This window comes from Tympanuchus pallidicinctus, unplaced genomic scaffold, assembly GCF_026119805.1.
Source record: "Tympanuchus pallidicinctus isolate F22 unplaced genomic scaffold, pur_lepc_1.0 scaffold11, whole genome shotgun sequence".
In the NCBI taxonomy this organism is placed as follows: domain Eukaryota; kingdom Metazoa; phylum Chordata; class Aves; order Galliformes; family Phasianidae; genus Tympanuchus; species Tympanuchus pallidicinctus.
In genome coordinates, this window is record NW_026294627.1 from 14,925,102 (window position 1) to 15,069,280 (window position 144,179).

Here is a 144,179-nt window from a genome sequence, read left to right on the forward strand (position 1 = left end):
CATTCCTTCCTTCAGTACAGAGGATACCTAGTGTACAAAGTATGAAGTCATGAAGTAGCCTGGTGTTTGTATGATCCTGTGCTCATCTAGTACAGAAACTACAGAAACCAGACAGTGCAGAGACTGAGATAGAGATTTCAAAAAGAAGAAGTTGATCTTTTGCTTTGGGCAGCAGAGTGAATGTCTCCTGAGTAGCTGGACTCTATCCTCCAATGAATCTTGGATGAGGCTGGAACTCATTTAATTCATATTTGGAATAGACGATGAGGAGTGTATTTTTCAGCTCCTAGGTGCCCAGTCTCATGCTTTCAAGACTTCTCAACTGAAATCGAAGACAGTGTCAGATGTGACTGCCAAATAAGTGTGAAAATAAATACGACATCCTTTAGAAAAGTAGGCACACAAAGCAGGCACAAAGAACTAACAAATGTTTGATACTAATCTACCTTAGTTCTCTATGTGTAAATAGTATTAAATGAACTAATAACATTTGTCAAGCTCTCATCTGCCAGTGACAGGCAAAAAAAAGAAAATTATTTAGAACACCTGGTTGTGTTTATTAAATAAAATATGAACTGAATACCCTAAAACAAGAATAATACAAAATGTTAAAGGGCACTAATCAGTGTCACTCACCTTACGTACTGAATGAGGCAGAGGTGATGGAGTATTGCTGCAATTAGAGAATATAACCCAATGTGTATGCTCAAATGTGCACTGCTGATTAATAACTAATTCAAGGTGTGGAAAGCACAGGAGAAGTTCTGAGAGTGGTGCTTTTTTTGTCTGACTCAGCATAAGCTGATGGACTGTGAGGAGGAGCTGCTCCTTGAGCTGAACGTGTGCAGTGTGACTCAAGGACAGGGGACAGCAGCTCCAGGGAGTGGAGGGTATGGAAGGCAGTTCTTACAGGCCGTTTCAGGAATTAGCTGTAATTTCTACACTGGCTTTGTAAACTAAATTGAAGTTGCACGGGCAAGCAGGGGATCATAGAATCATAGAATCATTAAGGTTTGAAAAGATTTCTAACATCATCTACTCAACTGTCCACCTACCACCAACGTAGCCCTCCAAACCATCTTCCTTAGTACCACATCTCTGCCTTTCTTGAACATCTCCAGGGATGATGACTCCACCACATCACTGGGCAGCCTGTTCCAATTTCTCACCAGTACTTCCAAGGAGAAATTTTTCATAATATCCAACCTGAACCTCCCCTGGTGCAACTTCAGGCCATTCCTTCCTATTCGACTTCTGTTACCTGGGAGAAGAGGCTGACTACAACCTTTCCACAACCTCCTTTCAGGTAGTTGTATCTCCAAATCTGTAAGCATTTAATTTTGCAAACTTACTATTCTTTTATTTCCCTTTTCAGGTAGAATAAATATTTATTTACAGTAAAGAGCACAGTAATATTTTAGAGATGAAAATGATCAAAAGGTTTGTGAAAGATTAATAGAATAAGAGCAAGGTATTGAAGGGAAGAGACATTAAGAGATACTAAAAAATTGAAAGGGAATGATGGGACATTGGAGGACCTCAGAAGTAAAGAGAAAACTCAACAGATTCAGAATCTGAGAATGGGGGAAATATTACCAGTGATGGAACTATGAGAATTGAGCGTCAGTTAATGCAAAAAAAAAAAAAACAAGAAAGAAAACTTTTGTATATGTGGAAAAAGAGGTTTTGATGACAGATGTTTAAAGATTAATAATTTTCTGGACAAAAATGAAAGTCTCATTTTATAGTCATTCTACAAGAAGAAATGGTGTGGTCAGTAAAAAGTCTAACAAGAGACCAGGATGAGAAGCAACGGCCTTTAAGATGCAACCGGGGAGGTTCAGCTGGATATCAGGAAAAACTTCTTCCCAGAAAGAGTGGTGAGGCAGTGGCACAGGCTGCCCAGGGAGGTGCTGTGGTCACCATCCCTGGAGGTGTTCAAGAAAAGTGGAGACGTGGCACTGAGGGACGTGGACAGTGGGCATGGTGGGGATGGGCTGATGGTTGGACTGCATGATCTTAGAGGTCTTTTCCAACCTCAAGGATTACCACACAGTATAGCCTTTTGTGGAAAACAGGCCTGGATCCAACCTACCTGCAAGGCCATCTGTGGCACATGTTTTGCGTCTCATGACAAATGAGTGACCTTTGAACATACTCTCTCATTCACCTTGTAGTTCCACCAGTGAAGCACTGGTGGAAATATTCTGTGGTAAATTTCCTGGCTACATCTTGCCCTCGCTGATTTTTTCCAAATGGCCATTTAGTCTATAAAACAGAAAAGCATTAATCTAATCTGAAGGTGCCAATGACCATAGCATGGTTCTCATCCAAAAGGAAAGGACAAGTTGCCAGAACAAGCAGCGCTGTTCACTGCTAGAACAGGCTGAGACACTTTGAATGAAACTGAAGAACAATAGCTTTGCTATGAAAATAAGAAGATTTACAAAAAATAACCAATTTTCCAGACTTTTTCTATGAAATATATGTCAAAATACTGTCAAAACCACCATCACAATGATTTGTACCAAGAAATTTGTAATGATTTTAAATGATTTTAATTTTTAATTAGATTTCCTACAGTAAGTTTTAAATTTTTTAATAACCTACACGTTTTAAGCCTTATGATGCATAATTAGCATCATAATTCCATACTTTGCATTTTTCCCCACAGCTAGCTGTAAACAATATTAATAACTAATTAAAAATGTAACTGTGGGTCCTGCTGAGACAAAATAGAAGCCAGATCACTAGTCAAAGACTACTCGTTCCTTTTCATATATGTAGCATCCCTTTGATTTGCACAGGCTAGCTGTGCAGTTTCATGGATGGGACAGGCACTCTTACCTGGCAGTATCACTTGCTTGGTTGCACATTAAGTGAGATCAGTGTGCACTCCCCACTGAAAACTGGACAATTTTTAGCCACATGAATATTTGCACCTGCATAGAAATGTGACAAAAATGTATAGCCAGCCACAGAGGACAGAACAAGACTGCTACTTCTGGCAACAGCTTTATCATATAGCAACTTGCTGGTAAAGCTGCAGGCTAAGCTTCATGAAGCCTGATCTCACTCAAGCTCTTCAGTTTTACAAATGACAGGAAAATAAAAGTATATGCTAGATCTAATGAGAAGAAACAGAGTTGAAGGTTCCTATCTACTGATACCTCCTCTTTCAATACTGCTTACAGATACCACAGGAGACCTTCACCCTGCTTGTAGAAAGCTCTTGTTTAGGAGGAGACTTTTATCTAAAAGTTCGATTTACCAAATCCAGTACTTGATTTATAATTGTCATCAAATAATATTCCACTAATGGAAACCTAGAAAGAAATTGTATTTAGAAAGAGAAAATAATTTTCTTTATAGATGCCCACACACACACAGACGCCACTCCAAAGTTAGGTTGTGGTAAGATGAGAGGCTGGGGTCATGTAACAACTCCTCTTGCTGAAATGAAGTAGCCCCAGCTTCTTCAGGCTGCACTGCCTTCTGTGCTGCCTCTCTTAAAGCTTTGGCACCTGACATAGAACTCACTTCAACTTAGTAAGGTGACAAAAAGCTATTCACGTTGTTTTGTCCCTGACTGGTTTAGTAGGTTGGAGAATAAATGTTACTCATCACGGCAGCAGGACCCCAAATACAGCTGAATGTCGGACTAGCAGCTTCTCTCAGCAAAATGTCACTAAACCAGCATGGCATAGTGCTATTTTAGAGTTGGATGGACTTATACTTTGAGGACGGTATAAAAAAGCAAGTTGTAGATTATCCTGAAATTGATATAGTGTAAAATTAATGGAAAGTAAACAGAAGCAAGTCTGTATCTAAACGGCTCAGTTACGTAAGGCAAATTTTAGTAAACTAAGGGACCTAGATAATCAAGTCAACTGGGCTGAGGAGGTCAAAGGTTTGAAATTGAAAAGGCTTACTGTTACTTGAAGGGGCATAGTTGAGACTGAATAGACAGCTTTAAATGGGATTAAAAAAAAAAAAAAAAAAGACTGCTTTGCTTAGCTACACATCCAGAAGCACAAAGGTGGCACAGCATTTGCCAGAGTAGAATGAAGGAAATGGCAACAGGGAGTAGAGAACAGCAGAGTGTCAGACTAGAGAATGTCTGCTAGCATATTTATTCTTGGGATTGATTTTACTGTTTGGTTAAGGAAGAGAAAACAAGCTCATTGCATTGGCTGGTTTCACACAGATAGGCAACTTCAGAACTGCAGAGGGATGACATGGAAAAACAATGAAAGACCTTGATGACTGAACTAACGGAAACAAAAACTGCCACAACACCAAATGCAAGGTCACACACCTGGAGAATAATAAAAACATTGCTGTTAACTGAGAAATGTCCCAATAAATGAGCAGGGTAGAAAAAAACATAGGTGTTACCAGACTGGATGTGGTTACCTAACGTAGTTGCGCAAAAAGGCAAGGACACACAGAACGCCGAGAGATTTTCTGGAGGTCTAGAAAAAATATTACTGTATTGCACAATATACAACTTCAATTTAAAATGCAACTTTATGGACATTTAAACCCATGCTTAAGATAGATGAGTTTTGGTTGGGAGAGGAGAAAAGACTAGTGGGGGAATGAAGATCTGTTGAGCAAGAAGAGACTAAAAGATTTTTGTTTGGACTAGCAAAAGGGAGGCTGAGAGGGGATATGATTACTGTCTATAAATATATCGGGGTAAACACTGGGGAGGGAGAAGAGCTATTTAAACCAGAGGACAAATACTGGCACAAAAACAAATGGACTGTTGAATAAATTTAGCTGGGAAATTAGAAGAAGATTTCTAACCACCAGAACAATGAAATTCTGGAACAGATTTGCAACAGAAGTAGGGGGTAAACATATCAAACTACCATTAAGATGGAGCTTGAACAGTTTCTGGAAGGGATTATATGACACAGTTTCCTGTAATAGCAAAGAACTGGACTCACTGACTTAGGATGTCTCTTCCAGTCTTAAGGTCCTTATTGTGCTCTACATACAGCGTCATTTCTTAGCCATATAGACAAGATATTTGTCCAACTAAAATCCTCATTTGTTTACAAGTGAGTAAAAGTAATTCGCGAATAAAAATAATGTTGACTATTGCAGAACTTGCAAAAAGTGATAGGATAAGTTAAAGAAAAGGATAAACAACACCTAATTAGGTATTACATGCTTGGTCTTTACCGTATGGGTAGGATTTCTGTGAAGAGGTTGCCCAGCTGCTCTTTATTTTTTCAAAACTGAAATGTGGCATAAGGGACATTTCAAGACATAGTATATCATGTGATGAATAATAATCTTATAGGATACTGCATACCCTCTCACAATTTGACTTTTTGAAAGATCACTTTTGGTTATGTTGCAAATTAAGCAGCTGATTGCATCTTATTTACACATATGTTTATAAATATTATGAAAAGCATACATAGCTCAAAAAACAATGAAAACCACAGGTAACGTTTTGTAGAAAACAATTATTCTTTTCATTTTTTCTAATAGTCTGAGGTCTGCTATGTACTGTACAAACAGGTACATATGCATGGTCTTTATCTTAAGAGCTTGTCCATAAAGAATAGCTGAAATACCAAATGAATGTCAAAAACAGCAATACAGGTAATATTATAGAAAAAAATCCAGAAAGATCAAGATGTTACTGATCACAGGGGTTTTAAAAGAATTTGTCTGCTTTTGTTTTGTTGTTGTTGTTGTTGTTTTTCCCATCCTTTTCCTTCTGCTGCTACTTCTTGAGGTTGTGTTGGTGAATCGACTCGCAGAGCAGAACTCCGCTATGCTATGAACATGAAAACATGCCATGTTCCACCAGCTTCAGTTTTTCCTCATCTTTCTTTCTGATGGTCAAAGGAAATGCTGACAGGATTGAGGCTACATAGAGGCAAATAAGCGAGACAAGGGACACAAATAAAAAGATAGTAAATACCATCAGAAATGGTAGGGGGGGGAAGTAGAGAAAATAATACCATAGTAGATAAATAAAGCTGTTTAAGACAGAAAGAATAAGGTTTGTGGGACAGGACAGTATAGAAGAAAGCAATGACATAGAAGAAATGTTGGGGCACTCATTTCACAAAGGATTTGACTTCGCTTTCACTTCCACATGTGCTGAAAACACACATTTTTATAAACTCTCATTTTATTTACCTTCAAAACATGGTTTTTTTCCAAGCCAATCTTCAAATCAGCTGTAAAAATCTGTGTTCTGAAGGATTCCAGGAACCAATGCCTTTGGAGCATTACATGGAACAGTTAAAGACGTCTTGTTCAAGTATTTTCAGTGCTCAGAACTCCATTCTAGACACTCAGACAATTGCATTGATGCAAACCAAAGCAGCGCTCAGGCTGAATAAGTCCTTTAGGAAATAAAATATGTTTACTCCTACTTCTGATATAAAACCCACTATTTTAAATCATAAATAAACATTGCTGATGGCAGGATGAGCTTTATGTGCATTCTGATCCTATTTATTGCACGCCATTTGGAAGCTGGCTTGGTAGTCTTCCTAAGATTATTGCTCAAACACCAACACTTTAAAATACCATCACAGAGAATCATAGAGAATGACTAAGGTTGGAAGGGACCTTAAAGATCAGTTCAAATACAGTTGACTGCTTTTTGAGACAGTTTTACTCTGTGACAGAGAGAAGGATGTCATTCTTCTCATAAGTCATAAGCATACAGTTAGTTCAGCCTTGTTGAATTTACCTACTGCCAGTCAATGTGTATGAAGTTTTTAGTGAGCTTGCTGACATTAGGCCTTTCCATGGAGACAGTGGTGTGGAGCCTATAAATACATCCATTTCGGATCTGTGGCATTCATGAAGAGATTTTATTGCTTAGTATTTGAGCTAATGTTAGCTTTCAAAACATAAAATAGAATGACTCGATCTGGTTTGTTCTTCAAAATAATTGACATGGTTTTACAGATGAGGGAGAACTTACTGTCTGGACATTTTCCTCCTTTCTCCTAATGTCATTTGAAAAATTAATTGAAAAAAATACATGCTGCGTTTCACTATTTGTGTCCACTTTTGAATACATAAACTCAAAAATATGGTTATATGTCTATAGGGAAACCAGGGTTCTCTAAAGTTATAGACCTTTGTATAGAAATATTTCAGTACAGTTTCAAAATTGCAAGCAAACCATTAAAAATTCTGTTTAAATGGCATAATGCAAAACATCAATGGAAAGGGTCTACATCGCTATATAAAAGTCTTTGATAACTTTCTTTCTAGTAATGTTTATTAATAGGGCAATAGTAAAAGGAAGGTGCTCTTCAATTACTTCTTTGAGTAACTAAGAATGATAGGTAGCACTTACTGTGTTCTGAATGAGAAAAGCACTAATATTTTACCACCTATCTTTGTGCATGAGAACTCTCAAAAACTGGCACTTAGGTCTTCTTGAATTTCTGAGCTTCATCACAACATTCATGCAGAGGCATTATCATAGAATGAAGATGTCTTCCTGGTACATGCAACTGGAAAGGCAGGAAAATGCGTAATGTGAAAGATGACTAAACACAGCTTTGACATTACAACCTACAAGGTGTTCAAGGCTAATGAAGGAGACATGGTCGGGAACCACTGACTTGGCAGAACTTACAAGATTTAGTGTTGAAATTTCAGCAGCCACATGGCTACCGTGATTATTTGGACAGTGCTATAACATGGAACACAGCTTATGAATTTTCTGAAGAGACCTTCAACGTAGGTAGTAACACCTCTCCTTGGCATTTTTTTTCTCTAGATGTTTTGTTAGATTTTTTCTCCCAACAGCTCCCCACTTCCAGGAACAAGCACTATCTGCTACCCCAACATCAAGCAGCCCTCAGAATCCCATCAGACAGGTTGGGTCGTGTGAAAAAGGCATTAATTTCAGTCAACAACCAGGAGTAGCGTTGAGTGTTTGGTCTCAGCCATGGACTTCCGTGTGCCTCCGGATTGTGTTGTTGCGACAACAGACGGTAAAAACGCTCTGGTCACTCCCACGCAAGAATATCATTGGCCAAGCACACCATGAGCGGTGGCGGAGAGCTGTCCCCTTCCATAACCTGGGAGAGCTCCCTCCTCTGCGGGGCTGTGCGGGAGGCCCCGGCCGCGGCGCCGGCAGCCCGGAGCGCTCCTCAGACACACGAGAGGCTCTCTCCAGGGGACACCGCGCCACGTGGTTGACGAGAACCGATACCGGCTAGGAAGGACGGGGCGGAGGCTCGCCCTCTCTTCCTCCTTCTTGGGGGCAGAAGGGGATGAAGGAATGGGGCAGGGAGGGGCCGGAACGCCACCCGGGAAGCTGAGCTGCCCAGGTCCTCGACGAAACAGGCGTGGGTGCCATGGCCAGGAAGAGGGACGGCTGCGCGCAAAGGAAGTGCGCATCCTCCATTTTGGCAGAGGGCGGGCGGGGAGTTGGCTCCCGGCGCTGGGCTCTCGTTGCCGCCCGGAGCGCTGCTCCCGCCTCGCGGCGCTGCCAGGGGCTCTTGGCCCCTCTTCCTGCCGGGGGCCGGACCGGGGCGCCTCAGGACCGTCCCACGTTGGGTCGCATTGGCCCCAAGCTCCCCGCAGCGGCTTCCGACAAAATGGAGGACACCACCAGCTCCACCAGCACTACCACCAGCACTCTTCTAGGAACCATGGCGGCCGATATGGCGCCCTCCTCCTCAGTGGGTGGGGGCAGGAGAGCGCTCGCAGTGGGGAGGCGCTGCTCGGTGGGGCAGACGCGGTGTCCAGAGGAGGCTCTTACACGGGCACCGTCCCCGCTGGGAGCGCTGCCTTTACACACGCGCCATCCTTCCTGAAGGTGGCCCCGAGTTCCCCACCGCTCAAGGGGAGGCTGCGAGACGGGACCGGAGGGGGGCGCCATAAGAACCAGTAGCCCCACGTCGGGGCGCGGAGGGGAAGGGCATCGTGAGCTTCGCGGTGCGGTGCCCGCGAGGATTGGGAGCTCTGCTCGGGTGGGCGCCCTGCTTCCTCACAGCTACGGAAGGCTGGGAGAGCGCAGCGCGCCCGACTTATGCAAGTTGTCGGGCGACCGGGGCTGGGCGCGTCACTGGTGATGCCGAGAGCGGACACGCGCCGATGGGCTACGACTGGGGCTCCTCAAACCTGATGGCTCAAAGTGGGAAGCACTCGGGGCATGGCCAGCGGGGAGATTGGCAGTTCATAGGGTCAACCGGCTGCGGGCGGTGCCGACGGACGGGCGGCGCGCCCAATCAGGTGGCCCGGCGCGAGAGCCCGTTCCCGGGGACAGCCAATGGCTGGGCGGGGGCGGGCCCTGATCAGCTCCGTTGGCCCGGTTTCTCCTCCCCTTCGTTAGCAGCTGCGCCGAGCCCGGGACCGGACCGAGTAGAGTTGAGCCGCCGGAGGAGTAAGGCGGAGTGCGTGCGTCCCCCGCGGGGGGTTTGGTGCCTGCGGGGAGCCCTCGGGTGAGGCGGGGGCCGGGGACGGGCGGGCGGGTGGCGGCGCGGAGCTGTCCCCGAGGCGGGGATGGAAGAGCCTCGCGGCGCCCCGCCGGGCCGGGCGGCCCTCTGGCGGCGGAGCGGAGCCGGGGGCAGCTCCGCTGATCGCCGCCCGGAGGTGGGCGGCGGGAGGCGGCCCGGGGGCAGGCTTGCGGTGCAGGCCGAGGCGTTTGGGGAAAGGCCGGCGTCGGCGTAGCGCCTCTCACCGAACTCCCCCCGCTTTCCCCGCCGGGCCCGAGGCCGTTGTTCTGCCCCGGTGCCAACCCCCCCCCCCCCCGCTCCCCTCCTCCCGGCGGCTGCCTCCCTCCCTCCCGCCTCCCCCACTGCCCGGCGAGGCGCCGCGCTCCTCCCGCCGCCGCGCTCCCCCCCGTATTGTTCGGCCGGGGCTCGCTAATGGCGGCCGGGAGGCGGCAGTGCTGCGGGCCGACTGCAGGGGGGCAAACCCGAGGCCGGGGGCAGATCGGCGGCGCCATGCGGGGGCGGGGAGGAGGGCTGCGCGTCCGCTGCCCCGCGCCGCCGGTTCGAGGCCCGGCGAGGCGAGTTAGTGCGGAACGTGCCCTCTCCTCCCCGATGCCTCGGCCCCTCGGGGACGGCGTGGCCGTGCCGCGGCCCCGAGGGCGGCGCTGCCGGTTTGTTTATTTCCCCCAGGGGCCCGCGTTTATCGCTCGGGAGGCGGCGGGCGAGGCGGGCGGTGCCGGCCCTGCGGGGCGAGGGAGAGCCGTGCCCGCTGCCCGGTGCCCCGCGATAACCCCGTGTCTTCCCCTCAGGCTCCGGCCCGGTTTGGCGCAGCCTTGGCGGAGAGCGGCAAGGAGAGGGAGCTCCATTGTGAGTGCTATTTCCGTACCTATTTCTGCCCCCGCCAGACCTGCTCGTTGTTTTCCAGGGGTGGGGGTAAAAGGAGAGGCCTCGGGGCGGGGTGGGGACATTCCTGGGCCCGGCTGCTGCCGCCCCGGGATGGCCGTGGGGCGGGCGGCCCCTCCTCGCGGCGGACGCTGCTGCGGACGGTCCTGCGGAGCCGCTCCGGAGGCAGACGGGCCGCTCCGCTCCGCCCGGCTCGGCGGGAGGGGGGGCACCTCGCGGGTGCCCTCTGGAGGCGTGAAGCGGGCACTGAACTCCACGGCCAGGCACCTTCTGCCATCTTTGTTTGTTGTTTTTTTTGTGTGGGTTTTTTTTTTGTTGTTGTTTTTTTTTTTTCCCTTTTCCTCAATCCTGTATCTTTCGTGCCTTGAGGCTGGGGGGCGGTAGAGCGACTTGCTGTTTCCTGCCGGCGGCTGTCGCATTGTACTCTCCAAGCGCTGCTCTGTTGGGTGTCAGGCCAAGGGAAGGCTGATTGCAGAGGACCGGGCTGTGGGTTAAACCTAGTTTCATAACCTTCCTTTGCTGCATGCTGTGCAAAAGGAGCTTCTGAAATTACAAAGTAGCACAACGGAGAAGAAAGTAACTGTGTGTGTGTGTGGATGGAGGCTGTGGGAGCTGTTGGGATGCGGCTGCTGCCGTGCGGAGAACAAAACAAACAGCGCCGTGCTGTGCTCGGGGCCGCGCGCGGGAGGAGCACAGGGTGCAGCCCTGTCCACTGCGTGTGTCTGGGCAGCTTTTTGTCCTCCCCTTACCTTTGTACCTGGTGGATTCCCCAGATCTGCATAGGCTGCTGCTTGGTCACTTTTTGGTTGCTTACATCTAGAGAGCATGGGTATTTCACTGTGGAAACGTCGCTGCTTAGGAGGAAGGCATCATATCTGAATTAATTCTGAGTATCTGAAATAAACAACATTGTGAAAGGCATTGAGAGTTTGTATGGCTTGTTAGCATTGATAGGAGGGCTGTTCTTTTTATTATTGTTATCATGCCTTGGATGCGAGGCTGCCATGTTTTCTGACTCATTGTACCTTCCAATCTAACGGCTATTGTGCTTTTTCTGGTGTTTCATGTTCAAAAAGTAACTTCTGACATGGGTCAGGGCGAGTAGTGCTTTGGGTGGAGGAAGTCTGTTGCCTTGGAAGAGAGCAGGAAAGTGTTGAAGACTGGAGCTGCCCTGAAAAATATCCTGCAGCTTTGTGTGGCTGCCTCTGAGAAGCAAAACTGCTGCTATGAGCAGCTGTAGGACAAAGATTCAGCAAACCTCTGTGTAATTGCCAGCTGGTCTGTGAGTTATACCAGAGTATTGAACAAGGCATCCTGCTGGATGGCACATGGTCTTCCACCAACTGTGGTCGTGCTGGTAGGGTCTTTTCTCAGGAGGAAAAAGTATATCCTGCAGCCATGCTGTCATGTGTGACAGGCGTATATTCTGTGCTCACTGCTGCATGGCCACTCCAAACTCTTCAACTGTAATTTGTGAAATGAAGATGGTGATGAGGCATTATGACATCGTTAAACCAAATCACTTTTTAAAAGTAAGATTGTTTTAATTTGAATATCTACTCAACTTGCTTTGTATTGTTGCTGCTGATCTGCTTTGGCCCTGAATATGATTGCGTTCTACTGTTGCTCAGTCTGGAATAATGTGCTAAGAAGGATTTGCATCAGCAAGAGTACACAAATGCCAGTGAATAAATGAAAGCAAGCTTCTTTGTCTTCTGCAGAGCTTGTCCAAGTTTGCAGAGGGGTGTGGAACCTAAACTAATACAAACTCTTGGAGTCTTTTGCTGGCTTTCTTTATATTTTTGTCCAGCAGTTTCACAGACACTCTTACACTGTTAAGGGAGTTTTTATTTTGGTTTCTAGGAATAAATAGAGAATTGCCGAAGTTCTGTCTGTTTGTGCTGGAAATCACAACCAATCAATATACAAAATCAGAACGAGTTCTGTGAAGAATTTATATAAAGTGTTACTACTGATGAAAAAATCCACTGCGTATGGAGAACTGCTTCTTTCATTCTGGAGGGAGTGCACATCACAAATAATAATGAAATTTGCCTAGCTTTAGGAAGGGATTGGCATACGAAGTTCAGGAGCTCGGTGAGATGAGTTAGTTGTCCCTTCTGAGAAGTTTGAGGTAATATTTATCTCAGGAGGCTGCTACAGCCTTGTATGCTGTAGAAATTCTGTTGTCTGCAGAAGTTGTTGGCTTTTTCTGCAGACAGAAGCACTTTTTCTTTTTTTTTTTTTTTTTTTTTTGCAACTGCTTTTAACTTTAAGCATAGTTTAAGTGATTTAATCTTATTAGGTGGCTGTTCTAGAAAGATATCTGGATTTCTGCGAAGTTAGAGTTAGGGGAAACTTAGCTTTTCTTCTATACTTGTAGACTACCCTGTGTGCTGCTGGCAAATATGGCTGTTAGGAAGTTTAACCTGGTATATGAATCATAGAATGGTTTGAGTTGGAAGAGTCCCACCCTTGTAGTCAAGCATTCCTTATGTCTTACCTCTTCTGGGTTACCTATGCAGGCCATGGTAAAATGATCTGCTCAATTTGGTTGCTGGTATTAAAATTCTTCATTTTGGAGCAACATGAGTGAACTTGTCAGTGTTTTGTACTTGTAGGAGAAATTTTGGATAGAGGAGAGCTGTGTGAGAAATCTGAAATGCAGTTGCATTGTATGTCTTCTTCGGTTGACGCTTTGACTGTGCTGACTTCAACTCTGCTTATTTGTACTTCTGTTGTTTTGGCAGTTTCAGACTTATCTTTCTGAGCTTCTGGAAATCATCAATTTTAAGACAAAGCCATAATTATTCTATCTAATTCTGTTCCACAAGAATTCCATTGGATTCATGAATGAAAAAATTGATGATGAATCTACATGGATGACAACATCAACAGTTTCATAGAGATCCACATCTGTCCTTTATTAGATGGATTAGATCATAACTTTGTATTAAGGAATGCTTGCATCTTCACCTGAAGTATTTCATTAATTGGATCTGGCAGTGGTTGAAGTTGTTTCCTTACTCTCGTGTGTGATGAGAGCAAGTTTACTGCAGTCAGTGGTTATAACACAGACAATGAATGCAGATTTTTAGTCCAACGTAAATACAATGACCAGAAATTATTCCATTTTGTGGTCAAATTGGAGTTGCAAGAGATAGGGCTGCCACCACTGCAGTTGTGAAATTTCTCTGTTTGAGGGGTATTAATGCTTTGTAAGTTTGTCCTAATGCTTAAGCTCTCCCTCTGAGCACTCCCCAAGTGTTTTGGAGTCAACTTCACTGTAACTTATGTGCTGCTTCTACTATTGGCCACTGCTGGAGAATAACCTGCAGGGCAGTGACTGGGCAGTGCTGAGGCAGGGACTCAGAAGCAAGTGTTCAGCTCTTTGAACAGGATGGCTACAGTAGTGTCTTGAAATGGACATGATTGGTGTTCTCCTCAGTCATATCGAGTATCAGTAACACAAGAAGATTATGGGCTAAGATGTTCTGTGATGTGATTAATTAATATGCATTGCTGTTGTGAAGAAAGGATAGTTTTGGATCTTTGGAATACTTAACACTTAAAATGTTACCACTTTACCTAAAATAAGTAAGACATTCTGTAGTAAACTGTGCATCAAGATCCATCAACTCTTTAACTCTTACAAAAGTTATCAGAGTCTTTCAGTTTTTGTTAGCCTGTCTTCCAAATGCCTGAATTTGTGTATTATGTCATACAAAAGTACCGAGGCATAATTCATCCTCTTGTGGAATGGTTTGGGTTTGAAGGGACTTCTAAGATCATCTAGCTCCAACCCACCTGCTATAGGCAGGGACACCTCCCTCAGGACCAGGTTGCTCAGTGTCCCATCCTGCCTGACCTTGAATGCTTCCAGGGAGGGGGAATTCACAACCTCTCTGGGCAACCTGTGAGTGTCTTGGCACCCTCACACCCTCAGGCAGGAAGTCATTTTAATTCCGTCTTTTCCCCTGTTTAATATTGTGTTGAAGGGCCACTAAGATGATCAGAGGGCTGCAGCACCTCTCCTGTGAGGAAAGTTTGAGGGAACTGGGCTTGTTTAGCTTGGAGAAGGCTCTGGGGAGACCTCATTGCAGCCTTCCAGTACTTGAAGGGAGCTTATAAACAGGAGGGGGGACAGCTGTTTACAAGAGTGGATAGTGATAGGACAAGGGGGAATGATATTAAACTGAGATAGGGGTGGTTTAGGTTAGATATTAGGAGGAAGATTTTCACACAGGGGGTGGTGACGCACTGGAACAGGTTGCCCGAGGAGGCTGTGGATGCCCCATCCCTGGAGGCATTCAAGGCCAGGCTGGATGTGGCTCTGGGCAGCCTGATCTGGTCATTGGTGACCCTGTCCACAGCAAAGGGGTTGAAACTAGATGATCTTTGATGTCCTTTTCAACCTAGGCCATTCAATGGATCTATGATATGATTCTATGATGTTCACTGGGGTATGTTGAATAGACATTGGCTATTTAGACGTTGGCACTATCGACTGATTAGGTAGCTCACCCATCTGTCTCTTACAGAGGTGGCAGTAGAGGAAATGTTTGTCATCCATTCAAGTAACTGTGGCACCATGGAATTGCTTGTGTAGGTTTCTACATGGTGTCCTCAGTGTTTTGGTTGGGAAAAGATGGTCAAATACAACATAACCCATAGAATAGCAGTATATACAGGATTTTCTGATTTAGCCTGGTTGTGGCTCAGTCATTCTAGGAAACTATTTTTCTGCACCACAGACTTCTTAGTAAGCATATTGCCATCTTCTGCTTCTTCAGGCTTTTTTTTGCAATGTACACAGGTTACCCCAAAAGTAATGCCTGCTCTTTATTTCCGTGGAAACTACAACTGATACAGAGAGCACAACAACACTGTTGGAGCAAATTCTCAGTTACGTTGAAAAATAGAGTTGTTGTCACCACCATTAGTGATGCATTACTGCCAGTGATGAACAAGAGCCTGCATGCTGACCTTCTAAAAATCTGCCCTGGTCATCCAAAAGACAACATCCACTGTCTTTCACATTGCTGTTGCCTCTGCTGAAATGCACCATCCACCTCCTCACTTTGCTCACATCTGCCTTTTGGTTTCCATGAACATTGAGCAAGCATCAAGGAATGTCTGTGGTGTCATTTTTTTTCTGCATGGAGAAATTCAAACCTTTGCTTCATGCACATTTCCACGTCAGATGCCATTTTGTCAGACTGTCCCTCTGCTGCCATCTGCCTGACAGCATGTAACAGCATATTGGTGGGGAGGTTCAACCTCTATTGCAATACCAATGTCTGCAATAGCACTGTCTGCCTTTGATGTTGTGGACCAACATAATAAAATAGAAGGCATTACTTCCAGAGCAGCTCTTGTAGGTACGCTGAGCTCTAAACAGGCCCATTTGTGATGCAGCCATCTCTTTTTCCCAAAAGTTAAAGCTTGCCAAAGAATTTTCTTCTTCCTGGGGTTCATTTGTTTAGATGCCTATAAGAGCTCTTCAGGTTGTTTTTTTGCCTGCAATACTACACCAAATTTCTCTAATATAATTTATAACGTCAGCTGTCAACTTTACATGGATGATTTTCAAATGTCTCTTCCAGATTTTCCCTCTCTTCCAGCTATGTCTCAGTGCGTGCTTCTGGCATGTTTTTGTGGGTACCTGACCTTTAGCTCAGGCTGCTATCCCAAAGGCAATCCTTTCTCCCCAGAAAGCTCTCCATGCTGCCTATCTGTCGCGTGTAATGGTGTTGCCTTCAGACCTCTGTTTAAGCCCTTGATCTAGCTGTTGTTTTAGGCACACAGCCTGCTATTCTTCTAACAGGTAGTAAGCTGTATCTTAATTGCTAACAAACAGTTAAATATTTATTATGTATCTATTTAAATGGATCATGTAACTACATCTCATACCTTGTCTTTGTTCTCTGTGTCTTGTAGTAACGTTTATTCTGTTTCGACTGCCTGGTCTTTATGTTATATTTTATGAATGTAAAGTAACGGGTTACCTGCCTTTAATTTAAGCTTGCAGTTTAGCTGTGAATAGTATTACAGTCTTATTTTGTTGTTAATGAGGTTTAAATGCTCTCCAGAAAGTGACATCATGGGCAGTTCAACCCCTCTGTCCCTTCTCCTGTCACGGTCCTCATGTTTGGGGGTGCTTCCGTATGTGCGCCTTCTGAAGCAAATGCAACTTATTAATGCAGAGGAAGCAAAATTCAGGAAACAAAGCCAACTGACAGCTAAATGAATACCTTTCTTGTTACTCTTGAGACCTAAGCACACCATCCTTGGAACAAGAATCCTAACCATTGTTGATTGTAGTGCTTTTTCCTTGTATTTTCTTTTCTCTCTCTCCATCTGTTGTCCCTTATGTTTAGGTTGTTTGCTCTTTGAACAGACATTCGTATTCTGTTTTGGTACAGTGGCTAGCATAATGTGGTCTGTAACTTCAGCTCCTAGCAGCATACGAGTTGTAAAATATAGATGGGTGTAATATCGGTGTCTGTCTTCCTTTTTTTCCTTCTTCCAGGTAGGGAAAGAAGGCCTGTACTAATAAATTAACTTCTCGATGATCAGGAACTGCTTCTAAGCTGGACAGATTTACCAGGCATCTCTTGAATAACTAATCAGTATATTTGTGTTTGTGATGTTTATTTATGTTAATGTTCATTCATAAGATAAAGTTTTATTCTGTTTGGTGGTTCCTCATTAATGAAGCCAAATATTACCTAGAAAGGTCAGATAGAAAGTTATCCATAGTTCATATAGACACACGCATGAAAAAGGTTGTTTGGAAATGATGGGAAATGAGAATGCAATAAAGGCCTTTTTGTTGGTGGTGAGCTGTTGTTGTTGTTTTAATTTATTGGATATATTATGGAGTTGTTAAAATTTTTGCTGTGTTTGGTTATCATTGTGTGCTTATGCCCAAAGAATTATCAACTAGAAGCACGGAGTTGATCTCCCTAACATAATGTATAAGACAGCAATTATGGTCTGAATGAAGTTCAGCATTTTTAATAGAGAAGAACTGGAGGGTTTAGAGAAGACCTGCAAGAATGACTTATGGAGCAGTGGGAAAGATTGGCAGATCTTAGAAATATGGTCATCTTCAAATAGTTACCTTTACTTCTTGAAGTCAGTTGAATTGTTCTATTCAATAAACAGGAGTTTTGATTGCATAATGCAACTCACGGCTGGTCAAGGAGTGCAGCTGAGAAAACCTGTCACACTTCGATGCTGATTCTATCCATTCTTGCCTTGGATTCCATTTCCTGTCTATCTTACCTTATCATAGACTTGAACTGTTCTGGTGGTGGGATTTTTTTCCCCCTCTTTTATTTTAAATCCCATTTGATGTTAAGATTTTATTTCCTTTGTTGGTGGCTTCATTGGCTGTTTGGCTGTAGTCTGTGTGAGTTTCTTAACTGTATCTAGCACATACTTTCACATATTCTCAAATTCAGTTTTTCTTGATATTGAATTAGTAGATGGATTGAATGCTAATTGCTGAAGGTAAATTGTCTTTAAGAAGCTTGTCCATACTTGATCAAAAATAGTAAGTTGTTAGCTGATCTTGGGTACTCCTCAGATGGAAAAAAAATGTGGTTAAGATTGCTAGTTGATGTTAGTTATTGTTAAAGGAGAGAGGAAAGTGAACTATCTACAAACTTCTTGTTCACTTACGTATGTCAGGGAATTATACTTTTTTTCCACTAAGCACATGCAAAAATCAGAAGAACAGAATTTAATTTTCAAAGCATTATTAAAAAGGATTTGTGATTTCAGTATCTGATAAACCTGGCAAGGTAGTAGGATTTATGTCTATCAGTTGTCCATGCAGATTTTTTTGTAACATGGGCAGTATGTACTGAAGTGTATATTGCATGTTGAATTAAAATAATTAGTAGTGAAAAACCAAAAGGAAGTGCCAATCAAGGGTAGTATTAAAAGTCCTTTTTGGCAACTAATAACATCTTATGTGAATTGTATGGGAATAGTGCTGGCTAGGCGCCAATAGGATAGGCAGCAGCTTTGCAGGAATGGTCTTGGGAGTTCTGGGGGACAACACCTTGGACGTGAGCAATGTGCTCTTATAAGGGTGAAGATGAACAGCATACTTGTCTGAATGAGGCAAGACTAGCCATCAATGTGAGGGAAGTGTGATTGTTATACTGATAGCTGAGTTCCCATCTGGAGTGATCAGTTTGGTTCAACCTCGGGGTAATGAAGATACATACTGGAAGGAGTCCAGTGGAGGGACACCAGGATGCTTAGGGAGTTGGCGTGTGTAACAAACAGAGGCTGAGAGGGATGGGTGTATTTGGCTTTGAGAAGGCTAGAGGGACACGTTATTTGTCTTCATCTATTTAATGGGAAAGCATAGAGAAGATGAAGCCAGGCTTTTCTTAGAGATGCACTCTGATAGGATGGCAGGTAAGAGGTTGCAACAAGGAGGATTTCTAATTAGCAAAGATAACTGAAGCTGGAAGAGGGTATCCTAGAGATGTTGAGAAATCTGTATTCTTTTAGATACTCAAAACTCAGTTGAATGAAAGCTGAAAAACTCGTCTTCTGCCATTGGTCTTGTTTCTGATCTGACATTCCTCTGACCTGGGGTGGATTTGCAAAGATGACATCCAGAAGTCACTTTCAAATAAGCTATTCTATTAAATTTGCAGCATTTTAAGCTATGTCTGATATCATTTATTGACCAAGAAGATGCTCTCTATTGATAAGCAGTGCTTTATTGTAAGTCATATTGGACATTCACTTTTCTTGTAGCACAAAAATAAAGCATGCTGTTTAGATAAAATCTGTAATTAATAAAATGTAAGTGTATGATGCGGGCCTAAACTCCTTAAAATTACCTTACGCATGCTGAAATAACCTTCCTGATGAAGTACTTTTTTTTTTTTTTTTTTTTAATTTCTTTCAGAATTAACATTGTTCTTGCTAGTAAATTGGTCCTACAGGACTATATATTTAAAAAAAAAAAAAAAAAAAAAAAACAAAAAACCAGACCAATTTATATCCAGTAATCTCATCTTTTCTCTCTAAAGATTTCTTTTCGCATTTTCTGTCCCCGCTTGGTTTTTCAGATTTGAGTGGTTTAGACATGATTGGATGTACCAGGTTTTCTGGTAACATTACAAACTTGCTCGTCTTTTGTGATTTTTGTAAATGATCTGGATGTGGGACTGAAATGCATACCAAGTAAAATTGCAGATCGTACTAAATGAAGAAGAGCTGTTGACTCCCTCGAGGGCAGAAGAGCCTTGCAGAGAGATCTTAACAAATCAAAGGCCTGTGCAATCAGCAGGCAGATGAGATTAAGATGAGCAAGTGCCAGATTCTGCACTTGGGATGGTGTAATCCTGGCTATGTGTGCAGACTTGAGAATGAGAAGCTGGAGAATGGCCCTATGAAAAGGAATCTGGGGGTTCTGATGGTTTTACAGCAAGTTGAATGTGAGTCAGCAGGGTGTTCTGGGGTGCCCCAAGCCCCATGCTGCCCCTGGGTGAGGGGAGAGGTGCTCTGCTCTGCCCTGTGCGGCTTCGCCTCCTGTGCTGGGTGTGGACTTGGGCCTGCAATATAAGAAGGGCGTAAAAGTCTTAGGGAATGTCCAAGGGAGGGCTTAAAAAATGGTAAGGGATCTGGAGGGCGAGGTGTGTGAGGGGCAGCTGAGGCCCCTGGTGTGCTCAGACAAGGGCAGAGCAGGCTGAGGGGAGGCCTGATGGTGGCCGCAGCTCCTTCCGACTTGGGCTTCTCTGTGATACAGTGAAGAAAGCCCGCTGTATGTGTTTAGTATGTAATAACAGATACATATAGTCACTATGATTATAGTATAGCTGTATCAAACATATAGCCAAATTAACTCTAACTCTTATGAAAGATACAGAAATGGATTATTTGATTAGTTAGAGCATTCTGTCTAATTGCTCTCGTCTTTTTTTCATTAGTATCTGTACCATTAAATCCATATTTAAATTTGTAGCATTTGATAAATTGCATCTATGCCCTGAGTACTTCCAAATTGGCGCTTCCTCAAACCCGCAGTAACTAAATGATGTATTGAAGGGATTATACACTTTGTCTGTGTCAGGGTTTTATGATTTTGGGTTATCGGTATTCCGCATCATAACATCACGTAGTGCACTAGAAGTTAAAGTGTTTACGCTCCAGTTCTGGGTACCTGTCCCAGAAGAGAAGAACAACTACGTTCCCCAGGAGATTGTTCAGTGTGTTTTTATCATTTCTGCTCAGGGGAAGAGATGTAAAGTCATCTGGCCGCCCTTCTTTGTCAGGCTCTCCTTCTCAACTGGACTGTGCATCTCACCTCAGTGTTATGGTGAGGCCTATCCACCTTTCAGACACTCTCATTATATTTGATTTATTAGCTTTAATTCTAATTATATTGTATTATAGTGTGTTATTTTGCATTCCAATGCCACATTTAGTAGATTAGTTTGTTTCTCCTCAGATCGCTGCTGCTGTTGTTAATTATTATGGGGTCCCCAATTTCCCTTTTCTGGGGGTGACGATTCATGGAACCCCTTCGCTCTGCTAGTTGCCCAACCAGCCTGGAAACTGTTGACAGACTGTTGCCATCTCAGTTCATCTTCTTGAGTACTGGCAAAAGCTAGGGACGTCAGAGATTTGAATTCTGAATTTATAATCTTTATTGGTCCTTGTGGAGTGTGTGTAAGGAGTGTTTTTGAAATGTGTTCTGTGGCCCACAGAGCCTTTTTTATCAGTGGCCTGTGTTCCATTACTTAGTCCAGATATCTAAATAATTGTACTATTCTCTAGACTGTTCGTAATCTATCAATTGAACGTGCATACATATATATGTATTTCCCGTATGTGCACTGCATATTTCTTAATTGGTTTATGTTGATTGACAGTTTGATCTTTTTGTGTTTTATTAAGGCTACTTGTGTTCAGTTTTTCCTTTTTTCCCTGTTTTTTTCTTGTCCTTTTCCTATTCTGTATGTCTTTAGCAGAGTGTATTTCTTCTGTTACTGTAATGTTCCCTTTTGACCAAGGTCACATTTCAAGCCTGTTGCTGTGGTTTAGTGTTACCTACTTTCCTGGAAATAGATACGTATTTGGATATAACTAATAGATAAACACTTAGATACAACTTCTTTTGGGGTCTGTGTGTTCTCTGTCTTTCTATTCCTTTTGTGGCAACATATCCTGAAGTAGCACAGTGCTGCTTGTATAGTAGAGAGAAATAATTTACTGTCCACTACATTATGGTATAATGACTTTAAAGGTTAGAAGTAGTGCTGGGTTCTTGTTGATCTGCATGTTTTCCTGATTGAGCAGCCATGAAATGTATTGAAAGTGCATATTTAAGGTGGGGGCAAATACCTGTCAGTATGACTGTCTTGAAACTTCATGGTTAGTCAACATTACGGTTTTGATTTGCCATGAATAGTTACGCCAAGTACTGCTTATCCCTTTGTGAATAATCTTGAAAATACACGATCTGTTAGACACTCCTGAATTCATAATTGACCCTGAACAGAATCAAGTTTGAGACTGACCCTGAATTTTCATTCTGTTCATGCATATGAGTAATTCTCAGCACAGGTTGATTAGGATGACCAATGGAGGAGGCTGTGTTAAAGAAAGACATTCAGATGTTCTTGGAAGCGTTGGTTGGAAACCAGACATCAGTAGTCACGCATGTCATGGATGGCTGCAGTACCGTTGGCGTACTCAGGAGACAGTGAAGTTTCCATTTCCCTACCTCTCACTTTTCACTCAGGCTTAGTTTGTGTCTAAATAATTTATCTTCAGAATGAAAAGCAACTTGCTGATTCAACTGCTCCAAAATGGCTATTTCACTGCTTAGTTTTTGCTTGCTTATTCTTTTTAGCTGTGTTACTGGCATGCAGGTCTTTGTGTGCACGTGCTTTTCAATTTCTTGAAATCTGTGACAAGCGCATCTTGGGTGCTATAATAAATTTTACTAAGATGTTTTCTTTGTACAGATTTGAAATTGTTGAATTTGAATTAACGAATTTTGAAGCAGATCCAAGCCTAGTGGAAACTAAATTCTTCTGGAATAGCATCTTTAGGCTGAAATAATAAGATTTCAGGCCTTTCATGATGGTGATATTGGGCAGTAGGTTCTTAAGTCTAATCTGTCAACAGATATCCTGTTCCTGAAAATTCTTACTTGTGGTAAGGGGGCTACTCCAAAAGTAATGCCTCCTGTTTAATCAGGGGCGGATGTTGGTGGGGTGGCAGTAGAGGTTGAGCCTTCCACCAGTATTCCAATATATTTTGTTGCTGTGTGACAGATGGCAGCAGACATAGAAGTGTGTATGAACCAAAGGTTTGAATTCCTCTGCCGCAAAACTGGCGCCCGCTGATGTTCTTTGGCACCGACTGAACATTCGTGGAGACCAAAGAGTGGATGTGAGCACAGTGAGGTGGTAGGTGGCGTGTTTGCTTCAGCTGTGGGGTCAGTGGGTCACCTGTGCTGGTGCAGATTTTTACAAGTGCTGCATACTGTCTCTTGTTCATCGCTGCCAAAAATGCATAGCTTGTGGTGGTGACTTTGCTGAAAAATAGTGTTATTCAACACAGCTGAGAGTTTGGTCTATCAAACAGTGTTAGTGTGCTCTTTGTATCTGTTATAGTTCCTGTGGAAATAAATAGGAGGCATTATTACAGAGCAACCTACATATTTATAGTTAAGTTGCATAATGTTTTAAGGCAGACTTTTTTTTTACTTCGGTGCTGTAAATACTTGCAGTTGAGTTTAGCCCGAATTATGGAAGTACTTATATTGAACTCAGGAGCACAGTTTGTGTGTTAAGCTGGTTAACTGGTTAAATAGCTGTCATTGCAGCCTCAATGTAGTATATTAGGTTTGCTTGAAGTCTTACAAGTTTGTTATATTCACTGATCACAATCAGATAGTGTATGTTTTAATAATCATTTTGTTGCTGCTTGCTTAATTGTCAGCTGTCATGTGCATTTTTGAGCAGGTGTGTTTTACGCAGTAAGTGTTACGAGTTTGCTGTCATCCATGCAGGTTGTTCTGCAGGTACTGGCTTGTCATGTCCACTAAAATGGTCTTGTTGCTGCAGTTCTAAGCTGTGGCACCAACCCTGTTATATTCAGGCACAGCTGTTAGTGTTGGACAGATAGCTTGTTTTAGGGAGCTGATCTGTCTGGGAAGGAGTCAGTCTATGTCAGCTGGAACAACTTCTGTTTGGTTATGAGTGTGGCTGCAGAAACAGCTGTGCTGCATGGTTGTATAATAAAGCAAACCTGTGGACTGAATAACTAGGTGGCTCTTCCAAAGCGTTACAATTGTTGGTAAGGTCAAACCTGTAAAAGTTGGCCACAGATCAGAGCTGCCTAATATGAGGTTGCCAAAAATGCTTAGAGTTGATGGGGGGTATCCCTCAGGAAGGATGTAAGGAGGAAAAACAAATATGCTGAATGCTTACAGTAGGGATGACTAGTGAGAATGATTTTATTATGTGGTTGCCTGTGGCAATCAAGTTTTATATCTGATGACCTAGAACTGCTTTTAATCTAATCTTCCCTCTTCTCTACCTGCATAGATAGGTGTCTGTCCATACACAGTGTATATTATTCAGGGCACAGATTGAAACTGGACTACAGTAGCAGCATTCAGGCTTAACTTTAGAGCTGATGTAAATCACAGCCTTTGAAAAATGTTGGATTACTTCTCTTTCCAGTCTTCGTGAGCGACTGTGTCTGTGTGTAGAGAGAATAACATTCATGAGTTACAGTGAGAAGTAACAGCAAGCTGTTAAGCTAGAGAAACACTTCTTGATAGCTGTATCAATTTGTCTTTACAGTAGACTGAGTTTTTGATAATTAGATTCTGAAGTCTAATGAAATAAAAATCATTAAGGAAGGGTACGAAGTCTTGAAAGCAGGTGAATCAAGGAATTGAAATGGTGTTGTGTTCAGCATCTGGCTGGATAAGTACTTTTGTATAGTTGCCTTTGAACTGCTGTGATTAATGGTTATCAGTATATTTATTTCAGAGTTTCTCCAGTTGCTTGTGTTTGTATTTCTGGCATTACATGATGGTGATTCTTACCATTATCACCAGTGGTGGCTGTTGAGTAGGTTTGGTTTGAAAGGGTTGCAGTTGTGGTCTTTTAACTTCCACTTCAGAGGAATCTGTGTATGTAGTGAACAGCTAGGAAAGGTAACTGTCTTGTGCTTATCACAAGCAAGTTTCACTTATTACACTGCCTACATTTAGCATTGTGGTACTCTTCTGTAGTTCTTCAGTCAATCTTTGTGTTCAGCTACTGTGAATAACTTTGCACATCTAGGAAACTCACTTTGGTAGTGTCAATCTCAGGATTGATCAGGGGTGGCCAGCAGGGACAGGGAGGTGATTGTCCCTCTCTGCTCTGCTCTTGTGAGGCCCCATCTGCAGTGCTGTGTCCAGGTCTGGAGCCCCCAATACAACAAAGGCAGGGCGCTGTTGGAGAGGGTCCAGAGGAGAGCCACAAAGATGATCAGGGGACTGGAGCACCTCCTCTACAGACAGGCTGAGGGAGCTGTTGCATTGCCTACTACAGGGAGCTGGCTTGTTCAGCCTGAAGAAAAGAAGGCTGTGGGGTGACCTCATTGCAGCCTTTCAGTACCTAAAGGGAGCCTACAAACAGGAGGGGAATCAACTCCTTGAAAGGGTAGATAACAGCAGGACAGGGGGAAATGATTTTGAGTTGAAGGAGGGAAGATTTAGGTTGGATGTCAGGGGGAAATTCTTCCCAGAGAGAGTGGTGAGGTGCTGGCACAGGCTGCCCAGAGAGGTTGTGGATGCCCCGTCCCTGGAGGTTCAAGGCCAGGTTGGATGGGGCCCTGGGCAGCCTGGTCTAGTATTAAATGGGGAGGTTGGTGGCCCTGCATGTGGCAGGGGGGTTGGAGATACGTGATCCTCAAGGTCCTTCCACCCCTGGCCATTCTGTGATTCTGTGATTGCTTTGTAAATGTTGACCTGTATCACTTTATTTTGGGGGACCCCATTGATAGCTTCTCTTTATTGAAATAACAGCTAACAATGCATGATAGTCATCTCTCCAAATAATGCAAACCCTCAAGAGGACCCTTGCTCAAATCTAATTCTGGGTGATTTCCACTGTAGTGTTTAGTTAGGAACACGTTTGAATGTGTTTTGGAAATCTTTGAGTGCTCTGTACCTGTTTAAGCAGCACTGGTCTGATTAATGGGCTGCCCAGGTGGAGTCGCCAACTGTGGAGGTGTTGAAGGAACATCTTGAGGGCGTCACGATGAGGGATGTGGTTTAGTGAGAACTAAATTGGTGATGGGTGGATGGTTGGACTGAATGATCTTGTAGGTCTTTTCCAGCCTTGGTGATTCTGCGGTCAATGAGTATGTGAACCCCTCAGTTACCTCTATAGGAGTACTGTGAGATGTTGTCTTTCCTTTGCAAAATTTACGTAATTCTTTCCCCATTTATTGTATCTTTCCTCAGTATATTTATGCAGCTGTAGTTTCTATCAGTCTGTTTAGTGATGGATACAGGATGGTAATTGTAATTACTTGGTCAATTATCACTTTCTGTTTAAGTAATTGATTACAGAAACTGTAATACAAAATTACTGAATGCCTTTAGAAGTCTAAGTGAAAGTCATGTGGTCCCAGTGGTTTGTTCTAAAATCCTCTTTTATTAGCACTTAGGATATTTTTCATTCTTAACCCCTAGAAAGAGAGCTTTGATGTGTTCCTCCCTGATCTTTTCCTTACTGAACATCAGAGCAAACATCTTGCTCTGTTTTCTCTGCTGTGGTTCAGGTTTCTCAGATGCTGTGTCTTTTGGAAAACTGTACTGTTGTACCATAGGTATGTTAGACGAACCTTTGCTCTGAGATAGCTGAAGATAGGCTGCACATCTTTGCCTAGCAAAGGATAAAGAATGGGACAAATAAATGCGTGTCTTCCCTCACACGTGTAATTCCATGATTCTTGTTAGTTCAGAGACTTTTTGGTAGTAGCCTTTCTAGTTCTGGGGGAGTTTAGGTTAGTTGTATGCTTTATGTGATGAGTCTTTAAGTGGCCTGCAGGCTTTCAAAAAGCTTTTTGTTCTTCTGGCTGCTCCATTTCATTTCCTTTTAACTTGGTTCTTCGTACTTCTGTTCTTCCTTTCAAAATTCAGAAGTTAAAGTCATGAAGTGTTTTCTCATTCATTCCCTTGGGATAAAATATGCTATTCTGGACAGCTGTCTGGATAATTGCATCTTCAACCATGTTGTGTGGCTCAGAATTACCAAGTGTTGCTTTTCCTTCTGTTCATGGGTCTTTCTGCTGGTAGGTGGCTGTGATTTGCTTGTTTGCTTTTTGTCTGTCTTGGTCTGCACAGCAGTTCTTGAAATCTTCAGCTTACTGCATGTCTGGCTTTTGCAGTCTCGCTTCTTCCTCTTATCCGTGCTGTCACTGTGTTATGGCATTAATATGTTGTTTGTCCTCTTTTGGATATGAAATTAAATGTAGCATAGCACCTGTTAACTTAAATAATTTAGTTAAGATACGGTGCTTTCTTAATAGAAAGTATTTCTTTTAGGGGATCAATGGATTTTTTTGTTTGCATGTTGTTTGTACGCTTGTATTACACTGTCTCCAGAACTTTATTAATCCCTTTAGTTTTCAAGATGTCTTAATTATGTGTTCTCTCAAAACCAGTCTACTTTTTTTTTTCTTTTTTTTTTTACGGCTTTGTATGGAAGCATTTGCACATGCTGGTCTTAGTTTGAATGTCTGTTTCAAGTGCTCTGCATTGATGAAACTGTTTTGGTGAGATGTCAGTGACTCCTTTCTATCCTTACAACTTTGCTCCAAGGGTGCGTAACCATGACCGTGCTTTTCCGTATGTTACCTTCATCCCAGGTGTTACTAATGGCATTTAGTAGAGACTTGGGCTTGGAAAAGCCAGCCTTCTGTTGATTATTTTTAGGTATGTTCTTTCATTCCCAAGTTTCTTCAATTTCTAATAAATTTAAAACTATTCTATTTTTCAACTATAAAGACTTGGCTTATGAAGCATTGCCTAGCTGGCTGCCTTAAAGCTGTTGTATTTATCATTTTTCCAGAGACATGCCTGGATTTTGCCTTTTATTTTTTCAGCAATTAAACCTTGAATGTAGATATGAGGTGGTGATTTATTTTAGTATGAAGACTTCTATACATCAGTGGTACAACCTAATTTAAAAGGAGAACATAGCCTTGTTCAGGAAGGGCTGGTGTGTATTGGTACTGCCTGTGTTTCCATCCAGCTGTAATTTTGGTGCCTGTGTGGTACCACAAAACCTTGAGCTCATTTAGCAACGCTATTGAAAATAAATTCTCTGCAGAATTGATCTTGCCAGTCTGTGGCTTTTTGGGCTTTGGATTTATTTTTTATCCAGAGTTTTAACAATTCATCCAGTCTAATGAATTTTAGAGGGTTCTAGCAATCACGTTTCTATGGTAGCAGTAAAATGTGCTTAATAAGCAGTGGGGATAGAGTTTTTCTTAGTTTCCTATTGTAAACCTATGCTTCTGAGTTATTTCTGTTGCTGTTAGTTTTCACTTAGAAATACTGTGTACAAAATTGCCTGTAGTTTTTGGGTCTCTTTTCAGTATTAGCATTTTCAGAACACTTCATGGGTCATTGTGCAAGTTGCTTTTGTTTTTGAAAAGAAACAAAATTAAAAATTGTATTTTGTTGCTGAGTTTTGCAGTTAGAAGCTGATATGTGTGAAAATACCAGCAGTTATTATTGTGTACCAACAGTTAAGCACATGAGTTTTTCTTGTTATGGCATACCTAACACAGGTCACTAAAACCTCCTAGGAGCCTATATGGGGAAAAACAAATATGAATAGGCAAAAAGATATCTTCCAGTTTATTATAATACATGCATATGATTTGTAGCAAAAGTAATAACTCCACCTATATTCTTAGCGAGAACCTTTAAAAACAGAAATAGCAAAGCTTTGACTCAGGTCTGAGGTGTAGTCTTAGCATATTCTCATTTCCTCTTTGCTCCCCTCTGTTTAGGTATATTTAAGACTTCATTAAAAGCTTTATGTGCCTGTGATGCTTTTCTCCTAGTGGAGAAAGAAAATATATGGAATAAAACTGGGAAACTTCTGAGAATCAATGAACTGAATACGTTCTTATCAGTAAAAACGGAGATGTAGGGAAATCTAACTTTGAATTAATCAGCCCTTGAGAGGAAAAATGATAGGTACGAGAGAATATTGGATTAAATTAATCTTCAGTGTAACTGACTGATTTCCAGGAAGTTACAAAGCCAGCTGTTTTGATGATAATGGTTCTTTTGAAAGAAAACTCTTCATTCCAATTGTTACCTTCATTACATTTCAGATGGTCTTACATAATGGCATTTGGCTGTAAGGCTAACAACATATGAAGGAATTAATAGGTGGTTGCTTCTCTTCCAGGATTAATCTGGTTCACAGCCTTGTTGTTTGTATTCCCTCCCCCTCCCCCGCCAGCTCCAGTTAATGAACATGAAGGCTTGAATAATATTCTAAATGCTTAGAAGAATATTTGTGCTTTATTTCTTTGAGCCTCTTTACTGCCTGAGGATTTTAAGGCCTATCTTCAAACAGTAGATAACTACACATGTTGATACCCTATTGTAAAAATGCTGTCGAGCCTGGTAAACTTAATGACTGTTGCAAAACCTGAGGAATGAGTACAGGCTTGAGCTTTGAGCATTTTCAGTCTCTTGTGTTGTGTGTTAAGCTATGGATGTCTGAACCTGTACTAAGTACTACTTCAGTGCATATATACAATCTGAAAATGATTAGCAATGTAAGATAAGCCTGATTTGTGATGTGTGTTCTGTAATTTTTCTTTAGTCATGTTTTGAATTTAACCTTGTATGTTCTACCACAGGCATTGTGGAGTTTGACACCATATAAAGCAAAGAAACTTAACTGGTAAGATTTCTTTTGTCAATAGTTCAATTTGCTTAAATCATTTATTTTCTTTACATTCTATTATAAACAGACTTCTTTAATTCTAGTACTTGATTTCGTAATTGCAACTATATCTGTGTCTTCATACTGTACTTTTTCCATCTACCTATGAAGCCCAAAAAATGAATCCTGGAAATGGAATGTAACAGTAGAAAATTGAGAATGAACAGTACTGTTGCTGCTTTTCTAGTGGCAATAAAGGTATAGACCAACATTTTCCCTATTGGTGTAGGACTACCGTGCTGAAAATCAGGTTTTAACTGAAACTATAAGTTCCAAAAAGTCATTTCCATGAGCTGACTTGGTGCAAGAGGTTCTAGCTGTTTTCAAATATGCTCCATTTCAGGTATTTAATATTTGTTTTAACCCTGTTTCATAACACACAGCTTTTGCAGAAAGTAGCAAGTTGCTTCAAGAAGAGCAGGCTCCACACAGGAAGGAAAATAAAAGGTCTTGGAGCAACTTACTAAGGTAAACAGATTGCAGTGGATTTCTGGATGGGTAAGTATTTATGAGTGGGATATTTCAACTTCATCTATTCAGCTTCCTTTAATAAAGAATGTATAAGAATGCACAGAAAGCTACTTGTAGCTTTTGATAAATGCTCAGTGATGTCACTCATCAGTGTGTACTTGGACATACCCTAATTATAATGTTGAGTATGTATTTCTTGTACTATCGAAGTCAGCTTAATTCACTGTTTCTTAGTACAAATATTCTTTACAGAAATTTAATTCCCTTAACAACAATCATATGATTGTTTGGAATTGCAGAAGGCAAGAAGAGGTGCAGAAGTTACATATTCTGCTTGCCTCTTATCAGTATTTAAATCATTATAACGTAGTTATAAACAGGGGATTTGACAAAACTGAACTAAATGTAAACTGAAACCCACAAGCAAAGTAGCTGTTGTGAGGGAGCTTGAAGAAGCATTGGTTGCTGTTAGAGAGAAAAGAGATCAAAGCTGTTGAAAGCTGCAGTGAAGAAGTCAGGATGGCTAGAAATGCAAAGTTGCTGTGCGCCTGTGATAGTGTGTGTATTCTCAATGCACGTGGCGTTTCTCTATCTCCTTTGCTTCTCTGTCTCAGTTATAGTGGGACCACGTAAGGAGATTTGCCTTTGTGGGAGTGTGGGAATGTCAGTTGAACTTCAAAGTTACTAATATGCAAAATGATATAGCTTTTTTTGCTAGATGAAAATGATGTGCACTGATACGGCTTCAGTCTTTTTTTGTATAAATCTGTTGATGTTGAAAGTTGGTAATGTTTCTAATAGCAATGAAATTTAATAGGAATTCAGTTTTTTTATTCTGATTGTCTAAATCTTGACTTTGCTTTGCAGTCTAGCAAAAGAAGTGTTATGGGCTCATAGTGTCCGTGGGTGGAGGGAATCCCTCAGAAGAGGAACTGAGAAATGGAGATATTGTAATGAGTACCAACAAAAATTCAGTTTCTGATGTGTTTTTTGCTAGACACTATGATTTATAACTGTTAGTGGGAATTGTTGGTATAGGCCATTTCTCTTCCTCGTACAGGTTTAGAAATGAAATCAATTTTAAGATATTCAAATAAGAGCATAGAGAAACTATGTGAGTTTTCATGGTGTATTATCTGAGATAAGAAGAAAACCAAATATAAATTAAAACTATGATTTCTATACCTGGGTGTTGGAGTAGATGATCTTGAGAGGTCACTTCCAACCAACTCTGTGAATCTGTGTAGTTATTTTTAGGAACCGTTACTGGAAAGTTGTGTCTTAATCTGACATTTGTTTGTTGTTGTTGTTGCTTTGTTTTTATTCAAACAGCAGGTCTGGAATGGACTCAAGTTCTCTGGGAGGATTAGGACTGTCTGAACGTACTCCTGACCTACTAGCAAATACCACCATGGCAGCAGGTCTTGCAAATGTAGGAAATACATTTGCTGGTCCACCAAGTTCTTTAGTTTCTAGACCAAGTAAATTCCAGAACTCTACTGTAGAAGATGACGATGATGTAGTTTTTATTGAACCTGTACAAACGCCACAAAATTCTACATCACTGATAGCAGAACAAAGGAACGCTGCGTTTGCATTGTCAAAAAATGACGAACTTCAAGGAGATGATTGCAAAATGCTTCCTCCTCCGAAAGACTTGAATTCTCAAAAGGGGAGTATAAGTGAAACTATTATTATTGATGATGAAGAAGATATTGAAACAAATCAAGGACAGGAGAAGAATGCTTCCAGTTTTAATGAGAGAAGGCTTCCAGAGTGTAAAAATAGAGCCAACGATATGGATTTCTCAGCTTCCAGTTTTTCAAGAAGTAAGGTAAATTCAGGAATTGGTAATAGTGGTATATCCACAGAACCAGACTCTGACATTCAGATTGCTAATGTAACTACATTAGAAACAGGTGCTATGAGCTCTGTGAGTGATGATCATGTAGAAAATGCTGAAGGGCATGACATGAACTTAATGATTACGCATGTAACATCATTGCAGAATGCCAACTTGGGAGATGTATCTAACGGACTGCAGTCAAGTAATTTTGGTGTTAATATGCAAACATACACCCCATCTTTAACTTCACAGACCAAGACTGGTGTAGGACCTTTCAATCCTGGTAGAATGAATGTGGCTGGAGATGTATTTCAAAATGGAGAATCTGTGACTCATCATAATCCTGGTAAGTTAGAATTCTCATCATTTCCTTAAAATTGTTTGGTAATTTTTTGGGGAGCAGTTGAACTGCTTTAGTTTATAAGTTTAATTCATGTAGAACTTGATTCTCTTCATCCTTATCATGGTTTTCTATCACAACATTCTACAACTCTAGAAAAAAAAAAATCTTCAGTAACTTAATGCCTTGGGTAGGTAAGATATCCCAGTTCATTGTGCAGTAATGCTTCAGGTGTTTTCAGACATAAATATTTCTATCTAAAGAGCAAAATTTTATTTATAACTTGAGTATACTCTTTTATTCATACAAAGAATGGTGAATCATAGAATCACCAAGGTTGGAAAAGGCCTCTTAAATCATGCAGTCTAACCATCCACCTATGACCAATATTTCCCACTAAACCATGTCCCTCAGTGCAACAACGAAGTGTTTCTTGGAATAACTTCAGAGTCAATGACTCCACCACCTCCCTGTGCAGCTCAAAGAGGAAGCATTTCCAAATGTCCAACCTGAATCTCCCTTGGCACAACGTGAGGCCATTCCCTCTAGTCCTATCATAGTTACATGGGAGAAGAGGCCAACCTCACCACAGCCTCCCTTCAGGCAATTGTAGAGAGTGATAAGAGATCCCCGAGCTTCCTCCAGACTAAACAATCCCAGTTCCCTCAGCCACTCATCGTAAGGCTTGTGCTCCAAGTCCCTCACCAGCTTCAGTGCCCTTCTCTGAACCTGCTCCAGGGCCTCAGTGTCGTTCTTGTAGGGAGGGACCCAAAATTAAACTCAAGGTGCAAGGCTGAGTACAGAGGGATGGCCACTTTCCCGCTCCTATTAGCGATGCTATTTCTATCATGTTTAGCCAAGCACTGACCAAGATCCCCTTAGATCCATTTGCTCTACACACTCTTCCATGCACTCTGCTCTAAGCCTGTAGCGTTGGCTGTGGTTGTGGCCAAAGTGCAGGATCCAGCACTTGGTCGTGTTGAGCTTCATCCCATTGGCCCCAGCGATCCAGCCTACCCAGGTCCCTCTGTAGGGCCTTCCTATCCCCAGGCAGATCACTGCTTCCTGCCAACTTGATCTCATCTGCAAACTGAGGGTGTACTCAATGCCTTCATCCAGGTCATCAGTAAAGATACTGAACAGGACAGGCCCCAATGCCATGCCCTGGGATCACCACTCGTGACTGTTCTCCAGTTGGATTTAACTCCGTTCAGCACTATTCTCTGAGCCTAGCCATCCAGCCAATTCTTTACCCAGCAAGGACTGTACCTATTCAAGTTGTGGTCTGCCAGCTTCTCCAGGAGAGTACTGTGGGAGACAGTGTTGAAGGCTTTGCTGAAGTCTAGGTAGACTGTCAGCAGCCTTTTCCTCATCCACCAGGTAGGTAACTTGAGCACAGAAGGAGATCAGGTTGGTCAAGCAGGACCTGCCTGTCATGAACCCATGCTGGCTAGGCCTGATTCCCCAGTTGTCCCACATATGCCCTATGATCTCCCTCAAGATGATCTGCTTAATTATGTTACCTTGCACTGAGGTCAGGCTGAGAGGCCTGTAGTTCCCCAGATCATCCTTACAATCTTTCTTGTAGATGAAAGTAATGTTGGCAGTAAATGGAAGTAATGTTGGCAAGCCTCCAGCCCTCTGGGCCCTCTCATATTGACCAGGAGTGCTGATAAATGATGGAAAGTGGTTTGGCTATCAACTGCCCACAGTTGCCCTGCTCTTCAGTGTGTTCCATCCAGCCCCATGGACTTGTGGCAGTCCACGTGGCGTAGTAGTTCTTTTAACTGTTTCCATATGAATCGTGGGGAAGTTTGTTCAGCTCCCCATTTGAGACTTTCAGGTCAGGGTAGTCTGAGGATGAATGGATGGATGCCATTAGTCTTCTCCAAGAGCATACTGCTGGTTCATGTTAAATTTTTCTTCAGCCAGAACCCGTGAGTCCTTCTCAGCAGGACTGCTGTCATGGAGTAGCAAAGGAAACAAAGCACTTTGCTTTGAACCTCATTAGATTTACAGGGGCCTACCTTCTGAGTTAATCAGGGTCCTTCTGTTTTATCAAATGCACTGCTCAGTTTTGTTTCATCAGCAGACTTGCTGGGGGTGCACTCGACCTCATTGTCTGTGTCACTGATAAAGATGGTAAGGAGTACCAGACCCAGGATGGACCTGTGGGAGACATCACTTGTTACTGGCCTCCACCTGGAGGTAGAACCATTGACCACAGCCCTCTGGCTGACCTTCCAACTAATTCCTTTTCCACCAAATAGTCCACCCTTTAAATCCATATCTTTCCAGTTTAGAGACAGGATGTGGTGGGTGGAGGGACCATGTCAAAGGCTTGGCAGAAGTCCAAGTAGATTATATTACTTACCTTGTCTTTGTCCACCAGTGCTTCACTCCATCATAGAAGGCCACCAGATTGATCAGGCACAGCCTGCCCTTGGTGAAGCCATGCTTGCTTTCTTGGATCACCCACTTTTCCCTCACGTGCCTTAGAATGTCTTCCAGGAGGATCTGTTCCATGATTTTTGAGACATAGATACGAGGCTTACAGGCCCGTAGTTCCCCAGGACTTTCTTTCTCCCTTTCTTGCAAATGAGAGTGATATTTCCCTTTTTCCGGTCCCTGAGGTCTTCTCCTGACAGCCACTTTTCAAACATGATGGAGAGTGACTCAGCAACCACCTCAACCATCTCCCTTAGGACCCTGGGATGTGTATCCCCTAACCCCATGTAGACAGTAACAGTAATAAGAGTGGACTCTAGGGGTCTCCTGCATTGCTTATGGCTCACTGTGTTCTCTGGGTGGTTGAAACCCCCATCAGGATGAGAGCCTGTGAGAGTGAAACTTCTTGCAGCTGACACAGGAAACCTCATTGTATGATTTTGTTACTTCTGTGTAAATAGCAGTATACTGTGTATTGTAAGCAAGTCTTACTAAAATAAAATGGGACAGTTGTCAGTGGTCTTACGTGAAAATGTGAAAGCTTAAATTCTGTAGAATAGCAAAAGTAATTCAAAATATTTTGAGTTTCTGTACCAATACTCTGCTGCCCAGCTGGGGAAGAAGTATGGGGGAAAAAAAGCATGAATGACCACTGTTGCGAAAGGCCTGGCTTCAGACTAGTTGGGGTAGTTTAAAAAAAGTTATTGTAAGGTAGAATCCAAGTGCAGTAGACACATACTGTTTACATTGCTTAACTTGTAATATATTGATTAAAATCATGGATTTTCTATGTACTTTTCAAGAAATATTTAAATAGTGCAGTTCTTCATTTTAGTCGTGTCACCTAATGTACTTTTGCTAAAGTGTTAGTATCTTCCATATTCTACTTTGGAAATGGCAGTATGAAGATAAGCCTTTAAGTCAGATGTTATCTTGTGTTCTTTTTGTTGTATTCATGTTAAATTTATTATCTAAATTTGACATCTAAGTTGAAGTTTGAGAAATTATTGTCTGGATGTTTCAGTTATTCAGAGAGATCCTGCATTTAGATTTGTTGAGCCGCATAAGGTTCACCTGGGCCCACTGCTTGAACCTGTCTGTTTCTCTCTGGATGGCATTTTGTCCTTTGGGTGTGTCAGCCGCATCACGCAGCTTGGGTGTCATCAGCAAACTTGCACAGGGGGGCTCCCGTTCCCCCTCTCAGTGTCACTGATGAAGATGTTAAACAGGAAACATTTTCAAGATATATATTTCCATTTTATTTTTTCCTTCAGAATTTCCTTCCTTTTTCTTCTAGAGACTTGTATGTGCTTCTCAGCGAAAGTAGTGACGTGTACAGATTATCTAAAGGAGGGGTGCAAGGAGAGTGGAGCCAGGTTCTTTTCAGTCAAGTCCAGTGCCAGAGTAAGAGGCAATGGGCATAAACGGGAATGCAGGAGGTTCCCTTTGAACACCAGAAGTGCTGCTGTGCTGTGCATGTGACAGAGCATTGGCACAGGCTGCCTGGGGGCTGTGGGGTCTCCTCCTTGGGGATCTGCTGAAGCCACCTGGAGGTGGTCCTGGACACCCTGCTCTGCGTGTCCCTGCTGGAGCAAGGGTTAAGCGGAGGGACCCTGAGGTCCCTGCCAACCTCAATGGTTCTGTGCTTCAGTGATTTGTTTGCTTTCTTTTTTTGGAGGATTTGAAGCCTTGAAGATGCAAACGCAGAATATTGTTTTCCTGATAGTTTTTTGGTTTTTTTTTCTTCTTCCTGTTAATGTGACATCTACATATCAGAAAACAGTAAATCAGAGTTGTTGGTACTGTTGCTCTTGAGAAGTCCAAGCTACTGTCAAATAGAGTGGTAGCTATGTGTGTGAAATAGTATGTAGAAGTGAAATGCCTGTCTAAATGAGTGGAATCACAGGCTTGAAAGGTAAGTCTCAAGTTCTGTGAGAGTACTTGGGGTAGCTGACACATACTATTTAAAATGTTTGTAAATGGTTTGTAACAGTGAAAAGAAGTTCTTACTTATGTTTTGTTTTATACCCAAGTAATGTATCATTCTTGGCATCCTTTAGAAGCTCAAAGTTCCTGAACTGTGGTGATAGTTATTAAAATGAAAGCTTATGTTCTGTTGAAAAGCCTAGAATTCAAAGTTTATTGAAGGACAGAACTGTATATTTTTCTTGTCCAAGCTGTGTTTCTTGATTCAAAACAAGATACTGATGATGTAATTTAACCAGAAGCATGCAACGTTTCCAGGTGCGTAAAAAGAACTCGGGTAAAATTTTCTACCCAGTAGATATGCAGATGATTCTATGAAATGTCACTCCATAAAAGATGTGCCAAAAGTGGCATAGTTCCACAACAGTTTGTTGTCCAAAAATACAGTTGAAAGACTGGTGAGATCTGGAGTAGAAGGACATGGAACTGTTTACTGCCAACATTTAATGGAATGTTATTTTCTAGGGGCATAGATTTCTACAGAAAAAAACTTGAAACTCTCATGGCTATGCTGGTTTGCAGATTAAGTGGTATTTGTTGTGTTGAGAAGACTGTCACGTCAGAAGCAAACTCTACAGTAAGCAGTGACGTAGATGGAAATCTCACAGTACAACTCCTTGGCTGCAGGCTAGACGAAGAGATTACCAAGAGACTGGCTCAACTCTGTGTTTTGCTACAGAGACAGGACTAAATAATTTTATCAGTTGTGCATTAAAGCTCACTTGAGAATAAAATAACTAATGCAAATCTTAAGCTTTCATACTTATGTTGATAAATTTGGAAAGCTTGTGTCTTGAACCATGGTAGTTGCAGTTCTGTTGGTTTGGAGATCAGAATTACCCGTTTGCAAACACAGTGCAAGAGGTGTAGAATGGGACCATTCTGAGTCTTGTTCATGTTCTGAAGCTTTTTTCAGCAGTGGAGAGTGGTACTGTGAAAGTGAATTTTGAATCTGAATTTCTGAAATGCCACTATAATTGTTAGTTCCAGGAAAAAAAAATTATGACCATACAATTCTCTGTATGTGCTCATGTACTCACTTAACTTTTTTTTTTTCTTTACTGAAGATTCTTGGATATCCCAATCAGCTTCATTCCCTAGGAATCAAAAGCAACCAGGTGTGGATTCTTTGTCACCAGTGGCATCACTACCCAAACAGATCTTCCAGCCTTCTACTCAGCAGCCACCGCCTTCTAAACAGGTTAAAGTTACATGTGCAAACTGCAAAAAGCCTTTGCAAAAGGGACAGACTGCTTATCAACGGAAAGGATCAGCTCATCTGTTTTGTTCTACTACCTGCCTCTCATCATTCTCACACAAACCCACTCCAAAGAAACTTTGTGTCATGTGCAGAAAGTAAGGGATTTTTTTTTTACTTAGCAGCTAAATCCAGTAATACTTGAGATTCTCATGTATTCATGATAATTGTACTGTTAATGATATAAAATTTGACTACACAAGTACTTTATATACTGTCAGTTTAATGTCATTTGTAAATGTTGAATTCACTGTTTACACAAGAAGAAGGTAAGTTTGAAATCAGAGTAGGGCAAGTTATTTCCATGAAAGGCAAACACGAAATAGGGATTTTGAGGATGGAGAAAAGACCAGGTTGGTGGGGGAGGCAGGGAGGTGAAGGTTGTCTGAGTTATATCCTGTGGCAGAATATATTCTTTAGATAAAAAATTCTCATGAAAAGACTAGACCTCTTGCACAGAAACCATTCATTTTGAAAGTAGAAGATACAAAGTCAAGAGATCTAAAGAAAGTAGAAACTGAAAACTGAACTCTTTCAGTGTTGAGCATGTATGTAGAGGAGGAGAAGCTTTGAACTTGTCCCATAGAGTATGTGCAGCAATGACAACTTTTCAAGTTACAACTTAAGGGGATAGTAGGAAGGGTGACAAGCATACTTCAGAGTGGCTTATTCTGAATTATTGGATAGATTTGACTTGAAATTTTTCAGCTGTTTCCATAGCTCAAAATTGCCAAAGGGTAATTCCAAGATAGTATCTGAAGGGGCCTATGGGAAAGCTGGGGAGGGGCTTTTAATAAGGACATGTAGTGACAGGATGAAGCCTAATGGCTTTAAACTGGAAGAGGGTAGATTTGGCCTACATATTAGGAAGAAATTCTTTACTGTAAGTATAGTGAGACAGTGGAACAGGTTGTCCAGAGAGGTTGTGGATGCCCCCTCTTTGGAGGGGTTCAAGGCCAGGCTAGATGGGGCTTTGACAACATGGTCTAGAGAGGTGTCCCTGCCTGCAGCAGGGGGGTTGGAAATAAAGGTCCCTTCTAACCCAAACCATTCTGTGATTCTGTGATTTTATCTTCCTAGTGCTGGGTGTACTAGCTGTACTGTTTTGTTCGGTTGCTATATCAGTTCTGAGGTACTCATACTTTTCTGTACCTTTTCCAGTAAAATCTCAGTCTGGTTTGCCCTGCACTGATACTAATTGAATGATTAATTCTTACCAAACTAAAGAAGGCTTCTAGTAAGGACTGCCTTTATTAATGAATGTTTTGGAGAAGATGATTGTAGCTGAATCACAGAATCATGTATTTGAACTAATGGAAGCTTTATATTAATATGCAGTGAGGTGAATGCATGGCTTGTATTCAATTCAGATCTGTCTATTTTCATTTCTCATGAGACTCAGTATCACAGTATAGGAAGTATTTATATCCTTACCTTGGTACACTTAAATATCTCAGATTTAATATTTTAGTTCTTTTAAAATAGATGTAAAAGCTCCCGTTCTCTGAGCAGTTACCTCTACGGAGCTAATTAAGACTGTACTCTTTCTGATGGTTTGTACACTGATTCCTTTTTTTTTTATGCCCCTTTTGTATGGTAAATATTCTTCCATAGATTATAGATAAAGCTGAAGAGTAATTTTTTATTTCTGACTGAAATCTTGAAAACTCATGGCTGTGCACCAGTGCACTGGTAAGTATATCCAAAGAACAATTCTCAAGAGAACACTAACTTAGCCACGAGTTTTCAAGATTTCAGTCAGAAATAAAAAGATTGCTCTTCAGCAACATGCAAATGAAAATGCTTTATTTATGAATCATGGGAAAATAACAGATTCCTAGCTTTTTTGCATTGTTTAAAATAGTTTGCGTAATTGTTTGATTTCTAAGGAATCTCTGTGAAGTCACACTTAGACGCTTCTTGAGGTGAGGTTATTCTTCACTTTTCAAGTGAGGAACTTCTCCAAGCTAGCAAGCCTGGTATCTTTCAAGCCTCACCTTGAGTATTTCCAGGGATTGTGCATCTACCACGTTGGTGGGCAGTATGTTTCATTGCTTCACTACCCTTACGTAAAAAACAGCAACAACTTATGTGAAGTTTAAAGCTTTTTGATCTCAGACTCATCTACTTTGTTGAGAGTTAATTGTGTTTATAAATCCTTATAGAGTCCAGCCAGAAACTCTTAAGATCCTCAGGGCAGGCTTTGGCTTTGTTTTGCAGACCAGAAGCGTGTCACTCCCTAACCTGAATCTCTTCTAGCTTGCTGAAAGGCAAACCAAAAGCTGCCGAGTTTCCTTCAGCAGGAGACAGAGTTGCAAGTGGTAATGCTGAGGGGATGGTACGAGTTTATTTGCGAAAATCATGAAGTGGTTTGGGTTAGAAGTGACCTTAAGGCCCGTTGGGTTCCAACTACCTGCCATGGGCTGGATTGCTACCCACCAGCTGAGGGTGCCCACAGCCCCATCCAACCTGGCCTTAAGTGCCTCAGGGAATGGGGCATCCATTGGGCAGCTGTGCCAGTGTCTCACCACTTTCAGATTAAATAATTTCTTCCTGATATCTGATTTAAATCTCTCCATTTTAGTTTAAAGCTATTCCCCCTTGTCCTGCCATTCCAATTCCTGATAGAGTCCATTTCCAGCTTTCTTGTAGGCCTACTTTCAGAGGAATCTGTTTAGGGAGGCATACAGCATTTTTCTCACTCATCCTACTTTTAGAGCTCCTGTGTATGAGTGGAGCGTGTCTTTTGTAAATCTCAATCACTTACAATACAGAGCCAAACTTAGCCAGTCCACGTTTTATTTTCTCTGTCTAGTAGCACTTCCTGTACATTGATAAAATATTTCTTTGGATTAGTGGGCACAGGAGAACACATCTGTTTCTTTTCTTTACTTCTAATTCATAGAATATGATAGTTTGGAAATTAAGAGTGAAATTACCAGTGGGACAGCCTTACAAAGCTGAGAGATCTGGATAGAAAGGCTGGCTGATGAATGTGGTGCATGTTACATGTGCAGCACACAGTGGAAGATGAAAGTTTGAAATTAACTTCGGTGGGAAGAGAGGAGAAGAGGATTTGTTTTGTATTTCAGATTAATGTTATTTATGGTTGTGTTTGGTTTAATACATTAAATAGGTGCAGCTTTGTGGACAGCTGAACTGTTCAAATGATTTGGAACTTTAGTAGTATTATTAACTGTTCTTGAAATTTCAAGTGAGAAAGCTTCTGGGCAAACTTATGGTAGAGTTTTAATCATTTTATTTAATAGAAGATATTGTTTGTTTGGCACGTGAGTAAAAACTCTGCACCCACAGAACTGGCTTGAAATGAAAGCATTAAAAGGAAGAATGAATGTTACAAGGTGTAATTGTTCTTGTTTGGGCATACATGTTTATATATGTACACTCTAGAGGATTTCTTTTGTCTTTCAGAGACATAACAACAATGAAAGGTACCATCGTTGCTCAAGTTGATTCAAGTGAGTCTTTCCAGGAGTTCTGCAGTACATCATGTTTATCGTTCTATGAAGATAAACAGAATCCTTCAAAAGGAGCTTTGAATAAATCAAGATGCACTATCTGTGGTAAACTAACCGAGGTCTGATTGGTTTTGTTTGATTCTATTCTTATCTTCAGTAGTAACAATAGTTTCAATAATATCAGTTTACAAATGAGAGAACTGAAAATAAAGAGGTGAATAATGATTTAGTGTTTTCATATACAATGAGATAAGCTTAATATTCATGAAGAGAGAGTGAAGGGAGAGAATAGTTCAGATTAAAATTACTCTTGTTGACTTTGTTGGACTTGTGAGAAAAATGAAGTGGTTACTTCCAACAGTTTTATGAGTCATTGAGCCTTGCAGTTGTTACCAGGGTGACAAATAAAATTGTCATTTAAGAAGTCAGGATAAACAGATGAATTTTTTACCCTGTATTTTGAAAAATTATGCAGGTAACTTTGGAGTAAGTACCATCTACTTAGTTTTAAATTCTTAATAATGTGGGTTTTTTTCCTTGATGCCATTACTGGACCCACTGTAGTTCAGATTATTAATATACACAACTTTTAATGCATATATCTCTCACCATTCTCTACAGGAGTATTTTATAAAATTGTAATTCTTCTAGATATCCAATTATTACCTTCTTCTCTGATCTTTGCTTGTAGGCAACAAGAACAAATGTGTCTAAGTTTGTTTTTTTTTCTACAACTTCAGAAAGAAAATGAATTTCTATTTCTGTATTGTATGATCTGTCCTTAAATTATTCTGTGAGCTAGCAAAATCTGGTTTTAGTTATTGTGCTTGAATGTGAGATTTCTGGCTTTTCTGCTTTGTGCTTGTGTGATAATGGAGTACTTTTATTTTTGTTTTTTAGATTCGTCATGAAGTTAGCTTTAAAAATATGACTCATAAGCTGTGCAGTGACCACTGCTTCAATAGATACAGGATGGCAAATGGTTTAATAATGAATTGCTGTGAGCATTGTGGGGAGTATTTGCCCAGTAAAGGAGCTGGAAACAATACTCTTACTATTGATGGTCAGCAGAAAAGATTCTGCTGTCAGAACTGCGTTGGTGAATACAAGCAGGTAATTATTTCTTAACCTATAAATTTAAGTGAAACAAGCATTAATACTTATTAAGTGTATGCTGTTGTTTGTAACATGGTTTTTTAATCTTCAAGTCTTAAGTAACAAAAATTTCTAAAAATGAAACGAGTGCGAGAGTACAAATAGGGACAAACTAACCCAAGTGGGTCTTTTACTGTTGGCTTTCTTTTGACGTTACTCTAATAACAGTACCTATTTGTTATAAATCAAATATCATTGCAATTAACCCCTCTCTTAATTTCTTTCTTTCTAATGGGTGCATCATTTAGGAGTGTATGAATAACAAGCCTGTCATGCAAGCTTATTAGTCCTCAAGCAGTGTTCTTTTCTGGATAGAAAAGCTGGCTTGTATGCAATTGAAACTTTGAGAAGTACACGGGGCATGTAGGTTGGATGTTGCTGTGAGAATAGTCTAACACATTGACTGTGTACCTATGTTATGTCTAATCTCCTTCACTGTACAGTTTTTTAAATTGATAGTTACTTTCATTGTTCTGTGGGCTAAAGTTTCTGTTTCCTTTTTTACTTGGTTTGGGTTTCATTTATTCTTATGCTTAAAAATAATTCCTAATCAAGAAATCTGATGGTGAGTAGAGATGCACTTTACATTTTACAGAGCCAACTTAGCTCTGAACCAGTGCTAATATGGGTTGGAAGGTTTAAGTTATAATCACAATATTTGAAATATTAAATACTTTGGGGGATTATGTGCAATTTGGAGATTTTGTTATCTTTTTTTCCTCAATATATACTGCTTTGAGTTCCTAGTAATAGTGCTGTGAAATCTGAAATTACTGTTTTACTAGGAATTAATTTCTTTACCTGATTTTAAACTTGCACTTGACTATGTGAGTGGCCCCAGTGCTGCACGTTGCTTTGAGGTTCGTTCTTCATCTCCTTCCGTTTTTAAGAAACCAGTGACCCAAGAGAAACAAGAAACCAGCACTGGATGTTTATAAGTTCCATAACGTTGCATCATGTATGTTTGTATTTTCTGTTAGAACGTTCAGTTTTGCTACTTTTTGTTTTGGGGTTGTCTGTTCTTATGTATATGGAATGTGCAAACAGCAATACTGGAAACATGCGTATGTAAATAGCGTAACTGGAAACATAACATGAGCATTGTTCTTTTGTCACAGCTAATCCAAAAGGGACAGGATAGGTTTCCAAGATACTAAAAACGTAGGCATGCCCAGAAGCCATGGGAAGACTTGAAGAAACGTTGAATACTGTCTCTCGAAGAAACAAAAAGGCATGAGATTAACTTTGAACTTGAGACATTCCCACACAACCAGTATAACATGCACTGCATATGGAATTAAGAAATGAACGTGGAATTTTGAGAGGTTGAATGATAAATCTGTACTTCCATTACAGACTGTACTCTGTTCAGATGTTTTTTTTTTTACATTGTGTTTAGATGTGTATTTGAGAATGGGAAGGGTGTGGGTAGCAAGTCGCGTATTCTAGTTTGATTTGGGGAGGAGGAGCAGTTTGCAGAACATCGCAATCTTCATAAGTAGTGGTGGATATTGCACATGATTGTGCAGATCCTTAAGAGAAGCTTTTAAAATTCAGAAACATACTTTGTTTTGGTGCATTCAGTTCTGACAGGAGGGTTTATTCAGACAAGTTCTTAATATTTTTTTTTCTTGGTGCTGGGAAACTGTAACAGGCTGTGCGAAGCTTAACTCTAGTTCTTATGTACATCTTGTTTGGACTGGTGATTAAATGTAATTAATCACTGGTAGATTTCAAATGCTCACGGAGCATGAGAGTTTGGGGGTGTTTTTAAGGAAACTAATTTTGAATTAGGAGCTTTTTTTGTTATATTGCTGTAGGTGCCAAAGTTGCTCAGGGTGCAGCAGTTAGTATTTCAAAGCAACTAGTTGTTTAGCAAGGTTCATTTAAGCTTCCATTAAGATTTTTGAACTGAATGTATTCAAGGAATTCTGTTTTTGAAAAGGAATTTAGATTTTGGAAAATGTCACTGAAAACTCATTGGGCCAAGATGAGTAAATTATAGGTTTCTTTATTCAGTAGTAACAGTATTTTCTTGGAAATTTTTGATTTGGATCTGGCTGTTAAGGAAAGAGAGAATATGGGAGAGTTGCTGTTACATACTGAAATAAACACTGGAGTCAATAATGTAGGAGAAGTTGATGTCATTTGATTACAGCGTTGTGCTATACAACTTGTTACTGTGTGTCACATAAGTTTCAGCAAATGTTTTCTTACGTTACTGTACAATAAATAGGTTTTGCTGGTACGAGCTTTGTGTTAAGCAGTTTATATTGTAAATGTCATAAGACTATCACTATGCTTTACTTTTGTAGCAGCAATAAACGAAACCTGGTTTTTATTACTTGTACCTATCTATATACCTCATCCCTATTTTTTGAATAAATATTACACTGATTTGAAAAATCGATTTTTATCAACTTATCATGGACAGTTTTTCTTCTTTTCTAAGATGTGCATAATAAAAATTGCTGTGGCTGTTGGAATGGCCACTGAGCTCAAGTGATCCATTGTTTATGAAGAGTTTCTTTCCTCTGCTTTAGACTGCATTGGTGGGAGGCAGGGAAATAAGAGCATTTCCTGCCATGGGAAGTAGGTCTTTCTCTGAAGTGCCTGAATCATGTTTAAAAGCCATGGATGCCTGTAGCTTCCTACTGCAGAATCTGCTTTAAAACTGCGAGACAAATGATCTTGAATACTGAGTGCTATTTTCTGCTTTCCTGATAGGAGATGGCTCTTTTCTTGCCTACAACTGATGAAGTTGCAGAGCTGAAGTTTCTTTTACTGTGGAAAATACTGTGCTCTGAAGGCGGGAAAAGCCCACAAAAATTTAGATAGTCATAGCCTAACTACCGATCACTGACCATATGCAAAAACAGTATGCAAGAATCGTTTCCTGATAGTAAAGTAGCAGTGCGTGGAAAAGCTAAGTGCAAATCAAGCTGTTTAATTAAAAAAAAATAAAAGTGAGAGAGAAAATGACATTAAAAATCTCCCTAAAGACACAGTCACTATCACAGTTTAGATAAAATGATGTCAAGAGAAAATCCTTACTGGAATTTATTAATTATTATTATTATTTTGTAAACCTGAAAACGACAACTAGTATTGTAATAATTGTATTGAGCTGAGCTATTGAGCTGAGGTTCTGGCTCTTCACATCTAGGGAGGCAAGGACTTAAAGATGCAAAAAGAAAACAAAAAAAAAAAACAACTTGGAGATGAATGAGATTAGTATCTGGCAAGGAGATGACTATATTGCCTACAAAATTGTGCAAATGCTTACATACTTTGATGTCTCTGAGTAGGTGTCCATCATTAAAACAATAAATGACCCATTTTAAAAATCAGTATACGTGCAGCAAATTGAAACAGAGCTCAAATATGCTTGCAGTGAAGACATTAACCAAAGCAGTTACATACACTGTTTCAGTGGTTCTGCTCCAGATAATACTGTAGATACTCCGTACCAAGAAAAATAATCGCCTTCATTTTCAAGGTAGTTTCAATCTTGTTTGTGCCCTGGTTTGTTGGAGCAGGTATGGATCTGACAACCTTGTTCTAAGGAACAAGTGAATTTCATGACATGGCTTGTGCTACCAGCAACACCTGACTTCCAGCTGCATTCTTTAACTGCTTTGCTTACTGGCCTAGTCAGTCCAGTGCTCTTGATTCTGGTGTGAAAGGCGTTTGATTCTTTGCTAATGTTTCTTTACTTTTTTCTTTCTTTGTTGCTTGCTTTTCTTCTTTTTTCCGTAACTAAAATTCTTGTTAAAAATATCACTGGACTTTGTTGCTTTTTGTGCTTCTTAAAAGTAGTGGTCTTCATGTGCTGTAAGGAAAAATAGCTTTGCAGTATCTCTTAACTAGTGAGAATTTTCCTTCAGCACTGAATGAGAATATATTGGGTTGTCTTGCTTGTTTAGATGAAGGCTTCCTGAATGGGCTTCAAGACTAACCAAGCTGTGCCATCCCTTCAAGCTATCTATTCACTTACAGAAGAGCAGTAGGAAAAGCTCAATCTAGACAGCTGTGTTTTCTTACTTTGACTCTATTCTTTGCCTAACAGTTTGTTCTGTGAAAGTCTTCTTAAAACTTGTTCCATCTGCTTTATGTGTACAGAGGTTTAGGTACCTTCAGTGTATGCTATTACGTACATAGCTGTTCTGCAATGCAGTAGTATTATTAAAGTTCATATTTACTCTCACAGAAGGTACTGATATCTACTAGTTTAGAGTTTATTCAATGCTTTGCTAAAATGTCTTGTTGCTTAGTATTATAGTCAAGCGTTTAGAGTTTTTAACTTGCTTCATGCATCACATGTGATTTTTTTCACATGATTTTTTTTGGGTATTCAGACTGATCTGTACTTCTGTTTTTGGGGGTGTTTGGTTGGGTGTTTTTTTTGTTTTGGTGGATTTTTTGTTGTTTTTTGTTGGTACAAATAGTTATAAAATTTGCTTCCTGCAGTTGTCACTGCTCTTTAACCTCTTGTTACAAATGGCTGTATTTCAGTAAGTACAGCATGTAAAACTAGTAGCTGTGAGAGTTGAGCAGCCCCTAGAAATACTGATTTCTCAGATTTTTATTTTTTTTTTTTAAACATATTTCTGGTCTCATTAAAGGGACAGTGTTGTGGTTTCAGCCATTTCAATCAAACTGATTTAATGGTAGACTCTCTTTCTCAGGTTGCAAACTACTTTTGTTTTACTGCGTAGAATCTTAGAATGGCTTGGGTTGGAAGAAACTTCAGGGATCATCAACTTCCACCCCCCTGTTACAGGCAGGGTTGCCAGCTGCTTGATCAAGTACTAGAATAGATTGCTCAGGGCCCCTTCCAACCTGCCCTTAAACACTGCCAGGGACAGGGCACCCACAGCCTTTCTGGCAGCCTGTTCCAGCACCTCACCACCTCCTCAGTGGAAAAACTTTTCCCAATGTCTAAACTTCAAGTAATACTTAGTCTGGTATTAAGTAATCTGTCTTATTTATCACTCATCTTAAATAATCTCAAATCTGATACTGTGTATGCCTCTAAAATGGAAATAACTGGATGTTTTCTACCTCATCTCCATAGTTTAAGTGGCCGTTTCTTGACAAGTAAAGACTAATGTCATTTCCACTTCCTTCCTGCTCAGATTTTGTTTTGTTTTTCTTGTGGGCTTTTTGTTGGATAGTTTTTTGAGGCTGCTTGGTTTTTACACCTCCAGTTTCTTGTGTCTCTGATACAAGTTGAGTTGCTCTGGAAGATATCCTATTCTAATACCCTTTATTTTACCATTTCAAATGTCTTTCTTCAAATGCAAAGTCTGTTGCTCTTCAATTAAAAACCAAAACAAAAAAAACCACATTACATAGATATATAAGTAGTAAGTGCTCAGGGTATTTTCTTTCTCTCCCATGTATTGTAAATGAAGTGAAATAGAAACATCAGAGTATGTTTTTGAAGAGAAGTACTTATAGCAGAGTTTTGAGATGTGCTCTGCATGGCAGCACAAGAAATTATTACGGAGAAGCAAGGAGGTGATGTGTCTAGGTATTGATGTTAGAATGGGAATAGCCACATCGTCAGTGTACTGCAGCACCTGGGATCGTTGAAGAAGGTTGATAAAAGGCAAACCACAGAGCTGAAACAGGAGAAGTTTTCACTCAGTAGCTTTTTGAGGTGAGGGAAGAAGGGATTTTCAGCTCTGATTTCCCTAAATGTTTGGAGAGTGGAAATGAAATTGACTAAAAGAGAGGGAAGCACCAGCAGTGCCAGAGAAAAGTTATTGCACATGCTGTTCACTTGGTTGTTCAGCTGAAGCACAAGTTGCTTTGTGTTCAAGGGCCATAGAAGCAAGTACTTCAACCTTTGCTCTTCAGGCTTGTGTGAATGCTTTTGAGGTGCTAGTAATCTTAAAGTCTTCAGTTGGAGCAGGGAAGAGTTTGCAGTTGTTCTTGTTAGTTTAAGTGTGGTATTACAAAAGACTGAATATATAATATAGTTCCTTGTTTCTTTGCTGCTACAGATTCTGCTGACATCTGGTTCTTAGATGTGTGTGCTGCTTCTGGATCCATCTGGACCATCCTTTCAAATAAATCTGAAGCAGTTTAGCTGCTGCTTCCTTGGTTGCCTTACTAATGCATTTCTGTTACCCTAGAATTCCATGTAGTGAATATCTATACTGTTTTACTTAAATAATTGTTCTCCATCCTTTACATTCTATTTGAACACAAGTTGACTCTGTTTCTGCACCAGAATATTTTCTAGAAGCTTCCCCTATTTCTAATCTTATTTCTAATAGTTAACTGTTACTTCATAAAGCTGCAGTATGTGCAGATGTTTCTTACGTCGACCATGTGAGATCAATTGTAGAGCACTTCCTGTCTCTAAACAAATCTTTGTGCTGCTATATAGCACTCTAGCAATCAACTGCTCTTCTAGTGTTCTCAGTCTCCTGGTCCTCACCTGGGAGTGATTATGACAAGAACACTCTATTACACGGCAGCTTTTCTTCATCCTTCAGAAGGAATGTAAAGGAGATAATACTGCTCCTAATGGAGAATAATAGCTTGTAGCACAAGTGCCTAGATCTTAGGCACTAATATCCTTTATTGAGATGTTCTTGCAGCTAAAAAGGTCAATAAAGGAGACTTCAATTAGTTTTAGTTGTAAACAGAGGTGAGGCTTACTTTTAAAGTGCTGTGAGATTGTAATGTTATTCTGATACTTGTTCTTGGGCTTGATGTTTCTTGAAGTGGACGTATGCGAGAAGAGCTCAAAACCTGAACCTCTCAGTATGATATCAAGGAAGACTACTTCTGAAAGGATTATTGCTTATAATGGCAAGAAGATAAATTGCCTCCCAAATGAATTTTATTTCCAGAAATTTGCATTTCAGTTGTAGCTGTACCTTTATTTCTGGAGTATATCCAGTTATTCTCTTTTTTTCTCGATAGACTTTTGTAGCTGCCAATTAGAGTGGAATACTGTTTTAGCTGATAGAACGAAGGTTTTAAACGTATGCTGAACTAATGAATCCTAAGAACTGGAAACTATGAAATGTTTTTCATATTTTTTTCCTGAAATTACCAACCGTGAGACACACATCATGAAATAGACCTGATTTCTATAATGTAGAGTAGATCTAGAAATCTAATAAGTCTGCTGTTTACAAACATGTAACGAAAGAATGAAAGTAAGAATGTTTATTTTGGTATTTAAACTTCATGCTTTGCGAGAGGCCAAAAGCTAATGAGATCTAACTAAAATCTAGGTGGATGAGTGAGAGAGAGGTGTACTTGGGGACCAGTTTTCCCCTCAGGATATCATTGCCATTTTCTAGAAATTTTGCCTATTAGCTTATCTTTTTCTCCTTAACAGTCTAATATATACTATTTTCTTTATAACTTGGTAACAGTGTTTTTACTTACATTTTCTTAAACACGTTTAAGGATGGTAATTTTACATTTTTCATAGGTTACTGTGAAAACTCACAGGCACAGCATGGAGATGGAGCTTTTTGAATTTGCGGGAAGTTGTGCATGGAAGGCAAATGCTTAGTACTCTATCGTGGTGATTGATGCCGAATTCATTCCATCTTTAAGCTTTGAAACTGAGGCCAGTTTGAAATGCATACATTTTACCCATTACCATTTTTTACCACTCTTGAGGTATCATGGAGAGAGCAAGGTGAAGTCAGTCTCTCTTCTTGAGTGGGAGATGACTGCCAAGAAAGCAGCTTTGGAGGAAAAGATTTGGGGATTGTGATGGACAGACTGAACAGAAGTTAGCAGTGTGCCTTTACAGTAAAGTCTTTCAACTGCGTCACAGGCAATACCTGGGCAGCCTGGTCTATTGGTTGGCAGCCCTGCAAGTAGCAGGGGGGTTGAAACTAAGTGATTCAACCCAGGCCATTCTATGATTCAGTACCACAAAATCACAGAATGAATGGCTGAAGTTGGAATACACTAGAGAACTGTGTCCATCCCTCTGTTCAATGCAGGCCACCTACAGGCAGGTTGTGAGAACCAAAGCCATTGTTTTGAGTATCTCAGAGAATGGAAACTTCACAGCTTCTGTAGACAACTTGTTACTGTATTAGCAAGAGGGTGATGAACAAGTCAAGGGAACTTATTTTTCCACCCTTAAATACAGTTCAGAAGCTGATTCTGGAGCAAGGTATTCAGTTTTGGATTCTCTGTAATGAAAAGTATTGGCATAGGTCCAATGGTAAGCTACCAAGGTGTTTTCAAAGGCCAGGAACGACGAGCTTTGAGATATGAGTTCAGGTTTGAAAAGGCTAAAGGGAGGTGAGGATGATTTCATAGGAGGTGGGATTGGGCTGCTACAGAAGTGCACAGTGGAAGGATGAGAGACGACAGACACTATTTTAAAACAAAGGGACATTTGATTAGATACAAGGAATAGTGGTGTTTTTTGTTTGTCATTTGTTTTTAATCCGTGAGGCTGATGAAATACTTCAGAGAGGTTTTTTTTTCGAAGAGATTTTGGAATGCTTGTCCTTGGAGATGATTAACTTGTCTGAACAAGATCTGAGCAGCTAGTGCTGGACTTGCATTGAACAGGGCATTGCAGGAGGTGTCTGGAGATCTTTGAAAGTCCTTTCCTATCTATGTGATTCTGTGCTTCTGAAGTAAGGAACAAAGCAGTGATGTTCATAATGAAATCAGGAAGATTTGTGTTTTGTTTCTTTCCGTCCTTACTCAGTCGATAATGAAGATTTCACTATTCCTTGTTCTCTTACTATCTCTATAATAGAGGTTTTTTTTTCTCATAATGCTGATACGGTTTTGTTTTTCTTAGTTTTCTTTGTTTTCTAAACTCTCTTTTCCTTGTGTATGGCAAAAACTGTTTAAGTTCAGTTAGAAAAATATTCCATAGTAAGAGAAGAGGATGGGTGTGCTGGTTCACATCAGGAACTGTGACACCTGCAGGGCATGGAAGTGGGCATTCAGGGAAGAGTGAGGACAGGTGTGCTGATGGTATTTTCTTCTGACATTCAAGAAGAAAGGATCCTGTTTCCTCTTTTCAGTGAATCTTTTGAGTGCTTGTAGGACTCATAGTGCTAACATCCGCAACACTTCAGTAAGAAGTGATCACCTTGTTATGTGAAGAGCCATCCCCTTTTATTTGTCTTCAGCATCTTTCTGTTGAACTTCAAATGAATTCTTACGTTAAAAAAAGACAACAGTTGATCTGTAATACCCTTCAATATACCACTCTTGGTACTGTAGTTCTGTCATTAGCATTTGTCTTGCTTCTGGGCCAGAAACATGCCTCAGGGATCTTCTTCTGTGCTTATGTGATTCTTCTTAGTTTTAGTGAATTGTCTGCTTATTGGAGCTTTGAGAATACTTTTAGAGAAATGGTTCTCAAATTTTACTCCTAGAGGATGAAATTATAGCTGCAGATTCTCAGAGGTGAAAGGCAAGCTATTGTGATGAATGTGAGAATACAAATGTAATGGTACATGAGAACCATGAGAAGTAAATGGGAAGCCTTTGTGTAGGACTATTGAAATATGTTTCCACTGCAGCTATATAATGCTGATTGATTAACAGCTTCAGATGCACTTGAATCTCTTTAACAGCATTGATCTACTTTTTTAAAAAATAATATTTAAGTTTAGAAGTTTGGGGAATGCTGTCAATAGTAACAAAAATACACAAATTTCAGCTTCAACGAGATGATGGCAAGTCTTTGGAAGCAACTGCTTCCAAAGTAAGTATAGTAAGCACTAAGCAGCTTGCTATAATTTTTTCTTTAAAGTATTTTTGTCTTGCCATCTTCTATAGTGCGATTTTTTTTTTCAGTCTAAGAACTTGTGAAAGTTCCACTTAACTCTGTGTTGTTTTGTGGTTATATTCCTGAATGCTGTTTGTTAAGCTGTATCATTGCATTTCCACCAGGACTTCTAGATTTGTATTTTGTGTTGTTCTAGAAATACTGTACATGCACGTAGGTTTCTGATGGTCATTTTTCACTGAACTTTTTCAAATAAGTGAAGTTCTATATAAAGTGTGATCACCTGTATTCTCACTGACGTGACTTAACGTATTCTTAATTTCCAGCTTTGTCTCTTACCAAGCTAGAGAAGATAAGCATGTATTGGCAGAGTAGCTTCAATTCATAGGTCCGTGGCTGCATTTTGGTCTTGGTGCCGAGTATGAATTTTTGCAGTATTGTGGCTGGTGAGGAGGATTATCAGGTACTGGGTACATTTTTAAGGACAAAAAATAAAAGCAAGATGTGAAGGCAGAATACTGGAACCGTGTAAAATACTCTCCCATAGGTGGAAGCTTGAATCTGGACACAGACTCCTTTTAGGAGGAAATCCACAGTAAAGGTTTCATTTTAGTGGCATGTGCAAATGTTGAAATTGCTGTAGTATCTTGGAATTTTGTTCTCTGCAAGGTGCTACACCCACTCTGTGGAAGAAGTGTCAGTAGAGCATTTTCTAATACCAGTAAGCTGTCTGTCTGTTTGTTTGATATGACTCATTGTAGTTTAAATTAGGAGCTCTCTGAGCAAGGAAGGTATTTAGATATTTCTTCATGGTGCATGAGACGCATACTTCAGTGATAGGTAAAAATAGTGCAAATGGCAGGTCAGAATTACTGAGTTTTGTCTTGCTTTACCTTTGGTATTTCTGCTTGGTAGTATTTTTCTTTGCTTGTTATAGAGCATTTATTTACTGTGGAGAACATTTTTGAGAGATGCCAGAATTCAGTGTGTTGTGGGGTGTGAGGAATTGCAGCTCATTGGTCAGATGAGGAGCACAGCGACTCTGCAGTGTGTATTTCCTGTGTGGCAGACCAGAACTGAAAGACTTTAGAAGCTAGAGAAATTCTCCAGTGAGTGCTTCTATTAAGCAGCTTCTTCAGCTCAGTAATATTTAGGGTGTTTGGGTGAAGAATAGAATGCTTTTTCCCCAGGTTTATCACTATTATTTAGATCATGCCAAACTGCTATTTCTTGTCATACAATCATTGTCCCACCAGCAAGGAGAGAGAAACTGTTGTTTCAAACTCTCTAGCTCATCAGAACCTGTACTCTCCTGTCACAGATTGCAGTTTGTAGGTGGTGGGTGGTTATTCTGTTATTTTATTTTTTCAGACTTTGTGTTTGTTTTTTGTTTTTACACGGAAATTTAATTTTAACCATTTTCCCTCCAGGAGGGAAAGACCCAACCATAGTGCCATGTGCACTTGAGAAGATGACTGTGAGAGTCAGTTAATATAGGGATGTTCTGGTAGGGGAGAGAACTGCAGAAGTAAATAAGTTTTCCTCTGTTTGTTATACTAAAATGTAAAACTAAAAGCCAAACATAGTTTTAACTAATGAATTGTTTTGCTTTATTTTATGTTTTAGAAATATGGCAAATTAACATCTTGTACTGGCTGCAGAGCTCAGTGCAGGTTTTTTGACATGACTCAGTGCATAGGACCTAATGGATATTTGGAGCCATACTGCTCAACTGCATGCATGAACACACACAAATCAAAACATGCAGAATCACGAAGTAAGTGACAAGGATGATAGATTTTTATCACTGATAATTGTAGACTGGATTTTTTTTGTTTATTGTTTGAACACTGGGAGTGGGTTATTTTGTTTTAGGATGGCTCTGTGAAGAAGCTTAGTGACTTTAGGTTTTAAATGTAGATTTTATAAAAAGATGGTGTTATATTTAACACTAGTAGAGGAACCCGTGAAAGATGCTTCTCTTTGACCTTGTTGCATGATTTCTGGAACTCTTCAGCAGTTTTAAGGCTTTTAGATAGAAAAAGCTTGAGACACAACGTGTTCTGGTCTGCCACAGAATGACAGTGCAGCTACCATGCTTGTAAATAAATGTTTTCTTGACTTGGAGTCACTCTATTTTATCTCCTCAAGCAGTTGTTGATAAATTTTGTCTTTTGGTGAAGGATGGAAGTAGTTACAATGTCTGTAGATATTCTCGAGAAAGATGTTTAACCTGGGTGAGAGAAATGGATGAGTAAGTTCAAAACTTGTGTTCTTCAGTACAAAAAGGAGAAGTAATCTTGGTTCATCAGACTCTTAAGTTCACAATGCTCTACTGAGTTTTGTAGAAGGTGGTACTGCTTCACATTTAGTGCTGAGCTTTAATGGAAGAATTCAGCAAAAAAAAACCTCTTCAAGATTTTTTGTGTTATGTGACTTAGAAGCTGGCTGGAAAACAGAAAATTAGCTTTTTGCATTGAAAAGCTGATCTGTAGCCCAGTGTTTCTTGCATTACTATTTTGTATTAATTTTGTTTGTAAACTACGTTTTTCTTTTAGGTATGGAAATTATTTGCCACTTTTGTAAACGAAACTCTTTACCTCAGTATCAAGCCACAATGCCTGATGGAAAACTGTACAACTTTTGCAGTTCCAGTTGTGTAGCTAAATTTCAGGTTAGCTGTTGTGTTAAATATTTTCCTCCCTTAATATTTGTGTACCTGTGTTTGTGTTAAGTATTTGCACATTAAACTAATTTGCTTTTATATACGTGTTTATGACTTTTGATTAACATAGATGCTTATGGCTCGTAACAATTTCTTTTGAAATTACTGCTTCATAATAACACTGGCTAATATCCTAAAAGGTAATAATGCGTTTCTCCTTGATGCTCTAAGAGAACACAACCCAGTACCGCTGCCCACCTTATTTTTCCCCCTCCAACCTCTGTATGGAGGTGACTTCTGCTATTGTGCATTGATAATTAACACGTTTCATCTTGTTTCTGCTAACTGCAGTCACAGAATGAGATCTCATGTTGAACCATATATATATATATATATGTACTTCGCTAACAAAGACGTGTGACATCAGGAATAGTGACTCTCTGTAATGGAAGGTAGGATCTAAGTCATTAGAACTTCCGTGGATGGAACTGGCTGTTTAAATGATGTCCAGAAACCAGAGTGTTGCAAACCTAATGGTAAACACACTGTAAGAGGCTGTTGTGCTTTTTCAAAGTGTCCTATTTAAACATGATTTAAAGTATATGTAACAATGCATTGTAATGATTAATGTGTAGGATATCAATGAACAATTCAAAGACACTGTTTTAATCTTCTGTATGTAAAAAAAAACAATGTATGGTGTGTGATTGATAATTGTTCAGCTTGTGAAGAGCTGGATACACCCATACAGAGGTTTCCCATTCATTAAATTTTGGAGTTTTCTGCAAACCAATCTCTTAATTGTTTCCTTAACCTCCATCATGTAGCACTGTTCTTATATTCCTAATATGTAAAGACAAAATTAATTTTACTTGCAAACTCATTCAACCTCTGTTTCATTCTGTGTGGTCTTACAATTGATTGCAGCCCAAAGAGCTCATTCATTTTCCGAATGAAAACTTTGTGTTATTTGAATGAGAAAAATAAAGGTAGTGAATGGCAAATGCAGCCTGGACCTTAGATTTGCAGAGAAATCAGCATCTAGCAATATTATTGAATATAACTGTAGATCTCTTGATATATTGTGGGTTCTTGATCTTACTGAAACCTTGGTAATGCTTCTCATGTGGTTTCAGCACTATGTGTTGTCTCTCTAATATTGTATCAGTGAGTTCTCAGTAAGACAAATACAGAAAGATGGTCTATCAGATTCTAACTTTTGATAGTTTCCATGTATCCAATGTTTAGAAGAACAAAATGTATTTACCATTAGGTAAGAATTGATCATATGAGAAGAGCTTCTGTTCATTTGGTATTTAAGTGGAAAGGGAATTGTATAGCGTGTGTGCTCATGGGAAGTCTGATACCTAAGTATCAGCACACTGGGGGCTGAATGGGATTCATTCCATTCAGTCATGCTGGAATATTTCTGCAATGATCTTTTGAAAAAATAACTGATATATGATGATTCTCCATACTTTTCATTGTTTACTAATGAGGATAACTTTTGTTTTACATTTCTGGTACTATATTAATCGATTTTTCTTACTGTGCTATTTTTTCTATAGTCTTCAATCTGTTAGGAGTTACCCTTCTCAAAGCAAAATAACTGCTATTCAAGGTCTGTACCTACCTTCTGCAAAGACTTTTAGTCCTTTTGGTTAACGGATGGATTGGAATGTTTAAATTCCTAATTTTGGTTGCAGTGCTTTATGGTTGGTTATTTTATCTAATGTATAACCTTATGATTTTAGCTAATTGTTGCTTTATTCTATTAAAATACTGTAGGTTCAGCCAGATTGGTTGTTGTGCACCTAATGTCCATATCTGTGTTCCCCCCATGCACATAGCTTGCAGCAGCATTCGTTCCTGTCATAAAGAGGAAAGAAAGGGAAAATAGTCTGATTGATGTGATTGTTGTTGAGGAGTTGGCAGTAGAACAGTGTGACTGGATCTTGTTCTGTTGTGCTCCTGTTGGTGGATGGTGTTGGAAAGCAAGGGCAGAACTGCTCCAAAGCTGTATTGTTTTAACTCAGTTTTGCTGTCAGTAACTTACTGAGTCAGTTCAAGATCCTGTAGTGAGCTTGTCTCTTAAGGAAGCATAACATTGCTAACTTTTGTCTTGTGGCATGGAGGCTTAGTACAAATGCCATACAAAAGTAGAAGCCTTGGAAAAAAGGCTATCTTGTCAAAACTTAGGAAGTTTTCAGAAAATTCTTGCTAAAACTTTTATTTTTTAGTTTGTAGATATATTTGAAGAATTGTAGAACCAGTATGTGTAAGGGTTAAAAGTACTTTTTTTTTTTGTGTGTGTGTGTGTGTGTGTGTGTGTGTTTTGTATGTGTGTGTGTAGCTGGTTGCTCACTCTGTTTTCATAGTTGGGTCGTGCTCTCTATTACCATCATGGTGATGTCTGTGAGTGCTCCTCCTTACACTCCTTATACCTCTCTCGCTTTCTCTTACTCTCTCTCAAAAAGAATTTGCTGGAGTAGAAGCATGTAGCTGATGCTTGGCATGCGTGTTAGATAAATAATGTTCCACATCTGATCATGATAAAAATAATTGAGGGTTCCATGCTGAGCTTGGAAGGATCATGTGTGTGAGGGTAAGGAGGATGTTTGGTTCCTTCCCTATTTAACTTCTAGTATCTAATTTTGCTTGTGTGCAGTCCTGATGTGTGACATTATGCTTCTGCTTAAAAGATTTCTTGTATGTGTTTGCTTCTCTTTCATGTTAATGAACAGTTTGATTCCTGTAAGTCTTTTTTTACTTGAACTGGAGAAAGAAAATGGCCGCAGTTAGATTGCCTGCTGTTCCTTCTGCGTGTACACTTACATATGTAAATATTTCCATAGTTTGATTTTGCATTGTTATGAGCAAGAATAACCCTTCTATCACTTACTGCTGGGGCGACAGGGAGTGGCACGGGCGGGCCAGAAGCTGTGCTGCTGCCCTGGTCTTCTCAGAATGCTCCTGCGCGGTGTCTGCCTGGCGTTCAGTTGTGATATGACATCTCACAGCAGTTAATAGTGGTTGTATTGAGGCTTGAAAAGGGCTGCACGGTGATTTTTAGTTCTGCTTGGCTCTTCCTATGCCCTTTTTGTTCAGGACAGACTCAAGAATTTAAGATTGTATTCAGGGATGTACATGCATACATGGATGTGATTTCAAGTATGTATTTGATAAAGTATAGAATCAATGAAGTCTTGCTGCTCAGGGGCATCTGTAAAAGATTTTAATGAATTTACTATCTCAGTGATTCTGTATGTGTAATAATGTTTCCAGGTAATTCCTAAAGATAGTCTCTGTTCCAAGAATCTTGTAATTTAGGGGGAAGACGAGATGGTGAAAATACTACATGCTTTCTATCTTCACTCATTCAAACACTATGCAGAAACAGTCCTTAATTGTAAGCAACGTGATAGGAACTTCAAGATGTAGATAATCATGTTGTGATTATCTCTTGGTTTAACAATTATTATTATTTTTTAAGAGCTGTTAGTGATGTGAATTCAGTTCTTCAATGATTTCCTAAAAAAAAAAAATCATGTTTATGATTAAAAAACAAAACACAAAACAAACCAACCCACACTTTGTTTCAGAACCATTAATACTCAGTTGCTCAGATTTTATCTACATTTATAAGATATTATATTTTATATTTATTCTTTGGACTGTTTAAAGAATATTTTTAAAACTTAAAAATATTTAAAACAGTCTAAAAGTCCATGATTCTCATATCTTCAGCTTTAGTTTTTAAACTGCCATTCCCTTGGGCCGGTTAGGGCTTGAATTTTCACTGCAGTAAGCAGTTGGGAAAATAAATGAAAGGAGATAGAGGTGCCACATATCAGAAAATAACAAAAATCCTGATTTTATTTTTTTATGCTTTAGCCCTCTGCATAGAGCTTTGGGATGCCATATTTAATGGTAACTACAGGCATCAAAAATACATTTACTTTTTTTTTTTTGTGAGCACTTACTGTATTTGATCTTCATTCCTTTCTCTTCAGTATTCTTGTATGGATTGTCACATCTACTAGTTATTTTACATTTCCTTCATTCATGAACTGGATATGGTAGGTATATTTGCTTTGTGATTTCTCTTTGTTTTCAACCAGAACTGACAGAGTTTTGCATTGCGATTATGTAATCTACGTGGCAGCCCACGTTGAGAACGATGTTTGCTTTGTGAGGAAACCTGCAAGGATCTTGACCTCAAAATGCCTTTGTGACTCCTGCGTTAGTACAGCTCTTAGGCTACATATTTAGAGCAGCAAAAAACTAGGAAACCTCTCAGCTGCAGGGAGGTTTGCTGGAATAGAGGGATAAATTTGACAGTGCTGTGTATGACATTAGACTGTGTTGAAGTTGCTGTGGAACAATGGATGATTGGGAAACAGATGATGTATTTTCAATGTCTGTAAAACTCGTAATACAGAAGTAGGACATCTGTTGTGTGATGCCAGGTAGCACTCAGCACTATTGGCCTCATTACATGAGAATATGCGTCAACAACCACTCTTATTTGTCTTAGTGTAGACGAGGTTTTAGTAACATGGCAGTCTGAAGCATAGTATTCTGTTCACAGAAGTTTTTCATGGTTTCAGTGGTATGAAAAGGAGACGTAGTAACAAATGTGTGTACGGAAATGTTGTTTTTTAATAGATCTATCTTGTTGGGAATGGTATGGGAAGACTTGCAGAGAAGATGTGTATAAGAAATTTGTACTCTGGATTTTTCAGGTGTACATTATCACTAAAAACCTTGTCTTGAATGTTCCATGAGTAATATGCCAGTGGTTGGTTGATTTAGGGACGTACAAAAGATTGTCTAGGAAGTATACGCAAGACCTACTGGAAGACTACTAGTGCTATAGAGTTCTCTACCTACTGATTGCTGCAGAAATGCGTGAAGTGAATTATCGAGTTACAAAATTAAATTCTTATTCCTACATATGAACATATTAAATTCATATTCCTACATTCCTACATACATTCCTACATTCCATACATATGAAATCTATGACATTTCTCTCAATCTAAAACCCATAATTGTTTACGGCCTGGCTGTTTGACGGATTGTGTCTTCCAGCCACAGTCATTGAAGCCAGCTAGAAATATTAGCTAATTCTCTCATATCTGAGTAGATACAGGTTTATCACTAAAGGCCTGTTACTTAAAAATTAATTTTTTAAAGTGATATTATTAGGGAAGGTAGTGATTATCTGCTTTGGTCTGGTGTGGATTTGAAAATATTTTTGTAAGTCTTGGTCTGAAATTCTTTGACCAAAATAAGGCAAGCATTTTGTGATTAACAGATAATCAGTTTGGGGAGGATGGGGTTTTTTTGTTTGTTTTTTCTTAGATAACAGACAGTGGAAGTATAAGATAAAAGAAATATGACCTAAAATGCTAGGGTAGAGCAAGGATAAAGGCTCAAGTGTGGAAAATCTAAGACGATGAGAAAAAGGCAGAAGACTAACCTGCTGTGCTTTGCCTGGAAATGCTCCTGTGTTTGTAGATAAACTCCCAGATTTTGAAACAGTGTAGGCTTAATCAAATAGTGCATTTTGAAAGTAACTTCAGTTGTAGTGATGTACATGTACGTTTTTGTTTTTCAGGCTCTCAGTGATCAGTCTTCGACAAATGGTCAGTTTGTGTCTCCTGGTGATATTCAGTTGAAATGCAATTATTGCAAGAGTTCTTTTTGTTCAAAGCCAGAAGTGCTAGAATGGGAGGTAAGGTTTTTCTCTGTCATTTTCAGAATGGTGAAATGATTACAAAAGTGTAAATCTGTAACTGTGATATGGTTTTTCTAGATAGCTATTTTATAAAGCATGGAGAACTTAATAAGTTAAATTAATAAAAGAAATTAATAAAATCTGTAGTTCTGTAGAATGTAATTCAACTTTGATATGGATAACACGTTAGCTGTATTATTTGTTCATGTAACAAATGAAAACACATCTGTGGAATTTAAAGAAAAGTGTAATTTTTCACCTCAGCTGAAAATTTGTAATCTACTTTTATCTTTGGTTATTGTAGTGAATAGCTGTGTGAATAGACTGTTGTTACGCTGCTCTGTAAACAGAAGTAACAGAAGAGAATATGCCAAGAGTGACTGCCATATTTTTCTGTTTAGCATTTTCATATAAATTGAGTACTGCTTGTAGCACTTGAGTAAGCACTGCTCATTTTTAGCATTAGAAACCATGCCCTAATTGTATGCTTTCATGTTTATTTACACAGCATGTAAAAATTTGCAATTGTACTTAGCAGATCTCAAGATTTCATGTTAACCCTCTTTGCAATGCTTTGTAATTTTGTGTTTAGAATAAAGTGTATCAGTTCTGCAGCAGAGCATGTTCTGATGATTATAAGAAACTGCACTGCATAGTTACATACTGTGAATACTGTCAAGAGGAGAAAACGCTGCATGAGACTGTGAATTTCTCTGGCATCAAAAGACCATTTTGTAGTGAAGGTATGTACGTGTTTAAGTTGGGGTTTTTTTTGGCTTGTATGTCTTCCTGAGGTATTAGTCATTGTAATCTTACTGCAATTGACTTACTGTACCAGTATTTAATGTTAAAGTGTAAGTTATCAACTCATTCTGTTGTACCTGAGGCTCAATCAGAAATTTTTATCATTAGTTTATATGTGCCTATTAATTCATCTGAGCTGATGAGTTTTGTGGTCACCTGTTGAGATTTTTCAAGATTTACAGCATGTTTTTTTTTAAATGTATGCAGCAGAACCTATACCCACTCTACGTACACTGAGTAATACCAAGATTTCTGTTTGGGTAATATCTTTTGAATTTAATACAACAGTGGAAACTCTTTCTGCATTAACACTGGAATTATTCCTTAATTAACCTTTCTGTGACACATGTTGATGTAGGTTGAGTAGTGTCACTGTAATTTTCCTGAATAATTATATGGGTTTTCTAAAAGAAAACAAACTGTACAAAGACAAAAACTACACAAATTGTATAGATTTTTTTTTAAAGTTGCATCAAAATATTGTCATAATAGAAACAGAAAATAGTCTTAACCTTTCCACTTTTGGCGAACTGTCCTTTGATAACTGGTATTTTAGGACTTTAACTATGTCTTGAGGATGTAGTAATTTTTTTTTTTCAAGTAAATGGGATGATAATGCTTTCACTATCATTTAATAAGCTTCCAATTTACTCATAGAAGAATCCTGTTAGCCTGGAGAGGAGTGGAGTCTGTGGCTGGAGGCATCTTCCTTCCTGTATTATAGCTCTGGAGTTTGGAATCTTTTGTTTCTGTTGAATGGAGTGTGATGGTGGCATAGATGTCTTCACCATCACTACATTCTTGTGTTCTGAATTGCAAAGTGATACTGGAGAGGAAAAAGGACGAAAGGCCCAGTTTTACAGAATATTGCAACACTCAATAACACCTAGCTAGAAATTGTTTCTGTGAAGAATATATTCTGTTGAATTGTTAAAATATGAGAGCAACTTTCTTTGAGCCTGTAGATTACAGAATACACTAGCATAACTGTGGACTCATTAGACTTCCTAATTTCAAATCCCAGCGACTGTCACAATGAAGTTAGTAAGATTCATAATGTCAAACTGTACAACATTACTACTTCTATAGAGACAATTTTTTATGAGGAGGCTTAGAATGAGTAGGGATTTGTATTTCCTATTGGAAAATTCGGGGAGGGAATGACGCATCCTCTTCTGCATAAATATAGTTACTGGATGCAGGGAGTCCATTGTTGGAAGACTTAGTCTTGGTCCTGAATCTGCATATGGTGGACTACCATCTGAAGAGCAGAGATGATCTTTGAGAGCAAGTAGATCAAATGTTACCATTAAAACAGAGTTTATTGGCTTGCTGTGACTATCAGAATCACTGGATAACAGAGATAATGTAGTAAAAAGTACCATTAAGTACACCCTGATTTTTGTAGGAAAACTGGTTATTTACCAGAGGGTTGTGGTCAGTGGCTGTATGTCCAAGTGGAGCCTGGTGACACGAGGCACCCCCAGGGGGACCGTTTGGGGGCCTGTGCTCTTTAACATCTTTATCAATTACACAGATGACAGGATCTAATGCACCCTCAATAATTTGCAGACAGTGCCAAACTGAGAGGTGCAACAGAAAGAAGGGATGCCATCCAGAGAGACCTGGGTAGGCTTGAGAAGTGGGCCCATGTGAATCTAATGAGATTTGACAAGGCCAAGTGCAGACTGTCGCACTTGGGTTGGAGGAATCCCAGGTATGTGTACAGACTCAGAGAAGAACTTACTGAGAGCAGCCCTGTGGAGAAGAACTAGGTTATTCTGGTGGACAAAACGCTGAGCATGAGCCAGCAGTGTGCGCTTACAGCCCAGAAGGCCAACAGCATCCTGGGCTGCATCAAGAGGAATGGTCAGGAAGGGAGAGGGAGGAGATTGTCCCCATCTACTCTGCTCTCATGAGGCTCCATGTGGAGTACTGTGTCCAAACCTGGGACCCCTAGCACAAGAAAATTGTGGAGCTATTGAAACAGGTCCAGAGGAGGGCCACAAAGATGATCAGAGGGCTGGAGCACCTCCCCTACAAAGACAGGCTGAGGAAGCTGGGCTTGTTCAGGCTGGGGAAGAGAAGGCTGTGAGGAGACCTCATTGTGGCCTTCCAGTACTTAAAGGGAGCTCATAAACAGGAGATAAACCAACTTTTTACACAAGTAGGTAGTGATAGGACAAAGGGAGAATGACTTTAAACAAAAAATAGGAGATTTAGGTTAGATAATGGAGAGATTTTTCAGTGAGAGACCAGTGAGGTCATGAAAAAGGCTGCCCATGCTAGTTTTGTTATTGCAAACTGTTCAAGAAACTCCAGCAGCAAAGATGATTTCAGTGAGCATATAGTTATTCTTCATCAGAAGATGCTGTGTTATGATTTGAGAAGGAAATACCAAAGTCACAAAAGGTACTGCATTTCTGGAAGAAATCAAACTCTAACGGGAAAATTCTGGCCAATTTCAAACCTGTGTTTGTAGAGAAAAGCCTCTAAGTAAAATCAGAAGAAGCTAAACAGATGATGTTGAAATTCCTTTAAGAGTGATTATTCATCTTCAAGCAAACTCATGGGAAACCACAGATATCACTTGACTGCTCATGTGTACCTAGGAATACTGAAAGTGCCATCATTCTCTGCTTGTATTTTTTCAGACCTGAGGTTTTTTTACACATGCACGCATTTCTTTATTTCTACGCACTTACAAAATGGGTAAACTCTGGTACCACATTCAACCCACAGTTTCCCCTCGGAAACTGTTCTTAAGAGCATAGGTACAGAACAGAACTGGCAGTTCTTGAAGCACATCATTCTGAGAGCACTACAGCTCTCCATCCCACAACAGAAATTGAGCAGGGGAGGCAGGCAACCGATGTGGCTGTGCGAGGACCTGCAAGATTAAACTGAGAGAAAAGATCAAAATGTGCAAGAAGCAGAAGCAGTGTTGTGTAGCCTGGGAGGAATACAGGGCTGTTGTCCGCCTGTGTAGAGATAGGATTAGGAAAGCCAGGGCACAGACGGAGCTGAACTTGGTGAGGAATGTGAAAGATAACAACAGGTTCTACAGGTACGTAGGCAGGAGGAGACTGGTGAACAAGTCTGTTGCCCCTCTGAGAAAAGGTAATGGGGAGCTGGCTTCCTCAGACGTAGAAAAATCTGAGGTTCCCAACGAGTGCTTTGCCTCAGTCTTCACGGGTGGTCCGGCTCCAGGACCATGAGCCTCTAGGTGACAGTGTGGGGAGTGGTTTTGTCCCACTGTAACAGTAAAACAAATCTGAGTCCTCCTCATGAAATTGAACTTGTGTAAGTCCATGGGCCGGATGATATCCGTCCTAGGGTTCTGAACGAGATGGCTGATTGGTTGCTGAGCCATTCTGTATCGCATTTGAAAAATCATGGCTGTCTGGAGAAGTCCCTGGTGACTGGAAAAAGGAAAATGTTACTCTCAGGGAACTACAGGCTGGTGAGGCTCGCCTCTGTGCCTGGGAAGATCATGGAGCAGATCCTCCTACAAGCTATGTTAAGGCACATAGGAGATAAAGAGGTAATTCGGGACAGCCAGTGTGGCTTTATTGAGGGCAGATCAGTCCTGACCAATCTGGTGGCCTTCTATGATGGAGGGACAGATAGGGTGGAGGGGGGAAGGGCGGTGGATGTCATCTACCTGGACTCTGCAAGGCCTTTGACATGGCCCCTCACCACATCCTTCTATCTAAATTAGAGAGGCATGGATTTGAAGGGTGGACTGTTTGATGGATTAGGAATTGGCTGGCTGGATGCAGCCAAAGGGTTGTGATCAATGGTTCTGTGTCAGGGTGGAGGCCGGTCACAAGTGGTGTCCCTCAGGGGTCGGTCCTGGGACCGGTGCTCTTCAACATCTTCATCAGTGACACAGACGATGGCATCGAATGCGCCCTCAGCAAGTTTATGGATGACACCAAGCTGAGCGGTGCAGTCGGTGCATTGGGAGGAAGGGAAGCCACCCAGAGGGACCCGGACAGGCTGGAGAAGTGGGCCCATGTGAACTTAATGAGGTTCAACAAGGCCAAGTGCAGGGTGCTGCACCTGGGTCAGGGCTATTCCAGGTATTTGTACAAACTGGGGCAAGATCTCCTGGAGAGCAGCTCTGTGGAGAAGAACTCAGGGGTCCTGGTGGACAAGGAGCTGGGCATGAGCCAGCAGTGTGCGCTTGCAGCCTGGAAGGCCGACTGTGTTCTGGGCTGCATTAAAAAAGGGGTGGCCAGCAGGAGAGGGAGGTGATTGTCCCCCTCTACTCAGCTCTTGTAAGGCCCCAGCTGCAGCACTGCGTCCAGGACTGGGGCCCTCAGTACAGGAAGGATGTGGAGCTCTTGGAGTGGGTCCAGAGGAGGGCACTAAGATGATCAGAGGGCTGGAGCACCTCTCCTATGAGGAAAGCTTGAGGGAACTGGGCTTGTTTAGCTTGGAGAAGAGAAGGCTGTGAGGAGAAGACCTCATTGTGGCCTTCCAGTACTTGAAGGGAGCTTATAAACAGAAGGAGGAACAGCTGTTTACGAGGGTGGACAGTGATAGGACAAGGGGGAATGGTCTTAAGCTGAGACAGGAAGGTTTAGGTTAGATATTAGGAGGAAGATTTCCACTCAGAGGGTGGTGATGCACTGGAACAGGTTGCCCAGAGAGGTTGTGGATGCCCCATCCCTGGAGACATTCGAGGCCAGGCTGGATGTGGCTCTGGGCAGCCTGGGCTTTAGGCAGTGTTCACGACCCTGCACATAGCAGGGGGGTTGAAACAAGGTGGTCTTTAAGGTCCTTTTCAATCCAGACCATTCTATATTTCTACGATTCTGTGATGTCTCTGGGATCAGTGTTTTTCTGCAGCTTGATTCCAACTCTGTTTCGTAATTCATTTTCTGAGATGCTTGAAAATATGTGCAGCAAACAGCTGAAACTTCCATCGCAGTAAGGTATAATTAGAGCTAACCTATTATTCGTGCTAAAGGTGGTTTTTAATCTTCTGTGGTGGACAGTATACTTTCTCTGGTTCTGTCCAAAGTTCATATGCTGTGTGGAAGATGAGCAACTTGAACTGACCTTTTGAAAGAGTTTAATCTGTCTTTATGTCTAAAGGAATTAAACTTTCCCAGTGTTTTGCCATTAGGGAGGCATACCAAAATAGCATTATCTAAATTAAATGAGATATATGCTAAAACGGGATGTTCTAAGGTCTTCGTGAATTTTTATGTGTGTACAGTCACATGATAGGCAATGGAAGACGGGATCCTTTCTACCAGTCTTCAAGAGGAAGTCAGTCTTTGGCAGTCCAGCAAAGGAAATATTTTATAATAAGCATCTCCCTCACTTTTTTCTTCAGAGACTTATTTGGCATATAATTCATGTTCTCCATAGATCTAAGTGCTGTGATTTAAAATAACACAGACATTTCAATAACGTATAGTATTAATTTTAGTAATGCTGATTCACATGCAGTAATCTGCTTCTTGGATAAGGGTCAATAAGCTGTGGAGTAACTCAGTTATTCAGTGCTCCAGAGTTCTTTTCAAATGGGTAATATAGATAAAGCTCAACTAGAAAACCAACAACAGTATAATAAAGTTGATAGTATGCTTTATGTTTCTGGGAATTATGTGCATCTAAGTACAGGATTCTGCAAGATTTAATATTTCATCTAAATAGGATATAACCCTTTATGAAATACTGCAGAGCTGATCAGTGGAAAAAAATTGAGGAATTTGTGAGTCTAATCTTAGTATGTCTAGAAAAGATACTTATTTAGTTACAGCATTGTGGATTTCAATTTGGCATCTTTTCAGACATTTCTGCAGAGTAGTTCGTTAAATATGTTATTAAATGCGTAGTTGATTTTTACATTTATGTGCAAATGCTACAGATAGTAAGAAGAGCCAAAACACTGATGCTTTAAACTACTTAGAAATGCTTGTATATGAAAAGTTCACAGCTAGTTAAGAAATTACCTGAAATTAGACATTAAGAAATTACAGCCAAAATTAAGTTTACAGTGTCAGATATTTATTTCATACTGGTGTATGAAATCATGCATAGAAAATCTTGAATGTGTAACAAAGCACGTGTTTTTTGACCATTTTTTGTTAGTTGCAACTTCCTAATTGCCTGCTATTTTGCAAAGGGACCTCATAAAGTTATCAAAGGTTGGTAAGTAGTATACAATGTATTGACAGGAAAAAGTGATATTTTTTTAGTATGTGTAAAATTTTATATCACATTTAACTACTTTGCATAATAATTTTCTTTGACAAGCTTTCGGGTTTGTGCTTCACAGAGCTGTTATCTCCTGCTCTGCAGCTCTGACAGTGACCTACCGTATTAAAATGTGGTATCTTTTCAGCTTTGACAGCTATGTTAGAGTTTGCTTTTGCTTTTGACTGCATCCTTTGGCAACGCGTGACATATCTTTCTAGGAACTAACTCAAAGTATTGGCTTCCTTGTGGCTTTCTTTTGAGGATTTATTCACCGATGAATTGGAATATCATGTTAAAGTGGAACAAATGAAGAACAGGATATCTTAAATGCTGTAGAATTTATGATTCTCAAAAATCTATTAACACAGAAGGCATGTTACTAATGAGGGAAAACAGTGCTTGTCCACTGGTTGGTTAGTACAAAATGGAAGCCATCTTCAGAGGGATTTTGAGGTGCCTGCGTTTTCCTGAGAGAGTGCAATATGCTTTGACAGTTACAAACAAAATCTGTTATGCAGTGTCCCTGACATCAAATTGAGCTGTGGCAGCTTTTGTGAACAAGCTGAGATTGGCACAGTGCAGTTGTTCAGGCCACGTTTTCTTATTTGTTAGTCTGGTATTATGCTTTTGAGCTGCAGATGACTATTACAAATTCTGTTACTGTAAGAGACTCTTTCACTGATTAAAGGAGGAAAGGGGAAGTTAAGGTAGAAAGGAACGTTTTAAAACCAGGAAAGTCCCTTATGAAATGTTTAATAGGCTGTCTCACTGCAGAAGCATCAAGTGAAGGCTGTTGTCTGTGCTGAGGGAAGCAGATCCATGCTTTCCAGACAAATGCATGCAGAAAAGCTGAAGAGTCGGTTTTTGTGGGATGCTGTGAGTGGAAGAATCTGGCTGTGTGGATGTTGTTTCCAACTAGAGCTTGGTTGTATCTTCTGGAATTACTTTACAGTTACGTATTACTGTGAATTACTGTGAATATTTCTGTACATATTACTGTGAATTTTGATACTTATCACAGTATTCCTACAGCTGAAAATGTTGAGTGCTAGAGATGCACTAAAGAGGAGGTTATTATGTTTATCTTCTGTCTATCTGTAGAAGAACATTGATAGTGTTTGAATTTTGAGTACAGGTTATGCTGAATTTTTTAGTTCATGTAGGGCTAATTTCTAACATGGTAATAATATAAAAGTGAAACCTTATCTGTTGTTTGACAAGTCTTCATTAGATTTGCTTTCTTCAGTATTATTTCCTCTGTTATGTCTTTGCAGAGGTTTCAAACAATTCTTTATACAATGACAACATTGACTATTGCCAGTATGGGATGATGGCAACTGAAAGTGCTGAAGTTACAAGCACAAGAGGAGGAAAGCTTATAAATATGCTTCTTGTTAACCTGAGAGAATAATACATTTAGAAAGCTTTAAGAACAAGCAGGAACTGAGTAACTGAATTGGGGGTAGGAAGGAGGAGAAAGAAAAGAACTTAAGATCTGAAATATTGACTAGGATGAGCCTTTAGAATATGTAGAAAGTGAGCTGTATTTGCATGGTAAAGTAATAAAAGGTTCTTCAGCAGAAGACATGGAAGGAAGCAGGATTCACAACCTCCCTGTTACACACACAGAATGGAGTCTATTTTAATGGTAATTCCAGCAAGACCAAGGCTGGATGCTTTGCATCTCTTTTCTAAAGGATAGCGATGTTATTGTGAAGTCGGAGACTAGGGGTGATAGAAACAAGAGTGTGGAAAAGCTATTGAACACAAATCAGTAAAGAGGAAGGGGGCAGAGGAAGGCAGCATAATGGATGGAGCACAGCTTCAGAGGCCTCGCTTCTGGTATTGCAGGCTTGTTGCTATTCATTACTAGATGAAGTGGTCATGGATAACAGTTGAAGTTCTTGGAGAGAACAGTGAGTCTGCTATGTTGCTTGAAGGAAGAGAGAGGTAATCTAAGTACAGCCTTTGCATGGTAAAAAAAACAAAACAAAACAAACAAACAAAAAAAACCTATTTACTGTTAGGGTGGAACATTTACACTGTATAAAAAGATGTTATTCTTTGAGATAATAAGGGGCTGGTGGAGACTCTGGAAGTAATTCTATTTCACAGCTTCTTGATGTGTGGGTGTACTGAACTTGCAGTAATTCAAGTAGCTGCCACTGGCAAAATCGGACCAGGTCCCTGGTAGCTTGCTTGTGTTAGTCTGCAGGCAGGCAAGTGAAGCATGTCTCTGCAGTGAATAACTCTGTAGGGCTGGATCTGAAAGATCTGAGGAACCTCTGTTGACATTTAGCTTGTCTGAGGTGAAGGCTTGGAAGAACTACTGTATCATCCTGCCAGTAAGCTGCGGTGTACATGCTCAGATGCTTAATTCTCCTTCCAGTTGGATATGGAAAACTGAAGTCTAGAGTTTAAATAAAGGATGGATTTGGATCTGGATTTTGTTTGGCAGCCATGATTTTATGTTGATTTAGCAGGCACTAGCAACTTCTAGCATTTCTGGTTGAAATTTTGAGTTGGAGAGACATCATAAAAAGCTGTTTAAGTGATTTCTCATAGAGTATTGGTGTCAGGTTAGGTCCTATGTTAAAACCTTGATGAAGAATATAATCAATTACCTGTATAGCTGTAATCAAATGACCTGCACATAATTTTTCCTTAAAATGACTAATAGCTAATCTCTTAGAATCACTGACAGCTCTAGAGGCTTCCACCTCGTCACGTTTGCACTGGTGTACCTGGTGTTACAGCAGAAATCCTGAACAGTATAGAATTTACATGCACCTTTTCATTCAGAATGATGAGGCTGGCAGCTGTATTAAGCAATGCTTATTCATGAACTTCAAGTTCCAAGGACAGGAATGTTGGCCAAACCTGTATGATTCTGGTGTTGATACTGGACATATCAGACAACTAATATCTTTTGTTTTCTCATCTACAATGTTCTGTCAGTTAAGGCTCACTTCTTGGCCACATCTTCCAAGGTAGCATGAGAGCTACAGCTCTGTTAATTTGGGATTTTGTTGTTCACTGTGAAGATTAAGTTGTTCGAATGAACTCAGCCTGTTTTGCCAAAAGAGAGCACTTTTTTCCATAATTCAAGGAGAATATTAACAATCGAATCAGAACCAAAACCTTAAGATAAAAAGTTACATTCTAGGTATGTACAGAATACCAAGGGCCTAATTAAAGTATAATCCTATAAGAAAGAGCTTATATATTACTATAAAAAGGCATTTTGTTTTCCCTTTGTCGGAATCAACGAGAGCTTGAAGCTACCAGAAGTTCCCTGATAAGTGGATTATGTTAAGTATTACAAAGACGTTAACAAAAAAAAAAATAAAAATCACTGAATTTTCTGAAGAATTTTGCTCATGATGATGGAGAAAAACAAGCCTATGTTTCCATGGTAGAAATGTTCAGAGATGTAACGGTCTTCTATCAACATCTGAAGTTTTATGAAGATGGATTTTCTATCCTTCGTAGAGGCATCCTTTGTCAAGAAGTCCTGCAGTCAGCCGTTTAAAAATAAATAAAAGTTTTTCAGGGTTTTATTCTTGAGGGCTGAATTTAGAACTTTTGTCCCTCTCTACTTAGTTTTCACTACTCATGATTTTTTATCGGTCATGAAGATGCTTGACTGCAGAATGGAAAATTTCTTTCCTGATTTTCTTTTTTCCTTTAGTGTAACAGTGGTGTCGTCTTCAGTTTTACTCTCCATAATTTAGCAGCCAAGAAAAATGTAAATTTTATCCATTTTGCAGGCTATGTAGTCAGCTAGTGTACCTGATTGGTGGTAGAGTACTTTTGCTAGCTTTAATCTTAAAAAGTGGATGCTACGATGAATGGCACTTGGAAGGCCCAGCTGAAGAGAAGTGGTGCTGAGCTGTCTCTGTGACAAAAAAAAAAAGGGGGTAAGACTCTGATGCCTCATACAGTAATGAGAAGTACGACCAGAAGAGATACTGGCAAGAAATTTTCTGTGTTTTAACCAGTACTTTGAAGTCATTGCTTGCACATGCTGGTAACCTTCAGGATTACTTTTTCCTTCAGAGCAGTGTATTTAACTTTCAGATTAGTTACACTGGAAGCATGATTGCTTGTTTTGGCTCTTGACTTCTGCACTGCTTACTGTGTGTTAATTATATTCTTTGTTCTGTTGTTATGGGATCTGAGTTATAACTTTAAAAAATCAACTGAAAACACAGTTATTATGTACAGTGTATTCTGTAATTCTATTGCTTTGACATTGCTAGCAAATTTAATTTTTTAGCAGAATTTGTAGCGTTGCAAGTTAAAATTCCTCAGTAACCTTTTGTTTTGAAAAATGCTGTCTGCAGCAGTTTCCACCTGCATACACATTTTTAGTGATTTTAAAATTGGTATCTGATTCAATGAAATTCGGAACACCAAATTCTTCCCTAATAGACAACAGCACAAGGCAGATAATTGCAGTTACTGAATAGTATTTCAAACAGTATTTCCATATTCTGTATACCAGAGGAAGTACATGTTACTTATTGGATTTCCTTATTTAGCAGAAGTACGGAAGTCTGCATGTGGTAGACAGCATACCTCAGCAGAGCAAGTGCATGGAAGACTTGAGTTCTGGTCTCAGTGGTACTCTGATGTTTGGGAGATCATAAAAACAGGGGAAGTACCTTAGATTAGTAATCGGTGTAGTTGTTATCTCGTCCCTCCAGTGTCTAATACAGACAGTTGCTTCATATTCTCTTAGTGTTCTCCTGTGCCAAAAAAAAAAAAGCATAATTCTAGAAATGCATGGACAATTGTGCATTAGCACGGTTATGGAGATTTAAGCATCAACTTGAACAGACACTCGATTTGAGTTAGCTTAAGTACATTATGTTCTCAAATAGGCTATATAATAGCTGCGGTATTCATCTTTTAATGCATTTAGTACTTTAGAATGTCTTTTCCAATTTGTGTGAGAGAGGATCAGATTATTGAAGAGCATAGCTCTCATTATGATGACCTTGGAGTTACGACTTCATAGCAAATGCAGATAAGAAAAACCAACCCTAATGTGAGCACAAAAAGTAAGATGCGTTGAATACAGGTCTCACGCGAATTGAATTTGTAAACTTAGAGCTTAACAGTCTCAGAACTTGTAATAGTTTACTTTCTAGTTGCTTTTTTTTTTTTTTTTTTTAGGAAACTCTTCAGTTCTTACATCATCATCTTGTGTTCTGAAAAATGAAGGAGTTGTCAAAGTGGTTTGTTGTGCTAACATGAATGAAAGTATTAATAGAAATAAGATACTTGAAGATAGGAATTGTTTTAGTGCATAGTGTTGCCTAGCTTACAATTTCTGCTTGTCATTGTCTGGATATGCAGCATTCTGAGAATATGTAACTGAACAGTTTCATTCCAAGACAGTGTTTCTTCAGGGGTCTGTCTGAAAAACAAATTATGTAATTTTTCTGACTGTTTATTCAGGAATTCGATAAGCATAGATTCAAGCATAGTGTTTTGTGAGAGATGCAGATATCACATGAAACCAGAGTTGTGCAGGAAAGACGTTCAGGTAAAAATGTCTCGAAATACAGTGTATTATGCAACCTGAATTTTTCTGAAGCCCCAATTGTTAGCTGTTGTTTTCAATATTTAACTCTTAACTGTGATATCTCTCTGTAAAAATTACTTTGTTCCTAATGTTTAAAATCTGTTTTCAGGCTGCAAGCTGCTATATAAACAAGACTTTGCAAGACGGTTAGGACTGAGATGTGTTACTTGTAATTACTGCTCACAGCTGTGCAAAAAGGGAGCAACTAAGGAACTTGATGGTGTAGTGAGAGATTTCTGCAGTGAAGAGTGCTGTAAAAAATTTCAGGACTGGTACTACAAGGCAAGTAACTCAGAATTTTTGAAAAGAGCTCCGAAGTTTAAAAAATAAAAATAAAAAAATCAAATATGCACATGTGAGGATATCTCAAGGCTTGTGCAGCAAGTATGGCTTACTTCAGCAAAGCATTTGCTACACAAAAAGCAGACGTATTAATTTCATCATTTGAGTTTTGTTAGAACTTAGAGCAGAGTTTCTACCATCTGATTTATTGATTCATTTGGCAAAGAAGTCTTGTACAGAAAAAAGCCTACTATGTACTTTACAGTCACAATTTTTCCCCCTCAAATTATACCATATTTTTCTTGTCAAAGTTACTTAAATGTGTATTCAGAATGTTGAAAACACTGTTAGTAGCAGCTGGATGATACCTTGAGTTGAGTGATAATAAACTAGGTTGGCGGTTCTTCATCTTCCTGTTTTTGCTTCCATTTTTGCCTTTTCCTTTCTCCCACAGTATGAACTGCAGGGCCTTTGATTTTTCATTATTTCACAGTGGAAATGATGGCAAGGGGAAAAGCAAGACCAAATGGATTTCTAATAAAAGTTTAAGTCAAATGTGATGGCACTTATTTCTAAATCTCTGGAAGTGTAATTACCTTGTGAAGCACAATCAGCAAAGAATTCACATTAAGTAGTGTTCTGTTTTATTTTTTGAAAGAAAGTGGGTGAGATTGGACTGGATTTAACTTGTAATTAGAAACGTGGATAAAATATTTGATCTCTGGTGTGAACATCCTGGAAACCTACACTGATAATATCAAGCCAAGAACAATATTTGTGGATGCAATAGCAAAAAGAAACAATACAAAATTCGTCACCTTACCAAGACTCTTGGCACAGCCTGAAAGGCAGAAAAAAGCTAGAAATGTTAGAGGGCTAGATTCTAGTCCTGTAATTCAAGATGATCTACCTACCATAACAGAACCGAGTCTGAAGACATATCTGATACTTTTGGTCTCGATGATCTCTAGAGGTCCCTTCCAACCCCTGCAATTCTGTGATTCTGGGTGAATGGCATGTTCCACAAGTGTTACCACCCAACATTGTAAAGTCTTCATTTTGAGTTACGTATGTAGCATCCTTGTAGAAATTCATGAAAGAAAACGACTGAAGACCAGAATCTTCTCTCTCATGTGCAAAAACAGGGTGAAAACTTTGGCTGCAAAGTTCTTAGATGTACTAAAATGTCATTCCATGCAATTATACTTAATCAGTATGCCTTAAAACTGGAGGTTTGGGATAAAATTTATCCCTGCGTAAAAAGTGCCTTCTAGTAGAGAATCTAATAAAGCTGTTGTATGCTTTAGAGATCTCTTAGGGATTCAACAACTAATAGTCTGGGGGTTGAGTGTACCCAACTAGTTTCATATGTTGTAAACTTATATGGAAGTTTGTACTGTGATTCAGATTTTTGAAAACACTTCAAATTATTCTTTAGATCTGTGGGATAAAGCAGTAATTTAATTGGCCCATAAAAGCGTGCTTTTGAAATGCTGTTGGTACTTTGGTACAGGAAAATCAGACATGCCCTGGAAAGGTAATTTAAGCACAGTTAACTTTTGGTACTCTAGAGTATACTGAAGTGTTACATGTTCTTGTGCTTGCTGGTGGAACTGTTGGTTAATGTTTTTATTTTTCTTTTTCAAGTACTTCTTAGTCTTTGCCTAATTCAGTTCTGATTATAAGAGTTTGGAATTTACTACACAAAGAAGACCTGTAATAGGCTTTGCTATGTGTATTTTGCTAGAATTGTCCTTTTTTCCTTTACATTCTTGTGGGTAACTTTCACCTCTTTTATAACAGTCACTGCAGACGTGTTGATGTTCCAGTGCATGGTTAGTGAACATTCTTGCCTAGCCATAAATAAATAATGATTAAAATACAGGAAGACAAGTGAGATATGAATCCCTCCCTCAGCTTATACTTCATTTGCTGTTCTGTCTGTTAACTTCTTAAAAGAATAGATATCTGTGTATGAGCTTTGTCTCATTTATGCAATGTCTAGTGTTATTTTGGAGTTGCAATAAATGTGTACGTGAAGAGAAATAAGTAGTAATAGCCTAGTAACATTTTAACATCAGCACTGTGTTCATTAAACAAGTGTTTGTCTCCATCTTCTTTGTCTACTTTTTTTTCCTGGACACATTTTTCTCACATAATTATCTGGAAAATATCTTAACATTTGAAAATATTTAATTGGTTATGCGAGAGCTTCCCCAAACACCAAAGTTCTCATCACAGAAGGCGAGAAAAAGTTATCAGGGGTAGAAGCGCATCAGACTTATCTAGAAGTAATCTTCAAACTTAATTTTGAGTGACTGAAATGTTGAAGAAGAGTTCAGCCATCACCGTCCGGTGAATGACAGCTGAAATTTTCAGTTGGTGCCAAATTCTGAGGAAGTTTCTGTAGTATGGCATACAGTGCACTTCTAAGAATAGAATTAAAACTTCTGGTGTCCTGAGTTAGCTCCCATTGCTATTAGAGATTCTCTTGTCAACTCAAATTGCATTAGGATGATAATTTTAGCCTGTTTGATGATGATATTGGTCATTTGTTGTTTCTCATACTAGAGAACTGAAAGTATCTTGAAAAAGAATATTCTGTATGCAGAGAAGTGCAGAAGTCTGTTTCTTGTAATTTATGTTGTGAAGTTCTGCTGAAAGTACCACAGCTGAAATGCAAATGTAGATCATTCGGGTCTACAGTGGACTTGAACGTGTTTGGTAATAATTGCATATTCAGTAGAGGTCAGATGTCTATACCTGAGACTAATGTGAAAGTGGGGAGCCACAGTCTGAGGCACAAGCAAAATTAGTATAGCTAGTGAGCTGCAGATAGCGTAACTGGCAACCATTGTAAGATTTGAAATACTACAGCTGGTATTAATCCGAATGGTAAAGGCAACAAGGCAACCTTGTGGAATTTCTCCTGTCCAAATTAAGCTGTTGTATAGTTAGGCATCTCAATTTCAATGAGGTATACTTTTAGATCACTTGATCTCCTTTCTCTTATAGTCAGTCACTCTCTGGAAACTCTTCTTGCTTCTTGCTTAATGTAGATTGAACCAAAGTAGCTCAAAATAGACAGCTAAGATAATGTCAAATGAGTGTCAGTCCATATCACTGGAGAACATTGGGAATGGGGCATTGAAGAATAAAAGAGCTCTACATGTATGAAGTTAGATTTTGAACCAACTTTGGGGCAAACAGTTTTGATTTATACATTTTTAGATTGGTGCTGGTAATTTGAACTTGTTGAAGTCAGACCTGGGGAAAGAATTGGACCAAAAACCAGACATAAGTGGAGAAGGAGTTAAGTGTGCATAGAGCACAGAAAGAAGGACTTGAAAGCAGGCATTTTGGGAGTTTCAATTCACGTATAGTTGTCGGTGTTCTAAATGAAAAGAAATAGAAAGAGTGAGGAAGGAAGAAAGCAGAACATCCTGAATTCAGTTTTCCTTTCAGTAATTTCGTAGTCAAAGAAGTTGGCAGAGTAAGCAAGTAGTATAGGAAACTTCAGTGCATGGAGAAGTTCATAATATTGACTACAGAAATCATTATGTAAATATTTAGAATTATCATACTAAATGTAGAGATGAGAACTAAAATATCCTCACTGAGGAATATTGGGCTTGCTAAGGAATGGTGATTTGCCGTGTTGAAGCTAAATACCATGGTTGCAGCCAAGGAGAGACAGTAATTGGCTTATTCAAAAACTTGAATGAAAGAGCCAAAAAAGGAGGGGAAGAAAACCATTAGTAGCTACAAGCTACAAGTAGTTCCTGCATTTTACATTATTTAGCACATTTTTAATTCATAGGACAGAGAGAACAGAGAACTGGTGCTTTGTGAGTGAAGCTGTGTGCAGCAGTTCAGGATAAGTGGACTTTTCCATATGTGGGTCAGCAGTCATTCTTAATGATCACTGTTTGATGGGCTTGAAATATTTAAAAAAAAAAAACAGAAAATTATATGATTTTATTTTTTTCCCACCAGTATTGCAGCTTTTTGGTGGCTTTGGAAAGTTGCATTTGCACTAAAGGTGCCAATTCATTTCCCTAATTGATAAACCTAGGATACTCTGGCAACACTTTGCACTCTCACTTCCATGAGTGCAGTTTACTTGCTCTTTTGTCCTTCTGAGAACAACTTACGCTGCAAAATTCTGCTGCTTAGCATCAGCAGAAAGTCAAAGTGACAAATGTAACAAAGTGAGGGAGGAATGGGGTGTTGCAGGTCTCTGACCTTGTACCAAGTAGGTGCATGAGCACTACTGCTGGTGCCTGCACCACAGAAAGGGAAAAGTGCCACCTCCCCTTCCAGAGGCGCCTTTCATTGCTGTATTTGTTTGAATTGCTGCCAGACAGATTAAAACATACGTATTTCCTTCAAATAAACATGTTAAAAAGTATATTATATATATATAATATACTTGAATCTTCTTATACTGTTAGAAACAAGTCTCTCATTTTTCATTTTAAATATTTGAAAATGACAATTGAGACCTGAATTTCCCGCACTGCCAGAAAATGGGGCTGAACTGGTCAAGTACAGAGAAGGACTTCAGATTTAATTAGTTTTTAAATGTGAAGCTCTTGGCCTGTTGATACTCATTTGGAGTTGAGAGAACTACAGTTAGACCACTTTTTTAGCCGTCAGAGCCATGTGCCTAACTCCAGTGTTGTCCATGGTTTTACATACTAATGTTTTGTGTTGCATACGATCATAATTTCCCTCTTCCTCTCCTGGCTATACAATTAGATTGAATTGTTTTGGATTCCTAAGCATCCATAAAGCATTTATTTTTTTCCACTTAGTTTTAAAGACCACTTTGGGATGGAGATTGAAAGCAAATACGAAGGGGAGGAGTAATTGCAAACAAACCTTTCTTGTTGAAGATCTGACAATGGGGCTAGTGCTGTTCAGATAGATTATATCATGGCTGATTAAATTCAGTGGAACCAATTAAATAGAAAAACGTCTTTATTAGCGATACCTCATGAAGTTATCCTCCAGGCTGGTGCAGCATGCATTTCTTCAATATTTAGTTAGGAATGCAGACAAACACAGTTTTGGGAAAAGTAGGATTTCCTAACGTCCAGCCTGAATCTCCCCTGGAGCAACTTGAGGCCGTTCCCTCTAGTCTTATTTAGTCCTAGTCCTCTAGTCCTATGTTTAAGTCATAAACAGAACAACAAAAAAATGCCACAAAACTCTGGGGGGGTGAGGGACAGACAGCATGTGTCATGGGATCAAGCAAGTTGTGAGGGATCTCAGTTTGCAGAATGTTTCAGTGGAATTAATGAAAGCAAGCATGTACAATTTTTACTTTTCTTCTGAATGTATAGAAATGAACAGTTTTTAAGGAGTTAATGTGTAAGTGGAACCAGCATACTCACTCTAGGCATTAAGCCCCAGGGAACAGTTGAAAGGGAAGTGATGAGTGTGTTGGTCTACACAGGCTGGAGGGTCGTGTAAATATTGTGGGCCTACACAAGTGAGAGTTAACTGTGTAGCAGTAATGGTGCTTTAGTACTTCTAAAAACATCAGCTTTCAAAAAGTAAATGTGATTTTTTTACAAGTCTTTTTTTAAAACGTCCAAATCTTCTTCTTCTTTTTTTTTTTTTGTTTGCATTAAGGCTGCACGGTGTGACTGTTGTAAGTCACAAGGAACTCTCAGAGAGAAAGTGCAGTGGCGTGGAGAAATGAAACACTTTTGTGATCAGCACTGTTTGCTCCGTTTCTACTGTCAGCAAAATGAACCAAATCTGGCAACCCAAAAAGGACCAGAGAACTTACAATATGGTAAGTGCTGCCTTGTGGCTGCTCAATGGAAACAAAATACTTTGGTGTTTTAAACCAAAGATTGAAAACTTATTTATTTGATGTAACAAACTTGCTTGCATTAGAGACTGCCTTTTTTATGTGATCATAAGGCATAACTTACTGATCTGCTCTGTATTTCTTAACCTTTATTTTGTTGCTCTTTTGAGAGTTGAGATGTTGTCTGCAATCAAACTCTTTTACAATGACTTTTTATAAAAAGCAAACCTCTTTAGGTTATGCATCATTCTGGTCATGGGAATGCCAGGTGTTTTCCACTCTTATTGTGTTCCAGTTTGTTATTAGTTGCTCTGTGAGAACATTTCTCTTTAAAGCATATTTTGGTCACAGATAGTAGATATACACACCTGGAATTAAAAGGAAATAAATGCAATTATAAACAAAACAAAATGAAAGTGTCCAGGCATGGGCGATGTGTTGCTTTTTTGTTTTGTTGGCAATAGGTGCCTTTAGTTTTCTGGAGGGAGCAGAATGTGTGTTTATATGGAATCTAAATAGCATGTCAGCATGCAAGTAAATCAACTTCTCATTTGGTTATCACGGCTTATTTGTATGGCTGTTTTCATATTTGATTATTTTAAATTTTTGCTTTCTGAATCAAGTTTTGCTAGCAGCTGACTGTAGCATTGATTAGAGTTTTGGCTTTGTGTAAGGATAAGTGCTGGAGTGGTGAGAAGTATGCCTGAGTGCGAAGTGTTAAGCTCAGTCCTCACCTGCCATACAGTGCTCAGCAGCACTGTTCAATCAATGGTACTCCAGTGATACATGTTGGTATTTGTTCTGATACTGAAAGAGGGAGATGAAATCTAAAAAATGTTTTCTTGCATTTTTAGATCAGGGCTGTCAAACTCCCCGAACAAAAATAACAGTAAGTACATCTATATTATACGTGTATTTAAGCTAATTAGATGCATTTGAAATGGAGGCACTGATGGCTTCAAGTGATGCTATTGAAAATGCCACAAATTAGTATCTTAAAATGATACTGATAACTGGGCTTTGTTAGTCTTTGTTACATCGATAGCTGAAATTAACTTTTTAAATGTTCATATGTTCTTTTCAACATCTTTGGAGAAAGGAATCAGTAGCCATGTATTTTGCCTGTCCGCATGAACACATTGCTTAGAAGCTAGTTCACAAACCGTGTGTGTACCTCCTTTCTTTAGACTGAGATGTGCTTATTGAGTGTAGAAAGGGAAGAGAATTTCCTTGGCCAGTTGGAATATAAAGGTTGTGATGCAGCTTTGAAAGGATGAAAACAAAGCTTCAGTTCTTAAACTATAGTTCTAGAGAGCAGAATGGTTAGGTACAGGTGCACAGGGTCAGATTGGTGGCAGAGAGGGGAAGTGTGAGTTCCTTACAGGAGAAGGGCTAAGTGGAGCAGCAGCCTTCCTTTGGAATCCATCAGTTTTTGTCAGCTTGTCATAAATACAGAATTATAGAATGGTTTCAGTTGGAAGGGACCTTTAAGATCATCTGGTTCCAACCCCTGCTATAGGCAGGGACACCTCCCTGTAGACCAGGTTGCTCACAGCCCCATCCAGCCTGGCCTTGAATGCCTCCAGGTAGGGGAATTCACAACCTCACTGGGCAACCTGTTCCAGTGCATCACCACACCTTACAGTAAAGAATTTCTTCCTAATCTCATTATTAGTAATAATTTTGAACATTAAGCTTAGTGTATTTTGTTAAAACTTGGCTTTGTTTTCTCACGCAGAAGATCTCAATAGCTGCTACTTCTCAGTGGAAAAATTTCTCACCTGAAAACAGGCTGTAAGCTGAATCTTAGACTTAAGTGAAAGTATTTTGGTGGCATTTTATAATGTTAATGAAAAACATAAAATAAGATTGCTTGGGTAACTGGAGACATATTTAATAGGATGTTAAACCATCATGTTAAAAAAGTATTTCAGATTTAATACCTTCCAATGAAATTAATATCTTTAAAAAAAATGATGGACCATCAGATAAGAACTATTTGTGATTCAGTGATTTGTTCACAGTTAAGAAGGTGTGCTGCCTGCCATTCCTGTGACTTCACGTTCTTTCCGTGTGAGAACATGTGAGGCTAGTCTTAATGTGTATGATCAAATAAAAGTGGCAGGCTTGGTACTGGTGGTCAAAAAATGTATTTGGAGCAACATATTTTTGCCTCTTGACTGTAAGAACACCATTTGAGCGTTATGTGCTGTTTCCAAATATATTGATGCTGCTGAGGAGGCAGCAGGGGGAGCTCACCGTTCGTTCTTTGGGTAGTAAAGAGTGTAGCAATGTTTTATTTAGAAATACTGGGTTTTTTTGGTAGGTGATTTTGGATTGTGGCCTACCTCAGGAAATCAGACCTCGAGCCAAAAGTTTGTTTTGCTATTTATAGTGAATTATTTTTGCAGCTAAAGTTATTATTAACTTATAAAATAGTTTAAGTTGTACTTTCATGTAGACAAGGAATTAAAAAAAAAAGTGGCAGAGGTTGTGAATTGGAATGCTGGGAATTGAAATGCTAGTCTAGACTAAGCAAAACACAACCATATGACAGTGCTGGTAGTGGCAGCTCATTGCTAGAATGCAGAATAGCTTGCAATTAAAGAAAGAAACATAGTGCTGCTGAGTGCTGTGAGCTTTCTCTTTAGTATCTTGTGCATGGAGAGTGTCAACTGATACATTAAATTAAAATACTTTCGTGTTGAAATCAGCGTAGTGCAACAACGACGTGTTCTCTTATTTGCTCGTCTGCAGGGGTCAGCACCACCGCCTTCCCCAACCCCTAACAGGGAGATGAAGAACAAGGCTGTTCTGTGCAAGCCTTTGACAATGACGAAAGCCACGTTTTGTAAACCTCATATGCAGACAAAATCCTGTCAGACAGGTAAGTCCTGAATTGTGCTCGAACCACCGATTTCATCATTGCAGGCATCTTTCTAACTGTTATTTTATTGAAAGATATTGCAAATACGTGATTTTTTTCACCTAACCTGCAGGTGTAAAATACACCTAAGTTTTTGTAGTATTTACCTTTTTCTTTTTTCTTTTAATAGAAGATGATTGGAAAAAAGAGTATGTCCCAGTGCCTATTCCTGTACCCATCTACGTCCCAGTGCCTATGAACATGTATAGCCAAACTGTTCCTGTTCCTACTTCCATTCCTGTTCCTGTAAGTGAGACTTCAGCCCTATGTTTATGCTGGTGACCATTCACATGCATGCAAGGGACTGTTTTGTATTGCTGACTGTTCTCCTTCTCCATCTGAACGACTGCAAGGATACCACTGCACTGCTTATTGAATTAGAATCAGAAATCTGCCAGTGGCACATAATTTCCTGATTGCTCTTTAGGATCTATCCTCTACCTTCGAGTGTAAAAATCTGCTGCTGAACTTGTTTGGGAAAATTCTGGGTGATGCTTTTGTTTTCTGTATAAGCATTAAACAAGAAGGTTCGTTCTTGTTTGTAATGGATAAACTGTGTTAGAGGGGGTTGGCAGAGCAGGATAAAGGAAGAAAAATAGGAAAAGAATCTTGCGCTGAGAAAATAACTCTTAAGTTGATTTTTTATCATTTACATACCAAATCTTATCCAAACAGTAGAAAGAAACCCTAAATTCCTAAAGTTCCATATTACATAAACAAGTCTAGAACAGGATGTTGAGTTGTCCAGATTGTTAGTCTGGTGTTGCAGTCACATCGAGGTGGAGAGCTCCAAAATCCTTTTTGCTTTTACTATGTGCACTTTATTTTATTGTATTTCTTATGTCTTTTACTGCTCTCCCTTCCAGTTTGAATCATTTAACCTGTCATCAGTTCTTTGAGTTCACAGTGAAGTGATTTGTTGTTAGTTTGTTTTAACCCTCTTCTAAAACAGGAGTGTAGAGTTAGTGTTCCTGTATTGATTGCAGTTGACTCTTTGTTGCAGCTATTATTTCTTTTCTAATTCTTTCTCCTCTGTGTCTACACAGGTGCCAGTTCCCATTTTCTTGCCCACTACTCTGGACAGCACTGAGAAAATCTTTGCAGCAATAGAAGACCTGAGGGGGAAAGTTCCCTCAAATCCTCTGGAGACGGAGCTACTGACCTTGTCAGGGATGGTGCCTGAACATGAGGGAAAAGCAGAAGTTTCTGATGTGGCCAGTGAGTTAGTTACCATGTCTTTGGCTCTTTGGAGTGCTGGGATGTGTGTGAATAGGAAGAAGTACTTTCTGATGTTAGGGAAGATTCTTTCTGTACAACAATGCTATTACTGAACTCTTATATTAAGTTGAAATCCTAATTGTTTAAGTGGTTTTAGAGCATTTTAGCAAAGTTAAAATACAGAAAACTTTCTGAAGTCTGCGGTGTGACTCAGATGTGCTGTACCCATAGCTTTGTTTTTAAAACAGCAACATACTCCTTGCTTGTCACACATTTTCTCCTCAGTGTAACTCAAAACAAGCCATAGCCAGACCACTCTTCCTTCCAGAAGCACAGTCAAAACGTTAGGGGAAGTGTTTTCCATACTCTTAAAAGTGTGAACACAGCTTTCTCTGAACACAACAGGGACCTAGAATCTTTGTGGTAATACTTCATTAGGCACATTTTTGTTTGCACATGAGCTGCTAAAACTTAGAGGAATATGTATTTCACAAGTGGAACTGTGGTCAACAAAACCAGATTACCTAGTGCTGCTCTGGCTCTTTATTAATCCTTGTCTTCGTTTGTCATTCCCTTTAAGATAGTAATACATCAGCTGATACATCACTGAGGTTGTGATGTTGGAATAGTTTTCTAATTTTAGAAGCTCACCTAAAAAGAGAGAACTCTCTCTGGGACAATTTTACAGCTAAAGTTAAAATAAAAAAAAACCCTGCATATCCTATAATACTGTTTTTGCAGTGCACACATCTCTTTGTCCCTCTTTCCCAACTCTGCTTGTCAGCATTGTTGAATTAGTTGTATGCCTGCTTTTTTCAGAGAATTGAGGAAATCTGTCCTTGCCAGAAGTTGTAAAGAGGTCACGCTTTTGTTTTCCATCAGCCTGCCTTCCCTGTTTGCTTTTGTAGGATCTGTTTCACAGACTTAAAAGTCCATTCTGTTGCTGGCAAAATCATGTGGAAAAATAGCTATGTTTTTCAAGCTAATTTGTATTCTGTGATTGGTTGATGTGATTCAGATTATTTGGTATTTGATTTTCTGTACTCTGAAATTCATCTTAGTGAAGGAGAGATGAGCTAGTATCTTTTTTGTTTAAGGAAATCAGGTTGAAGAAGTAAATCTGATATCCTAAAAACAAAAACAAGGATGGTGATGAGCAGAAAAAGCAGTTTTAGAACCACTAAGATCAAATTCTCTGTATCTGCCCGTTTTTTACTTATCCACATTAGTTGAAGTACAAGAATTTTTCCTTTTAAATTTAATTTAATTTTATTTACAGGTGTGATAGCTGAGCCCAATCTACCAAATTCAGAAACGGAGGCACAGACAAGCTTGCCAGATATTCCATATGAACCTGACCTCGATATTGAAATAGACTTTCCAAGAGGTATTTTTTCTATCATTTTAATAAACATTGTGAAATATTATGAAACAGACATTGTGTGATGTATTTGAAAAAGATAATATTTGAAAATATGAAAATCCCTACTTTGAAACCCTTCTTGGCTGTTTCTACTGCTCTTGACATAATGCAAGCAAATAGTCTTCATTGTATCCTAACCAATCTGAGGTCCAAAGAAATTCTCAGGTATGGTTAGAACCTCCCTTGACATAGCTTCTCTTGGGTGGATAACTCATACCTTCCCTGGCTAGCTTCTGTATCTGCTGTTGAAAGTCTCCTTATGCTGTAGATAACCACACTACTTGCTCAGACTGAGTTGCTCAGTTTGCTGCATAACTAATTTGAATGTTGTCTCTTGGGGTTAGGAGAAAGGATTGACACTGCTCTGAGGAAGTTTACTAGCAAGATATGTATTCTTTAATCCTCTTCGTAATCAGGGCTTGGCACATGAGAAGTGGGGGAAAAAAAAGGAAGAAGTTGAAGTGGAATAGTAAACAACATTAGTTTATAATAGATTGTGGCCTTCCAGTACTTAAAGGAAGCTTACAAGCAGGGAGAAAATCAACATTTTTTTAGATAGGCATAGGACAAGAGGGAATGATTTTAAACTAAAGGAGGGCAGGTTTAGATTAGATGTCAGGGGGAAATTTTTCACTGAGAGAGTGGTAAGGTGCTGAGAAGTTGTGGATGTCCCATCCCTGGAGGTATTCAAGACCAGGTTGGATGGGGCCCTGGGCAACCTGACCTGATGGTAGTGATTGGCAACCCTTCCTGTGGCAAGGAGCTACTAAATGATCTTTGAGGTCTCTCCCAACCCAAGCTGTTCTGTGATTGTATGATAATTCTGTTGAAGTGCTTCTGATATTAGATAGCAAAAGAAAGACCGGTATGTAGTCTGGGATTAAGTTCTTAAATCTTTGCATTTGTGTTCTATTTTATCTGGACCAGTTTTTCCTCCTTCTGGTGATTAAACTTGGTAGTACTTTCAACGATGTGTTGAGTAGCAAGTGGTGAAATTGGAATAACCTTCAGAAGAGTGTTGTTTTTAGTGAAGTCATTGTTTGATAGTTACGTGAGAGGTAAAGCATCTTCAGTAAAGTAATTAAATTTAGAACTCACAGAATTAAGTCTCTTCTGCTTGGTTGTCTGAAGTAATAGTCCTTCATCCTAAACCTGAAATATTAAATGGCAGTAAATCAAAAGGTTTATCTACATTACTGTAACATCTCTCACAGGCTAGGCCTCTGCCTTTGTAAATATGGACTAAGAATAGTTTGTCTGAAAGAGTTGATGCTCCAACGTGTTTAAACAGGAACAGTTGCTGTGTAGAATACAAAGAATGAATAAAAGTGATGGTGTTCCATGAACGAAGTACTTGTATTGCTACTTTGTATTTTTTTCATTCGTGGCTTTACATTTTCACCATAACTTAAACATCTTCATATCAAAGCCTGCGCAGGCAGGAATAATTGCGTAAGGATCTGGGAGAAGAGATGCTGACTTAGTGATGTGAGATGGTTTTTGAAGATGTTCAGCACTGCATTCTTTGCAACATATGTAGAAAAAGCTCTCTGATAGTTTTGCCTTACCTTCAAGATACAAATACATTTATTCCCTCTTGTCAGAATCCAGTTGTTATCAACATTTCATGTGTGTGCTTTTGTGTAGAACTTTTGCATTAATGCACTCTGATACAATGTTTTTTCAAACCAGTATTATTCAAAAGGAGATTAAAAATAAGTTGTTTTTTTTTTAATGTATTTTCAGCAACTGAAGAGCTTGATACAGAAAATGAGTTTTTATTGCCTCCTGTTTTTGGAGAAGAATATGAGGAACAGCCAAGGCCTCGTTCAAAAAAGAAGGTAATGATGTCAAGCTATTAATATGTCACAAATTTTAAGTGGGCAAAAATATGTCGGGTTTTTTTGGTTCTCTTATTGCTCTAAAATGTTTAGTTGCTTACCAGTACTTGGTTTCCAGTCTTCCTTGTTGTAAATTGATATACTTAAAATAATTAAGTCCTGTGTCTGCTGCAGTTAACTGTTGGCTTTAATAGGAGTGCAGTTTCTAAATTCTGATCCCATTTTTGCTATAGAGGACACACAGTGGTAGAACTATTGCCATGTGTTTTACCCACTGTAATTTATTTACTTCCTGTGCTCTCAGTTCTGGTTGTCTACTTTCTACACAAAACAAAACTCTGTTTCATTTCAGAGGGAAATAGCAGAATGTTGGTGTCACTGTAGCTTATAATGGAGCTATAGCACCTGCTGTATAAAATGTTTTTAAAAGTCCCTTTTCATTTGATTGTAATTTCTCCAGAGTTTCAGTCAAAAATCTTGGTTTTAGACATTGCAAACAAATAAGCCATATTCTTTCATTTAGAATGAAAACTAACAGGAAATACAGAGTTCCTGGTGTAAGACACAAAGCTGATACTAAACGTAATAAGAATGAATGTGCCTTAAAGTTGCATTAAGCACTCTGTTTTAATGGCAGGGAGTGAAGAGGAGAGCAGTGTCAGAGTACCAATCACATGATGATAGCTCTGAAAACTCAGAGTGTAGTTTTCCATTCAAATACACGTATGGTGTGAATGCTTGGAAGCACTGGGTAAAGTCTCGGCATTTAGACGAAGAGCTTCCAGAATTAGAGGAACTGAAATCAAGTAAGTATTTCCAAAAATCTGGCATCCATTTTTTTATTTGGTAGTGAGAGTTGTTGATCTTGTCTGATTTTGAGCTGGAATTTCTAGTAGAAATTAGAAATTAGTTCCCACAATAACAAGGATTATTTCACCACAGAGTTGCCATGCTCTTTTTTTCCCTAAAAGAATTTTCTGTACTCAACACACTGGGACTTCTATGTCTAGTGCAAGCCAGGACAAAGCTTTTCTAGCTCTTCTGACTTCTCATGACTATTTTAATATATTTTTTTGCTTGCATCCTGATTTTCCTTGTATTCTAACCCTTCTCGGAGTGTGCACTTTTTCTGGGCTTCTAAATTGCGAGGGAGAGGCACTCTACTTTTAGTAGGATGAAGAGTTCTTCATCAGAGTCTGGCATTAAGTGGCTTTGGAGATCTGGCATAGTGCTGCTTCCACTCCTGTGGGGTTTGCTACTCTTTCTGCAAAGCTCCTCTGTATGTGGAGTTATTTACGTTGAGGGGAAAAAGAGGGACTGCTGCTACTCTTGCTCTCCTTCAGCTCCCACGTGTGTCTTAGCGCCGTTGTGTTATGCTGTTGGATCTTTGGAAGCTGTGTTTCTCCTGAAGGTCTCCCTCTGCCACTCCGTTCACTTCAGTATCTTGGGCTACTGCCTGTCTCTGTCATCCTCAGCTGTGCATGAGTCCAAGTTCTGCAGTGGGTTCTGTGTTTGGTTAATTGGACTTTATTCTGGTAGGCTTGTTTATTTTAGTGCAGACCTAACATTTGAACTACTAAATACATACATTTCAACTCATTCATTGGTTAGTGCAGAGGACGTCAAACCAGTTTCCCCCACTCCAGTCCAAAAATACCCCATCCCACCCCCACTGTGTAATAATACTGTTGTATAATGTAGCATTTTTTCTTTATTTTACAGCAAAGTCTGTGAAATTAAAGGAAGATCTATTATCACATACTTCAGCTGAGTTAAACTATGGGTTGGCCCATTTTGTCAATGAAATTCGAAGGCCTAATGGAGAGAACTATGCACCTGACAGCATCTATTATCTGTGTCTTGGGATTCAGGAGGTTAGTAGAGGCTGTAGAGATGGGAAGCGGAGCTGCTGATTTGGCTCTATGGAGAATGGAGATGATGCGAATTTATTTGAGAGGAGGCTAGGAGATATTGTTAATGTAATTGCTATGGTCTGGAAATCAGGCTGCTGTATAAATCACACTGTAGAAATCTGTATAGTAGATGAGTTTACAGGCCCATTTTGAAAACTGAAATATAAGCTGGTGTAAATAAGCTGTTACAATTTTAAGCTTCTCATTGGGTTAAAGCAAGGCATTTGTAGTCTGTAATGATGTTTTCCATGCTGTGCTTCATTTTGATTGCTGACATAAGAGAAGAATGAAATGAGGAATGAGATGTAAAGGTTTTACTAACTCTGTTACTTAGCAGATAGTGGAAACAAGCTATTTAAAGCGTTGTTTTGAAAGTCTTATTTTACTGAAAACAGGGGACAGACAGTTTTCTTTTCCAGAATGTAGGAAACTGTGCTGTATTTGTTGCCTTCCATTCCCCAGCTCCATCAAATTGCAATTCTTCCGTATTTCAAAGCAAAAGGGAGTCAATTTAGATGCATGTGAAGGCAGTAGCATTAGATATTTTAAAAAGCTTTTCTTTAGTTTATCTTTTAAGCAGAGGATGTTTTAATTTTTGGTACATAAGGAAAGTCATAGATAAAATAAACCATATTCAGAACTGAGAAATTGTTTAATTTAAAAGACAAAAAAATGCATGGGATGTGGAAAGTCAGATGTTCACAAACTACTCTGCTCTGCTTTTAATGAAAATCTTTTTGAAAAGAAATAGTACTTCCAATAACTTTTCTGTATTAAGAATATACAAAATTAAGGAGTTAGCTGTTATTTTTCCCACATAGTTGAAATATGAGAAGTGAGCATCCATTGGCATTTTAGTTAGTGTTGCTACAAAGCATGTTTCAATCCAGCTAGCTTTCTGCCACTGCACTCGCATGAACTACTGTCTCTGTACCTTTCTGTGGAACTGAAAACAGTCTTAGTGAGCTGATAAACAGAGAGCTCTGTGTTTAGAAAATTGAACTTAACTAATAGCATTTTTTTTTCCTTTCACCTTTGTCTTCATGCCTTTGACACTGTGTATTTTGTCTATCGTGAAAACTAATGGTACATAAAATTTGATTTTTCACTTCATCAGAACCAGTGTGTGTGGTACAGTGTAAATATAAGGACCTTTAACACACCCATACAACTGAAATATTAAAGGAAGAACTTGTACTCATGTTATTTTAAATATTGCTTGTATTTAGTGTCTGGTATTTAATTCAGGTGGTGTTGTTGGCCTCATTTCATTGCCTGTTGATGGCCCACTCGAGGCCCTGGCATTCAGGCTGGTAGGAAGATTTTCCCTGTTCTGATGAGTTTGTATTTCACAGAGGCAAGAGGAGCAGAAACATGTAAGCATGTGATCTGTCAAGGACTGCAGCCAACTCGCATGTGCTAAGGGCAAATTGTATGTCTTTAGAAAGAGATTGAAACAAGCTAGTGGTACACTCAATGTGGTGTAGTTTTTGCAACAAACCTTCATTGCCTTCCACTATTTTCCTACCCCTTCTTACCATCTGACAGCCCCCATGTAGATACTCCTGAAAATGGGATAAATTGCCAGTTGCTGTATGAAGGGTTTTGGCTCTGTTTAACTCAAAAGGGGCTCAGAGATCAAATGATGCCAAGACCAGTGATATTGTACTTATGAGTAAGTCAGAGAAATAGAAGGAAATCAAAGGAATCAAAGGAATGGAATGTGGAAGATGTGGACTTGAAAAAGAGCTCTCTCCTGCATCAGGCTGCACTCATTCTCAATGGTGAAGCCCTGGCTCAAGCTGGGGTGTTTCCTCCTGCGTGTGCCATGGTTTAGAGCTCAGGAGTCCTTCAAGTTCAAAGATGTCTATGATTTGTACAAGAATTGCTTTACTTAAATGAAACGCGAAAAAAACTTTTTACAGCAAAACAGTCCCTGAATGAAGCCAGTAGCCATGTTCAGTTCAGGGTCATTTGAAGCTGAAATTATTCTACTTGCAGCCAGAGTTCGTTCAGTAATGGTTTTGGTAAACCAAAAGAACTATTCCTGAAAAACATCACGCCTAAAATAAATGTTGTTGCATTATGAGAGGAGCATTGAGTGGAAAGGGTTCCTCTAGAGCAAGGCATTACCCTGCCTGGCAGCCCTGCTGCATCGTGGCCTTCCTTCTTTGTTCCAGCACAGGCTGATTTTTTGCACATGGCACTGAGGGAGAGGGTCTGTCATGTCTGCAGCAGTAGAAGAAAATTGATCTGGGTGCACTGGGAGAGGGGGAGTTGAAGGCTCTTCAGCTGCTCACCTTTTCCTTCGTCCCTCAATCTATACCTCAGTATGCTCAGGAAAATACTGATGAAACAGTAGTGCATAATTTAATAATGAGAGTAATTACGAGGGTGATTTGGGAAAATTCAGGCCGGTAGGGCTTGTCGGGTGTTTGAATGTGCTGGGAGATGTGCTGCCTGCTCCCCATCCCAATGAAGATGTGCTGGAAGCTTCTTGGAAATGTATTAATTAATTTTCCTTTTTTTAAACTGAAGTGCAAAGATAGGAAAATCAAGATGTGCTGAACCGTTCAGTAAAAATGAGTGCTGTGAGATGTTATTTCCAGTACGTGCACAGAAATAGATACCATTTCCACAACTGAGCACATTTTCTTGTGTCTGTCATTTTTATTGTGCTCACTAACAGGCTTGTTCACTCAGAGATAACACTGAAGTGGAAATGTTAAGAAGCCAATCCTCCATTTCTTAGAAATGTCTCCAGAGAGGATAACATCAAATACTACTGTAGCCCTCCACCATTAATTCCTGGTTTGGGAAAGTTTGTTGTTGTTGTGTAAGGTCAGGAAGGTGAGGGTAAACAGACTGCACAGTAGGCAGGTGCCTCACATCAACCTGTTGTTTTTCTTGCACTGCTGGATATCGTTACCACAAGTACAAGGGATTGGATTTTTGTTCAGACTTGTTGGAGATGCTTTTGTCGTTGACCAGACTTCATGTATAAATGGCAGTTTCCTGCTATATGTTTCTTTTCTTTGGTGACATAGCTGTAGGAAAAGATAAATTAATATATACATGTATATTTAAATGACTCCTCATTCACTGATACAGTGTTGGGTACAAGAATATTTTAAAGAGAATTGTTAGATTGTAATTAATCTGTGATTCACATCTAGTTAGAAATTTACAGCATTGGAGTGAAAACCTTTTCCAGTACGTGGCAGGATTTCACTGTATTTTCAAATACTGCTTTTAGTAGGATTGTGCTGAAAAACAACACTGTAGCACAGAATTTGTTCTCATGTGATGTTTAAATATTGTCTGTTACTTTTTTTCTGTAGTATTTATACGGAAGTAATCGAAAAGACAACATATTTATTGATCCAATCTACCAGACATTCGAACAAGAATTAAATAAAATCCTTAGAAGTTGGCAACCAAGCATTCTTCCAGATGGTAATTTTCTTTTTGGTCATGTATGTTTTTCAACTCCTAATAGCTTTATTTTCTTAAGCATGTAGCTATATAGAAATATTTTATATGTTGTGGTAGTAATTGATTAAACATCATAAAGATTTCATGTAAGAGTTCAATTAAGACTGCATCTACAAATATATTTTTTCTTGGTAATCCACTTAGCAAGAGTTGCTTTTGCCACCACCTGTTTATTTGAAATTGACTTGTGATCTTCAAGAGGAGAGAAAATCAGTAGAAATGGCTGGTTTTTGACTTGTTTTTGCCTGAGCTGAGTTTATTTTTGCACATCTGAGTCTCCAATGGGAATGAGCCAGGCCAATGCTGGACTGGTGAGCTACATATTAAGTCTTACTTGGACTGGGAGAATCATAGAATCATAGAATCACCAAGGTTGGAAAAGACCTAAAAGTTCATCCAGTCCAACCGTTCACCTATTCCCAATAGCTCCCACTAAACCATGTCCCTCAACACAACATCCAGTCTTTCCTTGAACACCCCCAGGGTCGGTGACTCCACCACCTCCCTGGGCATCCATTCCAGTGCCTGACCACCCTTTCTGAAAAGTGAAGTGTTCTGAAGTGTCTGCTTGGAATGTTTGCTCAGGAGTGTTGTCAATAGAGAAAACAGAAGCGTGGTATACTAGAAAATTTTTCCCAGCAGATCCATTTTAGCACTAAACAATAGAATCCATTCTTCCATTTCTGCCATAAACTTCTTGTGAGTGAGGGCTCTTCCTTACCAGCTCTTCTTCTCTCTACTTGACATTGTCTTTTATCTGTATAGCTTAGGAGGGCTCTGTTTATGGGCATCCACATGGCCTGGAAGTTCTTTCCAAATGAGGTAGCTATGAGCAGTAACAAAGAAGGTGTACCTATGCAGAGGCCTTGCCTGAGCAGAATAAAGAAAACTCAAAAATATGCTTTCTGTGAAGGGACTAAGAGATTGGCCCTTGAACATTTGCTTTTATGTAATAATGTGAGGGAATTGCATGTAAGAAGTATGTTATGTATGAAATTGCAAATCTCCCATTGTCTGTTTTTTCCTGAAACTGTGGGTTCCAGTGTCTTTACTGGGTGGTTTTGAGGGGTTATAGGCATATAATTAAATATGCTTGTGAGAGGCTTCTGTCAAGAACATTTTACTACATTTTCAGCAAACAGAAACTCTATTATTATTACATCTGGACAGATTATAGGCTAATCCATTATGCTTTCTCTAATTTCTTTTTCTGAAGGATCAATATTCTCTCGAGTGGAAGAGGATTATCTATGGAGGATTAAACAGCTAGGATCACATTCGCCGGTTGCTCTTCTAAATACTCTGTTCTACTTTAACACCAAGTATTTTGGTCTGAAAACAGTGGAACAGCACTTAAGACTTTCTTTTGGCACTGTTTTCAGACAGTGGAAAAAAAATCCTCTAACAATGGAAAGCAAAGCTTGTCTTCGATATCAGGTGTCTTCCCTGTGCAGAGCTGATAGTGAAGGTACTATGACAGTTCCAAAATAAGTATTGCAGGAACATCCACGTTTCACTCATCTGAGGGACATCTGGGCAGCTTGCCAGGAGCCAGAGGTCTGCTGTTGCGTGAAGTTCAGTTCTTGGCTCTTGGGTCTTTAATGGGAGCGTATTGTTGGGAACGCAGTGTCTCTGCATTAAACGATCCCCTTCAGCCCTCTGGTCTCATGCTACGCACTGAGACTCTGATGTGGCTATGGGTTACATTTCCAGTGCATAGATAAATGTAGATGTGATGACTTGACTGTGTTGCAGTACTTAGGTTGAATTTTAGTCAGTCTGCTCTGGGATATTTACTGAAAAATGTGAAATAACTTTGTTATGGCTTAGATGTTGTTGGTTTTCTTCTTAAAGATAAAATTACTACTGGGAAAAGGAAACATGAAGATGATGAACCTGTATTTGAACAAATTGAAAACACATCTGATCCAACTAGATGCCCTGTGAAACTGTTCGAGTGCTATCTGTCTAAAAGGTATGTATGACATAGGGTAAAAAGGAAGAGTTCTAGAGAAGACCTGGTACAAAAAGGAAGTGTTTTGATGACGCATTAAATATTCTCAAGCAAAGGGAATATATTGAATTCTTCTGAAAAATATCTCTTAAAGGAAAGCACTGAAATCTCCAGTCTTGTAACTGGACAACACCTGCACAAAGTGTGGAAGCAGACACAATACTGTCAAGGGCTTTATTTGGGAATGATTTCTTACACAAAATTCCCAAGCATTCTGCAGAGAATTACCAATTAAGAATTACCAGCAAGGAATCTGGTAGGTTTTGCTACTAGAACGCTGATTGTGACATCTGTATCTCTTCAGTAAGAGTTTTGTTGAGAAAATTTGGTCCCTGGAACATGTCCAAAGAATGGCAATGAAGCTGTGAAGGGTCTGGAGCACAAGTCTTATGAGGAGTGCTGAGGAAGTGGGAAATGCTCAGTCTGGAGAAGAGTAGGGTCAGGGGGGAACATAGCATTCTCTACAACTGCCTGAAGGGAAGTTGTGGCGAGGTGGGGGTTGGCCTCTTTTCCTGGGAAACAGTGATAGAATGGGAGGTTAAGTTGCACAAGGGGAGGTTCAGGTTGGATATTAGAAACACTTTTTCTTCACCAGAAAGAGTGGTGAAGCATTGGCACAGGCTGCTCAGGCAGGTGGTGGCATCACTGTCCCTGGAGGTGTTTAAGGGAAGGGTAGACGCAGTAGTTAGGGTCATGATCTAGTGGGCAACATTACTGGTTGGTGAACAGTTGGACGCGGATGATCTTAGAATTTTTTTTTTCCCAACCTTAATTCTCTGATCCTATGAAAAAGATTTTCTTCATGTTAAGTCATCACAAATGTGAAAGGTTGATACTTTTGAGGTACCTAATTTGACAACATATCTAAAAGTATTTTGCAGAAGAAAAAATATAATCATAATTAACTCTGCATTTAGAAATAGCTCGTTTCCTTCCTATTGGTTTAGAGATTAATGCATTTAACAATGTATTAATACATTAAGAAGAAAATTTAGGAAGATCTTGCAAAAAAATAGTTTAGTTACTGAGTTTTTTTGTAAGTGTGGGAGAACAGGATTTCATGGGAAATATTCTTTTTAAATATTTTTTGTCAATATTGAGCAGCCAATGCGTCAACTGATTTTAATGGAGATTTAATCTATGTAAGTGTAAGTGGAATATAGGCAAGTGATAGAAGAAAAATTACATTGTGTATGCAGCATGGTAGATCAAATGAAGTGTAAGATCCAACCTGTATTGGGAAGCAATATCTTACTGTTAAAAGTGAAGAACGGTGTAGACAATGAGAGAGCAACCTTTTGGTTTCCCTGAGTCGCTTTGAGTGAAGAGGAATTTACTTGGGCTGCACATAGAATATGTAATTGATGTATCTAAGTAGAGAAACTTTTTTTTTTTTACATAAAAAAGGGCAACAAAAATGTAAAGGTAGTGGGAGATTTGACCTTGTGTTTGTGAAACTAATAATTTTTTTCAGAAGTCTTGAACCCTGTTCTCAAGTTTCTGTATGAAAATGGAAAGCAGAGCTGCATATTTGCTGCTGTTCACAGGGTTGTTTAGCCAACGTATCAAAATCATACCACTATTTGCCATAACTTGAGCTTACCATAAATTAATTTTTATTTTGAACGCTGTTAGGGTTTGAAACATAGTGCAAATAAGTTAATTTTTACCTTAAAGTTGTCAAAAATTGCAGACTTCGTCAGCTAGTCCCACTTTCCTACAGATGCTGGTCACTACTGCTGCCTAGAGCAGCAGACTGTTTCTTCTGCTTCCACTTCTGATTCCACTTCTGCAATGTGTACATTGCGTGTTTGAAATAAATTGTTGAAGTATTTAATACTTTAAAATGCGTTGTATATATGAACTTACATTTCATAAAGTTTGAGGTAATGCCAGCTGTTTGAAGTACATGTGCCAACCAGTAGACAGTTGCAGCTGAAATGTGCAAGTCTTCTCATTCACAGCTGAAAGCAATACATCATTGGTTGTTCCTATAAAATTACTGGCTTGTCCAAAACACAGGAAAGAGTTGAATATAGTTTAACTATTAGAATATAATAAAACATCATATTCTGGTTTCTAATCTAACAATCTGACTTATATAAGAGCAGAAGAAACCGAAATTTACTAAAGTGGGTGAAAAGCAACACCTGTATATTTATCCAATCTGGGAAGATGACCTTGATAGCTTTACCATGACTTACATTTGATTTCTGAAGTCCACAGTATTCATGGAAGAGACAGCATGAGAGTACTCATATGCAGGATTGAAAAAATATTTTCTTTCCCCAATGGGCAGAATGAAAGTATTTGTTAGAGGGTTAGAAGATATGCCTGAGTTGGATTGAGCAAGTATATGAACTGCAAGATATAACAGGTTGAGAATTAAGGGATTTTAAGACTTAGAGACCAACTCTTCAAGTAAATAGGAGGAGGAGGAGCAGCATTAGCTTCTTGTTGCACTTCCATGCAGTTCAGAACTACCATCCTTGGTTACGAGGAAAGCCCAATCTCTGTCTTCGGAAACAGAAAATATTTTCTGTTTTAACAAGTCCTAGAGTTGCAAAGTTTTGCAAAACCAGAAGAGTCTTCAGCCTCATATACTCTTGCTCAGTCCTAGTGTATAGTCAATGAATACAAAGATGCTATAATTATGAAATAAACAAGAGAGTTTGACAAAGCAGATTATAGTAACAAAAAGAGGACAGAAAGCTTAACCACATCCTGGGCTTGCTGCAAAACTCCAGAGGAGGGATCTCTAGGAGAGATCCTTTTGCACTGGCAGCTCTTAAATAGGTCTAGGAGAGGTGGAGTCAGGCTTCACCCTTTCCGGCAGCACAGCTGAATTGCCTTCACCTGTGCTCCTCTGGCTGACTCAGTGCTCACCTCAGGTGATCAATCAGAGGCTCAGGCCGTGATTCAGCAGTTCCCATACACCTAGGTATCTGCTTTGGGCTGTCCTGAGGTGCAGGACTGGCTGGCTGCACAGCTCTATGGATGACATAGCACTTCTCCATAGCAGTCTTCATTTTGTAGCAGGTGAAGGTGAAAGTAGAGTTTTCTTAACATATGAGTATGAGAAATATTAATGTATGTATTTATCCTGTCAAACTGTTATCCTAATTCCCCTTATTTTTCTCTGTTGTAGCCCACAGAATCTGAATCAGAGGACGGACATGTTCTATTTGCAGCCAGAATGCTCTGTCTCGTCAGATAGTTCTGTCTGGTACACTTCCACCTCACTGGACCGCAACACTTTGGAAAATATGCTTGTACGGGTTCTTTTAGTAAAAGATATTTATGAAAAAGACAATTATGAACTGGATGAAGACATAGATTAAAACAAACTTCCAAAAACAGTCAAGAAAAAAACAGCATTAGATATAGTCATGCTGCTAGACTTTTATTATGGAGAACATTTCAAGTTTACCCTTTGTTTTATGAGTTTTGTAGCATTGTGTACCCTCACCTGGGTATTAACATGTAAATAGTCTGTGAGTGAAAGTTTCCATTATTCTGCGTAGTGATGCTAGGATACCTAACAAACACATTTCAGATTCTTTTTTTTTATTATTATTTATTTGACTAGGTATGTTTGTAACTTTTTACATTGCAAAATATGAATGAGAATGTGCCATGTGTAATTTTTTTCTTGTAGTAAGAGACATCCATGTTGCACAACTCTGCTGTTGCAAGCTCCCTTGAAAGGACACTCTCTTTTAATGGGTTCTTAAACCGAATGGTTGTGTATGGGTAGCACTACTAAAGTTTAGAACTTGCTGTGTCTTTGAGAATTTTTAAATAAACTGTAAACTAATAGGTTTTTTACTTTTTAGTTACTGAAGCCTTATAAGGTTATGTAGAGAGATTCCATCTTATGTACCAAAAATAGACAAAAGAGAATGCTGTCAATATTGGTGTACTGTAATGTGAATCTATTCTGGTGAAAACATTTTTTTTTTGTTGCCCTTATTAAAACCTTAGTGTCCTTTCCTTATTTGTGACTCTCTCTCAATTGCCCCTACAAATAATATATATATACATATATAAATAAATGAACATAAGCTTAAAGCATGTGATCATCACGACATGTATTTTGTTTAAAAAAGGGAGACAAAAGAAAAAAAAAATCCAAAGGAAAAAGTGGGGAAAAAGAAAAAGAGAAAAATGTCTGATGACAATGCTATATAATTCTTTTCTGTCTTTACTTTTCTGACCATAAATGCTGGTACCTCATATCACTGTAAATCTGTCCTTTGTAGCCTTAGCAAAATGAATTTTGATGCTGTATTACATAAAGTAATATGGTATACTACATTTGAACTTGTTTGTTCTTGCATTGCTGTACTTAAATACAGTCAGTACTTGACAGTGGCTGGGAAAATTCTCTTAACTATTGCCTCCATACAAAAGCCATATGACACGTGATGTTGCAGAACGCTGATAAATTTTTGAAGAAAATGCCTTTCATATGTTCTGTATCCTTTCATTGTGCTTATTCTGCATAAGGAGTCTGATTTCCAGATCTGCTCGAGTTTTGTTCCTTGCTTTTGTTGAACTGATGCAAGCAATGTGGTGGCTCATGCAATGATTTTGCTATTGTTCTGAAAAAAATGTGGTAAAATATTCTCCTACAAAAAGTAGTCATTAGTTTTGCTTTCTTAACTGACTTCAAGTGTGTTCAGAAGAATCATTTATGAAAGAGGGAAGTTTTCTGTCTGTGTATGTATGTGCATATATATATGTATATATGTGCATATATGTGTGTGTGTATGCACATACCACCTTAGGACTCATTTCTTGCAAGGGCTGCATGACTTTTTCATTTTCCTTAGCTTAAGAAGAATGCACTTGGATACTCATCTTTCTATACAGAGAAATAAAGCTTCGGTTGCTTTGTTTTGTAAAGCAAGTTCATTTAAATTTCTGTTATTCTTGTATGTCCATGAATATGTATCGGCTTTAGATACATCAGTATTTCAAAAGTGGAGGTGTATATCTTTTATTTTTCATTTCTTTCTGGTGGCTTTGTCCTTCCTGTGAAATCAAGAAGGAGCACAGGGAAACACTCAGTAGATCACTTCTAACTTCAGTACTATTACCTTTGTGAGTGCAATAAGAACTTAAGGGTGTTTTTTTGGTGCGTTTGTTTGTTTTTGAAGCAGCAGCCATTGAATGTGCCCACATAACACAGCATAAGTTAAATAAGGAGTCACTATCACCATTTTGCTCTGCCTGCTCCAGTTGAACACCTGACTTGATCGTAAGTTTTAAGTGCAGGAACCATTTACCTGCTTAAAATGCATTGTGCGTAATGTGAAATATTTCTTTGAATCTTTCATTCAAATGCTATGAAAAGAGAAGATCACTTGTATTCTCCATAGTTCAGATTTAAAGTACTTCAGCATGAGATTCAATCATAGGATCATAGAATCACTAAGGTTGGAAAAGATCGAACTGTCCGCCTGTTTCCACTATCCCACTAAACCACATCCCTTGGTACAACACCTGAATGTCTCTGGAACACCTTCAGAGCGGTGACTCCACACCTCCCTGGGCAGCCTGTTCCAGCACCTGACCACTCTTTCTGAGAAGTGTTTCCTAACGTCCCACCTCAATCTCCCCTGGCACAACTTGAGTCCATTCCCTCTGCTCCTACCGCTAGTTATGTGGGAGAAGAGGCCAACCTCCACCTCCCCACAGCTGCCTTTCAGGTGATTGTAGGGAGCAGTAAGGTCTCCTCTGAGCCTCCTCTACTGAACACAGTACTCGAGGTGCAGCCTCAGCAGAGCTGAGTACAGAGGGACGATCCCCTCCCTGCTCCTGCTGTCTGCACTGTTTCTGATGCAAGCCAGGATGCTGTTGACCTTCTTGGCCACCTGGGCACCTGCTGGCTGATGTTCAGCTGAGCATTGGCCATTACCCATAGATCCATTTCTTCTTATGCAGTCTTCCAGCCACTCTGCCCTAAGCCTGTAGTGTTGCCTGCAGTTGTTGTGGCCAAAGTGCAGGACCTGACACTTGATCTTGTTGAACTTCATTCCATTGGCCTCAGTCCAGCTATCCAGCCTGTGCAGATCCCTCTGTAGGGCTTTCCTACCCCCAGGCAGATGGACACTTCCAGTCAACTTGATGTCATCTGCAAACTTACTGGCAGTGCGCTCAGTGCCTTCGTTCAGGTCATCAATAGAAGTATTGAACAGGACAGGCCCCAGTACCAACCCCTGGGGAACATCTCTCCCTATTTAGGACAGCGTTTAAGCACAAACATACTTTTATAAAATGACATTTTTAATGTGAGACAAAGTACCCTGGATCAGAACTAGAGTTTAATGTGAGCTGTGACTGTTCAGTTTTAAACAGAAACTAAATTGTTGTTCTCAAAATCAGATAATGGCTATTCTTTAAATGACAAGATCAGTTTTTAGTGTGGTATACTCAAAATGGATGTACATTTTCAATTTGGTTAGAAAATAATGAATGATGCCTGAATTTTGTCAGAAATCATACTACTACTGTGAAATCCTCTCGTTTTCTATCCAGGATTCACTTCCCATCAGGGGGATATTTAAGTTATAACTTAAAGTAATTTTTAAATATGGATCCAAGTTGGAAACAGAAAGATGGTTGACAAGAAAATAAGTTTTATTCCAGAAGATGGAGCTATTCCACCACCAGCAATAATGTTCTTCATGGGCATAGTGTGATTCGACCAAATGTAAACTACTGAAGTACTGCAGTAAAAAAATGAGTCAAGGCTGAATGTGTATTTGTAATTCCTAAATTTGAACGATAATGCAAAATGCAATGAAAAGCCACCTTTCTAGAAGAAGAAAAACGAAAGGCATTTAGTTTTGTAATGATTAGAGCAAATAAGTGTATATATTTTGTGAGAACTGCCAGCAGCTGGACTAGAATCAGGCCAGAGGGTAAGGTGCTGCCTGACAAATTGCTGTACAGAAAAATTTGCCATGTCCTGCCCTACATAGAGCTCCCTAGCTAGTGATGTGTATCTGAATCCCACCTTCATTTTCCACCTTGAGAGGAAGGTATGAAGGGGCAACGTGGCTGTTCTGGCCATCTCTGTAACAGACAACTCAACTGAGAAGTGCACCTGGAAAGTGCTCTGCACCTCCTCAGTTGGAGCTCTGGTGTTGAATAACTCACAGGTAAAGTCATAGCTTCAAGATACTGGGAAAATGAGTAGATAGCAGTGAGCAAATTACATTGAAAATACAGCCTGGTGTGATAAATGCACGCATTCTTCCAAAAAGTCATTTGTGTTTTTTTACTTTTTTTTTTTTTTTTTTTTTTTTTTTTTTTAGGTAAATAAATGTGCAGTCATTTGGGGTATATGAGAAAAAGGCAGCTTAGGTGTTGTAATTGCTGAACTAAGAATAAATTACTGAAATGAAAGTTGTGATTGTAGAGTAATTGCAATGTTAATTGCCTTGAAAATGCTCACTATGTGAATCTCTGATTTTATAATGCAGAAAAACGTATTTTCTTGTTATCTATGACTTTGTCCTGTTGAGAAGCTGTGTAAATAGGTGGGAAAACAGGAGAGGTGCCCCATAAAGAGGTGCCCCATCACAAAAGGGCGTCAGACTTGTCTTTGGAATGGCAGATCAAAGGCATGAATGGTAGTAAACATGCACTGCACTTCCTTTTTAGCAGACTTTGTTTTAGTACATGAAGTTCCTCCTTGTAATGCTCACTGTCCTGTTTCAGTCTGTTGCTGATGATAGGAAAGGCAGTTAAATCCATATTCTTTCTGTTGTAAGCAGGATGGAGTATGATGAGCAAGGTCGTCCTGGAAGAGATGTTAAGGTACACATGAGATGAAGAAGTGATCTGAGAAAGCAAATGGCTTTACCAAGGACAGATTGTTCCTGACCAACCTGGTGGCCTTCTGTGATGGAGTGACAGCATCAGTGGACAAAGAATGTCTTCTTCCTGGACTTCTGCAAGGCCTTTGGCATGGTCCTGCACCACACTCTTATCACTAAATTGGAGAGAGGTGGGTTTAAAAGCTGGACTATTCGGTGGTTAAAGTATTGGTTGGATGTTTGCAGCCAAAGAGTTGATGTCAATGGTTTTATGGGGGCCAGTGATGAGTGTTGTGCCCCAGGGGACCATCTTGGGACCATCTTGGGACCAGTGCTCTTCCAACATCTTTATCAGTGACATTGACATTGGGATTGAGTGCGCCATCAGAAAGTTTGCTGATGACACCAAGCTGATTGGTGCAATTGACACCACAGAAGGAAGGGATGCTATCCAGAGGGACCTGAACAGATTTGATAAGTGGCCCATGAGAGCTTAATGAGGTTCAGGAAAGTCAAGTGCAAGTATTTGGGATAATCCCAAATATGTGTTACAGACTGAGAGAAGAATTCTTTGAGAGCAGCCCTGTGGAGAAGGACCTGGGAGTTCTGGCCTGACATGAGCCAGCAGCATGCTCTTGCAGCCCAGAAGGCTAACAGTATCCTGGGATACATCAAAAGAGGGATGGGAACAGGGAGATGGAGGTCCCCCTCTGCTCTGGCCCCATGAGGCCCCATGTGGAGTACTGCATTCAGATTTGGGGCCCCCATCACATGAAGGGTGTGGAGCTATTGGAGCCAGTCCTGGGGAGGCCACAAAGACCATCAAAGGGCTGGAGCAACTTTCCCGTGAAGGAAGGTTGAAAGAGTTGGACTTGTTCATCTTAGAGAAGAGAGAGCTATGTGGAGACCTAACCGTGAGCTTCCAGGAAGGAAGCTATTAGGCAGGAGGAGGACGGACTTTTTACATGGTCTAGTAGTGACAGGACAAGGGGGAATGGCTTTAAACTAAAAAAGGGGGAATTTAGGTTAGATGTTAGGAGGAAAATCTTTCTCAACAGTGAGGCACTGGAGCGGGTTGAGCAGAGAATTTGTGGGTGTTCCATCTGTGGAGGCGTTCAAGGACAGGTTGGACAGGGGCCTGGGAAGCCTGGTGTGATGGATGGCAGCCCTGCTCACAGCAGGGGGTTGCAACTAGATGATCTTTAAGGTCCATTCCAACCTAAGTTATTCTGTGATCCTTTGAAAGAAGAATGGACAGAGAAGGAGCTGTAGCGATAATTCTACCTCTTCCTTATCCTTCAGTAGGGCATAATTTAATGTTATATGTTTGCAGAAGGCTCCATTCTCCCTAAGCCAGTTCTCACAGGCAGAATAGCAGAAAAGGTTTGCGTGAGACACTGGTGTGGTGAGAAGCTCCAAGGATTTGAATTGTGACTGGATAAGCTGTTAGTTCACAAGGAGAGTGAGCAAACGGAGAAAGGACAGAAAAGGTGGATTGTATCCTATTTGAACAGATAATAGGATTTAGGAGCTCAGTTTAGTTTTTACTCTGACAAACCCTTCAAAGCTTGTGCTTCCTGCATAGCCTGTCTCAAAGGATCTAACTCAGCTGCTACTGTATGTCATCAATGAATGTGGAAACGATATACATATTTAAGTGTTTTGTATGGCCAGTTGTATTTTCAAGATACCTGTTTTGGTGTTTCCAAATCCATTACTTATTTCATACATCTAGGAAATTTTTGTATTTTCTTTCATAGGAATCTGTTGCCTTCATGGAGTAAAACCATTGACAGAACTGCCACAGCACATTTCCAATGCAGTTAAATCATTGGATTGTGTATCACACAGCAGAGAGAAGCTGCAACACTCCAATTATTTCATCAGATCAGGGCTGTATAATCAAGATGCTATAATCACAATATAATTGTGTATAATCAATAGATATCAAGATGTTATAATCGCAATATAATTGTATAATCAATATAATCAAGAGAATTAGGCAAAGTAGACAACGATCACAAAAGAGAATAAGTGGAAGAGCTTACCCTCCAGCTGAGCTCACCAGAAAACCAAGAGAGGTGATCTCCAGAAGAGATCCTTCCCCTCTGGTAGCCAGCTCTTAAATAGGTCTAGGAGGGATGGAGCCAGGCTCCACCCCTTCCGGCAGCACAGCTGAATTGCCTTCACCTGTGCTCCTCTGGCTGACTCATGGCTCGCCTCAGGTGATCAATCAGAGGCTCAGGCCGTGACTCAGCAGTTCCCATACAAGGGCGAATACTGAGAGCAGGCCTCCCTCCTTGTGGCCTGCCAGGTACAGGTGTGCAGGAGGTGGAGGCCTCTGACAACAGGGCTGAGAGATGCCAGAAAGGGCAGCCAGCATTTGTGTCTGAGAGATCTGAGAAGAACAAGGCCTAGTGCTGAACTGGCTCCATTTTTGAGCTGAGGTTGTTGAAGGGGGAAAAAACCCAAATGATGCTTTGGTGGCCTATTCTGACCTGAACGCCTCACCAGCACAAGCAGGCTGGTTCAGTTCCTCTCAGAAGGGCTCCTCAAGGGTCAGCCTTCTCCCAGGTACTTGCAGCTAAATAATTCCACACCCTCTATTTTGTGCACTAAAATTCCGTTTCATAAAACATTAAGCCTCCGTGTTCTTTCTCAGAACAGAACAGGCGCATCCTTATCATCTGTGTAGTTTAAACCACAGTCACTTCATTTGTGTCAAATCACTCAGAGTGCTTTGCTGGTTTACAATGCAACACTTTATGTCTTGGTGTGACTGCAGAGTAAACAAAATACTCCCTGCAGTCTTGAAGATGATCTTTTCTGCTTCCAGTATTCATTATGCAAGGCAGTGTAAGTGTAGTATTTGCATTTCTAGCCTTAAGAATTTCTGCAGTCCCTTCTGGTTGAAGAAGAAGCTTTCCAGCTTGGGACAGAGCTGTGTCACTGCGGCAAATGAAGGTGTCCTGCACCACTGTCAAACCATCGGCCTCTTTGCCTCTGAAAAAAACATAATTCCTGAAAGCCTTCCTTCCTCATTGCTTCTTGCATGTGTTTCTTATACCAAAATCCCACTCCATCTCCAGAGACATGGTCCACCACTCATTTTCACATTCAAAAAAAAATGTGCTAATGCTCAGGGACAACATTCTTATTGGCGTCATCTTCATGGTGAAGTAACATGGTTTCTCTTTCAGCTTCAATGGAGAATCCCATAAGGGAAGCCCTTTGGAGAAGAAGAGGCTCAAAGCAGCATGCTAACTCCTCATACCAATGAAATCCCCCAAACCACAAGAAACAACTTGTGTGAGTCAAGCTTCAGTACATCACCTAAATAAAAGAGCATCCTATGCAAGCCCACAACCTGCCAGCTACTGTGTTTTTGGCACACCCTTGAAGTGCACACAAGCATTGGTACAGGCTGCCTAGAGGCTCTGGGGTCTCCTCCTTAGGGATCTGCAAAAGCCACCCAGAAGTGGTCTTGGGCACCCTGCTTTGGGTGTCCCTCCTGGGGCAAGGCTTGGGCAGAGGGACCCAGAATTCCCTGCTATTCTGTGATGTGAGAAATAGGGAATTTGTCATAAACTGACTTGTTTGAATGCAGATCAGGAAGCTCTGCTAAAACTTAGATTCTTATGTGATTCTCTATCAACATTCAGGTTCCTAAACTCTATCAGAAAAAGCAGGTACCAAGGAGAGTACTAGGAATCTTTTAAGGGCTTGAACTGCCTTACAGAACCTTTTCTTTGAGATGTTGAAGATGAGCTTTTGTAGCACATTTCTGGTTCATGAATATCACTTTGTTGAATTGTTGCTAGAGGAATAAATAGATCCAACCTTATTGTTTCAGAAAGGGAAGCTTAGACAGAATCAAAGGCTGAAACAGCCTCACCAGCTCCATACACTGAGATTGTGACAGTGCAGACTACAGCGAGTCTTTGCTTGGACTTCGTGAAAGGTCTGTTTTTTCTGTCTGTCATTAAGTAAGACAACACAGAATTGGCTAGGGTAGAAAGAGGAAGCCCATCCCAGGATACCCAATAATTGAGTCAAATTAAAGAGAATCCAATGCTATCATCAGCATTGTGTTTAATACCTGAGAATAAAAAATTTTCTTTGGTACAGGAAGGGAGATCGAGCACATGAAATTACACTTTTCATAAATAGTTTTCAGTCCATGAGCAGCTGCTTTTGGTCAAAAGAGAGATCTTGAGTTTCTATGAACACACAAAGTGATGAAGGGACTTTAGCAGGATCTGCTATGATAGGACAAGGGGAAATGGGTTCAAACTAAAAGAGAGGAGATTTAGACTGGATTTAAAGAAAAAGGTTTTATAATAAGGGTGGTGAGGCACCGGCACAGGTTACCCAGAGAGGTGGCAGGTGCACTGTCCCTGGAGACACAGTCAGGCTGGATGTGGTTCTGAGCACCTAATAGAGCTGTAGGTGTCCATGTTCACAGCAGGGGATGGGCTAGAGGCCTTCAAGGGTCCCTTTCAACCCAAATGATTATATGATTCTGTGATAAATATCACCATGAGAGCATGCCTTGCCAAGGGCAGACACACGTGCATGCTTATTTGCTGAGAAAGTCTCACTAAGACTGGTTTCCTCAGAAGGAAGTCTCTGTGGTCAGAGCAAGGAGCATTAGACAGGAAACCATATTAGAAACAGTTGTAGTTCTTGGCATTTTTCTGGCCAAGCATGGCAAGACTTCCAGATGGAAAACCTGAGCTGCTTTGTCTGCCTCAAGGGCCAAAGTTTGTTGAACTCATTTGCAACTGCTACTGTGGCCCCTGCACATCTGTGGAGATGTTCTGCACTCCTCCAGCCCACCCAAACTCCCCACATCTCCTCTTGAGGAGAATATCTGTGATGCTGCTGCCTTAAGTTATGCAAGAACCAAATAGGCTTTTGTGATTTCTAGAGTTTTGACATGCGCCACAAGCATGGTCACCAGCAATCAGCTCCTGCTCCATGCATCTGCCTCCCAACCTTGTAACTCTAAGTCTGGAACAGCTAATCCTCACCTCCACTGGTGGCAATAGTGCAAGAGACAGGCCTTCAAGTAAGACCAATGAACACAGGGTGTAGGAAACAGACCCCTTCTGTAGGTTACCAAATGTTTGATTAAGAGTACTGGAAACCTGGCAAAATAGAGCATCCCACAGGGGAGAAGCAGGGAGCTCTTATTTGAACTGCAGTGCAAATTCCTCAAATTGCCTTTGCTTATTTGGCCAGATAGGAAATACAAGTCTGTTCCTGCCATGATTCTTCTCATTTGCTAGTTACAAGGTGTGTTTATGGTGACCACATACATGAACCCAGCAAAAGGCACAATAGGAAATTGTCATACAAGCAGCATTTCTCATTGGCTCACATTCATTAGAGATCTCTGAGCACACGTAACGTGCTTGGTGACAAGTAATTTTTCTTTTTAACAGGTAACATTCTTTTAACACTAAGTATTTTGCCTTGCAATTATATTTTTCCCCAACAGAAGCCAGTATTTCTTTAATACAAAAACGTTATTAATATTCTAGTATTTGCAAGCAGACATCTCATGGCACCCGCTGCTGGTAGGTGCTGAAAGATCCGAAGGTGGCTGCAGAAAATTGAAGTTGTGATGTTGGCCTCAGGGAGCTTTGGAGCACTGCTCAATGGTGATTATATTTCTCGGTTACTATAATACTTAGAAACTCGTAAACTCAAAGTTGAAAAACAAAAACCCACTAAGATCATCTACTGCAACCATCAACCCTCCCCACCATGCCCACTGACCACATGTCCCTCAGTGCCACATCTCCACATTTCTTGGACGCCTCCAGGGACGGTGACTGCACCACTTCCCTGGGCAGCCTGTGCCACTGCCTCACCACCCTTTCTGAGAAAAAATGTTTCCTAAGATCCAATCTCCTGGTGCAACTTAAGGCCTTAATTACTTAAGGACTTCATTACTTCTCATCCTGTCACTGTGGGAGCAGAGGCCAACCCCCACCTCACCAAAACCTCCTTTCAGGCAGTTGCAGAGAGCGATATCTGCCCTGAGCCTCCTCTTCTCCAGACTGAACAATCCCCCTTCCCTCAGTGCTCCCCATGAGACTTGTTCCCCATATCTTTCACAGATTCATTGCCCTTCTCTGGACACACTACAGGGCCTCAGTGTCTTTCTTGTAGTGAGGAGCCCAAAACTGAACACAGTACTCAAGATGTGACTTCACCAGTGCCAGCTATAGAGGGATGATCCCCTCCCTGCTCCTGCTGGCTGTACTCTTGCAGACACAAGCCAGGATGCAAATCAGTTACTTTTTTTTTCTGCAGGTGGGAACATTAACACCATTGACAATATAGTGCTGTAGCACCTGCCAGGTTTGATTTCCACATGTCTTAGATCAGAAGAAGTTCAGCAATTACATCAGAAAATAAACAATGTGTCAGCAGGCACGTACCTTATATATAACACTCATTTGCTACCTGTACACATTTTCAACATAATTTTCAACTGTTCAGACTTCTAAGTGTTGTAAAAGTTTCCAGATAAACAGAAATCTCTCTAACGGTGCTCGTGACAGATCCAATAGTGACAGCAGATCACTGTGAAAGTTGATGGTGGATTTCTTTTGAAGTAGGAATTCGGGTGATCAAAATCACTTATTTGAACAATGATGCTGTCAGCTTCTAAGTTAAAATTGCATTATTGCATAAAATGGGGGATTGGAACTGGATGATCTTCAAGATGCCTTCCAAGCCAAACGCTTCTATGATTCTATAAAATGATAAATGATGCATCAGAGTGATTTCTACTAAAATACATCCTCTTGCAAATGAAGGTAATCATTTGAAATCTTTTCCTTTCTTTTTTACTCCAAATTTGGAGTTGCTGACCAGAAGAGAGCCTTTTTATGCCATTGTGTGAGGTTTTTGAAACGGTCACGTGAGCGAGCTCACGGTCAGCGCCTAACAAAGGCTGCTGTGCATAACTGAGACCGCATACAATGAAAGGTTGATGTAACCACATTTCTGTTAACTCTGTGAAAAATCAGGCATGTTAACAATGTAGGTTTCACAGAGTTTCATGTTAGCTTGAAAAGAAGTACACTAAATACATATTAGTTTTAACAAGCAAACGATTTTGTAATTCTTTTTTTCTAATAATGAAGGGGGAAACAGTAATTCAGTTTCAACTCTCTTTTTTACAAGTTTCCATTTCAGCATGTAATGTATCTGAACAGTTCCAAGCTGACATAACTGAAGCATGGACTTTCTCCTTTTGTATACTGAATAGTGTGCTGTTACTGCCGGGTTTGGGGAATACAGATGTGCTACAGTGAAGCAGACATGAAAGAGCCAATGCTAACCAGACAAATTCAAACAAAAATAAACATTTAGAATTTCACACTGCACATTTCTTTTTTTCCTATCTGACAGATCAGAGATAAGTGAAGTGGGGCTTCGGAGTGCAGCAGGAGACCCTGTCTGTCCTAAGTCCTTCAGTGCAGATGTTTCCACCCTGCTAACCCATGTGTGGCTGCTGAGCTGACCTCACTAACTGCAGACACAACATTAGAACCTTCAGCCATCTGCCCAACAAGGACACCTCCCAGAGACGAGAGAGCTACCCCTGCTTGGCCAGGAGCTCTTCAGGCTGGTCTTCCCTCCTGTTTCCTGAGATGTGGCACCAGGCAATCTCCTGGGCTGGTGGCTCTGGGGCACAGGAACTCCTCAAGGTAAAACAAAGTTTGGATGTTGGTCTTCCATGGTTTGCACTGCAGTTCCCCACAGTCTCCCCATGGATGTGTGTTTCATAGAATCTCAGAATCATAAAGGCTGGAAAGACCACTGAGATAATCCAGTCCAACTATCAGCCCCTCACCACCACACCCGCTATCCATGTCCCTCAGTGCCATATCCACACCTTTCTCAAATGCCTCCAGGGATGACTCCACCACCTCCCTGGGCAGCTTCTGCCTCACCATTCTCACTGAGAAGAATTTCTTCTTAATATCCAACCTGATATTTAGGAGAGTGTATCTTCCTTGAGAGAGCATCACAGTTGTGTGAGGCTTTGAGTCGACAGACGCGGGAAAACCACACTTTTTCTGGGGCTCACTGCCACACTTCTTGTGTAAGCATGGACATCAACATCTAAAATCAATCTTGTCGTAACATCTGAGGAAAAAAAAACCTCTTTTCAGCCACACAGACTGGCATCTCTTGCAATCACCATCTGCAGATGGTACTTCAAGATTGAAAATATAGCCATGGGTAAGTTCAGTCTCACTGTTTTCCTGGCTGCAACTCACCCCTGGGGAGCTGCCTGTTGTGAAGCACCACGGTTGTGGCTCTGACACCTTGAGACCCAACAGATCTTCTGCACTTGGAAGATGAAGCAAGAAATAGGTGACAAATCAACTGCCTTCCTGATGCCTTTAAGATGCACTGGGGTAAACCTGCTCCAGCAGTAGCCATCAGGCACATGGGTTTCTGGATGCTCAGCACAGAGCAAGGCACACCATCAGAGTGATGGGTCCTCCCTGAGCTACCACCCAAGAATAGCAGGTAGGATTTCCTCTCCCAGGACAGCAGAAGAGTCCTGTGGCCCCTCAGCTGACAGAGAGAAGATGCAATCCTGGTGTGTGGGCAAAAGGCCTGAAGAAGGGCTGACAAACAGCTGACTCCCCCTGGTAGGGAAGAAGAGGTGTTGGGAGGCAACGCTGTGTCCTGGTAGTCTGGGAGAGGTGGCTGGGCCTGAGAGGAGGAAGGAAAGCTGATAGCAGGTAACATTTGCAGGCCAACAGATGCCTGTCCATGTTCCCTCCTAACATTTATGGAGAACGTGACTTGTTGGGAAATGTTTTTCATCAAGAAAGAGGAGCTTTGTCACAAAAAAATGATAGCATGCATACAGCTGGGATCCCTCCGGAGCTGTGTGGTGTTTGGTGCCTTGAGCTCCACAGTGAAACTAAGGAGTGTGTTCTTTCCAGCAAAAACATTGTCTCAAACTCCAAACTACATAGTTTCCGTCTCATCTGCTCCAGGTCTGAAGGGCCAGATATTTGGATTACAGACATTTTTCTTTACTTAAAGATACACAGTAATGTCATTACAGCTTTACCCACAGCACTGAGTCCAGCTCCTGAATCCACACAGGACCACACAAAAACAAAACTCTCTGTCTGAGAGCAGTAGCCTCCTTGTGAGGAGCTGCAGGTCACCATGAGGCCTCCCCTCAGCTTCCTCTGCTCTGGGCTGAACAAACCCAGGGATCTCAGCTGCTCCTTACGTGCTTTTCTTTGCCTTCTAGGCCCTTCACCCTCTTTGTAGCCTTTCCAATTTGGAACATTCCAGTTCTGTGATTCTACCATCTGATCTTTCCTTGGCTACTTTCTCATTCAGTATGAGAATAAGCAGCTTTGGAGCACAGGTCTTCATGCAAATCTCAGTATGGGACAAAGCAAAACAGATCAATTACACACATGCAGAAGCAACTGTCTCTTGCCACTGACTTTAAGACAGCACATTTTTATTCTTGTCTAAATTTAGACAAGTTGAATCCCCATTCCCAGCATGCTTAAGTGACTCAAATAACTCTCAAAGTCTTTCTTTTGCCTCATGTACTTTGTTTTCTAGATATAAAAGTTGTAAATATGTAAACGTACTCATAGAATGGCTTTGGTTGGAAGGGATCTCAAAGGTCATCAAGTTCCAACCCCTCTGCCACAGCCAGCTGCTGGATCAAGTACTAGATCAGATTGGTCATGGCCCCATCTAACCTGGTCTTGAACACCTCCAGAGACAGGGCATCCACAGCTTCTCTGGGTATCCTGTTCCAGCACCTCACCACTTTCTTAGAAAAGAACTTCCCCCGACGTCTAATTTGAATCTCTATTCCTCTGATTTGAAATCGTTCCCCCTTGCCCTATCACCATCTACCCATGTAAAAAGTTGGTTTTCCTCATGTTTATAAACTTGGAAGGCCACAATGAAGTCCCCCAGCAGCCTTCTCTTTTCCAGGCAGAACAAAGCCAGTTCTTTCAACCTGTCTTCAAAGGAGAGGTGCTCTAGCCCTTGGATGATCCTCATGGCCCTCCTCTGGACCCTCTCCAAAAACTCCACATCCTTCCTGTGTTGGAGGCCTCAAACTTGGACACAGTACTCCAATTGGGGCCTCACAAGGACAGAGTAGAGGGGGACAATCCCCTCCAGCACCCCACTGGCCACCCCTTTCCTGGTGGAACCCAGGATACCATTGGTCTTCTAGACCACAAATGCTGCACACTGCAGACTCATATTAAATTTTTCATCATCAGGACTTCTATGTTGAATTGGTTGGAAAGTCACAGCCAGAGGGTTGTTGTTAATGGTTCTGTATCCAGATGGAGGCTGGTGATGAATGGAGCCCCCTATGGATCTGTCTTGGGACCAGTGCTCTTCAAATTCTTTGTCAATGACATAGATGATGGAATTGAGGGCACCTTTAGCAAGCCTGTTGATTACATCAACTGAATGGCGCAGTCGACACCATAGAAGAAAGAGGTGTCATCCAGAAGGATCTAGACAGGCTTGAGAAGTGTGTTCAAGTGAACTGACTAAGGTTCAACGGGGCCAAGTGCAAAGTGTTGCACCTGGGCTGGGGCAAATCTCAGGTATATACACAGCCTGGGAGAAGAACTCCTTGAGAGCAGCCCTGCCAGGAAGAACTTGGGGATCCTGGGAGATGAAAAGCTTCACATGAAGGAAACAGGAGAGAAGTCAACTTTTTATTTGGATAGACAATGAGTGGGAAAAGGGTGATGGTTTTTAACTAAAAGAGAGGAGATTTAGATTAGATGTCAGAGGAAAAATTTTCACCCATAGGATGGCAGGGCAGTGGCACAGGCTGCTCAGAAAACCTGTGGATGCTCTATTCCTGGAGGTGTTCAAGGCAAGGTTGGATGGGTCTCTGGGCAGTCTGATCTGGTGGGTGGCAGCCCTGTCCATGGCAGGGGGTTAGAGCTAGACAATCTTTGAGATCCCTTCCAATCCAAGCCATTCTATGATTCTGTGATTCTTTGATCCTAAAATCCTATGATTCTACAATGATATGATTTGGTGGGGAGGAGAGAAGAAAGAGCTCCCATTCTGTGGAGAGAGAGATTGACAGTTGCAGAAATGCTCACATCAATTCCCTCACCAGACTCCTTTCACAGGTGAGAGCTCAGAAGCATGACTGCAAGAAGAAAGAAATGGTGGCTGATGGATATCCATGGGGCCAGACCTAGAGAGGAGGGGACCAAGAAGCAACAGGACCATGAAAGTTGTGGAAACCCAGTACATCATCAGCCACAATGCAGGGAGAAAAGAAATCCACAGTACAACAGCCCTAAAACCTGAACTTTAGAAGATAAAATGAAAAATACATGTATGTCTAAAAAGGCCCAGTCAGAATAACCAGCCTCAAAAGAATGAGAGGAAAATTTTGTTAAATTTTGAAAACCTGAGCAATTTTTTTCCAGTGAAAATGTAAAATACTTTGGACTGTAGGATGTTCTGTGGTTTTTCTGTGCACAGGACCTTGTACACATTAATTGTTTGAGGGCTATGGAAGATCTGGGGAAAGCCTGAGTCCAGCTTGATTTTGAGAAGAAAGAGTTCACTGGAACAGACAGAATGGTGTGAGAGGACAACAGGAGCAACTGACAGAGGAGCTATGAGCACCTTGGAAGAGGGTTTTAAGATGGAGAAATAGGTCACTTTATCATATTTTTTTCATTATTCTGGATTATTTTTCCACTTGGAAGAAAGTGCTGCTGCTGGGTAGAAGAAATCCATCATTGCACACCTGAGTTTCAGCAAAGCTGGAGAAGCTTTAGTTAAGGAGATGAATTAAATTAGCTCAGCCAAGGGTGTGTAGCTTGGATGTGTGCAGGTAGATGCATGCAGGGCCCAGAAGTGGGATTACAAGCACAGAGGGGCCCCAAGCGCACTGTGTACCAACCAGGGGCTTTCATTCAGGCTCGCTGCTGTCTAGGGCTGTCCTTAAATGATGAAGTAAAAAAAAGATCGGTCCACATCAAATCCTCAGCCCTGGGACAAAAGACAAGAGAAGCTCACCCTGGCACCACACCACCATGCACCCAGCCCCACTGGCTGGAAGGGATGCATGTCCCCACTCCTGCCAGCATCTCAGCTCGAGCACAGCTTGCTCTCATTTGACTCATCTTCAGGCAGTGCCTTGCTGCCTTTTGCTTTCACACTGTTCTGATATGCAAAACTTGTAATATTAAGAATAGGGGGGAAAAAAACAACACAATAAACCAAAGAATTTTGGCTTGTTTTGTCACTCATTAGAAATATGATGTTAACATGATGTTTCATGGTGTTAACAGCAGAATATGTGTAACAAATTTGAACCATGGTGGTAAACCTCTGATCTTGATTTATTTCCTAAGCAATATGCCAGCACTACTCTACCTATGATAAACCTCCCTAATCAGTATTCTTCAACCTTTTGATATTTATCCTCAGCACATATTACCAGCATTCCTAGAAAGAAAATAAATGCCATGAAACAGTGCAGGAAGTATAAAGCTGCTATCACATTAAATCTGGTTGTCTTGGAATCCTGTATTTCTGTGAAAGAAGGTTCTTGCTCGCTGTTGTAGTTATTCCAGTCAATTTAAATGCATCAGGACAGTTTTTTTGGAAGATGGAGATTTCTGTTAAGCAGTGTTGGCCAGACTCCAGATTTCTTCTATTCATCTGGAGCTATAATAGTACTGAACACATAGCTGTGAGTGTGAAAGCAATGTTCACCCCTGCATTTTTGTTTCAGATCAGTCCTCTTGTCCTTTTAGACAGCATAATAGAAGTGCTGCAGTAAGCAGGGTCAAGTAGGATATGCCAGTGAGAAATGTTAAACTGAGACTATAGGCTGCGATTATGGGCTCTAATGTGCGATGAATCCTTTTTAATCACATGATATGAACAAATGTCACCGTTTATTATAAAAAAAAACAAAGTGTTCAGCTGCAGGAGAAATAGAATGGATGACAACTGCATTTTCCAATGTTTTGTTTAAGCAAGTACTGTGTGGTCTTTTTAGACAGCTAGGAAAAACTGAAGTTAAAATGTTGTAAGTGCAAGTCTTTCCAGCCAGCTTCGGTTACAACATGGAGCTTTTCAGAGGATGAGGACTCAGTACTCTTTATGACTCACATGAGCAGCCAGTTTCCACCTCCACCTCTCAACTCAAGTTGGAAACTGAAGTTGATTAATAAGATAAAATATTAACTCAGTATTTAATGAATTCAAGAGATGTTATTAAAAATGTATTAAAAATGTACAAATGTACATTATTAAAAATGTAGAAAAGTAAAAATGTTCCAAAATTATTTCTACTTTTTGCTTTCTTGTCCTTTTCTTAAGACTTTGTTTTATGCCAAAATGTAGAAGAAAGAAAAAAAAAAAAACACTGAAAATACTGTCATCAATTTTGACATGTCTCCAACTCTCCATCAAATCCTCTAGTTAAAAATATCACAAAATATTTCTGGTGTATGAGATGATCAAGAGGTATGATACCTGAAGAGACAGCAGGGATCGCCTAAATCCTGACACCCATGTGGGCGCCAGTCTGCCCAGCTATCTCTCTTTTCTCCGGATCCAAGAGTTGACTTGTTGAATAGAGTCATAAAATCACCAAGGTCACAAGATCACCCAGTCCAACCATCCACCCATCACCAACAGCTCTCACTAAACCAAGTCCCTCAACACAATGTCCAAATGTTCCTTGAACACCTTCAGGATCGGTGATTCCACCACCTCCCTGGGCAGCCCATTCCAGCGCCTGACCACTCTTTCAGAGAAGTAGCATTTCCTAACATCCAGCCTGAATCTCCCCTGGTGCAGCTTGAAGCCATTCCCTCTGGTCCTATCACCAGTTGCACGAGAGAAGAGGCCGATCCCCAGCTCACTGCAACCTCCCTTCAGGTAGTTACAGAGAGCAGTGAGGTCTCCCTGAGCCTCCTCTTCTCCAGACTGAACAATCCCAGCTCCTTCAGCCGCTCCTCATAAGCCCTGTGCTCCAGACCCCTCACCAGCTTTGTCGCCCTTCACTGAACCCACTCCAGCACTTCAATGTCTTTCCTGCAGTGAGGGGCCCAAAACTGGACACAGAACTTGAGGTGCGGCCTCACCAGAGCTGAGTGCAGGGGCACAATCACTGCCCTGCTCCTGCTGGCAACACCATTCCTGATGCAAGCCAGGATGCCACTGGCCTTCTTGGCCACCTGGGCACACTGCTGGCTCATGTTCAGCCCAGCATCAATCAATACCCCCAGGTCCATTTCCTCTATGCAGTCTTCCAACCACTCCACCCCAAGCCTGCAGCGTTGCCTGGGGGCCTGAGGTTGTTGTGACCAAAGTGTAGGACCTGGCATTTGGCCTTGTTGAACCTCATCCCACCCCTGTGACCGGGGCCGCACGTGGACTTCCTGCTGCCTGAGCCGGGCAAACACGTGGGAGCCGGCCCCGGCAAGCCGGGAGCACCGGCGGCAGGGGAAGAAAGGGAGGAAGGGAGGGAGCCCCGTGCGCCCGGGAAGCGATAGCAGCAGCAGCCGGGAGAGGAGGCAGAGCGTCTGCAGAGGGGAGCATGGAGTACATCTGCCCCCCTCACCTGAGCAGGAAGCGGTGGAAGCATGGCTGGACGATCACTGCGACTTCACACACTCCTACTTTGTCAGGAAAGCCACAAGGGAAATGGTTAATGCATGGTTTGCTGAGAGAATTTGTAGAATCCCTGTCTAGAGTGCATCCTCTGCTTGTCACCAGCCTGCCTGCCCTGAGACCACCACCTCCGAACACCAACAAGGAAAATCTCTGCTTCAGAATTTGACAGACCCTTAAGGCTGATTTTTGTCATGAACTCAGTAGGTGCAGGAAGCTTCCTCTCTGGCTGTGAATATATTCTGATGTATGTGACTAGCTGAGTTCATTCTTCAATTAGTTTACATTACAGTGTAAGGAAGGGGCAGTAACTCCATCAGGGATTAGTGAGTAGCAGGGAAGCAATCACTTGAGCTGCCAGCAGCCAGGTAAGCTTGTTTAATCATGAAACTGGGACATACTCTGAATTACATTTTAAATTCCTTGGAAGTCCTTGACACAAGAATGAAGGAATTGTTGGCTTTCTGGTGGCTTCTGCCACCCAAAATCAGGCCATCATGCTGTCTTTCTGTGCTAAACAGCATCTCTAATTCTTCAGTTTTCTGGAGCAGGATGACCATCTGAGGAGCCTGAATGTCTGCAAGATCTGATGAGTTGCTTCGGAGCACCGTAAGGGAACTGGTGTCTTCACTAAGAGCAAATCATGTCTGACAAATCTGATGCCCTTCTATGTTGCAGCATCAGCGGGTAAGGGAAGAGCAAGAGATGTCAGCTACCTGAACTTGTGCAAAACACTGACATTCCCACAAGACATCTTTGTCTCCTGAGAAGGAAAATCATGAGAACTTCATTCAGTTTAACAAGGACAGGTTCAAGATTCTGCACCCTGGTCAGAGCAATCCCAAGCATCAACAGAAGCTGGGTGAATTGAGAGTAGCCTTGAGGAGAAGGACTTTGGGTATTGTTGGGTAAAAAACTGAAAGTGGAACAGCATTATATACTGCAGCCCAGAAAGCAGACTGTATCCAGGGCTACATCAAAAGAGAGGGAAAGGGAGGTAATTCCCTCTCTAATTTGTTCTCATGAGACCCCACCTGCAATACTGCATTCAGCTCTGAGACCCCAGCGCAGACTTATTGGAACAAGTCCAGAGGAGGGTCACGAGGGTAATCAGAGAACACCTCATCTGTGAAGACAGGCTGAGAGTTCTGGAGTTGTTCAGCTGGGAGAAGAAAAGGCCCAGTGAGACCTCAGTGTGGCCTGCCAGTACCTGAAAGAGGTGTGCAAGAAAAGATGAGAAAGAACTCTTCATCACAAAGTGAAGTGATAGGAGATTACAGTTTTAAACTAAAAGAGGGTAGATTTAGAGTCAATATAATGAAGATGATGCACTGCTTATCTGGTTACCTCAAACCTGATTGTCAAACTTTGACATTACTAAAAAGATATGTGTCACTGACAGGGTCCTGGAGACCAGCTGTAAACCAATTCTCATGACCCTATATTATCATCAGGACCTTGGAAACAGAACATTCTTGGTTTGATTGAAAACACATTTATTTAGACGACAAGTAGCAAAAACTTCCTGACTTGGGATATAAAATGTTTTGGAGAGATTATGAAATGTGATTTGTAAATTTGGAATAGGTAGACCTCAACAAAATGTTTTGTCACTGCAGTGACAAGGTGTAACAGTATTTTGCTCTGCATGGCAGACTTTCACAGAATTACCAGCCATCACGGGGTGGCTGAGGCTGGCAGCGACCCCTCTGGCCCAAGCCCTTCTCCAGCAGGGACACCCAGAGCAGGGTGCCCAGGGCCATGTCCAGGCAGCTTTGGAAGATCTCCAAGGAGGAGACCCCACAGCTTTTGGTCAGCCTGTGCCAGTGCTCCCTCACCCACACAGCACAGCAGTGCTTTCAGAGAGCTTCCTATGCTCCAGTTTGTGTCCACTGCCTCTTGTCTGGCTCTGGGCAGCATTGAGCCTGGCTCAATGCTCTTTGCACCTTCCCTTCAGATATTCATAGACATTGTGGGAATCCTCATAAGTTTTTTCTCCAGTCTGAGCAATCTCAGCTCTCTCAGCCTCTCTGTAGGAAATATGCTCCATCATCCCTATGGTGCCTTATTGGACTCTTTTCAAGATGTCCTGGTTTCTCTTGTACTGGGAAATCTAGAATGCGGGTTGTAAATCATGGGGGCAGCAAAAGAGGGTGAATGACTCAGCTAAGGTTGGGTGGGAAATCTCTGGCAAAGCTGAAATCTAAAATTGTGTCTTAGTTTTTCCCTGGTTTTGCAACCACAAAATCTGAATTTCTTGATGAAGAATATCTCTGATGGTGATTACAATCAAGTTATCTTTTAAATATATATTTACAAATTTTGCATCTAATTAGCATCACACACGCCAGAATTCACAGAGCAATTTATTACATCAGATCTTCTGTTAACATATGAAGTCTCTGAGCCCAAATACTGTCTACTCTGGACACAGGGTAGTGCTAATGTCTGTGCTGAGCCAGGAATTCCTGAAGAAGACAGATGTAGACTTGGCTGTATGTCAGAACACTTTCTGTAGCCCTGACACTAGTCTGGTGACTGCAGCGATGAATTGAGATTCATATGTCTGCTAGTATCACTCGTTTTTCCACACAGGCTTTTTTCTGATTTGAACCTCTTTCTGCTATTATTTTAATCTCTGAATATCTGGCAAGAGTTCAGCACGATGTCTGACACTTAAGGTAGAAGACAAAACACATAGGAGAAACAAAAATTTGGCTGCAGACTGTTATGTTGCCACAGCACTTTCTCTTCTTGCCCAGTTTTTGCATTCCTTTATTGATGACAGTTGGATCAGAAACCTTTTCACACAGCTCTGCTGGAAGGAAAGGGAAATTAAGGTCAACAAGAAAGAAATGCTTCTGCGTGTTATCAGAAATCATGTCCATGGTTTCCCATATCCTGGAGCTGCCAGATTTACTGCTGAACTAACACAATAATGCTGGACCACTGCAATACAGTGCTTCATCTAAATTATCAACATGGAGGTTTTTATGTTTTAAAAGAACAATGTTAAAAAGAAATAAGTCAGTTAAAAGGAAAGTCAGTCAAGGAATAGCATGCTGGAAAGGATTTAGTCTGGGACTGCAGCACAATATTAAAAGCACCCATTGCCAGCAACAGAAAACATCCCTAAGCAATTCAAAGTTCTTTCAGATCACAGCAACAATTTGTTCTTCACTGGGTAATAAGCACATGCCTTCCATCAAAGCTCCTGGGAGAATTAAGGTTCAAGGCAGGGTGTTGCCCTCTAATGCTGGAGGAAGAGAAATGTCAGAGGACAGCAGGCTATTTAAGCTTGTTACCACCCCAAGATCAAGGGTTATGATTTTACATGTGATCAGAAGCTCGGAAACCCAGTCACTCTCTGGGAAATCTGTAAAGACTGGCCTGATTATTGAACATTGGTGTCTTCTCGTACTGGCACACACTGTTCTTAGAGGAAAAACCTCTCACTGTTCCATAGGTAACATGTATGTCTGGAGCATGGCCGTGACCTCCACATCTTACTGGATCTCTCTTGGCAGCTGCATGCTGCTGATGTTGGGTGCGGACATTATGTGACCTCAATATCTTTTCAACCTCTGACCTTCATAATCAGCAATTAACAAAATCCATATGAATAGCTTAAATGGTAGACAGGATGCCTATAAAGCCTCATGCAAAGCGCTGTAACTGGAGTCACTGTATGACAACAAGCAAACAAGAACGTAACAAAAGTTTATTATTTAATTAGAAATGTGTGTCCTTAGAAAGGAACTTTGTTCCTTCTGACAGATGCTAAGGTCCCACATCCTTGTGCTGGGAGCTGGGTGAATTTCCTGCCTATGGTTCACCTGCCCCAGGACCTTCTTGCCCTCTCTTCCCTGGCTTTTTTACAAAAGCCTTCACCATGAGAAAACATGGGAGAAATAAGAGTTTGTCATGCACTGGAGAACTGGAGGACTTACTCAGTAGAAAGGTGCTCAGCCTCTCGCTTGGGAAAACTCACCGAGCCCCTGGCCTGAGTTCCTCCCCGTGAAGTTGTGTATGTCTCATCACTGGAAGTATGCAAGGTTGAGTTGGGCTTTGAGCAGCCTGGCATAGTCAGAGGTCCCTGCCCAAGGCAAGGTGTTGGTCTAGGTAATTCTGAGAAGTCCCTTCCAACCCAGATCACTCTATGATTCTAGGACACCAATTCATGCCAGCAGAGTACTAGAAAAAACTCTTCCTATTTCTACACTTGCATTTCTCATTGCAAACAATTTTCCCTGCTCATCAATGGGCATTAATTTGCTTCAGTCCCTAGAAGTGCTTCCTTCAGAAGTTACAGCAGGAGTTATCAGCTGTGTAAGGAGAGAGGAGAGCACACAGTATTTCCAGGAAACTGACTATATGAAAAAATATAAATATCAGAGTATAAATGACAGAATGAATTTGGAAATGCATTGTCTAGTAGTATTTTAAAAAGAGGGTGACATCCTCTTTTAGGATGTCATCTTTAGCTTTGAGCCTTGTAGGAATGTGAGAAATGCCTTCAAGACTTCTGGATAAAACCCATAAACTGTATGCTATTTCCCATTTAAATGCAGTTCACCACTGTTTTCTAACCTAGCCTTCCTCATGGTTATATCCAATTTTGGAACTTACCATCAAGGAGTGTCCTATGAAAGGTATCATTTTGAGAAGTAAACTATGTCCAGCATAGAGCATTGACTGAGAAGTTCATTAGGAATCACTCTCCTTTCTTTGATGAAAATCTTACAGCCATAAAAAATACCCAAATGGAAAGGTTTGGAGAATCATTCTTGTCTTGAGTAGGGCAAGAGGCAATGGCCTTACGCTGCACCAGGAAAGGTTCAGGTTGGGTAACAGGAAACAGTTCTTTTCAGAGTGATATTGCACTGGCACAGGCTGCCCATGGAGGCGGTGGAATCACTGCCCCTGGAGGTGTTCAAGAAACTCAGAGATGTGACACTGAGGGATGCGATCAGTGGGCATGGTGGGGATGGGCTGATGGTTGAACTGGATGATCTTAGTGGTTTTTTTCCAACTTTAATGATTCTGTGATTCTGTGATTTTATTAAGACATTTAAACTTTTAAGGAAAGAGCTTTAAGACATGGATTTTCAAATACACTGTTTTTATACAGGTAATTTTTGAAAAGAGAATCAAGTCCAAGAACTTTGCATCACATGGATTTTTTACATGTTGGGCAATAGTAAAATTAATAGTTAAATTAATAGTTAAATCAGAAATTTTCAATGAGACTCAAGAAAAATGATAAACGACAACAGCATCCTGTTTTTATCTCACTGGGATTGTTTTTCTGCCTTTCACTCAAAATAAAGCTGACATCAGAAACTTCTTTTCTGGAAAGTAAGCTCAGCATAACTTCCCAGCCTCATGTGCTGACAGCCAATTTGTCACTGTTTCTGCACCTCTCTTTGTCATAGTTCTCAGTGCCTTTACAGCTCTCCATCTTTGCATCACCAGCTCTTACATCTCTAACTATCTCTTAGTATTCTAATATCTTTCCTGCTGATCTGTAGTTGCAGCACACCTATGTCATATGTGTGCAGCATCTACAACAAATCCATTCTATCAGAAATCATCTCCAATTCCTTCTGTGTGGCAGAGCATGAAGGAAATGTGACTTTTTCAGCACCAGAATCCAATATGAAATTAGTTTCCTAACAAGGCACTGAAAGCTTTGCTCTCTTTTTGTGAACTATTTTCCCTTTAGCTTGCCCTAAGACCTGAATGTTACTGTTTCTGGAAAACAGCAGTTTGGTAATGCTAAAATTCTCTCCTTCAACAGGTCGCGGCGCCCTGTTGCCTCCTCACTTAGCCCCAGGTATTTTCAGATGGAGGTGCCGGTGTACTGGAGGAGAAAGGATGAAAGAATGAGTGCATCCTCAGGCCTTGACCTCATTGCTAGCACTGTCAGCAAGTTGCCTCTTGTGATGGTGGCTTTTGGTGTGTAAACATCTGCACAGGATGGGAAGATTGAGAGCTGAGCACTGTTTCTGTCACTGCGGGCTGGATGGAGTCACGTCCACAGCATGGCGGCTCCTTCCCACTGCCAGACCCAGCACAGACCTGCCAAGGCCTAGCACACAGCCCAGCCTACTTGCTCTCTGCCTCCTGAGACCTGCCAAAACAGACTGCTATCTGTAACTGCCTTCCAAATGGCATTACAAAAACAACTGCCTTAACACTGACACTGTGCAGAAGAAATCCTATCATATGCTTCCAACGTCACATCTCAAGACAAGACCGTAAGCTCTTCTCACCTTTGTTAGCTGTCCCACTTTCATGAAGATTTTGCACTTGGGTTTAGCCAAAGGCACAACGCTCCCTCAAGAATAAAATCTCACTGCTTGGAAGAGCCCACAAAGTGTAATGTCTCAAAACCTTGGAAGTCTCTTGTCACTGCCCAGTGCAAGAATACCAGTGAACACAGATAATTAGGAATATACTAACTTGCCTTTTCATGGTGGACAAAACAAGCCTGGAGGGTTTGCATCTCTCAGATCATTTCCTGACATGGTTGTCTTTACACCCCCATCTGAAATGTTTCAGTGCAGCCATATGATACGTTGAGCATAGAAGCACCAAAAAGCTAATACTGGGGAAATATTATGAAAACAAAAAGTACAAAAGTAAGCTACTGCACGTAGTTCACAATAAGGGCAGTGAGTACCAGAGTTTGCCTGCTGTGTGGATCAGTCTTGCCAGGAGGTCAAACCTTTTAGGAAACCTTTTAGGAAAGGTTACTCCAGCCAGTTACATTCATCAGGGATGTTGGGCTGACACACACAGTTTGCAATTCATCACATTTCTGAAATTAATGTAGAAGGACAGAAAAATTTTTGATCCAGCTAACAAATCAGTTAGATTTTTAACACTCTGTACGTTTTTTGGCTTGGTCCAGCATTTTGCTGTTATTCTTCCAAACAAACTAGTCGAGCTTGCAAGACATGAAGCTGATTACATTTCTCAGGCCCACTTCACTGTGCCATTCACGCCTATCTCTGAGCAGTGCAATGATAACATAGTGTTGTATACAGAAGACGAAATAGTTGCTTGGCAACTAAACTACATTTTAGACTTAACCCTTTAGTTCTACTCTTCAGGGTTACCCATGTCTAATGTGTACTTGAAGACCATCGATGAATTACAGCTTTGACACATATAGATAGAATTTTATCTCATTTTCTTACCTGCAAAATTCAGGCATCAGCCTGAAAAACAAAGCTCCAAAAATTCAGCTGTCTACTGTTGGCAAAAGAGCAGCTGCCTAGCTACAGTGCCAGTGACAACGCAGAAGAAAGGTCTCTGCAGTACTGAAGAGAAAAAATCCTGGTAAGGAGCCCAGCTGGGACTCCCTGTGGCCAAAAGTTATTATTCTTTGTAGCTGTAAGCATCACCAAGTCCCCTTTGCATATCACAGATTTCAATCTGTTATTTTTCTAGTACAAATCATTTGTAATTAAAGCATGGATGCATTCTGCAAGCTCCAGAGAGGTGTTAAGATCCCAGCTGACCCACTCCATAACCAGCTGCTCCAGGGGGAAGATACAAAAAGATTCATCATACAGATAGCAGAAGATCTGACCAGAGACTGTTACACAGGGTGTCTGTGTGACTGGGCTCTTACTGAAGGCAGATAAGCATCCTGAAGTGAGCAGATTCCAGTGTGTGGGCATATGTCAACACTGTTGACTGAAGCAGAGTATGGAGATGCCTGAGAGCATTAAACAAAATAACCTGGGGACCAGAATCAGGATAAGAGTCAAAACAAAGACTCAGGTCTTGATAAAACATTTAATTCAATGAGTATTTCTGAGCTATAAAGAAGGAAAAATATGCTTTCAACCTGTCATGTCTGAGTGGCACTAGGCAACCTATTAGAGAAAAATTATTTTATTTTACAGGCAGAGCCCTCTGTTTCTTTTTCTTGGAAGTTGTCCCAGAATCACTAGTTAGTTTTCTGCCCCCATATCTCCTCACTGTGTGAGTTTATCTGTCAGATAATGAATTTGCATGGGCCTGTTTAATTTTTCATGATCAACTTTACAGTGTAACCTTTCAACTTTTCATCTTTTAAGCTATCTTTTCAGTCTGACTCAGGAAATCATCTTCAAAACAGCTTACAGTTAAGCTAAGGAAATGTTCCTTAACAGTAGATTTAAGGAAAACAGAAAAATGCTGAGTTGTACCTGATCCTAAATGAAACAGATTTCTCACTTTTATAAGTAAAGTTGTATTTAGGTGTTGGTGAGTAGATTTAAAAGAAGAGATTTTTAGAGGATATAGATGATTTGTAAGGACAAATTAACACTGATTTTCACTACAGCCAGCAATCCTTCATCATCCCATAAATCACTTGCTTAACTTTTCAGCATCTCAAGTCTGTGGAAAAAAGTTGTTTAACTTTTGTTACAGGGATGATGCTGCCAATCCACCCTGGTGGGAACTGGCACAGTGTACCAGTCTGTTAGGTAGCTATGATATTCATGATGTATAGGCACCAGTAGAGATATAAAGAGTCCTTTCTGAAGCTTAAGTACATCCCTCTGCTGGCCCCCAGTAACCAGAGGAAACTGTCTCTGGTGGGACACTCTTGGGGTTTGGTTTTCTGTTCCATGAACCCTGATTGCAGCTGGGTGGTGCACTAACCTGTAGGGACTGTAGGCTGGCTGTTGTCATGGCACATCATGGATCAACAATGCCTAGAGAGGCTGTGGAGTCTCCTCTGGAGGTATTCAAAACCCACTTGGGTTTCTTCCCTTCCCTGTAGACACTCAAGGTCAAGCTAGGCCAGGCTCTGAGCAGTATGATCTATCTTTAAATGCCACTGTTCATTGTACGGAAGATGGAATAAATGACCATTAAAAGTCCCTTCCAACTCAAAGGATTATATACTTCTATGAGACTACGGAATAATGTCAGCTGGAGGAAGCCAAGAACAAAACATTCTGCACATCTGAAATTTTAGAAATATTGACTCAAAACCACTCTTAGCAGTCACTGAATTACCATGGTTTGGGCAGAGTGCAGCTGTAAATTTGTATAGAGATACTTCCACGGAAAACTACATCTACATGATGCCTGTGAGTGACAAACATGATGGTAGCATTTAGTAAGTAAAAATTTTGAAAGTAAACTGTCTATGCTAATCCAGAATTGATAAACATCTTCAAAACAAAGTGCAGTTGTATCTTAGAAATTCCTCTGGACGTGTGTGATCGCCTCAAGAAGATGACGGTTACATTTTTAAGATGTTCCCCCCACATCCAGTCTGTAAAGAGAAGAGAGAAACATTAAGAAAAGGGATCAACAGAACTCCTAAATAAAGTTGCAAGAGAATTTGGATGACTCATTGAAACTACACATGGAAGACTATTATCAAGGCAAGCAGAGGATAAGAAGAAGACAAGGAACGACAGAAAGACAAGAGGGCAAATTTTCAAAAAGACTGGTTGTATCCAGAGGTTGAGGAGTGTAAATGTGAAGCACTGGATCTGAGCTAGCAGAAGTCATCAAAAGCACTTTGGCACCAGTTTTGATGAATTAGCAGTAAGGAGGGAAAACAGAGTAGTGGAAATAAAGAGTGGGACGGAAACAAGGACTACTGGCACAAATTCTGAACAATGGCAATTGAACATCAAGGTGGAGAAACAGTGGCAGATACCTAATAGAGACCCAAGGGTTTTCTATTTTTTTATTAGCTGGAGCACAAGCACATTGTGTAAGGGAAGATCTTGAAGACAGGCAAGAGGAGTAAAAAGAAGAGGGGGCTGAAATGACATGCCATTGGCTGAGGGAGAATGAGAAGATGGACATTAGGGGAAGATGGGGAGCCACTGAGACAAATGGAAATACTAGAAGGAGAGAGCAGAAGATAAATTTCTACACCTCTGTGTGCTGTTTGAATTGTGAGATGGGGAATGGGAAAGTCAGGCTAAATTCTGACAGGACCGGCAAGATCCTTTGCAGAAAAAATAAAATTTTTTAAAAAAAAAGAAAGAAAAGAAAAAAAGATGCTGAAAAAGAAATTGAGAACTGAGCCAAAAGATTGAAGACTTACAAAAAGTAGTGCAGTGAAATACTGTGGCTGCCTGTGACATTTTTAGAGATGAAATGGGCGTTTCAGAAACAGGAGGAAAGGAAGAGGTGGACATCTCACAAAATTGAGATGTCCACCTCTTCCTTTCCTCCTGTCCCATCCACAAAAGGTTGAGGATGAGTACCTTAGGTGGAATATAGGGCAATAGCTCTGGTGGTCACAACCATGAATAGATAAGTTTAGGGAAGTGGAACTGGTTCTCTGCCTTTGAGATGAAGGGAGAAGACAGATAGTGAAAGAAGGATTGTAAAGGGCTGGAACTGGAGAGCATGTGTGAGAAGGAAAGAGAGGAGAAAGAAACAAAGAGCTTGTACTGAGTGACACAGAATCACAGAATCCCTGAATAATTAAGTTTGGAATAAAACAATGAGATCATCCAGGCCAACCTTCAACTTATCCCCACCATGCTCACTAAACCGTGTCCATCAGTGCCACATTTCCGTGTTTCTTGAAAACCTTCAGGCATAGTGATTCCTCAGCATCCTGTTCCAGTACCTCACCACTCTTTGCGAAAAAACATTTTTCCTGATTTCCAGTGGAACCTCCCCTGGTGCAACTTCAAGCCATTGCATATTGTCCTCTGTGGTCTTTTCCATTGAAGAGAGCATTCCTGAAGTACCAGTGCCATTTAGCAAACCCCACGGCCCAGGCAAGCTCGAAATATGTGAAAGAATGCTGAGAGATGCCTAGAATTACCAGCACATTAATTTCTGCCTGTACACCAGACTTCCACAGTAGACATAAGGGAGAAGCTTTGCCAAGACACTGAAGTACTAAAGGCTGGATGCAGTTCAGTTCAAATGCATGTCAGGGCCATTAACCTCACTGTAAGCAGAGGTAGAAAATTGCAAGGCAAAAGTGCTGGGCATCACAAAGATTAAACTACCTTTTGGTCAGAATGCTGGAATGGACCCAAAATTTAATAATAATAATTTTTTTAAAAAGGGGGGGCGGGAGGGGGGAAGGTTTGGTGGTTTGGTGGAGGTAGGAGAGAGGAGTGGGATCAAGAAGAAAAGCACTGTAAGAAAAGCATCACAAGAAGCAACATTTCAAACTCTGAGAAAAGTGAAACTTCCCTACTCTCTGCTGAAGTCTCTGTTCCAAAAGAAGCTGAAAGCTGTCCTAAGATCTGTAGTTATTTATAAACCATATTCCTGTAGAAAATTCTATAAATATCCTAAATGATAAGCATGTCCTTTATTCCTCCTAGATCAGCCAGCTAAGAAAAAAATGGAAATAGCTTTTGGCCAGCTAAGACCTCCTCATCTTCCTCTGTACACTGCCTGCCCCATCAGTGAAACAGCAAAGTTGTCAGGGATGGACCTAACCAAATCATAATTCAGCTCTTCAACCAGACCTGTATCTCTGTCTCTGACTACTGTGTGACTACAGGACATCTGATCACCACACACTGGTAATAAACCCTACGGGAAACACAGGGCAGTGTGAGAAAACACACCAGACACAGTAGAGAAGAAGATACTACTCTAACTGTTCTTGGTAGGAACAGGTCAAATAACTTCACATCTAGACCTAGCAACCAGTGAGGCAGCCCATGGAATAGTGCACGCAGTTTCATGCCTCTCAGATCAAGAGGGATGTGGGGAAATTTGAGAGGATCCAGTCATGATGGTCAGGGGCCTGGAGCCCAAAGGAAGGTTGTGGGAGATGGGTTCAATCAGCCTGGCAAGGAGATGGCTAAGATGGGTAAAACAGGAGTCTAGAAGTAGTTGGAAGGAATTTAAAAACACAAAGAACCAAACTTTTCTTGCTCATAGCAGATAGTGTAACAAGAGGTAACAATTAGAGACTGTGTTTTGGGTTGTTCAGGGTGAACTGATTATATGAAGCTGGGAATAGTGACTAATGCACCAGATGACTGTGCTACCATTCAACAAGACCCAGACAGACTGGTGAGTTGGGCAGAGAGGAACCTAAAGGTCTCCAACAAGAGCAAGTGTAGGGTCTTGTACCTGGGGAGGAATAATTGCATGCACCAGTACAGGTTAGGGGCCGACCTGCTGGAGAGGAGTTCTGAGTAAAAGGACATGGGTGTCCTGGCAGACAATAGGCTGACCATGCCTATGACCTGCAGCGTGTCCTTGTGGCCAAGAAGGCCAGTGGTTTCCTGGAATGTATTACAAAGAACATGGCCAGCAGGTTGAGGGAGGTGAACCTCCTTCTCCATTCTGCCCTGGTGAGGCCACATCAGGAGTTCTGTGTGCCGTTCTGAGATCCTCAGTTTAAGAAAGACAGAGAACTTCTAGAAGTGTCCAATGAAGAGCCACAGAGATGACTGGGGCCAGGAGCATCTCCCTTACGAGGAAAGGCTGAGAGGATTGGGGCTGTTCAACTGAAGACTGAGAGTGAATTTTGTCACTGTTTATAAGTATCTGAAGTACAAGAGTCAAATGGATAGAGCCGTGGTTTTTTCAGTGGTGTGCAGCAACAGAACAAGGGGTAGCAGGAAGAAAGTGGAACAGAGGATGATCCATACAAATATGAGGAAGAACTTCCTTACTGTGAGAATGATGGAATTTCTTCTGGAGTTATTCGAGACTTGCCTGGATGCTTTCCTGTAGAACCCACTTTAAGAACCTTCTTTGTCAGAGAGGCTGGATTTGATGATCCCCAGAGGTCTCCTTAAACCCCTACAATTCTCTGATTTTGTGATTCTATGACATTTAGAAAACCAGAGGATATCACATGTGGGATTGCCACCCTTGAAGGTACTTGGTAATAATATGGATTGCCTAAAACACACAGCCCATGTGTCTCCATTAAAACTTGAACAGAGTGACCTTCAGAAGACTCACAGTTCTTAGTCTGACTTGTTTCAGCCTTCACTCCCTTTGACACTTTGTCACTTTTGAGGACTGTTCTGTAAGAGCATTTCAATCCCTTTCTATTAAAGGGGTAACTCAATTAAAGAGTCACACATTTCAGAACTGGTGAAACAAACTTACTATTCCTCTGTATTTAGTCATAATTTGCTAAGTGCACAAATGAACTCCATGTCCCAGAACACTCCTGCCCAGCAGCGATAGTGTCACTCTGCAGTTAGGGGGACATTTCTGCTGCGACTAAAATACCACAGATGTAGCCAATTGAACAAAATGGCACTGACTAAACAAACTCATTGCACAATGGCCAACTCCCAGCTCAGAGGCTCAGCAGACCAGCAATGCTTTGGACAATGCTGTTTGTTTAAAGTGATTACACTTTTAGACGTGCACGCTTATATATGAATTATTGTAAAGTTGCTGTGAGCTGAATTCATCCCTGCTGCAGCACCACTGAAATGAGCGTACTTACAGCAGAGATTAATTTGTCCCATTATGTACTGAACTTACAGATCTTTCTTTAAAAAAGAACTATTCTTTCTGCAATTGATCTTGTTCACTGCAGTCATTTTAACACAAAAGAAGCCCTATCTGTGTTACAGCAGTGTGATGGAGTTATACTGGATTTACGTTGTTGCAGCTGAGAGAATTCTTTCAGCTGAAAATAAAGACAGTCACCCAAATTACATGCAGATCATTGCACTTCTCCTATACACCAAAAAAACTTGTAATGCACATTTCAGTGTCATGCATGACTTGCTATAGCAGCTGTAGGGAAATGGAATTCAGAGTAATACACAAAACTTGTTAGAAAGCTAGGTCTCAGCTTTGGCTGTAACAGATTTTCACACCTAAGCAAATACATTGATGCTTTCAAATTACACATGGATAACAAGCAACCCATCCTCTGTCCAGTTTGCTCAGCAGCAATGGGATTATTAATGTCTGGGTCCTCTGTGGAGATGGCTTCCACCACTCTGAGTATAAAAGTTTTGAACTTGAAAGGTTTGAAGGATGAAGGGATACAATAACAGTGAAGTGTTTAAAACCAATTTTTTTTCCGTCTAAAAGAGATGGGATTCAGGTACCTTACGGGAATTGCTCAGAAAATGCCCTGACATCATCACCCCTGCTTTGTTTGGCTTGACATAACATGAGGTGCAGCTACCTTTCCCACAGAAAGTAATTTTAAGATAACACAAAATAGGAAAACAAACAAACTTGAATTCCAGAATGATACTTTGCTTCCAAAATGATCACCCATATTTTTCTCTAATACAAAATGTTTTAGATAAAGTTTACCAGAGTTGTTTTTTGTTTTTTTTTTCTGGAAGGTTATGTGAAAATACATTATTTCTTGGCTTTGTTGTGAAATAGAAATTCTTACTGTCAGGTGACAGTTACAAGTAATGTCTTACAATGGTGAGCTTCAATTTCACAGACCAGGTCAACAGAAATAGGCAGTGTCCTCTTCCTGAAAGTATTTTTCTGATGACTATGATCTGTGAGAGAAAGAAGCTTTCAAACAGAAGCAGGTGCAGGACAAAGCCAGGCAGGGAGCTGTGGTCGGTACTGGGAAGATGACCGTCAGCAATGAGCCCACGGGTTCTCCCTTTCCTCACTAACAATTGGCTCTCTGGTGAGAACAGCGGTGAAAATTCAACTCTTAGCACTCTGTGTACATCCAGTGCTCTTCTTTTAAACGCAAAGACAATGAAGAAAAAAATCCATTTAGTGGGTTCAACTCACCAGGTGTTCTGCCCTAAAATATGATCAGGCAACAATTTTGTTTGTTACTCTTTGCCCTCCGAGGACCAAACCTGTAAGAAACCTCTAGCTTTCTGGAGACTGCTCAGATATTTTCCCTTTGAAGAAATGCTGAGCGTGCTGTGGCCACAGCTGTGACTGCAGAACACTGCAGAGGACACTGTGTTTTTAACTGCAACCCCTGGATCTTCGGTTTTCCATAGCAGGGAATTGAAAAGACAGACCACAGTCACCAGGCAGATCCCTGACACTGCTGGCAGAGCGAGCTCACCTGAGCAGGCAAATGTAATGGTCATAAACAAATGTGGATAAATCACATTCAGCATCGTGACAGCTATTTTGGATGTAACTTCAGCCAGACTAAACTGTGGTTAATGTAAATGACTTTAATTAGTGCTTTCAGATCTTACTGCTCATTCTGTTGTTTGTTTTTCTTTTTTTTTTTTTAACCATAATTCATTTTCAGTCACAGGAGTATTTAAAGACATACCAGGGGATACTGGCTGCCTGATAGACAGAAGCAACTTTATGGCTTATACAAAGAAAAAATTAAATCTCCCTTACAGAACAGAGTCAGAAAGGAGGGTATGACAGAATGAGGGTATGAAAACTACCTCTAAAACTGCCTCTAATTCAGAGACTTGGTACAACAGTCCTATATTCAGTATTATACATCTCATAACAGAGAATTAGGAAGAAATATAACTACTTTATGATTCTGCCCTTCCTCATCTTCCATTGCTTATAATGAAAAAGCTACTTTCTTAGATTATCCAAGACTAATTCAAACAAGAACAAGTTTGCTTAGGCAAATCATCCTCAGCTGCTTACCTCTGCATTTTGTGCTCCATTTTCATAACAGACTCCACTAAATAAGCCATGCAAAGCAAACAGTAGGTTCCTCTGTGGAGCTGGATAACTCAACCATAATTATCCCTTAATCTCTGCTCAGAAGGCCACAGCATTCCTTAAAGCCAGAATCTTTAGGAAGTATAATATTGCCAAACTGGGAAGTGGGAACATGCAATTGCTTGTAAGCGCCTGCCCCTTCTTTTTAGTTTGTATTTAATCTAGGAGTATAGAAGTACGGGATGTATTTTCATGTGGAAAATCATATTTTTAATTCACTTTCCCACCATCTACTCACTCACCCTGGTGGATCTGATCTGCAGGATGTAAAGCAGACATGGCATCACCTGATCACAGAAGGTATCAAAAAGTACTACAGTAACTGTGCTAACACAGGAGAAAGGAACACTCTGTTCTGCAGGACAGAAACTATCCTGCCCTCCCAGGTCTGTGGCATAGGTGTATAAACAATGTATAAGAAATTAGTTTTACAGAACCTCTATGCCTGTTCTAAGATTTCTACAGGAGTCACTTAACCTTGCCCATATTGCTGCTTTTCACAAAAAAGCTCTTGGAAACATCTCCACAGGTTTACGTGATACTTTGACATAACTTGTCATTAGCACATTGTACATTTTCAGTACAAAACTGAGTTATGCTTCTGTGTGCTAAACTGTGAATATTGCCTACAAGGGGCAGATTTCAAACACAATGGTACTCTGTATTATCCCCAGTAAGGCCCCATTTTGCCAGCACTAAAATCCCTTGTGCATTTGTAGCAACAGCCTTATGAGACAAATCAGCCAGATGTCCAATAGCCTGTACAGGTCAAAAGCAGTGAATTTAACACTTGGTGAGAAGATGGAAGTCCTTACTGAAACAACATGAGACAAACACATACATCAAAATAAGAACCAAGGATGAAACCTGTGTTCAGCAGAAGGCAGAGGAGGACCTCCCACTAGTTTCAAGGTGGTCAGCACTTCACCCCTTGAAATTGCTAGTGCAGGTCTTGATCAGCTGTGTCTTCTGGACTGTGAGCTTCCTTTAAAGCCAGGAGAGTTCTGTGTGGAGAAGGGTCTCAACATCCAGTTTTCCAACAGCTTCACTTCGGCACGCACTTCATATGAAGAAGGGAAGCAGCAGAGCAAGTGAATAAAGGGAGAGAGCTAACTGACTTTGCTTAACTGTTCGGTCACTCCTGTATTTTGAAAGACCATCTACAGAGGCATGAAAATTTAATCTAAAAGAGACAAAACTGTGGTACAAAAAGTTTATTTAGTCACGATTTTGTAAACATTTGAGGTAAATAAACATCTACATCAACTTGTTTCTTACAGAATTTAATACACAAGGCACTTCTTGGAAGACAGCACTTTTAATTGTTTGCTGCTTTTATTGTTATTGTAAGTCCATGATGGTCCAGAAAATTCATCATGTTTGTTGTCTGGTTCTGTCATGTAGATGACAAACATCCGGTAATCAACAAGAAAGCAGTGAGTAAGCTTTCTGGTGCTCTACAACCTTTTAACTGTGAGATATGGTGTAAATGGGAATAGAAGTATATTCTCCATGTTAGAGCATGTTCACATTTCTTGCATAACTCTTCAAAGACTGAAGCTTCTGGAATTTGATTGGCATCTTGCAACAAACTTAAAATGCAAATCTGCAATTTATTTTTTTCATGTCAGTGTTTTTTGCTTATGCAAATAGTCCCATTACATTTACTGGTCTTATCTGCACAAGTAGAAATGACAGATGAAATTGTATTTGCAGGCTCAGAACCGTATTGTTGGCTAGAAAACGAAACATTCATCTTTTTGGTAATATCTTAAACAGTGCAGTATTTCTCCACAAGTGTTTTGTTTGGAATTTCCAACCAAGCTGTAAATTTTGCTCTTAAAACACATCCACCACACCTGATTTCTGTCATTGAACTTCTACACAAACGAAAAGGCATATAAGTAATAGTGAACCCTAAATTGATTGGTAATAATTGTTTGTGATGAAGTGTATTTTTCCATAGCGTTCTCCCTATATAACCAGTTCCCATAGTTTAAATATGCAGACAAAACTGTTATGGTAGGTCAGTGATCGGGCTTCATTTTATTTAATGGTATTGCCTTATGTCTGAAGAGTTCCTGTGCTAGAGTAGGACAAACTCTTTTAGGTTCAGCATATTGCTAGAGTCGTTCTTTTAATTCTTGCACAAATGTAAACTCAGAAAACAATTTCATCCAAATGTGCAATCTGAAATCAAAAACTGAATGTAAACTTCAGAAAATTAAAATTACAAGAGCACACTTCTCACAAGAAAAATCAAAGTAAATGAAACAAAAATATTTGGGAGGAAAAATAAAAAGAAAAAAAAGAAAAAAAGCCAGCCTGTTCAAATCCACAACGTTGCTGTATGTACTGAAAAAATTATAAAGGACCTGGGGGCTCAATGCTCTGCTCTTGCAGACTGCTACCACTCACAGGAGCTCAATGAGATGCAACAACCTGCATCAGCTGAGGCAGCCCCATGAGCCACTGAATGAGGATCCAAGTACTGATCTGAATTTTAAAGCTTGCTTTAGTTATTCTACAGATCATACACTTAGTTAGGTGTTCATACTCGGCAATAATCTCAAGAGCTGCAAAACGTCAGACACTTAATTAGCTCCATGCACCTTCACAAATGACAGATATGCCAAGCCAAATCAACCCCCGGCACCACTTTGCACACCACTGGTTTCTGAATTAGGCTGGAAAAGAACATAGTTCATCTGCTTTCTCAGTCATGCTGTCTATTTTCAAGAAGTTCACATTTTTTCAATGGCAGCCTGGATCAACAAATTCAAGCAGCACCTTCTTATCTATGAAAAAACAGTAGATGGATTTTCATAGACAAAAATACACCACTTCAATAAAGGGAAGTTCAGGCAGGCTGTTTTCATTTAATCAGAACACAAAGGGAAGAAATGTGTGGTTTTAAATTGTACTTGACTTTCTTTTCTATTAACTCACAGCTGCACTAATTAAAAAAGCTCAGTGACAGAAAACAGAACATCTGTGCCCACAGCAAAGAAGCCATGCATTTATGTACAGTACAGATAGATTTTTCTTACATCTTTGTAAAATTATTGTGAAAAAATGTACTTCTGCAACCAGCAATTTGGTGAATATGTTCCATGTAATCACTGTGGTTGGAAGGCACTTCTGCAAGCCATCCAGTCCAACCCTGTTGCTCAAAGCAGGGTCAGTTAGTAACAGTGAGATGTCTTACTGGAAAAAGAGCAGCTCATCACACACCTGTAACTTGTCCAAAAAGTATTTGTTGTTGTTGTTGCTTTTCTTCTTTTTCATAGTTGACTTAACCTTTATTTTTTTAACTATGTTTAAGGCAAAACAATCTTTCCACAGTGATTCTATTCAAAGAGTAAAAATTAGTGGTTACTTTTTTTTTTTCACTTTTCTTAATATCAGGCATGATTCTGTTCCACTTCTGCAATAACTGGTTTATGGGTGTGAATACAATCTTTCAGGATTTTGTTTTCAAACTCCTGCATGACCAAGCTAAATCAAAGTATTATTTGCTATCAGCTCCTTCTTTGGAGTTAATTAATGTATAAGAGTAAACAACTTGAAAATTATCAGATAGTACTGACAGTCTGTTCTGTGAGTTAGTTGGTGTTTGTACATTTTTCCTAGAACTATGGAAGGAGGGTAATTAATCTGCTTTTAGTACCAAAACAGGGCAAATACCTTAAATCATTGTAACACTCACCTTTTGATACACCAGCCAATAGTTACGTTCTGAAGATGTCTTATTAGACACTAAATAGTTTCTATCTGTAATTCTTACTTGGGAAAGCAAAGTGCAAAGAATTAGATCTTATCCTGTTTTCCATTAGTTCCAAATTAAGAGCTACAGTCCTATGTTAACACTGCATTCGACCAAGAGCTTGGTCCTTCTGCTTTACCATGTATGTGAATTCAGTGAAAATTCATAAGTAAAGATTAATTAAAATTCTGCCACATTAATGAGACTTTTTTCAACAAATCTGATCTCAGATGTGACACAACAACTAAAAGGAGTGGTAAGCACTGAAGGGGAGCTCTGCTCAAACGATTACCTGGGCTTCAAAGAAGGAACAATTAGTGGACTCTAAATGAATTGTAGCTAACCAACAAGCTTAAGACTGTAGAAATATTTGGTGGATATTAAACAAGCTGATTTTAAAAGCACAACCTTTAAGTTGTAGATTTGCTTTCTCAGACAAGCTCTGCTTTGATGTGGAGGCTGCTGTCAAATTTCTCTTCGGGTTGTATAAGAGTTACATTGCTCCCCCTGAACCTTACAGGGGAAAAAAAAAAAAAAAAGAAAGAAAAAGAAAAAAGAGAAAAAAAGATCTTTTACATCTTTCCAGTAATTACTCCGCCTGAAAATACCACATATTCCACAAAAGCACCTGAAATCTCTGCAGGTCTAACCACATGTTAATTCAGAAGGTATCAGTTGATCCTAAGTTAAAAATATCTCTGCTCTCATTTTATATACAGTATGGATGCAGTACTGCAGGACTCACTCTGTAGGGGCTGCACTAAGTTAAGGACTGCAAGATACAGGGCTCCATCAACAGAAAGTCAGTTTTGCTCTCGGGCCTCAATATTAAAGAAAAAAACAAAAAACCACATTTCCCAGGTGGTCTGGAAATACACTCCAGAAGGACTTCGACTTCATTCTCCAGAAGTACGAAAGAAAGGAAAATCCAGCCAATGAATTTTGATGAACTAATATGCAGAGATGCATATTTCATTATTTCAGCAGTCTAATTATTTGACATTTACCTCAACTCAAAAAAACCTCTACTACAAACCTCTACTAATGAGTCCATAATTTTTGAGTGCTAAACTCTGCCTTTTGTTTTACAATGAGGCAATTTCATCAACTTTCATTAAGTTCAGCACAGTTACATGGATACAATAGAAAGTGGGATTCAACTTTGGGTTTTCTTATAGAAAGGGTTTTAATGGCTTATAACAGAAAATCCAAGAGTGAATGCTTCAAGCTGAACACTAACAGTAGATGTCTTTACTATACCACTGTATATTGACTCTCAATGAAGTGTCTGCCTCGAGATCAGTGGCATCAAAAAAGACTTCTCACCTGGTTTACTACAAGCTGGTCAATGAAGTCATGAGACAGCATGCCCAGGGGCTGCAGAACAGCATCTCTGACCAAGAGAAAATCCTTGTGTCTATTCAAAAGCAGACCACTTCAAGCTTGAGTGGTGGGAACATTTTAACTGTTGAATAAAACAAACACATTCCAGAAAACATCTAACAGCAAAGTAACTGGCAACTTAGCTGTTTGCTACAGGATGACCCTGCTTTGCCTGAGTAAGGGTTGCACTGCCAGGCCAAATACTTCCAACATGTGAAGGGTTATCCCAGTGTGTTTGGTTGTTCTTCTCCAATTACAGTACTTCCAATTTACAGCAGCAAAAAGACTGACTCTGTGCTTCATTTATTTTGGATTTTGCTTAGAACAGAAGTTGAACCTAATCCTGCATTTCTTTGTACCCAAACTCTCACAAGCCTGCTCAGGAATTCAAAATTCTGACTAATTTCTGTAAGAGCATTTGTTACGTTGAAATGAAGGATTAAGCCAGTTAAAAAGAAAGCTGCACCTTAGAAAAAAATACCCAGTAGTTTCCTCCACTCATTTTTAAGAGAAGTTTACAATTTTCAAAAGCAGGATTTTAAAGTCTTTATAGAAGGCCCCAAATCTACACTCGTTCTGGCTCCCAAAACTCCATGTGAATTTTAGTTCTGACTGAATACGGCCTGCAAGTTCCATCGCCAAACCTTGCTCCTTGTTAAAATGAATGGAAATTCTGCAAGTGACTTCAGTGGGGTCAATACAGACCCATCAGCATGTTGCCCAGATATTTTAGCCACCTTTTCTGCAACATAACATTGTCTAAATCTGTTTTTACAGACTTCTCAGACACTACATATTTCTGTTAAGGGACAGGGTAGATCATAACAGGAAATGTTGGTTTGGGTCTTCGTCACCATTAGTTAAGTTTCCTTCCCCTTACATTTTCTTGTAAGATCAAAAATCAAACTAAAATGAGTAAGTACACAGTCAATTAACTTTAAATCTACAGATCAAAATTACTCTAGAAATGTTCAAATACTTAAAAATATGCACTCAAGTTTACTTCTAAATAGCTTTCTTCCAACAAACTTAAGCTGGTAACTAATAGTCTAAAATGCAGAGCTCTACTTCATCCTACTGATTATCCATGGGCAACATATAGGGCCACAATGTACTGAAACCATAATCCTTGCTTTCTGAAGAGAAATTGTTCTGTGTAATCATTTCTGAGGTGTATGGTTTACATTCCTGTCCTCTTCTAAGCAATTTCAGAAGTCATCTAAAATTATAATCAAGCATGCTCAAATATATATGTGGGCTTCAAAACATGATGTGATCATTGTTGGCAAACACTGGATAGAAGGTCAAACCGAACACTTCTTAACAGGTCAAGAGTTAAAAAATAAAAAGGAAAAAAAAAATAGAAAGATGAACCTCAAAATGATAAAATCTACTACAGGGGTTACCTAAATTTTGCCCAGCCAAGAGGACCACGTTGGCAATTTGCCATGAACACAAAGGCTTCCTTAAGTTGCGTTATATGGAAGAGACTGCAGTGGCCTTGGTCTTTAATATGGCAAGTTGGTCCATAGAGATGACAGGTGCCAACAGGCAGCGTGCCATCCTGATGTTTGCCATTGGGCTACACGGGATTTAAAAGGAAGAAAATAAGTCATAGCATCTGCTCACACAGAGCTTATGTGAAAAGGCTGGAAGTGAAGACAAGGGCATGAAGGAGATGATGGCAGGCACGTGGGCAGTAGGGATAGGAACATTTTGCTCAAATGAAAGTCAGCCTCAGGGCACTTGACTTGCTACAATCACCACCTGTTACCTCTGCAGGCCTCCACTGTGGCTGCCCTTGGGAGATCTGCCATGGACATTAAAGAGAGCAGGATTGGTCCCCTGGCCTACGGGCTGCGCTTTGGCCACCCCTGACCTATTAGAAAACGTTGCTATTTTTCCCCACTACAACTCACAGAGTGCAAAAACAGCAAGCATCAAAGTTGAAACCCAGGCCTTCCCACCCGTGCCAGGCCTGGCCTCTCTGGGGAAGGTCCCCTGCCCACTCTGCCTTCAGCCACCTGCTCCGCTGCACAGCGGTAATTGCACTACACGGCCAAGTCATCTGACCTGGCTCTGCTGCTGCTCGACTTACTGGCCCTGCTCAAACGCCGTGTGTCTACAAGCAGCGGTGGCTCATGCATCTCCACGGTGGTGCAGGTGGCTGAGATGGGCCGTTCCTCTGCCAGCTCCTCCTCGCCTTCCACATCCCACTTGCTTCCACTTGCTCCGCTCAAGCTGGTGCTGCTGCCACTGTTGGCTGTGGAGATGGGTGGCCCAGCTGGGGGTGGGAGAAGCTGCTCCAGGGGCTCTTCCTGCTCTGGAAGAGGATGCCGGACGCTGCTAGGGGTGGAGGAACCCGCTGAGCTGGAGGGTGCCTTGCCTTGCTGCTCAGCTGCCATATTGACCCAGTTCTGCTCGGCTGCCAGGGCATTGCTTTTGCTGTTGAAGTAGTTGATGACAGCTGGTGTGGGTGCGGGGATGGGAGTTGGGATGGTGACAGGAGTGGAGACAGGCGTAGGGGTGACAGCACGGTGCCTGTTCTCTGGAACTGGTGGAGCTACAGGGTAGCTTGCCATGGAGGCAGTGTTGGAGGGGGGCCGTGCCCTAGGAGCAGCTGCAGCATAGTAGGGTGCCATGGTCACCGGAGCCAGCAGCGGTGTGACAGCACGCGTGTCAGGCAGAACAGGAGCAGGTGCAGTGGTCGTTACCACCACTGGCGGTGCTGGTGGTGGCAGGGAAACTGGTTTGGATTCTCCTGTTACCATGACCGGTGCCAGCGTTGTAACAGGCATCTCAAGGCTGTACTGGCTTGTCATGCCCTGCTTCAGCTTCTTCCACCCCAAGTGATATATCTCAAGCATGTTCAGCAGCAGGGAGACAGAGGCCACCACCAACATGAAGATGATGAAGATTGTCTTCTCAGTGGGCCGTGAGATGAAGCAGTCCACAGTGTGTGGGCAAGGCGGACGGCTGCATTGGTAGACTGGCTTTAGTTCAAAGCCATAAAGGAAGTACTGGCCCACAATGAAGCCTACCTCAAACAGCGTCTTGAAAATGATGTTGAAGATGTAGGTACGGAGCAGAGCACCTCCCATACGGATTCTACCACGCTCATCACGGATCGGAAGCTTCTCCTTTCCCATTTTCATAGGAGGATCCTTGAAATTATTGCCTCCTCTACTACCACCACCAGATGTTGCTGCTCCTGGATAGTTGTTCTCTTTGACATTTCCCCTCTTTTTCAGCTCTTCTTTTTCTTTCCTCTTCTCCTCCATGCGTACAATGTGCAGCACGTGGCCCAGGTAGATGAGGGTTGGAGTGGAGACAAAAATGATCTGCAGCACCCAGAAGCGGATATGAGAAATGGGGAAGGCTTTGTCATAGCAAACATTTTCGCAACCAGGTTGCTGAGTGTTGCACGTAAAGTCTGACTGCTCGTCTCCCCAGACTTCCTCAGCGGCAGCCCCCAGCACCAGTATCCTGAAGATGAACAGTACTGTCAGCCAAACCTTGCCAATCACTGTGGAGTGCTCCTGCGCGTTCTCTAGCAGCCTCCCCAGAAAACTCCAGTCACCCATTGTTTCAGATTTCTAACCTGCAATAAGAACATTAGAGCGATGTTAAAAAATATTGTTATTACACAACGCTGAAGCAGAACAGCTTGTTCCCCCGTAACTGACATTTAGACGTACTCCCTTTTGCAGAATATTGCACAGATGTGTTCCAAATTACTTTGGGCTGCTTCAAAAGTAATGCATTCTATTTCACTTTTTTGGCTCATAACATGAGAGGCAGATGTTGGTGGGATGGCAGTAGAGGCTGAACCTTCCCACCAGTTTTCCATTACGTGTTGTTGCTGTATGACAGATGGCAGCAGAGGGGCTGTCTGACAGAACGGCATCTGGCATGGAAGCCACATATGAAGGAAGGGTGTGGAACAGAATTCCCCCATGTGGAAAACTGGCACCCACTGACATTCATCAATGCTTGCTGAATGTGTACGAAAACCAAACAGTGGACGTGAGCACAGTGAGGCAGTGGGTGCTGCATTTCAGCAGCACCAGCAACAGCCATGCAGATTTTTCCCAGTGCAGCATGAAGGCTTTTGGTTCACTGCTGGTGAAAATGCCTAGCTCATGGTGCTGACTATGTTGAAAAATAGTTTTTTGTAGCTGAGAATATGTTCCATCAAGTACTGTTATTGTGCTCTACGTATCCGTTGTCATTTCCATGGAAATAAATGGGAAGCACTGCCTTCAGAGCTAACCTCAGGTCCCATGCAGCCATGGGCTGTGGGAAATGCAGAAGCAGGATGTTTAGTGCCTCCACCAGCCAGTGCAGCTGTAAATGTCTGTACAGAGTGGCCAGCAAGACAGATTCAGAGTTAGAATTTCACCTGAAGTGCCTCTAAATGCTCTTGCCTATTTTTAGGAAAGATCAGGTGGAAATTAGTTCAATTAATCAGAATATTCTAATTATAATATGACTGCACCTTTATCGTGGCATGATACAAAGTCACTTATTTGCCATCAGGACTTAATTATTATAGCACTCAAGAGGCCAATAATGTCTCAAGTCTCTGCCATTTTAATGCTGTACAAACACAAAAATTCTGATTCAGAATCTGTAACATTTGCAGTTCAATTCTGGAATGTGCACATCAACAAGCATGCTCTCCAAGTCTACTCATGTTTAAAAAGAGAGAATTACTGAATAATTAGAAATATTGGGGAAAATGATAAATATGAAGAGGAATGGTTTAAAGGTTTCTATACTGTTGTTCCCCTGTCCTGTCATTTGTGGTTACTGAGCCACATCTACTGAAACACCAATAAAATTATTTAAAAAACAGCAGCTCAGGGCACTTCAGCAGCTATGCACAAAGAAATGAAGTATGAACTTGATGTAATTATCATTTGGAAAGGCTTGAAATACAAGACTGTATTTTTTGAGTACGATTCTTGCTAGCTATTTTCAGTTGAGAAACAAGCTATAAACTGCTGATATCACTTCTGGCTGTTGCTGAGTGAAATCCACGTAAGAAGTACATTTTGTTCACCTAACAAACACAAATACACTTTACTTTTGGCACTTTCAGAAATGTTTAATATTTATAGTTCAGATACAACAATCTAGATGCAAATAAGTAAACAAATAAAATCACTATCAGAAAAGATTATGCCTTTATTTTCTTTAAAAATCTCAACATACTTTCATTAGCGTAATCAAATGACACTTCACTCTTTTCACTTGCATACACTTTTTTTGTTTAAGTACCTGTGTGCTACAGTTCCCAAGAAGAGGAGTTCATCATTACGTGCAGAAGTCACTATTATTGGTATTTAACTTATTGTGATTTCCAACAACAGTGTCACTGAAATTCAAAAGGGAACATTTCCAAAGTCAGTCATTTTCTTTCGAGCTGTTAGTTAAGGTAATGACAGTCATTTAGTTACTTTTTGTGCAACTTTTTAGTTACTTTTTGTGCAACTTAATTTTACTATGAGGAAGTCAGATACCTGTAAATGCACAACAGTGTATTTCCACACAAAAAGCAACATTTTTGGAAATCCTAGAGTGCTGAAACACTTCTTATCCCAACAAAGTTAGTTCAACAAAAACCCTATCCACAACAGAGTAGATCTTTGATATCCTGCAATAATGTTGCCTTTGATATTATGGAATTCCTTTTGCAGTACAGCATGATAAATAGCCAGTTAAGTTATTAACAAGGAAATGTTGACTTTGTGTAGTTCCTGATCCTAACCTAATTTTCATTATATTTTATTTTATTTTAATAAATTCAAGGTGTTTTTAAAGAATGTGTTTTTGCCCTTCAAAATACTAACTCAAGACTACATAAACATTGATAGGATACTCTATTTCTTTAATTCTAATTAAATATGCTTTTATGTTTTTCAATTTTAATTTTATGGGAGGTGTAATATTTTGGATGGAGAAGGAATTTTAACCTCGAGAAGTATTAATTTTTCAGGGAATGATTCATTCATTTTGTAACCTTTTTTACTCCAAAGCAGTTGAAGATATGCTCAGTTCAGCTCTGTCGTAATGTTCTTGGGGAGGCTTCTTAAATAAAATGAAAAGATACTTATCTCCAGTGGCTGGAGAGATTGCAGAGATCCAAGTCTTTTATCTTCTTTCAGTGTCAATATATTCTCCAGCGAGCAATTCTTAAAGCCAGTGCAACTCATATGAAAATAACAGACACTTTAAAGGAGTGCTTTGATATAAAAAATGATTAAATGACATCAGACTTAACCCAAGGGCTCACAAAGCTCACAGAGTTTTATTTGAGCTATCACCATTAGGTCCAACAACAAAATACCTGCATCATATTCAAACAGGCACTATTTCAGCTGAGAACACTTCCAGGCTACCTCTGCAGTGCTAAACTTCACTTTAACAGGACTACTTCCAGCACTGCTGATTGTGCTTTCAAATACAGAGACAGGAAACTGTTTAACTCTAGTCTCACATACTGTTTGCAAAGGGAGAGCTCTTTTTCTTTTCGTAGTTGGAAAAAATACAGATAAAAAAATGAAATTCAAGAAAAACTACTTGCAAGGAATGATAGAGAACTCTGATTCAGTGCTATGAAAAGCAAGCTACCTATCTTGGGATCATTTCATAACAACTGGCAGTTATATATATTTGTTGTGTCAGTTAAAAATCATACAATCATAGAACTGCTCAGGTGGAAAAAAAAACCTTAAAGATCATTAAGTCCAACTGCAATCTGACCATGCTACCCTAACAACCCTCCG

The 144,179-nt window shown here is 40.4% G+C and overlaps 2 protein-coding genes across 18 annotated transcripts in view; one reads left to right on the forward strand and one right to left on the reverse strand.

Moving 5' to 3' along the window:
* The first annotated feature begins 9,303 nt into the window (after positions 1-9,303).
* On the forward strand, positions 9,304-98,976 carry ZMYM2 (zinc finger MYM-type containing 2). 14 transcript variants are annotated; one of them, XM_052671299.1, is made up of 27 exons: positions 9,323-9,449; positions 10,250-10,307; positions 29,289-29,346; positions 29,771-29,872; positions 31,178-31,679; positions 31,854-32,037; positions 37,533-37,821; positions 41,156-41,321; positions 42,103-42,315; positions 53,735-53,885; positions 54,667-54,782; positions 60,397-60,513; positions 61,109-61,259; positions 73,242-73,414; positions 79,055-79,220; positions 80,093-80,127; positions 81,996-82,125; positions 82,295-82,410; positions 83,211-83,382; positions 84,662-84,769; positions 86,552-86,646; positions 87,284-87,452; positions 88,369-88,520; positions 91,901-92,015; positions 93,271-93,522; positions 93,909-94,029; positions 97,217-98,976. In XM_052671299.1, the coding sequence occupies exons 5-27, from the start codon at positions 31,188-31,190 to the stop codon at positions 97,407-97,409; spliced, it is 3,876 nt and encodes a 1,291-aa protein (XP_052527259.1). In that variant the 5' UTR covers positions 9,323-9,449; positions 10,250-10,307; positions 29,289-29,346; positions 29,771-29,872; positions 31,178-31,187; the 3' UTR covers positions 97,410-98,976. The 14 variants fall into 14 exon arrangements, with proteins under 14 accessions (XP_052527251.1, XP_052527252.1, XP_052527259.1 ...); XM_052671300.1 differs by having other exon boundaries at positions 31,944-32,037; XM_052671291.1 differs by having other exon boundaries at positions 9,304-9,401; positions 31,178-32,037.
* Positions 98,977-135,554: 36,578 nt separating this feature from the next.
* Positions 135,555-144,179, reverse strand: part of GJA3 (gap junction protein alpha 3) — an 11,511-nt gene continuing 2,886 nt past the window's right edge. For 2 of the 4 annotated variants that reach the window (XM_052671215.1, XM_052671217.1), the window contains exon 2: positions 135,555-140,989. In XM_052671215.1, coding sequence (XP_052527175.1) covers positions 139,440-140,972 — 1,533 coding nt within the window. In that variant the 5' untranslated portion in view covers positions 140,973-140,989 and the 3' untranslated portion in view covers positions 135,555-139,439. Of the gene's footprint in view, positions 140,990-142,671; positions 142,860-144,179 lie in introns of those variants that run through there. The other 2 variants (XM_052671218.1, XM_052671216.1) reach the window with 2 other exon arrangements.

Coding starts and splice junctions, on each gene's coding strand:
- ZMYM2 (XM_052671291.1), top strand. CDS start 31,188: ATGGACTCAAGTTCTCTGGGAGGATTAGGACTGTCTGAACGTACTCCT. Junction 73,415..79,054: donor TTCAGGACTGGTACTACAAG/GCAAGTAACTCA, acceptor GTTTGCATTAAG/GCTGCACGGTGTGACTGTTG. Junction 86,647..87,283: donor GGCCTCGTTCAAAAAAGAAG/GTAATGATGTCA, acceptor TTTTAATGGCAG/GGAGTGAAGAGGAGAGCAGT.